This window comes from Coptis chinensis, chromosome 9, assembly GCF_015680905.1.
Source record: "Coptis chinensis isolate HL-2020 chromosome 9, ASM1568090v1, whole genome shotgun sequence".
NCBI lineage: Eukaryota > Viridiplantae > Streptophyta > Magnoliopsida > Ranunculales > Ranunculaceae > Coptis > Coptis chinensis.
Genome location: NC_141464.1, coordinates 82,446,273 through 82,586,330, shown reverse-complemented (window position 1 = coordinate 82,586,330; position 140,058 = coordinate 82,446,273). Strand labels below are relative to the sequence as shown.

General features: G+C 36.3%; 16 protein-coding genes, 4 long non-coding RNA genes and 1 pseudogene across 33 annotated transcripts in view; 9 read left to right on the top strand and 12 right to left on the bottom strand.

Annotated features, from left to right (window-relative positions):
* The window catches only part of LOC147478764 (uncharacterized), a 2,170-nt gene extending 307 nt beyond the window's left edge, over positions 1–1,863 (top strand). The window contains exons 1-5 of the mRNA XM_086586291.1: positions 1–109; positions 1,201–1,298; positions 1,439–1,498; positions 1,636–1,704; positions 1,807–1,863. The exon at positions 1–109 is cut by the window's left edge and continues 307 nt beyond it. Of these exons, the coding sequence (XP_086442417.1) occupies positions 61–109; positions 1,201–1,298; positions 1,439–1,498; positions 1,636–1,704; positions 1,807–1,863 (333 nt within the window). The 5' untranslated portion in view covers positions 1–60. The remainder of the gene's footprint in view (positions 110–1,200; positions 1,299–1,438; positions 1,499–1,635; positions 1,705–1,806) is intronic.
* A 6,824-nt stretch (positions 1,864–8,687) lies between these two features.
* LOC147478762 (uncharacterized) lies at positions 8,688–12,646 on the bottom strand. The gene is made up of 4 exons (XR_015208206.1): positions 12,394–12,646; positions 12,230–12,330; positions 10,200–12,072; positions 8,688–8,785 (listed from the first exon to the last, which is right to left on the bottom strand). It is a non-coding gene; the product is annotated as an uncharacterized LOC147478762 (long non-coding RNA).
* On the top strand, positions 8,944–9,956 carry LOC147478763 (GDSL esterase/lipase At5g03980-like). Its single transcript, XM_086583310.1, has 3 exons — positions 8,944–9,044; positions 9,177–9,450; positions 9,541–9,956. Exons 2-3 carry the CDS (start codon positions 9,243–9,245, stop codon positions 9,750–9,752), a joined length of 420 nt encoding a protein of 139 aa, XP_086439436.1. The 5' UTR covers positions 8,944–9,044; positions 9,177–9,242; the 3' UTR covers positions 9,753–9,956.
* Positions 12,647–27,016: 14,370 nt separating the features above from the next.
* Positions 27,017–30,732, bottom strand: LOC147478761 (cation/H(+) antiporter 18-like; annotated as a pseudogene). Its single transcript, XR_015207312.1, has 4 exons — positions 30,609–30,732; positions 29,888–30,140; positions 28,580–29,581; positions 27,017–28,276 (listed from the first exon to the last, which is right to left on the bottom strand). The product of XR_015207312.1 is annotated as a cation/H(+) antiporter 18-like (transcript).
* Positions 30,733–33,370: 2,638 nt separating this feature from the next.
* LOC147478760 (RNA methyltransferase family protein) lies at positions 33,371–36,299 on the bottom strand. Its single transcript, XM_086584524.1, has 3 exons — positions 35,492–36,299; positions 34,894–35,139; positions 33,371–33,677 (listed from the first exon to the last, which is right to left on the bottom strand). The coding sequence occupies exons 1-3, from the start codon at positions 36,221–36,223 to the stop codon at positions 33,546–33,548; spliced, it is 1,110 nt and encodes a 369-aa protein (XP_086440650.1). The 5' UTR covers positions 36,224–36,299; the 3' UTR covers positions 33,371–33,545.
* A 799-nt stretch (positions 36,300–37,098) lies between these two features.
* Positions 37,099–42,607, bottom strand: LOC147478759 (uncharacterized). Its single transcript, XM_086581834.1, has 9 exons — positions 41,698–42,607; positions 41,331–41,460; positions 40,248–40,738; positions 40,025–40,105; positions 39,374–39,472; positions 39,130–39,243; positions 38,442–38,525; positions 37,998–38,069; positions 37,099–37,752 (listed from the first exon to the last, which is right to left on the bottom strand). The coding sequence occupies exons 1-9, from the start codon at positions 42,016–42,018 to the stop codon at positions 37,492–37,494; spliced, it is 1,653 nt and encodes a 550-aa protein (XP_086437960.1). The 5' UTR covers positions 42,019–42,607; the 3' UTR covers positions 37,099–37,491.
* A 2,675-nt stretch (positions 42,608–45,282) lies between these two features.
* On the top strand, positions 45,283–51,606 carry LOC147478758 (6-phosphogluconate dehydrogenase family protein). Of its 4 annotated transcripts, none has more exons than XM_086584361.1 (11): positions 45,283–45,451; positions 45,629–45,717; positions 46,217–46,331; positions 46,466–46,616; positions 47,075–47,157; positions 47,844–47,939; positions 48,694–48,836; positions 49,213–49,297; positions 49,567–49,646; positions 50,214–50,309; positions 51,350–51,606. In XM_086584361.1, exons 1-10 carry the CDS (start codon positions 45,335–45,337, stop codon positions 50,299–50,301), a joined length of 1,047 nt encoding a protein of 348 aa, XP_086440487.1. In that variant the 5' UTR covers positions 45,283–45,334; the 3' UTR covers positions 50,302–50,309; positions 51,350–51,606. The 4 variants fall into 4 exon arrangements, with proteins under 4 accessions (XP_086440487.1, XP_086440486.1, XP_086440489.1 ...); XM_086584360.1 differs by having other exon boundaries at positions 51,345–51,606; XM_086584363.1 differs by lacking the exons at positions 50,214–50,309; positions 51,350–51,606 and adding an exon at positions 50,118–50,193.
* A 7,513-nt stretch (positions 51,607–59,119) lies between these two features.
* LOC147478757 (phosphoenolpyruvate carboxykinase (ATP) 1-like) lies at positions 59,120–63,610 on the top strand. The gene is given in 14 exon segments (XM_086583081.1): positions 59,120–59,248; positions 59,341–59,626; positions 60,115–60,293; positions 60,777–60,930; positions 61,030–61,114; positions 61,250–61,350; positions 61,589–61,887; positions 62,046–62,081; positions 62,084–62,218; positions 62,302–62,367; positions 62,487–62,665; positions 62,765–62,934; positions 63,028–63,196; positions 63,283–63,610. Coding segments are annotated over 13 exon segments (2,001 nt in total). The 5' UTR covers positions 59,120–59,248; positions 59,341–59,342; the 3' UTR covers positions 63,427–63,610.
* Positions 63,611–64,419: 809 nt separating this feature from the next.
* On the bottom strand, positions 64,420–69,288 carry LOC147478756 (Endoplasmic reticulum vesicle transporter protein). The gene is made up of 12 exons (XM_086583082.1): positions 69,153–69,288; positions 68,719–68,820; positions 68,085–68,167; positions 67,871–67,946; positions 67,667–67,734; positions 67,452–67,536; positions 66,843–66,949; positions 66,683–66,766; positions 66,339–66,485; positions 65,607–65,715; positions 65,394–65,513; positions 64,420–64,807 (listed from the first exon to the last, which is right to left on the bottom strand). Exons 2-12 carry the CDS (start codon positions 68,804–68,806, stop codon positions 64,734–64,736), a joined length of 1,041 nt encoding a protein of 346 aa, XP_086439208.1. The 5' UTR covers positions 68,807–68,820; positions 69,153–69,288; the 3' UTR covers positions 64,420–64,733.
* A 3,101-nt stretch (positions 69,289–72,389) lies between these two features.
* LSD1 (LSD1 zinc finger family protein) lies at positions 72,390–76,755 on the top strand. 2 transcript variants are annotated; one of them, XM_086584551.1, is made up of 7 exons: positions 72,390–72,670; positions 73,574–73,687; positions 74,152–74,265; positions 75,067–75,179; positions 75,972–76,052; positions 76,136–76,207; positions 76,329–76,755. In XM_086584551.1, the coding sequence occupies exons 2-7, from the start codon at positions 73,576–73,578 to the stop codon at positions 76,368–76,370; spliced, it is 534 nt and encodes a 177-aa protein (XP_086440677.1). In that variant the 5' UTR covers positions 72,390–72,670; positions 73,574–73,575; the 3' UTR covers positions 76,371–76,755. The 2 variants fall into 2 exon arrangements, with proteins under 2 accessions (XP_086440677.1, XP_086440678.1); XM_086584552.1 differs by having other exon boundaries at positions 72,498–72,599.
* An 884-nt stretch (positions 76,756–77,639) lies between these two features.
* Positions 77,640–79,434, top strand: LOC147478754 (oxygen-evolving enhancer protein 2, chloroplastic-like). The gene is made up of 4 exons (XM_086584550.1): positions 77,640–78,120; positions 78,521–78,753; positions 78,899–78,949; positions 79,045–79,434. The coding sequence occupies exons 1-4, from the start codon at positions 77,871–77,873 to the stop codon at positions 79,303–79,305; spliced, it is 795 nt and encodes a 264-aa protein (XP_086440676.1). The 5' UTR covers positions 77,640–77,870; the 3' UTR covers positions 79,306–79,434.
* A 1,216-nt stretch (positions 79,435–80,650) lies between these two features.
* RECA1 (recA DNA recombination family protein) lies at positions 80,651–84,410 on the top strand. The gene is made up of 13 exons (XM_086582992.1): positions 80,651–80,906; positions 81,132–81,223; positions 81,308–81,383; positions 81,646–81,708; positions 81,821–81,950; positions 82,052–82,137; positions 82,213–82,338; positions 82,692–82,796; positions 82,949–83,005; positions 83,194–83,256; positions 83,337–83,413; positions 83,731–83,803; positions 84,070–84,410. Exons 1-13 carry the CDS (start codon positions 80,703–80,705, stop codon positions 84,172–84,174), a joined length of 1,257 nt encoding a protein of 418 aa, XP_086439118.1. The 5' UTR covers positions 80,651–80,702; the 3' UTR covers positions 84,175–84,410.
* Positions 84,411–84,580: 170 nt separating this feature from the next.
* LOC147478752 (anthocyanin 5-aromatic acyltransferase-like) lies at positions 84,581–86,220 on the bottom strand. The gene is made up of 2 exons (XM_086582991.1): positions 85,826–86,220; positions 84,581–85,741 (listed from the first exon to the last, which is right to left on the bottom strand). Exons 1-2 carry the CDS (start codon positions 86,175–86,177, stop codon positions 84,702–84,704), a joined length of 1,392 nt encoding a protein of 463 aa, XP_086439117.1. The 5' UTR covers positions 86,178–86,220; the 3' UTR covers positions 84,581–84,701.
* Positions 86,221–92,380: 6,160 nt separating this feature from the next.
* On the bottom strand, positions 92,381–94,155 carry LOC147478751 (phenolic glucoside malonyltransferase 1-like). The gene is made up of 2 exons (XM_086582750.1): positions 93,760–94,155; positions 92,381–93,563 (listed from the first exon to the last, which is right to left on the bottom strand). Exons 1-2 carry the CDS (start codon positions 94,112–94,114, stop codon positions 92,596–92,598), a joined length of 1,323 nt encoding a protein of 440 aa, XP_086438876.1. The 5' UTR covers positions 94,115–94,155; the 3' UTR covers positions 92,381–92,595.
* A 7,351-nt stretch (positions 94,156–101,506) lies between these two features.
* Positions 101,507–108,178, bottom strand: LOC147478750 (puromycin-sensitive aminopeptidase-like). Of its 8 annotated transcripts, XR_015209277.1 has the most exons (14): positions 108,025–108,178; positions 107,240–107,338; positions 107,072–107,122; positions 106,801–106,924; positions 106,520–106,576; positions 106,254–106,363; positions 106,081–106,161; positions 105,530–105,621; positions 104,869–104,983; positions 104,605–104,719; positions 103,820–104,017; positions 102,142–102,288; positions 101,945–102,026; positions 101,507–101,846 (listed from the first exon to the last, which is right to left on the bottom strand). XR_015209277.1 is itself a non-coding variant. In XM_086584692.1 (4 exons), the coding sequence occupies exons 1-4, from the start codon at positions 102,538–102,540 to the stop codon at positions 101,770–101,772; spliced, it is 327 nt and encodes a 108-aa protein (XP_086440818.1). In that variant the 5' UTR covers positions 102,541–102,658; the 3' UTR covers positions 101,507–101,769. The 8 variants fall into 8 exon arrangements, 2 of the variants coding, with proteins under 2 accessions (XP_086440818.1, XP_086440817.1); XR_015209275.1 differs by lacking the exons at positions 101,507–101,846; positions 101,945–102,026; positions 102,142–102,288; ... (5 more) ...; positions 107,240–107,338; positions 108,025–108,178 and adding exons at positions 102,692–102,763; positions 102,842–102,988; positions 105,823–105,998; XR_015209273.1 differs by lacking the exons at positions 106,081–106,161; positions 106,254–106,363; positions 106,520–106,576; ... (2 more) ...; positions 107,240–107,338; positions 108,025–108,178 and adding an exon at positions 105,823–105,998 and having other exon boundaries at positions 101,507–102,288.
* An 881-nt stretch (positions 108,179–109,059) lies between these two features.
* LOC147478749 (phenolic glucoside malonyltransferase 1-like) lies at positions 109,060–111,413 on the bottom strand. Its single transcript, XM_086584583.1, has 2 exons — positions 110,829–111,413; positions 109,060–110,249 (listed from the first exon to the last, which is right to left on the bottom strand). Exons 1-2 carry the CDS (start codon positions 111,226–111,228, stop codon positions 109,207–109,209), a joined length of 1,443 nt encoding a protein of 480 aa, XP_086440709.1. The 5' UTR covers positions 111,229–111,413; the 3' UTR covers positions 109,060–109,206.
* Positions 111,414–117,870: 6,457 nt separating this feature from the next.
* Positions 117,871–118,801, bottom strand: LOC147478748 (uncharacterized). Its single transcript, XR_015207970.1, has 2 exons — positions 118,692–118,801; positions 117,871–118,347 (listed from the first exon to the last, which is right to left on the bottom strand). It is a non-coding gene; the product is annotated as an uncharacterized LOC147478748 (long non-coding RNA).
* Positions 118,802–120,936: 2,135 nt separating this feature from the next.
* On the bottom strand, positions 120,937–122,514 carry LOC147478747 (uncharacterized). Its single transcript, XR_015208977.1, has 3 exons — positions 121,568–122,514; positions 121,155–121,383; positions 120,937–121,033 (listed from the first exon to the last, which is right to left on the bottom strand). It is a non-coding gene; the product is annotated as an uncharacterized LOC147478747 (long non-coding RNA).
* Positions 122,515–124,094: 1,580 nt separating this feature from the next.
* Positions 124,095–124,869, top strand: LOC147478746 (uncharacterized). Its single transcript, XR_015207969.1, has 2 exons — positions 124,095–124,361; positions 124,642–124,869. It is a non-coding gene; the product is annotated as an uncharacterized LOC147478746 (long non-coding RNA).
* A 178-nt stretch (positions 124,870–125,047) lies between these two features.
* LOC147478745 (subtilisin-like protease SBT2.2) lies at positions 125,048–133,334 on the bottom strand. Of its 2 annotated transcripts, none has more exons than XM_086583043.1 (11): positions 133,000–133,334; positions 132,674–132,926; positions 131,891–132,044; positions 130,956–131,353; positions 130,658–130,753; positions 129,927–129,999; positions 128,680–128,962; positions 127,570–127,901; positions 126,546–126,816; positions 125,935–126,216; positions 125,048–125,665 (listed from the first exon to the last, which is right to left on the bottom strand). In XM_086583043.1, the coding sequence occupies exons 1-11, from the start codon at positions 133,046–133,048 to the stop codon at positions 125,244–125,246; spliced, it is 2,613 nt and encodes an 870-aa protein (XP_086439169.1). In that variant the 5' UTR covers positions 133,049–133,334; the 3' UTR covers positions 125,048–125,243. The 2 variants fall into 2 exon arrangements, with proteins under 2 accessions (XP_086439169.1, XP_086439170.1); XM_086583044.1 differs by having other exon boundaries at positions 131,891–132,038.
* Positions 133,335–135,342: 2,008 nt separating this feature from the next.
* On the top strand, positions 135,343–138,941 carry LOC147478744 (SNARE-associated protein-like protein). Its single transcript, XM_086582571.1, has 4 exons — positions 135,343–135,686; positions 136,625–136,789; positions 137,490–137,543; positions 138,460–138,941. The coding sequence occupies exons 1-3, from the start codon at positions 135,386–135,388 to the stop codon at positions 137,528–137,530; spliced, it is 507 nt and encodes a 168-aa protein (XP_086438697.1). The 5' UTR covers positions 135,343–135,385; the 3' UTR covers positions 137,531–137,543; positions 138,460–138,941.
* Positions 138,942–140,058: the final 1,117 nt, after the last annotated feature.

Genomic DNA, 140,058 nt, shown 5'->3' with positions numbered 1-140,058 from the left:
CAGGATAGTAACTTTTGACTTACTTTTGTGAACAGTGCCGGCATTACTGAAGGGTTTTCTATGTGTGGTGGGGACTTTGTTGAAGTATACAGTGATTCAAACCAGGAAGGTATGCCACATGATGTCGTCTTTTTCTTAATTTTGTAATATATTGCGGTATTGCCTATGGAAGTTGTTTTTTTTTTTTGTTTGATATGTAATTTTGTAATATATTGCCTATTCAAACTGTTAGGAATTTTTGAGCACTATGAAAATCCAATGTGGCCAACCTATCCTGATTTCACCTCTGCAGTTATCTCTTAATACATGTCATTAACTTACATTTTGTCTAAACTAAATGTTTAAATTAGTGATATATTGGTGAGGCGCTCCTAAATCCTATGAAACTAGGTCAATGGGACTAACTCACGGACCCCTCTCAGCTGATGCTTCTTTACTTCACTATATGAACTTTGAAAGAACACAAACATCAGTTTTTGTCTGGATTGTTTAAGACTAATGATGAGTCCTAGAATGACTTTTTTTGAATTCCGTGAATCGAACAGTCTGTACCCTGCAACACTGCCTCTGGGTGGATAGATGACGTATCTGAACTTGGTTACTGTTTTCCAGTGGTGTGTGCCATGGGCATAACTTGATCCCACTTAAGGTATCATGAATATGGTGAGGTGTGTACTTAGTACCTACCATCAGTTTGACCAATGATCTATCTCCAGTCTCTACAGTTCGAGCTTTTAGAACGACTGGTTCTCAACATGGTATCAAAGCGGTTTGAACCTAGGAGGTTTCAAGTTCAAGTCTGCCAAGTAGTTTTTACTAATCAGAAGTTTATTCAGCGGGATCTCTTGTGGGGGTTCCCATTTGTTGGTAAAATACCTATGGTATGTGTGACATTATGACCTGTGGTCCAAGCGAAGGGGGAGTTCCATTGAACAAGTGTCCACCCCCATGTCTGCTTTAAGGAGTGTACCTGCTATCAGTTTGACCAATGATCTTTTAAATACATAGTTGGTGCCTCTCCCTATAAGTTCGGTCTTTCGGAGCAATTGTTTCTCATCAATTACTAGAGTCGAGATTGCTGAATTGGAAAGTAATGTCTGACTAACATGTCCTCAATTGTAAGATAATTTACACATCTCACGCGTGCTTATATTATCAAACTGGATTTTTTTTTTATACACTTTCTGGGATATATCGCAGGAGCTTGGGATGCCGTGGTTACCTGTTTCTTCCTGGACACAGCACACAACATTGTAGAATACATTGAAATCATATCAAGAATTCTCAAAGATGGTGGTGTAAGTATTATTCTGTTGGAAGATTAACAAGTCCTGTCTTGCTATATGCATGCTGTTACCTTGGTTAAGAAATTACCTTGTGCGTATAATTCTGAAGACGTCTATTTGACTTGATATTCTCTGTCTTGTATGTAATATAGGTGTGGATAAACTTGGGACCCTTACTTTATCACTTTGCGGATGCATATGGAACGGAAGATGTAACTCTGTCTCTCTCTCTTCCCGGTAACATATATATGCACACACTCATTGAAAGACCTCTTACCAGACATGCACAAACTCATTGAACGATGGTTTGGTTTTAGTGGCTAAGTTTTTTTCTGGTTTCTTGGCTCAGGAGATGTCCATTGAACTTAGTTTGGAAGATGTGATGAGAGTGGCTTTCGACTATGGATTTCATTTGGAGGTACCATAATGTAAATTCTTGTTTTTTAGCTAGTCAGAAACTATATATAAGTATATAACCTTGCTGAAATGCTGACTGTGTTCTACTAATTTCCTGTGACAGCATGAGAAGATAGTTGAGACAACTTACACTGCAAATCCTCAGGCTATGATGCTGTAGAAAGAGAGACAGTAAAAGTTAGGTCTCAAAGTAAGACCCATCTTCTATTTATAATAACAGAGTTACGATTACAGATAGGTTGGGCCCAAGTATAGGCCCAATAGGACTAATATTACAATACTCCCCCAAGTGGTGGTGCGAAGATATCCAATAGACCAAATTTTGCCAATGGAAAGGAAGAAGATCGGTAGGTCCCAATTGGTTTGGTAAGAGTATCGGCATCTAATTGCCTTTAGTCCTAACAAAGGGGCGGGGAGACAATCCGTACGAACTTTCTCCCGCAGAAAATGCACATCAATCTCTATGTGCTTAGTCCGTCTTCATGTAGAATTTGAATCTGAAAAGCTAAATGGATGGCGGCTTGATTGTCACAAATGAAATCCGGATGATCGATTTGTGCAAAACCAAGCTCTCCCAAAATAGATCGCTTGAAACCACATAATCTCACAAGTGCCCAAAGCCGGGCACGACGATACTTCGGCCAGCCGGATGATCACGGAGACAACAGATTTATACGGCTTTTCCATGAGATAAGGTGATTCCCACGAAAAGCACATAAGCCGGTAGTGGAGCGGTATCGATAGAACCTCCATAATCGAATCGGTTAGCATTCTAAAGGGACCCCGTGAACCCGGCCGCATAGAAGAGACCTAAGCGGGGCAAGACTTTAGGTATTTGAGAATATGCTCCTTTCGCATCCATATGAGATTGGCGTGGAGCATGCATGAATCGACTAACTCTGCTCCAAAGCATAGGCAATGTCCGGTCTAGTATTAACTAGATAAATAAGACGTCCAACAAGGCACTGATAAGCTGATGGATCTGACAATAATGGTCCATCGTCTGCAACTAACCGGCTGTTAGGCACCATAGGAGTAGAAACTGGTCGACAACCCAGCATCCCTGTATCAGTCAGAAGATCTAGAACATACTTTCGTTGAGATAAAGAGATTCCTTTGGGACTACGTGCAATCTCAATGCCAAGAAAGTAACGTCATGGGACCCAAGTTTTTTAACCTCAAAAGACTTCCCAAGGGATTCCTTAATTTACAACAATGCCCGATGCATCGTCTCTGTAATAATAATGTCGTCCACATATACAAGCGGATAAGTCGCCCCCCCGTTGAGTTCAAACAAACAATGTATGGTCCGAGTGGCACTGGTAAATCCATCTTGTAGCACAACCTCGGTGAATCCCATCGAACCGGGCTCGTGGTGGATTTGCTTAAGCCCATATAAGGACTTACGGAGTCGACAAACTTTCCTAGCATACTCCCCCTCACCCGGAAGCCCGGTGGGGGATCCATGTAAATCGTCTCCGCCCGATCTCCCGTGAAGGAAGGCATTCTTCACATCCAACTGATGAAGAGGCCAATCATAAGAGGCAGCCAGGGAAATAAGAAGTCGAACAGATTTTAACTTGGCTACCGGAGCAAAGGTCGCACCAAAGTCACGTCCAGGTACCTGTGTAAATCCCTTAGCAACCAAACGGGCCTTATATCGTTCAACTGTACCATCTGCCAAGTACTTCACTGTAAAAACCCATTTGCATCCAACAGGGCGAGTCTTGGGAGGTAAAGCAACCATTTCCCAAGTCTGATTCTGCTCAAGGGCTGTCATCTCAGCCTGCATAGCGGCTACCCAATGTGGATCTGACAGAGCCTCAGAAACTGATCGCGGTATCCGAATAGAGGAAACCGAAGTCAGATATGTCTGATAGGAAGCAGATACACCCTGATAAGAGACAAACTGCGCAATAGGATGGTTAGTGGGAAAACCGTATTTGTCTGGGGGATGCCTGGTCCTGGAAGGAAATCGAGGGGGCTCAACAACAGGAGAATCAACAGGAGCAATCATAGGGGAGTCAACAGTAGGAGCAATCACAGTAGGTAGATCACTAGAAGGTGAAGGAATGTTACCTGAGGCAGTGGGCAGAGCATGAGCATGAGCATGAGCATGAGGAGAAGTGCGACGAGTATACACCTGTAAAGGTTTAGTAGGAGGGACCACCAAAGGAGTATTAAAGAAGGACAGGAATAGGATAAACAGCGGAAGACGCCTCCTCTGGGGAAGACAAAGATTCCTGCACAGATGTATAAGGACCAAAATATGCACTATGCTCGACAAATGTGACATCCAAGGTATGATAGAGGCGACGACTAGGTGGATGATAACAACGATACCCCTTGGACATAGGGGAATACCCTAGAAAGACACACCGAATGGATTTATCATCCAATTTGGTTCGTGAGGCCTTTTATCATGAACATAGCAAAACACGACCAAACACCCGGGAATAATGGGAAAGCGAACACGGTGGGGTATACAACTTGCAGAGGGGCCTTACCATTAAGAACTCTACTGGGTGTGCGGTTTCGAAGGTAGACAGCGGTAAGAACCGCATAATGCCAGTAGGACTGAGGAACATGCATACCTTGCAACAAACACCGAACTACATCCATAAGACTCCGATTTTTTCGTTCAGCAACACCATTTTGCTCAGGTGTATAAGGACAAGTCGATTCTTTGAAGGATACCCTGTTGGTTAAGACGGGCGACAAATTCGTTGGAAACATACTCCTTCGCATTATCAGACCGAAGTCCGCGAACCACGATATTGAACTGAGTTTTAATGAGTTGGAGAAACTGAGTGAAAATAGGGAGAACTTCAGATTTTTTTGAAGTAAATAGATCCAAGTACACCGAGTATGGTCATCTATAAAGGTCACGTAGTACCTATGGCCAGAGAGGGTAGTCACAGGAGAAGGGCCCCAAACATCCGTATGAATCACATCAAACATACAAGGAGATCTAGAAAGGCGAGGAATATAAGAATTACGCACATGTTTAGACAAAGAACAAGTATCACAATGAAAAAGAGTATTTTTGCATGCTTTTATTAATTCAGGAAATAAAGTACATAGATACTTGAAGTTGACATGGCCCAACCGAGCATGCCAACTTTTCAAAGACTCAGCAGAAAACAAATAACGGCCTGACACAGGCAACACACTAGCATGCAAACTTCGATCTTGGTGGAGCAGTCTTTGGGACAAGGGGGATCTCCAAAGTAGTATAGTCCCAAGATGCTCATAGCCCCCGCCAAAAATCTGCTTACTTTCGGGGTTCAAGATAACAAGAATGGGGTAAGAAAACAACGAGCGTTGATAATCTTTAGCAAGGCGACTAACGGATAACGTGGCTAAGTGCTAAGTGAGGAACATGTAAGACCGACTCTAAAGAGATAAAGGGGATAATCGAACAAGGTACCTTTACGGGTAATAGTGGTGTATGAGCCATCCATGAAAAGCGGACATGATGTGAAAAGGGGTGTGCTATCGACAATAATCTAGACTCACGGTCCATATGATCATTTGCCGGAATCAAGGACCCAAACCGGATGGAGCGGGGAACGAATATGGAACGCGATAGGTGTACACCGCGGGCGTGATCATGGCGAAGTACTAGATGTCCCCCGTAGAGACATAGCATGCATAATTTCGATCAACTGTCTTTGGGTAAAAGTCGAGAATCCTCAGAAACTCCCCCTGAATGATGACTACCAGAAATATCAGCAATAGCTGCAATACGAGGTTTGCTGCCTCCTAAGCCCCTCGACCCCCTCTTGGGACGAAGCTCTGGATGCAACTGATAGCAACTATCAATAAGGTGGCCACTGCCCTTGCAATGATCGCAAAAGCGTCCACGAGTGTTCCCGGATGGAACAAGAGAACTAAAAGCACCGAGAAGACCCACGGGGGTCGAAAGTAGTAGCAACAAACGCCATCTGATCAGCAGAAGACGGTGCATCAGAAACCACTGGAGAAGAAGTAATCCGAACACGACGCTCATGTTTCTCAATAATGGCATACGCCTCACCAAGAGATGGAAGAGGTGCAGTATTGAGAACTTGAGTGCGAATGGCTTCAAAATCAGAGTGAAGACCAATAAGGAACTGATGAACTCTCTGTTTCTCCTCACGCTTCTGAAGAGCGGCCATAATAGTAGGTGTCATACCAGTAATACTGGATAGGGAAGTGTAAGTAGAAAGCTCCTCCCAGCGCTTCTTCAAGTACCCAAAGTAAGCTAAAGGACGTAAAGAGCCCCCTCGTGGTAGCTAAATCTAACTGACTCACGGTAGAGCTCATAAATTCAACCTCATTGTTAAGTAGTAGCATACATTTCGGAGAGAAGCGACCCACAAACCATCAGCGGCCTCATAAAAGGTAAACATCTCATAGACATCGGGCTCCATAGAGTTGAACAACCAACTTAGAATCATACAGTTGGTCATGGACCAACTATTGTAGGTGGTCTCGTATTAATTGGACAAATCATCTTGTTGGGAACAAGCCAATCCATCTTCCCTTTGGCCCCCAAAAATAAAGCGAAACGAACGAGCCCAAGAGTGGAAATTTCCCATTAAGAAGAAAGCGGTAGTAATTTTCTTGAAGAAGAGAAATTATTCAACAAGGAGACATCATCCGTACCTTTAGAGTCGTTATCCGTCATGATAAGGGATATAGTGCAAAGAATAGTACCTTGATGTGAGAAAAAAGTTATAATCGCCCGGAAACCCGCTTGGGAAAAATGTGATAAACGCCGAAACCTACCGGAAAAACCGTGATAAACGTAGGAAACCTACCGAAAACAATGAGGAAAAGAAAAGTCAGTATTTCGGATGAGCGACTCAGCGCACGTCGTCAGCTAATATAATATCGTCGCCGAGCGGGGAAGAAGGAAGGGGGTGGCGGCTAGGGTGGTGGCTAAGGGTGGTGACTAGGGTTTGATCTCCTTACTTCTCTCTTCCTGTTTTTTTCTGATACCATGTAGAAAGAGAGACAGTAAAAGTTAGGTCTCAAAGTAAGACCCATCTTCTATTTATAATAACAGAGTTACAGTGTACATAGGTTGGGCCCAAGTATAGGCCCAATAGGACTAATATTACAATAGATGCAAATCCTCAGGCTATGATGCAAGTAAGGCTGTTTATATATGTGTGCTTGTTTAGAAAGGGTTGTGTAGGAAGCATGCTTTTGTATTCATAATGGTTCAATCAGATTTATTTTACCTGCACAAACCGCATCTAGCAGCCTTATTGGCTCATTTTACATTTTACTTACTTTTTGTGCTTTAGATATGACTGATAGTTTACCTAAAAAAATTTAGGCTCCAGGTGGAAATCTTCTAGTCTCTTCACAGAATTCATTTTTCCCAAACATTTCTTCAAACTGTCTAACCATGAATGTTTAATAGCCAAAGGACCTTGTGCAATTCTCTTCTATGTATTGCAGAATCGATATAATGCTGCTTTTTGGACAATGACGAAGAAGGGAATGCAGTAAGTTCTTCCAAGCTGTGCTACAGGATTGCCGTCTTTTATTCTGCCCCATTTACTTATCAACACAAGGAAGCCGTGTTTCTTGGTTTGATACTCAAGAATCAGGAGTTGCTAAATGGGTTAAAATGCTTTGTAATCGTGATATATCAGTGCCATTTTACCATCGGCTTTTCAGTTTTCATTTTTTTCCTTTGTATAAAACTCCTCAAGAATAGTTACAATTGGATCTGTGGTGGTCATTAATTTGTAGACTGGTTCATAAATGTTGGTTACTTCTCTATTATTCTGTACTCATCAATAAAATTATAATGGATTAGGACTCTTAATTTTTATCGCCGTATTTTACTTCTAACTTTACTATTACGGAATACTTTTGTAAAACTGGACATTACATATTTACACTCACAAAATTGAAAATTGGTCTATCACGTTGGATCCAAAAGTCCAAATTATCTACTTGGAATATTCCACTCGACCACTCCAAGTAGAAGTTTTAAATCCTAATTGTCATCTAGGGAGAATTCGAGCATCATCAGGACAACGAATTTTAATGAGTGTATAATCCTGTTAAAACTAGGACACCCCTTAATCCCCTTATGTCTATATAAATACAAGCTTCACCCTCTACCGTACCAATATTAAATCTTAGTTCAATTATGGCGAAGACAAGTTTAGTTCTCTTTTTGGTTCTGTCAAGTTTTTTTATTGCCCTTCTTCAATGTGATGCACGTACCCACAGATCAAGAACACAGCCACGCCCCCTTAGACCACAACCAGAACCACAAAGATGCAAGTACGATGGGATTTTTCAGTTTGGCGACTCAATTTCAGATACTGGAAATCAGATCCTTGAGCCTGCTGGTCCACGCTCTCCTTGCGCCCACAACCCTTATGGTCAGAAACTTATTGGTGAACCCACTGGTCGATGCTCCAATGGTCGTCTTATGATTGATTTTATTGGTAAGTGTATGTTTATTTAAAATTTCCTTTTTAACACGTTGCATGCATGGTATACTCTTGGGTTTGTGAACTGCCATGCGTGGTGAGTATGTTGACTAATGGGAGAATTTGTATATGTGTGCTGTTTTAAATAAATTTGGGTTTAATAGTATTTGGATGGATTGGATTAAAGTAGCTCTCACAAACATCAACGTCTCTATTCTTTGGAGGCTTTTGGTACACGAACCTCCCAAGAATACTGGCACCCATAACTGAACTACCACAAGATGGATTTCCCTAAGACACTTATTAATCGTTTGTTGATATATCATTGGGTACCTTATATTGTAGATGCAGTTTAGTCATTTTCGTGTGTGTTAATTTGATGATTTTGCAGCACAAGCACTTGGTTTACCTACTCCGAAGCCGTACCTGGAACTTGGTTTACCTACTTCGAATCCGTACCTGGAACCTGGTGAACCTGCTGTTTCATTCAATCATGGAGTGAATTTTTTGTAGCAGGATCAACAGCACTTAACACTTCAGTCTTGCTTCAGAACGGAATTCTTTCACCAGTCACCAATAGCTCTCTTCTTGTTCAACTGGATTGGTTCTTGGCCCATTACCAGAACCTCTGTGAGACTGCCAAAAGTAATGAGATTTATCATACTATTGAATTTTATATGAACTTTGAATACTTGTACAGTCTCATAACTAATTTATTTCTTTTATTGGTTATTTGTAGATTGCGAGACATATAACATACTCAAAGGGTCTCTCTTCATGGTGGGCTTAAACTGGAGGTAATGATTACAACTATGCCTTTTTACAAGGTAAAAGCATTGAGGATGCCACTGCTTTAGTGCCTCTTGTGGTTAACAACATCAGAGACGTTGCCAAGGTAAGATTTAGTTATATATATCAATAATATTGTTTGGAGATATATGTATTGCTGATTTACTACGTATAATTAATTTAAGCTAGCATGCAAAAGACTAACTGAAATTGCTTTGATATTGGGTGCTGGATGCAGAAACTGATTGACCTTGGAGCTACTCGATTAGTTGTTCCTGGGAATTTTCCAATTGGATGCTCACCTATGTACCTTACGCTCTTTAAAAACAACGATTCAACTTCTTACGATGACAAAGGTTGTTTGAAGGGTCTTAACACTTTTGCCAGGTATCACAATCAGTATCTACAAAATGCCTTGCAACAGTTAAGGTTAGAGTACCCTAATGTGGCAATAGTGTATGCTGATTACTATCAAGCTGCTGAATGGGTTCTTACCAATGCTCCACAACTTGGTAAGTTTATACACTGAATATGTCTGAAGCAATGTCAAGTACTAATGAATTAATTCTAATATTAACTTCGTTTCTTTTTCTGAATTTTAGGATTTGAAACAAAGTCTATTCTAAAAGTATGTTGCGGAACTGGAGGTGACTACAACTTTAGTTTGATGAGTATGTGCGGGATGGAAGGAGTTTTTGCATGTTCTGTTCCAGATCAATATATAAATTGGGATGGAGTTCACTTGACAGAAAAAGCATATCAGAGTATGGCTGATTGGCTTATTAAAAGTCAAGTATTCGAGTGCATTGTTTAGGACTTAAGTTACAAAGATTTAGTCCTTTGTTTATGGTTTTAGACAATATTTAATTTACTGTCGTGTTAGGTTTTAAGTAGGAGCTCATAGTAGTTTGCTTCTGATTTAGGCAATGATGTTTCAACCCCTGTCTACTGATTTGTTAAGGATATTTAAGACCTTCAAATTGTTTGATCTATTTTAAGAACGTATGGTTTTACATTATTATTAGTGATTTATATGATTTACATGAATGCATTAGTAACTCTTTATGATCTTAGAGGGGTACCTTAATTGAATTAAGGAGATGAACTTTATGTTCGCAAGATTTCACAGTTCAGAAACACATTTCTTGTCAGAAAACCAGTAACTCAAAATTTCAAATCAAAGCCTAAAAACCCATATGAAGTACAAATCGACGAAAAAAAGATTGAAGTTTTAAACAACAAAACAACAACAAAAACGTACCCTTTACATAAATAGCTCTCTCTGAGAATGGAGTGTTGCAGCTGGAGTTGGTCACTTGGTTGTTGAAGAGAGTTATAGAGTGAGAGTGATCATGCCCGAGGCAACAGGTACTAGCTTAGATATTCCTGTGATAACTCTGCCAGTTGATGGCCACCGTGAGCATGACGGAAACTCATTTCATCAACCTTGATATTTGACGTCTGTAAAATAACTTTAAAAATGTGAGAGTCCATAAGTTTTTTTGAGTGACATTATTTGTAGCAGTCAGTTCAGTTCAATCAATTTATAGATCTCTGTCTGTGTCCAACTTTGGGTGTATGTATGTCTTTGAAATCTTTTAACTTACATATATCCAAATTGGTGATAAGTGTTGGTGTAACACTGTAACGCTGATTTTTGAAACAGTTAGAGATTATGTATTTATGTTGATGGTGATATCAAGGATATCTGTTGTAAAACTTTCAAGATATTGACAATTGTGTTTATATGAAACTAATGAAAGCGAACTGCAGAGGTGTTAACATGGGAGTAATTGACATTTTGATATTTGCGTTTAAAGCCTCTGGATAAACAACTTGCAATTGTATTTCATTCTGCGGCATTAATTTTGTTTTCAGTCAGAAATTGCAAAAAATGATTTAGTGAATTAACACTACTCAAAGAGACAAAAGATCCAATTGATTTTTCAAGAGTGTAAACACTGAGAAAAAGCCATCCTCTTCTTAAAAATCAGGAAGGCTTAGTTACATCTTCTTTGGAAACAGTATAGAAAGGTTACAAATTCTGTAATGAACAAGATCTCAAATGATCGTCAAATCAATGTATACAGCTTCAGTTGATGATACTGAGAAAAAGGCTTTCAACAATATGCAAGTGCAACTCAGACCTTCTTAGCTGTTGATGTGGACAAGCATAATTCACTCCCTCCAAAATTTAGCTTGGCCTGAAAATTACTACCATGTGATATCTGCTTCACAAATTCAGTGAAGCAGGTCCAGTTATCACGTTCAAATAGAGTCTGCCCCATTCTCACAAAGTTGAAGGAGAAGAACAGCTCGTCAAGACCGTCTGAATAAAACCTGGACATCTTCAGCACCTGCTGCAATGACTGGTTTGAGTCTTGCTGCAGAATTTTCACCATCAAGAGGTAGATCAGATGCCCTGGCAGCCAACAGAATTTGTCTAAGCAACCCTTCTGAACTGCTGAGTGGATGCATCTGCTTCTCCTCCGAGTCTCTCATTTCAAAGCCAACACAGCATAAGATCACTCCATACCTACCAAAGAGGCGAGCTATGGGGAGGTATCCATCTCTGATAGAGGTATTGTAGTAACCAGCAGTCAACTCAGATGGATGAGATTCGGTGCCATAGTGCCAGTGCATCCCTGCCAATTTCCCAGAAATTGCTTACTCCAGTCCCCCAAAATATGGTTTATGCCGTCATACACAGCCTCTCCCCATGTAGAAGCAACATACAAGAGTACCATTCAAGAAAAAATATGCCATATTCCAAGACCCATCACTTTTAAAAAATTCTGTTTCTTCAGGATTCTGCATCAAATTGCCAGGACCACCATTTCCCCACTCTCGCATTCCAACCTCTTGTGCGCATGCATTCAGAGAAGCAAGCATATACTGTACAATTGAAGAGAAGAAAATTGAATCTTCAGCAATCCCATTGTATAACAATACACAGGGTATAATTGTATAGTGTATGATGTTTATACAAACAAATGTAGCAAAACTATAAATTTCATATCATAGCACCTTAAGAACAAACTGTCATAGCAGGAACTCCCTCCCTTTTACCCCACAAAATCGTTAACAAACTGTCAATTACCCTTATAATTCAGATTCACGGCCAAAATAATGTCCTAAACAAAATGGAATTTAAGACAATTTAGTTGCAATGTAAATAAATGCAAATAAATTTATTTAACAACCAATGAGTGAACAAACAATTTATTTTAAGACAGAATGTAAATAAATCGAAACAAATCTCGCAACAAGAAAATGAAATTGGAATCAAACCTATTCAAGAGGCATTGTTGGCAATATTTGATACAGCAAAGCTTATTATTATTTCTCTGGTTCTTGCATTTAGCCAACAAACGGGATATTCTTTGTCGACACTACATCAACCAATCAATCAATTAGATCAAATTAACAAACGAAACCTCAACAAATCAATTTACCTGGTGACACATCTTTGAGAGTCCAAAGACTTGATCTTTATCACATTTGACTCGTTTTGAAGATGGGGAACAACGAATAGGAAATGGGTTTCGCTTGGTGTCAACCTATTTGGGATTGATTTTGGGGGTAGAAATTTTGGGAGAATGAATTTGGGTTATTCCAATTTTCGATTTCCAGTAGTAGTAGTGGAGGAGAGAGAGAGCGCTCGAGAAGGTAATAAGGGTTTTTGATTGCAGAAACAGAAACGAAAAGAAAAATGGTCTCTTGACTTTTGCTTACGTGTACATAACACATCACCAGCACACATCACCAGCCATCCCACTGTGTTGGTTGACTGTGTCGATATTCTGTGTCAGTGTAGTATTACTCGTCATCCCACTGTTATTGTCATAAAGCGAATGTGAATTTTTTGAGGTTTGTGAATAAACGAATATTCTGTTTGAATAAAATGATATTTGTATTATTTTTTCGTTAATAAAATTGTAAAAATAAAAATAAATTGATATATATATCAAAATTTTAAATGTAAAATATTTCAATTTAAAGAAATATTTTAAAATAAAACACGAGATATATTTTTATTATTTTTAAAAAATAAAAATAAAATATAAAACTATTATGAGGCTTATTGGACTAAAATTAAAATTTATAAAATAAAATGATATTTGTATTATTTTTCATGAATAAAATTGTAAAAATAAAAATTTATATACTTATATATCAAAATTTTAAATGTAAAATATATGGCGAATTTTGAAATATATTGAATTATCGTTTTGTATTAAGCCCCGATGAGTTTGTTACTCGTTGATAGCCAGACTATTATGATATGTGACTCGCTTCTCAACCTTTTCCACCGGTTTCTTATTAATCCCCATCAGGCTTCCCAGATTGGACTGTGGCGTGTGCATTTTCTAATTTTTTTGTATTTGGCATGTGTCGTTTTGTATTCCCCGATGAGTTTGCTGCGACAAAGCTTGATATAGCTAAGATGGCAGTTGAGTCTTCACGCAAGCAAAATGTGTACATGGCCAAGTTAGCTGGACGGGCTGGGCGGCATGAGGAAATGCTCAAGTTTATAAAAACAGCTGCACAATCTGTGGATGTTGAAGAGCTTACATTAGTTGAGCTAAACCTATTGTTGGTGGCGTATGAGACTGTGACTGAGGCTAGGTGGGCATCTTGGAATGCTGTATATTCTGTTGAGTTGGAGGAAGATAATAAAGGAAGTGAACATGTCGGAATGATTCTGATGTACAGGAGCAAGATCGAGTCTGAGCTTGACAAGATATATAGCGGGATTTTGAAGGTTCTCTGGTCACTCATACCAGTTGATATTGCTACACAGGTATATTACTTGATTCCTTCTGTTTTTTCGCTTGTGTACGTTCTTGTTCATTTCCTTCTTTGATTCTATAGTTATTTGTTAAAAAATTGGATCCATGTCATTCCCTCCATAGTGATCGATGGCGAGTTATGTTTCCCAGTGGACTGATCTATGACATTCATCTTTAAGCTTTTGGTGGGCACGATTGCTGTCTTTCCTTTATCCTCATCATTCTATCTCTCTCCTGTGCTCATCCTTCATTTTAAACTTACGAGAATGCATTTTGATTTGTACATCTTTAAAGATTACCACTGCCACCTGACTTTAATTAATTTCTGTGTGCTCTGAAAAATTCTTTAATTAATTTTTTTCCTTCCATGCATATCCAAAAAAAAGAATTAACCAACAATCTACATGTGCCTTGCTTGCCTACTTTGCCTAACCCATGATTCTCTTTCTATTTCAGTTCATCTTGCCATGTTGCACTTCTTTATCTTTATAGCCACTTCTTTATCTTTATAGCTCGCCATTCTAAACACTATATTCCATACTGAGTGTGAGTAGACACAGTACGTTAAAGAATAGATGTTCTTCATTCTCTAACTATCTCCCTCCTGCAGAGAATACAAAGGTCAAATTGCTTCCTACAAAGTATCCCGCACGGCGCAGTACCAAAAGTTGAGGTATATAACCTGATCTGCTTAGTAAGTCTAATGCTCAATTAGTCCACTAATTAAAACAAGAAAAGGGGACTCCTAAGCTGGCAGGAGGAAATCAACTAGTTTCCTTGGCAATGAAGTTATTTAACAAATAAGTTCTCTTGGCAAGCAAGTTTATTAACAACGTATGACTAAGCAGCTGAAAAGAAGAAAACTGTTTTAATTTGCTGCCTTCATCAATAACAAAATAGAGGACATGAGACATGACTGCAGTATTTCATTTCAGTGTGGTCCTTCTGGCATTTTTAGTATAAGGGGTGGGAGGTGTATGCATGTGAAAGTTCAAATCCAAGGCTATCTCTATACATAAATTATCAAAGAAGTAATCTCTTTATTTTACAGGAAGGTTAGCTTGATATTTATCTGTGTTCGTATGGGAGAACCTCTTACTATTACCTTAGCTAGACCAAAATAAAGTACTAATTTATATTGAAAACAAAACAATAAGGTGTAGACGATCCCTAATTATAGATAAGGAAATCCATTTTTTTTTCTTCCCCAAAAGAGAACCATTCATTATACAACAGTAGAAAGATTTTGCAAGTCAGTTTTGAGACGACCAAACACTAGGCGCGCTGACAGAGGAGCATACATTGCATCTACTATACTTGGCTATTACAAGCTAGATTAATATCATCGTCTTACTTGTATTGTAGGTTCTTAAAGATGGTGCTGAGGTGGGCAGGAAATTGAAATCATATGAGGAAATCAAAAAGCTCCTGCAACTTCTACAAAGCGATGACTGTGTGTACTTGGCCACATTGGCTATTCTGGCCAAGCGAGACGAGGATATGGTGGGCTTCATGGAGGAAGTTACAAAGCGGCGGGACTGTGTTAATAAGGGGTGGGGCCTAACAACAAACGAGAGGTACCTACTATGTCTCGCCTACAAGAATGTCATCAGTGCTAGGATGGCTTCTTGGAGGTCTATCTCTTTCATTGAGCGGGTGAAAAAGGGCAAAGTGCAAGCCTCGTTGTTGACGGAGACGTATAAGAGAAAGATTGGGGCTGATCTTAGCAGGTTCTGCACTCGGATTTTGCACCATCTCATGTCCAATTACTATATTTCAGCCTTGTCTGGTAAGTCCAAGGATATTTATGGTAGAGTCCTGGATGAACATATGGGTAACCCTGAGAGCAATGCTGAGACTGACCTTATGAAGATCTGTGATTCGATCTTGGAAGTTCTCGAGACACAATTTTTAACACATCTCACATCCTCAGGCTCGTCACAGTACATTGAACTCTTCTTTTCTCAGTATTTTGATCTTACTAGAAACAATGACTATCATAGGTTCCTGGCTGAGTGTAGTACTGGAGCAGAACTTGAGATGGCATCGGGAATTTCACGAGAGGTAAAAATTCATGGCCAAGTTGGCCTTTGAGGCTCAGCGATACGAGGAGATGGTGGAATTCATGATTAAAGTTGCAGAAAAAGTGGATGGCTCGGAGCTAATGCCAAAGGAAAAGAGCCTAATGTGTTTTGCTTACGACAAAGTGCTTTGGGCGAATTCGAATTCTTGGGATAGGATAGGATTCCGAACGAAACTCGAACCTTGGAATTTCGGTTTTTCAAAAATCAAAATTTTAAATATAGTGGAAATAATTGCGAAGAAGAAATTCGAATTCTATAAGGTCGAAATTTACTGGATTTCGGTTTTGGAAATGAAATTCGAAATCCCAAAATGGGTCCATTCAATTGGGCAAAGAATGAAACATACAAGAGCATGTTTCAGTCTGAGATTAAGATGATTTACACTGGGATCACCATGTTTATCCCACACAGCTTTTTCTTTTGAGAATCACTCCTACGAGCAGATTTACGATGAGTGTCAGAGGTACGTCCGAGGTAGAACGAAGGTTCCAAGAAGACTTCAGTTTGCAGCATCAGCAAAATTGATGTAGGTAGGTTTTGACTTTACAGTTTTTGTCACTTTTGTTCTCTTTTACTTACCCCCACCCTGGTTATCAGTTATGCTTACACACTTACTGATTTGGTGGAAAGGCTTTAAGTTGCATATAAACTTGGTGCCGATAGATCTTGTCGCCGATAGATGGCAGACTTGTATCCTCCCAAGAAATTATGTAAAATTTGCGGAAGAACAGGAAAGGTAATGGAGCCGTAGCTCTGATACAATGACAAGATTTGGAGAAAACTTAGATGATTTGTTCATTAGTTATACATCGGCTAGAAAAGGGAAAATCCTACTCTAATCCCTTTGATTAGGGAAATCATAATCTAAAGAATAAGGACCCCCCCCTCCTTCCCAAACCACCCCATTTTGTTCATTAGTTATCCTACTCTAATCTACGGAAAATCCTACTCTAATCCTTTGTTCATTAGTTATCTTTCAATACAACCATAGTAGACCTCCCTCCTTCCCAAACCACAAATCCTTCTCCTATATAAACAGTAAACAGTGTAGTGTTGTGTTAGAAACTCAACCCTCATTCTCTAAGAAAAAAAACAACTCTCGCAATGCTTCTACTCATACTTTTTATTCTATCCTGCATTCCCAACAACCCTAACCCACTCTCTCCACCACCACCACTCTCTCCACCACCATACTATGAGTCCTCATCACCACCATACTATGAGTCCTCACCACCACCATACTATGAGTCCTCACCACCTGCAATTTTTTTTTTTTTTTTTTTTTTTTATCAGAAGGTCTAAACAATAAAGATCAACAAAATTATGCATTTATTTCAATTCACAAAACTAGAGTGCGTTGAATATTAAGAATTTAATATGGACTGATGAAATTAACTACTTAAGCACTTAAGCCATTAATTGATAATATTAATACTATATATATCTATATAATCTAGTCTCCAAGTCTACAACAATTTAACAAATTGTTAACTTTCTATAATGATATAAGTATATATATATAACCCTACTATCATGTGGAGAAAACTATAAAAGATTAATATTGAAAGTAAAACATTACCTTATTGTTGTTGTTGTTTTGTTTTTTTTGTTTGTTTTTTTTTTTTTTTTAAGTAGAAATTTTATTGATAATGATAATGAGTTTTACAAATAATTAGGACAAACATGCAACAAGCTGTGTCGCAAGTCATTTCTGAATTTGTTTTTTTTTTTTTTTGTTTTTTGTTTTTTTAGGTTGAGGTTTGATGTTTGTTTAAAAATTGAGAGTGAAAGAAAGGAAGAAGAGGTTACGGGTTTATTATGGGTGATTAGAATTATACAAACTCACCGGTTGGGCTTTGGGCATTTGGCTATTTGTTTTAGTCTCATTAACCCATCAAACATTCAAAGACATATTTTTCCCTCTTTAATGGTTTTGGACTCAAAATAAATAATAAATTATAATTTTGTAAGGCAAAAAGAGAAGTAAAAAAAACATTGGTTTATTAGAATGTTTTTTATTATTTAATTTTTTTTTCATACTTTTTTTTTTGTTAATTATAATCTCACTATAGTTGTGAAATTTTTTTGGGGGTGCGGTAGTGGAAATTTGTTAAAATAATAAATGATTGTTGTCTAGAATAGTTGATTTTCTAAAAGTTTAATAGGTTTGAAAATTATTGATTTATAGTTATAATTGAGATTGGTTAATTGGAATGTTTGCTGATTGTTGTCTAGAAGTGTTGATTTACTCAAATGTGGTGGTGATTAATTAGGGTATTAGCTAGTTACTTGTCAAGAAAGGATGATATGATTTTGTTTATTGGGGTGTTAGTTAATTATTGATCAAGAATCGTTGATTTAGTTAATTGGGCTGTCCCAAAAAAAAGTATGCAATTTTTTTATTTTTTTTTTTTTTGGTGAGAAGGTCTAAACAATAAAAATCAACAAAATTATATATTTATTTTAATTCACAAAACTAGAGTGCGTTGACTACTAAGAATTTAATATGGACTGATGAAATTAACTACTTAAACACTTAAGTCATTAATTGATACTACTATGTCTATATATATCTATATAATTTAGTCCGCAAGTTTACAACAATTTAACAAATTGTTAACTTTCTATAATACTATAAGTATATATAACCCTACTATTATGTGGAGAAAAAGATCAATATTGAAAGTAAAACATTATCGTGTTGTTTTGTTTTTTTTTTAAGTAGAAATTTTATTGATAATGATAACGAGTTTTACAAATAATTAGGACAAGCATGCAACAAGCTGCGTCGCAAGTCCTTTCTGAATTTTTTTTTTTTTTTTTTTTTTTTGTTTTTTTAGGTTGAGGTCTGACGCTTATTTAAAAATTGAGAGTGAAAGAAAATAGGGAGAGATTACGGGTTTATTATGAGTGATTAGAATTATACAAACTAACCGGTTGAGCATTTGGCTATTTGTTTTAGTCTTATTAGTCCATCAAACATTCAAAGACATGTTTGTCCATCTTTAATGGTTTTGGACTCAAAATAAATGATAAATGATAATTTTGTAAAAACAAATAGAGAAGTAAAAAAAAAAACATTGTTATATGAACCATGCCGGCTTAGCAAATGTATGAAACTAAACTTATTATACTTGACATACAACCCAATCTACCATCTGGATGAATGGGCTCCAACTGGCGATACCTACAGCAGAGGTAGAATCATGCCCTAATTTTATGCTATTAAATTCCTTCACAGTAGAGTTCTTTTGTGCTTTCATGTTGAAAGACAAAATATTATATGGGAAACCCATTTTATCTTTCTTTAGTGTTTACATTTCACACTTATTCTAATGTACATTTCCTATTGCAATGCAAGTACCACTGGCCTGTTGATTTGGGCGTAACTCTCGGTGCCCTTCTACTAGGAGGTGCTCTGCTTGTCTACAACAAGTGCTTTGATTGAGTAAATATATGTCTGTGGACTGTGTTCTAATCTGATATTCGTATTTATGCGCAACACATGAACATACTATATGTCTATATCACTCTTTTATGTGTTGAAGTTCAACTCTGGAAATTTGATATGTAGTTGTGTTGATGGATGTAGTATTTTTACTAAAATTTCTAGTTAGTTTTGTATAACACTAAGAAACAATGTTATAATTAGTTTTTGCAATAAATCTAAGAGCATGTAGATATACCTTCAACACGTACTCATACCGGCATTTCTTCAAAACATGCCTTCATTTGCACACAGTTGAAGCAGCCCAATCGTCTCTTCACTCACGTGGAGCAAGGACCAAAATATCGCTGATATATTCGATATATCTCGATATATATCGGTATTTTGATACACCGACATCGATATTTCCGATATATAACCACCAAATATAGAACTCTTTTTTTTCCGATATATATCGGAATTTCCGATATAAAACTTTATATCGCCGATATAATAGATATATATTATATTTACGATATATGTCGGTTGACTTTTTGACCATTTTTAATATAAATCCGATATTTTCAATATATTTCCGATATTTTTGATATTATATTTCCGATATATATGATATTTTCAATATTTTCAATATTTTAAATAGTTTGGACTGGTCACCAAAAAAATAGATATATCCGATATATATCGGTTTTTGGGTACACCTATATATTCATTAATATCGATATTTTGGGCCTTGACATGGAGTGCCATCATGACTACTGCTGCAGTTATTATTCACAGGTCTACTCAAACACATCCCAATTATATCGCTCCACTCCTCATTTTTATTTAGAGTACGGTGGAAACAGGAATTATAATTCTAGTGAGAATTCTAGAGAATTGAATTCTCATTGATAATGTGAGAAATAGAGTTGTTTGGTTGTCCATGAGAATTCTCTTAGTCCATTAGAAAACATGTACACTTGTCATTTAATTAAATAAGGGTTCTTTAAAACTCTTCTATATTTTAGGACCACTATATCACAAACTCCTCTTTCTAAAGGTGCACGTTTTTGTTAACTATATTTAAGAAATTAACTATCTTTAACTACGTGAGAATCCCAATTAATATGGTTTTTGGTGAGAATCAAATTCTCACCAAAGTAATAATCTAAGTCTTGTTAGAATTCTAATTTTCATCAGCTATTTGCAACCAAACACACATGAGAATAAGAAAACCCACCAATTTCGGTTAAGATGAGAATTCTCAATATTGCCAAACGTACTGTTAGCAATACCTCCTGCCCACTCCTTGCACTAATGTAAGCCACCTCTTTCCTATTCCATTATTTTGTAACACCTCCCCACACTATTATAAACCACCTCCTTCCTATTTATTCCCTACACTTTTTGCAAGAATAGAAATCCCGCGAGTTTCGACCATAAAGAGTCCTGATACTAAAAGTTAGATTAGAGAAGTCAGCAAACTGGTTTCGTCACTAAAGATTTTTTAGTTTCCAAATAATAAAAAGAAAATGGAAATAATCGAGAAACTAAAACGAAAAGTAAAAACAAATAGGAAGGCATTCAATTCACGTGAATGAATACAACTGACAAATCTATAGCCCAATACATTCAACAAGAAATAAGCCAAAAGGCCCAATTTCAAATTTTAATCATAGTCTAGGAACAGTTGGGTTTTGAAACCATTGATAAGAACATTTTTTGGCTTATAACTACTAGAAAAATCAGATTTCATGTTTTAATTATTAATAAGGACAGACTTGACTTTTTTTTTTTTTTACTTTTTAATTTTCTAATTTTATGTTTGGTATGCGACCGGTATGCAGATACATACGCGTGGTAGAAAGTGGTATCAGATATCATCATTATACTTATACAATTGATTTTCTTTCATGATGTTTTGTATGTATCGACGCCCGTGCAATGCATACATCAGATATCAAGAGGTAGTAAGTATCTTGACACTTGTGCATACCATTTTTCTTTAATGATGTTTAGTATGACCGACGCGGCGTTTGTGCATACTTTGCATACCAAGAGGTAGTATGCACTAACACTATTGCATAACATTTTCTTTGTAATGTTTGGTATGCATTGATGTCTGTGCATACTAAGGTAGCATACTATTATCTTTTCAGATACCAGGACACTATTGTCTTTTTCGGACAAAAGTCAACTATTGTCCTTGAGAGTATTTTTGAAATACGGGTGGGTTTTTTGGTTCATTATTTCGGAATTTTGTTCTTTTTAGTTTTGTCCCCTACATTCAATTCCATTTGAACGGTTTCTCTTCTCTCCTCCATTCCAAATAAACCCAGGGTCTTGTATTGGACACTCACGAAATTGCATTGGACAGCCTCCAGCCCAAGCCCAACAACCAAGTCCAATAGCAATAGCAATAGCCCAATAAACCCCACCTAAAAAGAGAAACCGGGAAAACCGGTTACAACCTTTTCGAACTTCATCTTTTCTAGCAACAACATCTTCTCCAATGAGCTTGAAAGGATTGGAATCTCAATTTTGGTGAATTAGCAACGATTTGGAAAGGTGGATACATTATTCGGATAGTGTTCTTGGACCGAGTTAAGAAAGCATACCAAAGGAATCCAAAATTTGAAATTGATTTTTTTTTTTTTTCCAAAAATTGAAATTGAAAATTTTCTCGTTTTGAACTTTCTAGCATTGACAAATCTATTGATGTAGCATGTGACAATCCCGACACGAAAGTGGAATTTATGTTTGGAAAGGGATATGAAAGTGACCAAAAAACAAAATGAATTTATCAATTTTTTTAGTCTAAACGACTCGGCTATGTCACCTAAGAGAGTCTCCAAATGACCTAGCCATGTCGTCTTGGAGATTGCCTAAACGATCCCACCATATCGTCTAGCTAAAAACCCAAGAGTTTTGTCTCAAACGACACGCGAGACCACTTGATTATATATTGAAACGACATGGCGAGACCATTATATTTGAGTATACACTGAAACAACATGGTGAAACTGTTTGAGTGTATACATGGTGAGACCGTTTGAGTGTACATTGAAACGATATGACGAAACCGTTTGAGTGTATACATGGCGAGACCGTTTGAGTATACATTGAAATGACTCGGGGGTTTCAACATGGCGAGACCGGTTGGTTGGATTGGTTGTTGGGCTTGGACTTTCATGACAAACTTGTAATATGGCAAACTTATAATATTTCCTTTTTTTTGGGGGGGTTGCCCAACGCAATTTGATGAGTGCCCAATTAAATCACCTTAACGAAATATCCTCGTCAAGGAGTGAAAGATCATAGCTGAGAAAGTACAAGTTCGGGTAAAGTTGATTATAGAACTGATCGTAAAAGCGTGTATATCATTGAGGAGAAGGAGTGGGAACAAGTGGCTTATGTCAAAATTACATGACGAGCACAACCATGAAATGGAGCCTTGGAATAAAAGACAGAAGCTTCAATCTGTTAAGAAGATGAGTCAAGTTATAGAGAAAATATGTGTCTAGTGTAGGAAATCCTAGTGTTGGCTCCAGTGAGAGAAAATCACGGAATGCTTCGAGTACAAACAGAGAGTCCGAAGAAGTAGGTGTACATTGAATACAGACACAAGCTCGTTTTTGTCATCCAACTCACTTTTGAGTTTTGAATATAGAACTTGAGAACGAGGATCTTGAAGCTATTTCACTTCTTTCAAGTCGTGTTGGGTGCAACATTCCTATGCCTATCTAATGATGGAGATGCCAAAAAGTACCATAATACTAACAGATCGATCTTTTAGTATGGGGCTAGTTTCTTGCAAAACCTTACAAAAACCAATGCGTAGCACAGGGTCACATACAACTAGTTTATACTTTATACTTATCTATAATAAACAATCAAGTGATTTTACTGATAAAAAAAGACAATAACTAGATTTTCATATAACAAAATCACTTGTAAACTGGGCAACAAGTCAAAATGAGACAATTGAAATTTTATTTAACTCCTATGTTCTTAAAGTTACATAACTTCACGTAAAATCACTACAATACCAATTGAATTGATCCATGTCTTTGGCATAACGCCCCATAGCTACAGCTTATTTTTAATCCAAACAAGACATGGAACAAAGTTGTGATCAACACAAGCATGTTTTAGTAACTCAAACAAGACATGAAACAAAGTTCTGATCAACACAAGCATGCTTCAGTAACTCATTAATTAATGTATGAACAAGGCGTATAACATAATTTTGGAATTAGGAAAACCGAGAACTAAATAGGCCCAAGACCCTCTACTTCCCTCTTTCTCCCAAGATCAAAATGATAATAAGTTCAAATTAACAATGAAAACTTGAGCATAATAATAATAATAATAATAAAAGAGAGTGTTGTCCCATTTGATATATTTTGTTCACTGCCAAGGTGATACGACATACGACACACTCAAAGGCAAAGGCTAGAAGCAGACCTTAGTTTATAGACAAAGTAAAAATAATTTTGAATTTAATTCATAATTTTAAAAACAAAAATTGTAAAATTCACACAAATTCATATTCAGAAAATTAGTCTAGAGGAGTTAGTTATAAATATTTAGTAGTCCTAATACTCCTCTTAAACTTTTTTAGAATTTAATCCCCCAATTTGACCATAATACAGAACTGACACCTGTTATCCAATTTTACCATGAATAGACAAAAATATCCTCACTTATAAACCAGCAGAACCGACTAACTACCCAGTAGTGGGATGCAAAACAAAAATTTGATTTTCACACCAAAAAAGAAACTGAATCAAATTTTTTAGATATGAAAAGTTACTCAATTTAAAGAACTAAATTCTCGAGAAAATTAAGTTTGTTAGAGATCAAAAATGAAGAAGACGTCAATTGCGAATCGTGATCAAAGGTATGTAATAAATTTGTTTCCAATTTTAACAAATTTTAATATTATCATATATAGAAATTTATTAATTAGTGAATTCAACGTATAGCAATTAGCATCTTCGATTAATTTCTCATTTATTTCCAAAATCAGAATTCATATTTTCAAAAACATTTTAAAAAACATAGATGTTTCACTCACTTTCCTTATAAAACTTTTATTTGATTGGTTAGCATTAACTGTCATTGTGAACAAAAAAAAGAACTGAATTGTTTATAAGCATTACTTATATTGTAATTAGTAAATAAAGGTTTCAATTTGTTTTAGGAATGCGTATGCCAACTTTTTGAAATGTGAAATCTCTAGCAACATTTAAAAATGTAAAATCACTTCATTGGTCATATATTTCAAAATGCAAATTCATTTTGTATTTCATTTTAGCAGTGCAGATGGGGAAAACTCTGACTCAGATTTTGAAGATGATCCAAAACATAAAGTTCAGAAGGAGATTCCAAAACCAGTTGAAGAAGATATGGAAAGTAGCTCATTTGGAGAATATCGATGCAATCTCAAGGGACTATACGACTTAATCAATGGGATCCGGGACAAAATCAATGAGCACCACTTGTACTTATTTAGAGGTACACCTTTTGGGAGTTTCTTCATGTTGTTTTACGAAAAAAGATTCGATAGGGACTCTATCGTGACCAAAACAGCAAGCAACATAATATCTGTTATAGGAACATACTCTTATGAGGAAGATGCCTTTAGAATTGGTGATAAACTCTTGAAACTATCAGAGAAAGATATTGCATTAACGTTTGGGCTACCACCACTAGAAGGAAAAATGGTACAAGTTTTCCCAAGGAACACATACTGGAGCCAAAAGAGTGATTTCTATTTGAGGAGTTTTGAGGGGGAAGGAGTCTTACAGAAATCTGTTGTGGTGGATGCAATAAAGAACTCATTAATTAGACGCGATATGTACGCATTGGGAGATTTTGTAAAACTGGTTATAATGTACATGGCTGCAACCATCTTCTTCCCAATGCAGGGACATTAGCAAGCTCATTTATCCAACACGTTGATGATTTTGATACCATTAAAATCTATATTTTAAAATATTAAATGTATAACATGGTGCAATATTTTAGTAGTCTTAAGACTCCTCTTGAATTTTTAGAATTTAACACTAATATGGAATTGACCACATGTTACCCAACTTTACCAGGAATAGCGAAAATATCTTTCACTTGGAAAGTCGTAGTGGGATGCAAAACAAAAAAACCCCTTATAAACTTTACATTTAAAAATGCATATAATGAAAAAAAAAAAATATTATGCCTCCAATAAACTAGTCGTTAAAAATAAACCCAAAATCTTTATAAACTAGACCCTAAGTATAAACCCTAAACCTTAAGACACTAAATCCTAACCCCTATAAATTAGACCCTAAGCCTAAACCCTAAACCTTAAAACACTAAACCCTAACCCCTATATCATAAATTTCTAAACATTAAACCCTAAACCAACCCATTGCATTTAATAGTAGTTAATCAAACCCACAAAATAAATAATCAAATATATTTTGTATCTGCATTTTAAAATGCGTAGTGTGTATGCATTTTAAAATGTATAAGTTTATAACGTGGTGCATCTGCATTTTAAAATATATAAATTTATAACATGGTGCATCTGCATTTTAAAATGTATAAGTTTATACCGTGGTACATCTGCATTTTAAAATGTTAAATTTTTTTTGTTTTTTCCCTATGAAAAATGGTTAAAGGGTAAAAGAGAAGACGATTTTTTTTGAAAAAAAAAGTTTCGCTGGCGGTCTCGAATCATATCCCCAAATTCTAAAATATTTTAAAAAATAACGACTTTTAACAATGAAAATAACCAAAATGGTATTAAAACCCAAAAATAATACTTCCGGGTCTTTAAAAGTAATTTTATTTTTGAAGCAGCTCTATAGCCCACTTTCTTGAATTCATATTACACTAAAGGCCGTAACTAATTAACTTATTTAAAGGTACCATATTTGGGTGAAAGTAATTGTAACCAATCATGCAAGAATTAAGATATGAAGCAAGAAAAATCCATCACAGCCAATTTTGCCTCGCCAAGATGAACAGGTAAATCCTTAATTTACCTACCAATAGGTTCCTGTATTTCAAGAGATACAAATAATTTCTTTCAACAATGAAGTATCTTCGAGTTACTATACTTTCGATTATCCCCACTGTGATTTACATGTCTCCACCACACGCAGCTCTACTGCTAAGTCAAGAAGCGTGGGGTAGTGACATAAGAAGTTTGATTTATATCCATTGCCTTCAAGATTTGAACAGATGATGGAACCAAAGTCACATATACAGATACAGGGCACAATCACTGTTGCCAACCGAAGTCAATAAAGCATAACAGCGTAGTTCAAAGCATCGATTATGAGAGATACCACTGGCACAAGATAGCAAAACATCATAGTACAATGCTAATTCATCATATCTCGGCAGCCTTTTCTACCAAGATCCAAGATCTTTGACAACTGCCTAAGTGAATCAACTCAATCAAGTGAGACCACACAATGAGTAACCGTGACTCCTCACCATGGGATATCACAGAAACAGCCAACTCCAAACTAAAATAACTAGAATGTATAGCTAATTGTGATGACCTTATACCCTATAATTAACCCTATCACCTCTTCTATAATAATAGTACAATACCAGATATCCAAAGCAATTATACCAGCAATAAGAATAAAATTTATACAGCAGCATTGGATAAATTAGCAAAAGATAAATAACAGTAATTACCTTGGAACAACAGATGCTAGATCCAGTTATTTGGTTTGCATGATTATGGTTGGAAAATGGAAACACAGTGATCTTATACAATTACAAAATCTGAATATCAAATTTCTGGTAAAATTTTTGTTGGAGTCTAATTCTCTAGTCCCAATGTACAAATTTAATCTTATTGATTAAGTACAAATTAACTTCCTAGGACAGGATTAAATTCCAAGACGGTGTTGTTGCACAACTAAAACAGAAGCTGTAGATGGAAACTCAGGCGATATTAATAAGCTGCCCACTGGCCCCAGGTCTTGGCAGTTAATCCTTCCACTCACGGCAGAAGCCAACACTCCATCTGGATTTCGACCCACAAGAAACAAATTGCACCGACTAAATTCTCGAGCTTTGGCAATTATATCTGCGGTGTCTGAAACCAACCTTTCCTCATATTGGACTGAGCCATTACCAGGAATCTTCTGCTGAAACTCAACAAGGAACTCATCTACTCCATCATCTTTCTTTTCAACAGTAATTGTAAACGTCTCTTCAGCTGGCCTATCCTCAATAATGAAGTGAACAACTACCAGTTTGATACCCGGGTGCTCAGCCATGCGAGAACCATAGGCCAGCGCTTCATGGTCATCTGGTCCCCCAAAGTAGATGACAGTGATAGTTGAAGAAAATTGGCTTGCAGCTATATGAGTATTACCACCAAGTCCACGGTCAACAAGGATCCCAACTGAGCAAGGCGCGTGCTCAAGAACCCTCTGGTTGATCAAATGGAAGTCAGCACGCGTGGTCTCCAATGTACCATCCAACCTTTGATGCTTGTGGTATGGGAGAATCACCATTGCTACTTGTTTGTTCTCAGCACTTGTACAGATATCCTCATGCATTCCAGTCATGGAAGATATAGCTTTCATTGGTCGGATGCAGACATTGCTCAGCTGTTGAAAACTCTCAAATGCAACAACCACATGGTCTTTATCAGACTGGTTTAGCTTGCTCGAAAATGGTAACCCATTTCTCCTTGCCTTGTGGACCATGAGAATAGCCGACGTCCTTTCAGAGAGCTCCATGAGGTGCATCGCATAGACACGCGATACCTTCCCCTCTCAGTCCCACGGGAGGCCTCAATGAGATTTATCATTGTTGGGATGTTCCTTGAGCTGTGAAAACAAGCTAAAATCCTAAACTGGGTATTTGTATCTTTCCTCTGTATCTTTCTATGCTTGTAATCAACTTTGTTGGCCATTTTAGCCGGATTATATACTGCCATGACGAGTGGTGTGGTGATGAAAGTCGTGAAAAGAGCCATGAGTACCATGATTGCAAATGTCTGATCATTCAACACCTGAAATAGAGATGGAAGAGAAACGCTATCTTGTTATATAGCACAAAAGAAAAAAAATTAAGAATATAGAATAAAGGTTGGCAAGTATTTATTCCCTTCTTTGGGCATGGGTAAAATAAACAAAAAAGACTGTCCTAATGCAAGACAGTCCCTGTGAAAAGGAAATGACCATAATCGTCATCATATGCAAATTTGGGGAAGAAATAATTAAATTGTTGAGAGAAAAACAACACACATTGGTGAAATTACCAAGTAGAATCTATCAAATGATCACGTGTAAAAAACCCAAACATTGAAGTATACCTTTCTCTCTTTTCCAATGTTGAGAACAATGAGTTCCACCAACCCTTTAGTATTCATGAGAAACCCCAAGGCCAGAGACTCGCGAAAAGGTATTTTGCAAGCGAGAGAGACCATTACAGTTCCAAAAATCTTGCCAACACATGCTGTACCTATTACCATGACCAAGAGTCCCCACGACTGCACACCTTGAATGGTGGTTACATCAGTTTTCAAACCGCTTGAAGCAAAGTATAGAGGGAGGAAGAGACCAGATACCAAATCCTCCACCTTCTCCACTAGAGCACCAGCAAATGGCCCTTCTTTTGGGACAAGAATACCAACCACAAAGGCCCCAAAGAGTGCATGGATACCGATAGCATCTGTGACAAAGCCAGCAGCGAGCACAAGAGCTAAAGAGGCACAAATATACGTCTCATTCACGGGTTCACCCTCAGGGCAACGCTTGGCCATCCATGAGAAGATCGGACGGAAAAGGAATATGGCAACAGCTACAAACACGGACCCAGCAATGAGAACGTAAACAGAGATAGCAGGGGAACGTCCAGAGCCACTGAGAGCAATGGCGAGGGCAAGCAGGATCCATGCAACCACATCATTTACAGCAGCCGCCGACATGGCCATTCTACCAACATCAGTAGTTAAAAGTTTCAACTCAGCTAGTATACGAGCTAAAACGGGGAAGGCTGTAATAGAAAGAGCTACGCCCATGAAGACAAGAAATGGAGCTTGGTCCACACCCTTGGAAATAGTTTTCCGGAGACCAAACGAATCTCCCATTCCTAAAGCAAATGGTACGCTGATCCCTGCAACAGCAATGGCAAAGGCTTTCTTTCCAGTTTGACGTAAGGACTTTGGGTCTAATTCTACGCCGACCAGGAAGAGAAACAAGAGAAGACCGATGTTGGCTAAAGTATCCAGCACTGTGAGGCTCTTGGCAGGAAAAACATGATGAAGATAAGATTTATTGCGACCCAGAGCTGATGGTCCTAGCAATACACCTCCCTGGAATAAGTAAATAAAACATCTAACATTAAAAAAAGAATGCATTCCATATAGGTGAAAGTATTTTATTATGTAAATTCCACCAAATAATACAATTTTAACAGCAAATAGAGATACATGTATCATGCTTTCAGCTTTAAAGAACCACCAATGCACTATTATTCAAGTTTCACTTAGCTAATGACTCTAGGAAAACACATCTAATTTAATTGCATATTTGTCAGCCTAGTAATTTTTTATCTTGATTCTTAAAAATTGTCACTCAGTAGAAATCAAAGTAATGTAAAACCAACAGAAAATACTTACGATAATCTCGGCGATCACACGAGGCTGTCTCATAGGCTTTAGAAGAAGCGCAAGAGTGCGAGACACGAAAAGTACAATACATATTTGCAAAATGAGAAGAGGGAGTGAAAAATTAAGAGGATTATCCCCTTGAAATACTCCATTAGATGTCGCCTTCATTGGTAATGGACATGGCTGTCCTGTAACATTCGTCGCCATTGCACCACACCAAGAGTCACAAGTATTAAACTCTTATTCTTTCAATGCAATACCCCTGTTCAAAAGAAACAACCATCAAATATCATCCAAAATTTCCTGCCCATAAGGCCATAACTCTAATCAACTTGGCAATGTAACCAAAAAATCAAGAACAAGCAGGTTTTCGTAAGTCAGTAAATAGTGCCCCTTTATATTCTTTTCCTTGTACACAATAGCATCAACAACTTCTACTTTATTTTCCATGATTAATTGTACACTGGCAAAATTAGTGATGTGTATACACTCTACACAATATTCTAATATTCTTTAAAGTGTTACAGCTCCTAAAGTGAATTCTTTTTCTATAATCTACACTCATTACATAGTCTAAAAATTTAATCTTTATTCCCATACAATCATATATGATATATCTATTTCAACTCAAAAGTAAACAAACAATCTCAATATCTCAAACATACCAACCTTAAAATATCTCGACATATACTAAATAAATTTCCACAAAAATCAAGATATGTGTATATACCTGAGGAAAGTAAGTTTCTTTTCAGAAAAGAGAAAGAACCATTGTTTTATGTTCGTTCCAAGTGTTGTAGAATGAGATGAAGTCTCTTTTCTGTTGTGTGTGTGTGTGTGTTTTTTTGTAAAACAAGTTCACATATGTGTCGTATTTATAGCGGGAACGAAAGAACTAAGTATTTGACTTTGACTTGTTTAAGTAGTTTTGTTAACATACTCCTACGAAGTTAATTACTTGAGAAGATTCACGTCATGTGTTTATGTATTAACCGTGGATCTCTAACACTAATTTCTTGAGATTTGGAATTTCATACACGTTAACTAACTTTTCTTTGCTTTTCTTAGATGTAGACACGTTATCACACGAACTCAATTAAGGAAAGATAGATCTACTGCTACTGACCCACATATCTTGGGACCGTTGACTATTTTAGCTACAAACAAAACACCCCCTAAAGTACGGACACACTTACCAATGGGTGCCTCGGGTGGATGCGAACACGGCATGGACGCGCGTCGGACGTAGTCAACTAAACTAGACTCAGTCAACATAGAATACGGATTTTAATTCAAAAAAATATAAAATAATATTAAAAATTTTAATTTTTTTATTTTAATTTTAATTTTGTTAAGACTTATGACATGTTTTTAAAGTTTGATTAGGAAATATGAAATTTAATTTTTGTGACTATTTATCTTTAATAGTTTTGAATTTATGAATGTTGATATATTTAATTTAGTTTTTAATGTTCAATTTATATAAAATAAAATTATAAATACTAATTAATTTCTGCGTCCTTTGCCATGTGTTAATTTTTTGAAATATAATTGAGTCGCTGTGTTTGTGTCCGTGTCCGTATTAGTGTCTGGGTCCGCATCCATGCAACATATTATACACCTTTACAATGAAAACGATACTTCCATAAATGTTTGGGACACAAATTTGAAAATTTGAAAGGGCAAGTCAAAAGTCAAAGTATTTCGCGATCGAAGTAGTTTTGCTTGAATTTGGTTGGTAGTGAAATGGAGCAAAGATTACAAGATAGAGATTAGAGAGTCAATGAAAATTTTGTCAAGACGGGTCACACACAATGAGCTAACATGGTCGGAACATGGATTTTATCCTAAAAAAATATAAAATGGTTGATTATTGAATAAGATTGATCTTGACTTAATAGTACTAGACGTCTAAACACATTGAGCTTATCAAACAACCTACTCACACAGTCACACCACCATTTGACAAAATCCAGCTTATGTCATGACTGATGTGGCACCGACTATAAACAAAGAGTCCGGTTCCTCTTCTATAACCGGAATTTGGTTGATGGTGAAATGGAGGAAAGATTACAAGATAGAGAGTCAATGGTGAGATTAGAATGATCTTAATAGTCTATATCTAAACACGGTTATCAAAGAGATCTCACACAGTCAGTCCATGAACAAAATCAGTGTGCGAAGTTGCTATCAGATTAGTACTTAGTAGTAAACAAACTAATTAAGCACCTAAAAACAAATTTAGAAACCATTTTTATGCAAGATATTTCAAACCATAAGTGCTGCATGATGTAGTCACTAAAAAGAATATAATAAAGGGCTCTAGGATATCCTCATAGAGGGACAAGATCCAAGACGGATATTATTTTTTATTTTCAGACCGAATCACATATTCAAAGGTTTCGGAACCCTTATCCCTATGAAGATATTCCGTTGTAGCCCAAGAATATAATAAATCTGTTGTGGAATGATTTTCACTGTGTGAATCCATTTTAAGAAAAGATTGCACGTTATACCCATTAAATTCTTCGTTTTCAAATATCTATCTCTATCTATTAATGTCTATTAGCTGAAGTACCCATCCATTCTAGACTTCTATTCATTAATATCTCGAGTAATGTTGACGTGCATGACATTTTGGGTGTGTTTGGGAAGATATAGCATTCAAGGCGTCGATTCTTGTGTGCTGTCTTAGTGCAAAATGTCAGCAATGATTAGTATACATTGCTATTCTAGGAAAAGGTCTCATATCCCACTTGCATCTAAATATTAGATTGGTGATTCTGTTTTCTAATTGCTGGTTGCACAGTTGCACTTCGCAAAGAACAAAAGGAAAAACAACAATGGAAGAAAGTAGTATGTAACTATATATTATTTAAGGTAAACGTGATTTCCAAAGAACAAAAGGAAAAACAATAATGAAAGAAGGTAGTATGTATTATTTAAATTTGTAAGTGGCAAGAATCAAACCCACATCTCTTGTGTGGCAGACACCATACTAGTAAAATTGGTAAAACCTTTGGGTGATGATACCAGAGGTTTGAACACACATAAAAGCTGATAAAACAAAAAGTCGTGATTGCACACAAATAGCTGACGAGAGTGTGAGACCAAAACGTACTTTGTGTCTACATCATAACAGGATTAACAGAAACATTGGTTGTAAGTGGAAGCAATGAGGTATTTGATGTACAAATGGTCGGTCACCTGATAATTTAGAGTTTTGGCCACCCAAAGTGGCTCTTTGAGTCTTTGGCAGTTTATCTAAATCCACTATATATCCACTCAACGTATATTTGTATATCTTATCCACGTCCTGGTTCCATAGAATATCAGTCTAAGACATTCCTCCTCTCCTATAAGTTGACATGAAGTATTTCTTTACTTTTACAAAACAATGACTTGATTTTAATAATCTTCGTTTATGTCACAGATGGTTGCGATGAAAAGAAATATAAGCACCAGCACCAGTTGGTCAGAACAGAACTAGGATAGAGCTACAACATATCAATACTCTCTTAAATCCGTTTATGATTTCAGTTTGTCCAACTGTAGCACTAGAGTTAGCACCTGAAGGACAATTTTTACTTACATCACTACCTAACTACAACTCTTATGTTCAACAATGCCAAATGCAAAATGATGGGGAATTGGCGCAGATCATCTATTAATTCCGATATCCTATGACAAACCGCTGAACACCAGCAAAGTCAGATACTATTTTTAAATGTCGAAAGCTACCCTTTGTTTTGGTGTCCATGAAATCCACCAGGTATTTGGACTGCTTCTCACCATTTGTCTGCAACAAAGATTAAAAGCAAGGACCAAAATAAGAAACTAAAATAAGAAGATATGCAACAACTCGCAACAATATAATCATGAGTTCTCACAACAAATTGAGTGATTTTGCAATCTGTTGGCCACAATAAAGACACCATGGAGTAACTCATTATATGTAGCCAAATAAAGTCCATAGATGTATAAAACTACACAGGACTACTTGATCTGATTAAAGCAATTTGTCAAATTTGAAAGAGGACAATAGGAGTTAGTAGTCAATTTTATTTTATTTTATTTTAAATTCCTCCAATTCGGCCTCAGTGACAATGAAAACTTGTTCTGACAATTTCTGCAATAACATGTCTTATTCTAAAGCGCGCCTCATATTTTGACCAATACCATTACCATATATCCTTTCGCACAACCCCCTAGTTTTCTTGTGTGGTCTTAGTAAACTGCATTTTTCTTGGTAATTCATAGCTTTGCAGTCTGTTAAAATTGCAGCCCTCATAAGTTTAGCTTTCAGGGTAGACTTTTACCCCTGACAATGCTATTTGACTCAACCAAGACAGTTACCTGTCTAACACAACACCATTAAAACTGAATCTAAGTTTCAACGCATTTCTAAAGTGTCCAATTATCCCTTCTGTATCTTCTACACTTTGGCGCTTACATACCTCAGTATAGCATTCCTAATTCTATTCTCTTGTCCACTTTCTTCATTCTGCCATGTTCAGAACTGTTTTAACTATCAACCAACTTATTTCAAATAACAAGTTTTGTTGATATCCATCACTGACCAATTCACAACAATGCGTGCGCTTAGCACAGCGCAATACTGAGCAACAACAAAACATATTATAAGATAAAGGTAACACAACATGGTTCAGCAGAAGGAAGTAAGGGGACTTCCTTCTGAAGCAGTCAAGCAGTAACTACAGTGTTTGTGAATCAATAAGTTACAAGCTGAGTAATGTTTGAGTGTTTTAGCATATGTAACAGTTCATATGTTCCCGTAATTGATGTGTTAAAGTAGAACACAGTAACTCAGTAAGCATGCGAAGTTTTTCATCACCTCCTAGGAAATGGTTGCGACCTCACATGTTTAACTAGAAAGTTCTCATTCACTTTAAAAAGAAGCTTCGAAAAAGGATATTTGTTCTATGAATTGCTAGAAATTTATTGAGCAGTCTAGCGGCGGAGGAGAATGGTATATGGGAAAGAAAGATCCATACCTCAAAAACAAAGAATCCACCAGGCTTCAAAAATGAAGCAGCTCCTTCACATAGCTGAAGAAGATCATCCATACCAGTTTCACCTCCATCAAGTGCAAGTTTCGGTTCGTGTCTAACCACTTCAGCTTGCAATCCAGGAATATCTTCACTTGGAATGTATGGTGGATTACTCACTATGCCCACAAGCTTGCCTTTGACATCCTCCAAAGGTTCAAACCAAGAGCCTATCCTTATCTCAACTTTATCCTGGAAATGCCATAAAGTTGAAAATTTTGAGTTGATGGTAAACCAATAGAAGTACACAAAAGTAACCATGGTGAATAGGATTGCACAAATTTCTCTATCGAGATAGCGTAAGTTTTCAATCTGTAAAGTCTCTTTCACTTTCTAAATCTACATCGAGTCCAATCAATGCAACAAGAATTACAATTTGTTTCGTTACCATCTACTAGTTCTTCATATTATTTTTTCCCCTTTATCTGTCATTATTTACACTTTTGAACTGAATCAATAAACAAAAAAAAAAGGGCCAAAACCACAATGCATTCATGTATATAACAAAATAAAATCATATTATGACAAATTCTAAATAACTGACCTGTAAACCATACCTCTGGACATTAAACGACGTGACAGATGCTGCAACCGGGCTCAAATCCGTAGCGATAACTCTCCCCTCTTTTCCTAAAACCCTCCCAATTGCTACACCAAGAGCACCACTTCCAGTACCTAAATCAAGCCACACCCCTTCTTTCATCACCTCATTTTCCAAAACCACTTCTTCCACCATATCAACAATCAATTCAGTTTCAGGTCTAGGTATCAAAACACCTTCTTGAACACACAAAACCAAATCCCTCCAATGTTCACAACCAACAATATACTGAAATGGCCTTCTTTCTTCAATCCTTTGTTTCCACAACACATAAAGATGTTCCATTTCTGTCTTCATTTTCACTACTCTTTCATTTTCAACAGTGCCTAGAGTGAGAAAACTAGTTGGCCACTCACTTTCAACTACATCTTCAAGTAACCAGTTAAGTTCTCTACATAAAAGACTTGACTCTGGACCATTATCTAAGTCTAAAAACTTTGACCCAGTTGATATAGCAAGGTTATTAGCCCAGTTTTGAAATGTTTTGAGTTCATAGATAGTTGTAGTGTATATGGGTGGTTTAAGAAAGAGTGGAAGTTGAAGGGGTTGAAGGGGCTTTGAGGATATGGTTTTTCTTTCAGTGAAGTGAAGTGAAGTTGTTGTTTGTCGTTTGAAGAAGAGTGAACATGGTGTAATGGTGTAACGGATATTGCGTGGCAAACAAGGTGTTATCATCTCTTTGTGTGTTGGTTTTCAAGTTTTAAGGTTCTTCCATTTTTTTTGACGCTGTTCATAATCAGAAGTTTATGAGGACAGAGAATAAAATGCCGATATTGGTCGAAATATTTAGCCTGAAATCTTAGAATATGTCGAAAATGTATCGGCAGATTACAAACGTTTCAAAGGATACCAAAATGCCGACGGCATATCAATGGGTTAAGAGTTAAGACACCATATATCTCATGATTCAGTAGATATCGCAATATTTCATAACGATAATTCAACAGTTTCAACTTTCAACATATACTAGATAACTGGGGCGTGAGCGGAGGTGGAGAAGAGAGAAGGAGAGATGAGTTTGTGGTGGGGAGAGAGAGAGTTGGGTTTGGTTGAAAAGGAAGGAAAGAGAGGGAGAAGAAGAGTGAAGGAGGAAGATTGCTTGACTAAGTAAATCACTCTTAGGATTGGGGGTAACAGTTTGGAGGAGAGAAGATGGAGAGGGAGATGGAGAAGGACGGAAAATGAGAGAAAGAGGGAGTGAGAGAGACACAAAATAAGAGTTATTTAGGGGACGGGAATGAGGACATGGGAGAGTGAAACGCATGAAGTGGTTTTGTGAGAATGTTGAATTCCCTTCTCCAAAAGAGTTCCGCTCATGGAATATCAATCCATGATATATCTCATGATGGAGAAGTAGATAGCAATAGTTTGATAACAATAATTTGACAGTTTTGTCTTTCATACCCCCAACATATACTAGCCACTAAGTGGACAGTGAACTGCTATTACAACAGCCTAAAAGCATCTCTATATGGATCCAGATATGCTCCATATTAATCAGCAATAGTGAAAGAGTTTATTTTCTTTTCTTTTTTTCTGTTTCGAATCCAGATACAATGTGACAAATTATAACATCGGAAAACGATTATCTTTTTACAACAGAAACATGAGGTATTACTTTTGATACATTTACAAGTGATGTTTACATCTCAATTCAGTTATTTCTGTCCTGAGATGAACATCCTGAATACCAACACAAGCTCAAATGAGCATGTTCTACAAACAAATTGCATTGCAGAACTTGGCTGTCACTGCCTTTTTTTGATTTACAACAGTGGAAAGGCAGCTTTCGCAAATAATACACAGGCGGAGAAGATTGACGAGAGTAGAGTGCAATTATTCTTTGTAGACCACCCGTCTCCAGTTTCTGAAAGACATGCCAGAATCTCCTTCATCTGTAACACATTAGAAGTCAGTTGTATGCTCATTGCTCAAGTAGACCCTCATGGTGATTTCCGCCATTGCCTTTTCTTCTGTGGCAACTTGAAAGGGCTCCAAGTTTTTCTGCGTTTAGAAGTTTCTGAGAAGAGGCCGGAAGCCAGTGCCTGTTGAAGCCACACTTCAAATTCTACATCTTCTTCCATCATCTTGGCATCCAAGTCCCACGGGAATCTGCTAGAGTTGGATCTCTGTGCTAGGTTTTCTAAACCAACCATGTTTACGTGGAAGCTTGGACGGTGGGTATTGGGCCTACAAGTCATACCCTGAGAAAAATAAATAAATAAATAATCGATCAGGAGGGGAAGAAGAAAGGGTGTCTTGGACAAGAAACAATCAGTAATATTTCAAATTGAATAAACAAATAACCATAACTTATACCAGAAGTTAAGAGATATCAGTCCCATATAAAGATAACATTGAGTTCTATCAATAAAAGAACAGCAAAAAGGTTGAAGTGTAATAGATCATAGATGTAACATATGAGTCTACAAAGAGATGGACAACTAACCTGACAAATGGCCCACTCTGACACATCAAATATCTTGCTCTCAGCACAAACAAAGGCACGTGGTATTTCCACCTGGAAGACATTAATGAATAACATTCAGAAACCCAAAAGATCACTACTGTACTTCACATTGCACACTTAGAATAATATTTGACTTGTAATTACATTGGATATTGATGAAGTTTGCCATAAAGGGTTAAAGATAACGGTAACAAGACTTTTATGATCTTTATATCCCTTCCCCAACATAAAGATGTCGTCAAATATAATTTTTACTGAGCCATTGTTTAGGTGAAGAAGTGGCTATCTTGACACCAAGTGCAAACATAAAATGTCTAAACATCAGCAGCATGCAGAGTAAAATAATGTTTTGCCATGAAACCACTGATTCAGAAGTATACCACACATAAACAAATAGTAATAATCCAAGTGAAAGTATCATACCTTCTGAGCTCTCCCAGTTACCATTAAGCATTTATATTCAACCCAACCATCCCCATCCTTCGCGGAATGATATTGACAGCAATCCTAATGACAAAAGGCAACAGCTATAACTTCTCTAGAACAAAACTGAACAAAGAATATTCGAAGAGAAGCAGAGAAATAATAACCTGAGATGTACTTTTAACATTATATAGTCAAACTTATATGCATCAAAACTAAAGTAATTTGAAGACGACACACTCTAGTAGGTGCACGTGAGAAATTTTATTTTTTTCAATTCTTCAAATACAAGCAGCAGAAATGGGGGGAATTATTGCAGAAATCTCTATTCTAAGTTTGAATTTATTGTGAATTCTGAGAAATAACAGCTACATAAGCATGTCATGCTTGGGAGCTTCATTGGCAAGGGAAGGGACTCCTATATATGAAAAACCTCCATCTGATTTTAACTTGTAACATCCAAGACAAGCAGGCACCATGATGGCATCAGACCACCCCCTAGGTCCTCCCACATTCAGACACCAACTAGACAACAAGAGAGAGAGAGAGAGAGATAGACATTGCAACAGTGGACAAACTGTACCCTCAGAAAACCTTACAATATCATCAATTGTAAACAAATGTAAGTCCACACATTTTAAATGTGCAAAGCGTAGACTATCTTTATTAAAATTAAAGCTAGCCTAACCTGACACCATCGTGCCTTGGCCTTTGTTCTATTGGTGCATATCCATATATGTGAATTGCCACATTTCGTACATTGGATACGTCTCGATTCCTCTGACTGATAATCTGCACCATCCTGTCGAATGTAATGGACAAATTCACATTCAATTTAGTATGCCAATAGCGACTGGAATTATAAGACAAAGATATCTATGGTAGAGGCTGGCAGAAGAACAATGTTGATGAGCATTATCATGACATGCTACCTGGTGTGAACTTCCATGTGACTTTGGGTGTACACTCCGACATTCTTCTTTTCTCAATTGATCATCATACTCTCTCTTCCTTTGAGCATCTGAAAGAACCTGAAAAATCATAACTTTTACAGACTGCCAATGAAGAGTCACATCTGCTGTATAATAAAGATTTATGCAAGTTTGCAACACAAGACATGATCTTTAGCCATGATCAACAAGTAATGGTAGACATGTAGCATATCAAGGTGACATATTTTAACAGAATCCTAGATGGCACTAAGGGGGGAGATGCCAGTTTGTGTTACGCGGTTACTTCAAAATGGAAGCCGTACACAGTGTCGGTCACTTCATATTTTAACTGAGAATGCTGTGTCTCAGCCGTACCCATACAACACATGTACACTCTATACACTTATTTATTAAAGCTTTTAAAAGAGTAATAATAGGTTTTCGAGTATAATCAGTTTATAGAGTAACACATCAACTGTGTCTGGAGATTAGAATCTTAAAAATGCTGTCAGAGACACCAACCCAATACAGATGACAGATCTCAACATGTGCAGTGAACTTGCTGATTTAGGATATCCATACAAGGCATACAGTACTATTGTGAAGAAATTAAACCAAAAAATACCACTGTTTCTTATGTGAGAGACTTGCCTCATATGCACACTGCAATTTCTTGAATGATTCACCTGCAAGTGAGCTTCCCATATTTTTATCAGGATGCACGAGCATCGCCTACAAATGAAAGAGAAACCATAAGCACGCGTTAATAGAACAAGACAAATAAGAGGACCACAGCATATTGTTTAGTTATTAGACACGCAGTAAAGAAAAACAAAGGTTAAGGGCCGGCTTCATAAAATGAAAATGATCTTACCATTTTATGGTATTCCCTCTTCAAAAATGTAGAAGTAAGAATGCTACTGCGACAAACTCCTAGTACTTCATAATGGTCCAAGCTATTTATTATCCTCTTCATTTCATCTAATGAACTTGTGTCTGCTTTAATTACCCGTGTGGTGGATGAATTCTTTTGGATATTCAAGAAAGCTGAAGTGGCAGACGCACTGCTCGATGATTTACAGGAGTGCAAGTTTTCAGCTTCATCTGTAGGAACTGAAAATTCAGAATCACCTGAAAACTCATCTTCTGTAACTGGTTCTGAAGTCTTCTGTTCCTCAAAGGGTATATCTTCACTTTCATTATCACATACTTGGAGCAAGTAACTCAATACATCATTTGAAAAGAAGGCTAAGTTAATTGAGAGAAAAACTCCCAACCATCCAGCCCGAACTTTAACACAATAAAGGGAATACGCTGTTGCCATTAGTACCACCAACCGTGCATGATTTAATGAGAACAAATAACCTGTGTATATATTATCAAATTAAAAAAATACATAAAACAACAACAAAACGATAGCACCATAAGTCCAGTCCAGATCAATAATTAATCTCAAATATTAAGGTGCTGCTGTCAATAAATACATATGAAGAGACGCACAATAAAGGTGTATGCTAGAAGTTTGCTTGCTGTAGTGAAAGTACAAATTCAATATCTCTATTGGATGCTATCCTCTTAAAGAACGGGGCACCTAAGACTCACTAATTTAGTATGTACTTTGGGTTATTGAAACATCCCATATTTTTTTATTGTGATGTAATTCCATATTTGCAGGAAGAATTGTTGATTTTAACTTTTAAGTTCATTCTAACCTTCTTCCACCTATGCCACCCCACTCCACTGCCTATTCCATCTTACAAGTTTTTCCACTAACAAACTGACTACTGTCTATCTCACATCAGAATACAGTATCATGTAAAAGTCCCTTTTATCCATGTACATCCTTAGATCCTTTATATAACCCATTCCATTTAACAGAACACCCCAAGAACCAATCAGGAGTGTATGGCATCTAAAAAAAAGCCATTAGGTAAATCAATAGAGAGGGATAACATACCTCCAACAATAAACATTGACCCTGTTATCCAAAAGTTGCCACATATCCACAAGATCAAAATACCAAACAACCCAACAATAAAGAGCCCAGGTGTGTAGCCCAAGTAACGAACAGCAATTCCAGCAGCTCCCTGAAACAATGATTCCACCATCATTCACAATGTTCTAAAATCTATTTATCTGATACTTTTATTTAAATCAACCCAACTAATTTTGATTGAGTATCTAAAAACTACAGCAATGCCAGATGGGACTAATGCATTCTTCCAATAATATATTTTCAATCAAATCTGACAAGCGAAACAAGAAGAAAAATATTATGCCAAACTGCATAAGCACTAAGTAAAGTAATCAGTGAGCAAACTTACCATACTAAGTAGTACATAAACTACGCATTGTATGGACGTCAAGCTAATAAAGCAACTCCACATAATCATAAGCAAAGCAGCAGAACCAAATCCAATAACCGACCTAAAACCTCGATTAACACAATCTCTCCATTGCATCAAAACCATCAAAACAAACCTCCACAACTTCACACTCCCTCTACACACCATCGGCCAATGCCTATCAATCAAAAACACAGTCTTATCTCTAAAACTACTCACCCCGACTCGCATCCTCGAATACATATGTTTCTGTGATTGAAACCATCCCCATCCTTGTTTAAACAACCCTATATCCTCCATTTCCCCTCAACAAACCACTTCACTGATCACTAAAACTAGTACTAGTCACTGCCCCCAACATAATTCCAAGCATTAAAACAACATTTTAAAAGAAGCCCAAGTTGTAAAAAGTTTTAAAAAGTAACATTTGCTTCACAAGTAAGTTTCAATAAAGAAAATTGCCTAAATTTTCTAATTTTCACCTTTAATTTTATCTTCAAAAACAAAAAGATTGAATCTTTGCATTCAAATTTTATCCAATTTCATAATTCAGATGCTGGGTGAATCTCGTGAATGAAGATGGTCAATTTTTTTTGCTTGTTCTTCAAAGTTTCAAGTGTGAAGTAGTTGGGGGAAATAAAGTGGCTCTGGGGCTTGTTTGTTTTATTATAAAAAGTTAAAGAAAGAAGGAAACGGATTTCCCGACATGGATAACGAAGTGTGAAGTGTGAAGTGTGAAGTGTGAAGTGTGAACCCTAAGCTTTGCTTTTGGTTTTTTCAGGTAATGCTTGTGACAAAGAAAGAAATGAGGAAAAGGAAAAAAAAAAAAAAGTTGTGGAATGTGAGTTGTAAGAGAGTGGAAAATAACAGGAAATAACTGAAAATGAAATAAATGAGGTTGGAAAATGGAAAGTCAATTTTAACTACTTTTTAGTTTTCTAGTTGAGAATGAATTAGATTAGTTGGTCCCATGTTAATTAATGCCACATGGATTATTGCTATTATATTATGAGAGGTGATTATTAGGTGGGTTTAGAGCATTTTCAATGCAAGTCATTATGGTGGGTTTGTGATTTTATTCACCTCAAAGTAAATGGTTTAAAATATTTGTCCAATACAAATATGAATACTAGGTGACTATTTTCCAAAAACGAAGGTGAAATCTTCAACCGAGATGGTGGTTGAGTTGTGAACTTCGGACGGGATGTTGGTTTCCGTATTTTTTTTTTTTTTAATTTTTTTCGGACGGAATGTTTTATTCCGTCTTTGATTTTTCGATTTTTTTTCATTTTTTTTTTAGACGGGATGTTTTATTCCATCCGGAGAGTTTTTTCGATTTTTACGTCCAAACGGAATCTAACATCCCGTCCGAGATTAATATTCACCTTGTATTGGGCAGTTTCATCTTGCTTTTCACCAAAATGCTGAAAAAGAGGAAAAATACTGCCTACGTGGAGGTGAAAAGAGGGGGAAAATAATGGCTTGCATTGGGAATGCTCTTACATAATGTTCCTACACCAAAAAGAAAGTGGAAGGCAATAGTGTGGGTTTTTTGGTTGGAGCAAAATCGATTTTTTTTTTAAAGCAATGAGAAATGAAAAAGAATTGTGCAAGATCTTAATAGAAGTAAAAAAGACATTGTATGATTGGTCGAGGTGTGACGGCTCATTATTTTAGAGAGATAAGATTTCAAGATTTTATTGTTAATTAGGATATTTTGGTTTTGTAATTTTGAATTTTCGTTGAGTCCAACTATTAGCATTTTGCTAACTATGTGGTGATTGTGATTCAATTTATTTGCCAAAAAGGAATTTGGAAATGAAGTATAGCTTTTTACCAATAAAAAATAAAAATACAAATGCACGTTTTCTATTTATCTCGTCATTAATTGATTTTGAGATTGTTATCCATGTTCTAGTTATGGTTAATTAGTGACAAACGAACCTTTTCACTACTTTTGGCAATGTAAGTTTGTGAGGTATCACTAAATCCAACTATAAATCAACAACATGATAACGAGCGTTTTGAAGAGGCAAGTTTTGTAAAGTGTCTGAAATACACGAGCTTGATGGAGAATCACCCACGGCTTGTCAAGAATCAAAGATGTTTATGTAACAACTAAACTTGTTGCACTAAAAATAGATACAGCAAAAGAAAAATAAAGTTTGTTGAAATATAGATGTTGAAAATTGTTTTGCATCATTGCATGGCATTCAATGACTTCCTACCTATATTTTGTTCACAGACTACAATAGTACATTGTGCACATATGGTAACAGTGAGCTGACTGCTGAGGTAAGACACCATTAGTGTACTTGTACGTACTTGTGCTCTAAAAGTCTAAATCTCTAATAACAGAATCACAGAAATGTTAGTGCAGTTCACCGAACATAATCCAAGACAGTATTCTAAAAAACGTTAGGAGGTAGCATAGTTTGGAATTTCAGAATTCCGACAAATTCAAAATCCGAAATTTACTAAATTTCAACTCCTATAGTCCTATCACATTTGGAATTTCGGATAATTTCAGAATTTTAGATATTTCAACTATATATTTGGAATTTTGTTTTAACAAAAAAACTGAAATTTAGGACGAAAAATAAAAAAAAATAAACTTTATTCATTTGATTATCAAATCAAATATAACTTATTACAATTTATTTTCCCACTTACTTCTTTATAAATTATATTTTTATTCACATCCAAACCAAGTCTAAAGCCTATCATTAGATTTAAATACATAGAGGACATTTGCGGGTTTTTTTTTGGCATAAATCGAATAAAATATATAGTAAAACACACCCTAAAATACTATAAAGTCTTTAAATGAAGAAAAATCATTTTACTATAACTCAAAAATAAATCAAACAAAGATACTTATTATAAAAATAGGATAACATAGTTTAAGAATTTCGATTTCGACAAATCCAAAAAAATTTACTAAACAACTCCTATCACATTTGTCGGATAATTTAATTTTAGATACAACTATATATTTGGAATTTTGTTTAGTTTAAATATAATTTACATTAGCACCTAACTATTTAGTTTTTTTTTCACATATCATATATATAGTAATACACACTTATTCAAGAAACTCGAAAAAAAATTCAAAACAAAGATACTTATTAAAAAATACATAATAGTTTAAGAATATACTTCATATAAAAACATACTCTTTGTTTAAATAGTGGACATATAATTTACATTTAGACTTTAGTCTTTTTTAAACTCATTTTTCTATATATGTGCCGACGACATTTAATCATTAAAAAAAATAAATAAATAAAAATGACCTGAATTTGCCTAGACCTGCCTAATTAGTTCGTCTAGACCCGCTTAGTCGGTCCACCGATTTTTTAAATGACTTAGGCCTAAGCGAGTCGGTTGGGCACCGCCTAGCACCTAGAGACCGCCTAGACCGATTTTTAGAACAGTGATCCAAGATCAATTATAGGCACATGTCACATATACTGAGGCCCATAACCCAAATAAAAGGCCCAATACTTGGCCCAATGGGCCCTTAGCACTCCTTCACCTTCTCAACAGTTTTAACTAACTCTCACTTCAACTGTCAAAAAAAAAAAAAAAAAAAAAACAGGATTGATCATTAACAATGGCATTTTACAGAGCAAAACTCATCACTTCAAAAATGAGCCATCTACTTTCTCCATTTCAATCACACACACACCGTAGTTTCTGTTCAAAGCCTCATATTCCAGCTTATCTTGAGGTAAGCAAGCAGTTTTCATTTCACTATACTTTCCAGTTTTTAGTGAATATGTAAAGCATTTTAAGTTGGAGTTCTAAAAAAGCTCAAAGAATATGTTTTTATGGTGTCTTAGAGTGTTTTAAGAGATGGGGTTGTTTTAGTTTTGGTTGGTTTTGGATTGTTTTTTGGTGTTTACAGAAAGTTGGATTTATAGGAGTTGGAAATATGGGATTTCATATGGCAAATAATCTGATTAAAGCTGGATACCAAGTTACCATCCATGACAAGTAATGTTTTCTGTACTTTTTTTTTTAAACTATTTAGTGTGATTATTAATGATTTATTTATTTTAGAGGGTGATCATGATTGCATTTGACACTACTTGAAGTTTTAAGCAGCTTATCCTTGGAATCATATAAGTATCTCAAATCCTCTCTGTACAAACTTGTGGTTACATAAGCTATAAGTAGAATCTGTCACGTATATGCTTTTACTTATTGCTTTGTTTTTACTGCAAATACACATTTATAGAAAAATGAAAATGAATGGTCTACATTGTTTCTAATGCTAACAATTCTCTGTGAAAAGTGAGCCCGGAAAGAAACTTGTGTGTTTTAAAACGGATTCAAGTTGACCTGTTTGGTCCAATATGAAATTTGGTCATTAGACAACAGTTAAGATAAGTTTTGTTTTTAGGTTATACAAAGATAGTATTTAAGTTCGATTCTGGAATGGAAGTAATGTTGCAATTGGTTTTACCAATTTATGGATTGATTTGTATTTCAGAAATCGTAATGTCATGAAGAAGTTCTCAGACGATGGAATTGTCACAAAAGAAACACCTTTTGAAGTTGCAGAAAGAAGTGATGTTGTAGTTACAATGTTGCCTTCATCGTCCAATGTGAGTTCTATAGAGTTTCAATACGCACTCCTTATATTTGAAGGCTTTATGTTTAAACCTATATGATCAACCTAGTAAAGTACAAGTTATGGGTGCTTACTTATAGGCACAAGTAATAAAAAATCTTTATGTAGGTAATGGAGGTTTACACTGGACAGTATGGTTTGCTTCATGGAGGGAATCCCCTACGCCCATGGTTATTAATAGATGCATCCACGGTTGATCCCCAAACATCTAGAAGGCTTTCCTCAGCTATATCCAAATGCATTCTTAGGGAAAGAAGAGGTACTTTGAAGTAAAAGTGTCGAATGAAATCCTTTCAATGAGCTATTTTTACTACTTAACATAGTTTTCTTGGTATAATTGATAGTTATGCCAAATACATAACAGACTGATAAGGCATTCATTCATTCAGTTCACCAATCTTAACAAACGATGATCGCACATACTATGTCTGTTATCCACTGTGAGGGTGCTAGCTGGACTCAACTTTGCCTCTTTATCTTTCGAAACTATGTCTATTGGTCTAGGTCCACTGTTAATGGATAAAACAGTAAGAGAATAATTTGGTGAAGTCATTTTCATTATTTTCTTTTACTGCACACCACATAATTTATATAAGATTGGAATTGTTTAAGGCAATAGAATAAAATGGTTACAGGTTCTACGAGTTCTCAATATCTTTTTATACAAGATTTCCCATGACCTGCATTTTGAGCACTGATCGAGTGTATGTGATATAGGTTTCTGGGACAACCCTGTCATGTTAGATGCTCCTGTATCAGGGGGTGTTCTTGGTGCAGAAGCTGGAAACCTTACTTTTATGGTATTATCTTGAAACTGGTTTCATTAGAGTAAGTAATTAATAGTGCATATAACTTGTTTCCAATCAGTAACCGAGTTAAAGAATTGTTGCTTTCTAATAGAAAAGCCAAGTCCATCTAGAGGATCTGATTCCTGTACAAGACTGTTTTGCTTCACCATATGAGCTACTAAATTAAACTATAAAGATATAGAAAACAGATGTATTGTAGTACTAGTTTTCATGCCTTTATTTTATCATCCATTAAAGACATACTTGAACAAGAAATATGATTTGTAAGGAAGAACTACACTCATGCCAGACACATAGAGGGTAGCACTAGAAAGTTAATTTTTTTTACTTTCTTTTCAAATTTAGTTTTCTTACGCAAGACAGTACATGAGGGAACAAGTTGGGTCATTGATTTTCGAGCTTCTAGCCTCTAGTATTATTTTTTAAATGATCCACAACATGGAAAAGGATATCGCTTGGTGTGCTACATTACAAATCATGCCCGAAATCATAGACAATGCCCAGTGGCGTTCGTAGCCATCTGAAACTTTGGTCTTGCCTATCCAATAAAAAAGGAAAAAAAATGTTCCTTTCACTCATATTTCTTATAACGATCCATGTTTTGCATTCATGTATGGTTAAGGCTGTTTGATGAATGTTGCAACTCTTGAGCACAAAGGGTGACATTTTTTTGTTAGGTTGGTGGCTTAGAAGGAGCTTTTGTGGAAGCACAACCCTTACTTCTTTCTATGGGAAAAAACACTATCTATTGTGGTGGAAATGGAAATGGCTCTGTGAGTTTGTAATGCTTTCCACTTTTTTCTTTTTGTTTGGAAAGCTTATAAATAAGACATAAGAATATGGAATAAGATCTTCTTCATGTATACTTCTTCATCTGAGTTAAGAAAATGCCAACTAATGCCTCTGGTTGTTCTCTTTGAGGATTGTTTTGGTAAAATTTCAGAGTTGAGTCTTTCCAAACGTCGACTAGAATACTGCAAGTAATGTGGGCTTTAATTGAGTGTACCTTTTTCTATCCCTGAACGAGGTGAGGAAAAGCCATCTCACTCTCTTTGTTGCCCAACTGGAGAAGGAAGTGGTAGAGCAGGGTTGGAATTTAAGTAGAACATTCTGTCACCATTTGTTGACTACAGATTCCTGTTAGAAAGTTGTCCAATTGTCATTCTCCACTGGTTTTACTCTGGATTTTCTCTTCTGTTTTGTTGTGTCTATCTGGTCAATTAGAAATATTCCAGGAACATGCACAATGATATTCGTCTATGTTAACGATATTAATAGTCTATGGTAGTTTGGTCGTCATTACACCAATTTTGTTCAACAAAGTATGCTTTGGATAGTTGGATGTGACAAGAAAATTGTAAAAATAGCTTTCAGTTTATAGCATATGTGTAACTTTAGATATCCTTGTTGTCACATACCATGAAAATAATTCTTCCCATATTATTATGGGAGTTAAGTACTTAAGTACCTAAGCTTATACTCTTGCTGCTTTTCCAAGTGAATGAAACTATTGTTGCGGTTTTATAGGCAGCCAAGATCTGTAATAATTTGGCAATGGCCGTGAGTATGCTTGGGGTGTCAGAAGCCTTCGCTCTTGGTCAATCTCTGGGAATCACAGCAAGTACGTTAACTAAAATATTCAACTCCTCAAGTGCTCGTTGTTGGAGTAGGTATTCCTATATTCATAGTATAATATCCTCAAATTCCTGAGTTTGATCCTTGAAATCACTAAAAGTGTCGAAATCGATATAACTAATGTCAGAAGACTACATTTAAAGTAAGAGAAGTGGAACTTACTTGAAGTTGAAATATTGCCATTTGGCTGAAAGTCTCATAATTACCATGAGCCACTTTCGAAAAATGAAGCATGGAAGATGTCATGGAATCTCTAGAGTAGCTGAGTCATTCATTAGATTAAGAACAAAAATGGATTATCTGTTGTCACACCGTCTTACTATACATGAGTAGGTTTATATTATTAATTTGATTGACATAATTTATTTATTTTTCTTTTTCTGTTTCTACTAATATTTTGGAATTTGGCAGTGACAGTTACAATCCGGTTCCAGGAGTAATGGAAGGTGTGCCCTCTTCAAGGAATTATGATGGTGGATTTTCATCTAAGCTTATGGTATTTGAATCAGCTTGATCCCTTCATTTAATTTCTTCATCCAGTGTTTTTTTGCTTGGTCTCATATAACGAAATGAATAATAAAATAAAATGTTAACCGCTGAGTTCCTCACAGATTAGCCAATCTATAAAGTTCCTCAATGAAAACAGGGAATAAGATTTTGTTCGCTTCTCTTGTTGTGTAATACCGATGCCAAATACTAAACATTTTACATTTTCACTATTTATTCACTATTCACATTCTTAGTCGTGTGTATACATTGATGCAGGCTAAAGATTTAAAACTTGCTGCGGAATCAGCAGAGAAGGTTGGTCTCAGCTGCCCGTTGACAACCCAAGCACAAAAAATGTAGGCTTTATTGTCCTTAAATGAAAAACTGAGTTACTAATTATTGTTACCATTATTAGTTTTTATTAGAAGTAGACAACCTGATCACGTTGAGAGGGTCAGAGGGATGCCATCAGTGATATATTTTCTTGATCTGCCTAAGATTCCTATAGTTGTGATGCTGGATATAAGTTTCTTTTCTATGATATTTTTTTTCTGAGGATAGTGCATTCAGGCATTGTTGGAATAGATTGTCGAAACCACCCTGTGTTGGTTTCTCACAAAAGATCTGTTACCATGTTTGGTTCATATTGTTTAGGGGCATTTGACATTGGCATTTTTCTGGCTCTGATGCTCTTGCACATTTTCCTACATGTGCTACCATGTTTGGTTCATATAGTTAATATTGTTTATGGGCATTTGACATTGGCATTTTTCTGGCTCTGATGCTCTTGCACATTTTCCTACATGTGCATCTCTAATGTGCAATAGAAATGTTTAGGAAAGTCAGTCTGAGACTTGATTTTCTCTCCTATAAAAAAAAAAATGTCCGAGACTTGATTTTCTCAATCATATCTATTGGTACAGATACAGGGAGTTATGTGACGAGGGTCATGACTCGAAGGATTTCTCTTGTGTTTTTCGACAATACTACTCTGGCATGGATGAGGTTTAGCTTGACAGGTAAAATCAACTATGCATACATTCCGACCAAATTTGAGTAGCATGACTATCACGTCCAACACTTTAAGTTCATACTTGGGGTATTTTGCTCATTTTACTTATTGTCTTATTTTCTTGTTTATGCTGTGCTCGAGTCCTGCTCCTGTATGTTCTCTCTACTTTAATTGACTTTCATCCTTCAAAAATAAAATTTCCTAAACCTCCCAAAGCCTTTTAACAGCTGTTAATATAAGTACTACTTATTATAGGAGAAAAAGTTATATACTCAGGTTTTCAGATTTTACCATTGTACCTTATTTGTCACAAACTCATCTCTTTTCTGACGTAGTTTTTTTAAATTTTAGGAAGAACAATAGTATATCGATATCTTCTGCAGTTCTTTTGTTATGAGTCCACATTCTGATCATACTAATAAACTAAGTATTGTTGTGAAGAAACTTAGATATAGATGCTGTGGCAGTTTGGTATCAATGGTGATAACCAAAAGTCAAAGAGTATTGATGACCATAAATCAATGAGTATTGAAACATTTCATGTGGCGAGCTTAATTTATTCTCCACACATGATATGTTGTGTGCTTTGTGCACCACATGATGCATTTTCATAATTTCATGATTGAAGATCTTCCAAAATCAAAATAAGCTGAAACGACAATATATAATGTCTTTTACATCAACTATAATTTATCTAACTTGCAAAAATACTTTCAAATTAGAAATATGAAGGTCTTCTCCACCGCTTCTTTTCTCCTTGTTCTTCTTGCATGTGTCTCTGGTATGTTTGACATTCTTTCTAGTATTATTTCATATCCTTCTTTTCATTCGTTTTCTGTTCTTATGATGTTGCATGAGACTTCAGTTAAAATTCTCCATACCATGTACGAGGTCAATCTATATGCTCAGGACTTCTGGTGGTGAAGGATAGATATAAAATTTTGGTTATCGATTTGCGCCAATTTCATTGTGGAAAAATGTTTTGGTTGATGTTCTCAAATTTCTATAATATGTATATTAATGATTGATTTTGATTCTGCAGTTCAGAACACATAGCTCCTATGGTGCATGCAGTTTAGAACATAGCACCTATGGTGCGTGCAGACACTTGCACGGTAACAACTGATGAAAATTGTGTAAGAACTCGAGATTGTGACCAAACATGCGGAGCTTATGAGGCCACAGCATATTGTCGCGAAGAAACATGTATTTGCTAAAGAGAATGTTAGGTTTCTCTCTGTTGTACCAACTATCAAAGTTTCTCTCTATCTCTCAATTTGCTAAATAAAGAGACTTTCTAACTATTTTGTGTATTTTTTTTTTATTATCGTTTTTTTAAATGATTAAGTTTTACATATACGCTATATTAAACCACCCAGTGGGAGTTGGCTGGACATCTTAAATCACATCGACAAATAATTGAGAACGAGAACTAGTTTTGCCAGTTACAACTTGAAGAAGTACCCGACTGCAAATGCAAAAGGAACAAACGAGTAGCCGATTATTATATGGTCTTTTCAAACAAAAATGCAACCAGTCATGCGTATACAATTCACGGTTTCTTGCAACATGACCAATTTTATCGAACAATTTAAAAGTATTGTTTAGGCAACAACGGCAACAACCAATATTATCGCCCACTGTTCTAAAAATCGGTGCCCAACCGACTCGCCTAGGCCCAAGTCGTTTAAAAAATCGATTGACCGACTAGGCGGGTCTAGGTGGTCTAGTCAAGTTTTTTTTTTCTTTTTTTCTTTTTTTTAATGATTAAATGTCGAAAATTAAAAGCCCGTGTAGACTTAAAATTTGAATGAGTTTAAAAAATTAAAGTCTAATATAAATTATATGTCACTATAACAAAGAGTGTGTTTTTATATGAAATCGATATTCTTCAATTATTACACATTTTTGTAATAAATATCTTTGTTTGTGTTTATTTTTTGAGTTATGGTAAATTATTTTCTTCATTTCTTGTAGTATAAATGTGTATTACTATATATATTAGGAAAAAAAACTGCCAAGTGCCTAGCCAGTCTAGACACTGCCTAGAAGACCTAGACGCTAGGCGCTCTCCTACCGCCCGACTACTACCTAGCGTTTTTTTAGAACACTATTATCAGTCTATGTCCTCTATTAATTATTTAGTTTTTTTTTTTCATTTGTTTATGGCTAATGGATACTACATAAGAGGAATTGATGTTGTGAATATTCGGTAAGGGTGTAAGGTACTTTCAAATGTCTACCAAAATCTTTTATTTGATCAGAAATAATAATGGATACAATTAAAATGAAAACGCCCAAGTAATATGGTGAAAAACTCTCAACATATACAGTAGTATTGCATGGACAGTTAGGTGACAAGCTTAATCTATCTTTTCCATGTACGCATGATACTGTGTGTGCACTGTGCACTTCTGAGTGCATATATTCGTAGCCTGACCTCGTTCCACGCCTCCGGTTTGGTTTACCTTACTTTCCCCTGAATCGGGTGATAGAGAATTATCCATTTGTCCAATACATTAAGGAATATATACTTTTCATTTTGCATTTATCTAAGTGATGAAGTTCTTTCCAGCCTCTTGCTTTTTATATTTGTTCTCCTTGTCTTTGTCTCTGGTATGTTTGGCTCCACACCCTCCATTTCGTTACTTTATTTATTCATTATTTTTATTTTGGACGATGGCCAATTTTATTAGTCTAAGCAAAACAATGAAACAAAAGATGATAATATTGATTTTGCAGTTGAAAACATAGCACAAAAAATAAAGTATTTCAAGCTAACTCAATGCACTAGAAAGTTAGAGTAGATTGGGAAAGGACTAAATAGAAGATAGATATAATTCTAACAAGCACATGGATGGAGGCAAATTTCGGAGCAGACTTGTGTGCAAATAATTTTTTTGAAAATGTATGTTGGAGTGGTCTATCCAGGCCCTCACAAAATGTATACTGTTCTTTCTTTGCTATCTAAAAAAAAAAAAAAATCTGCAAAGAGTTTGCACTGACAAAAAATGTTGGTGCGAGTAAGATTGTCTTCTCTAGCTCTATACATATGCAAAATCAATAATAAAAAGGCTATGATGGGGACCTGGGCATACTTAATATTCCAGTTCTTATTTTCTTTACTTCCCAGTTTCGACATAGTACTGAAATCCTCCTAGCAAGAAGTCATCACAATTAATTGCGGATTGCTGTGATTGCCAAGCTAGATGCGGCGAGGGTTGTCACATATATATTGCCAGATTCATCAATTTAATTGAATTCTGGTAATAATGAGTTTTTTTCTCTCTAAGGCATCAAAAACATAGTTTATGAAATTAAACACAGATAGCATTACAGTACAGCACATCAGCTTCATATAGGATGCTTCAAACACTCTCTTTAGAACATCTCTAGGTGGTGGTAGTATTTTCCTCAAATTTAAAGGCGAAATTTAGAGAAATTGGTCACAAATTTTGACCAACTCTAAATGGTCACAAATATCATTCGCAAATTTGGAATAGGGCAACCTTGCGCGACATTACCACTGTCCCCCAAGTTAAAAAAAAAAAAAAACTCACGCGACATTTTCACTGTCACACCAAATTGAAAAAGTAAAAAAATAATAACTCATTGACATTAGCATGGCGGCGTGGCGGACGCATTTCTGGCCGATTGTCTTTGGTCAAAGTCAAAAAAAAAAATTTGGGGCGATATTTGCAATGGCGTGCGATATTATCACTGTCGCTCTGCATCCGCATACCAAATTTGCGACCAAGGATGCGGCTAGACAGGTGATGCGACCGAATTTGCTTTCATCTAGAGTTGGATTTCCGCAAAATTCTAAATTTTAGAAGTAAATTTGAAGAATTTGAGAAGTGATACTACCACCTAGATATGCTCTTAATTGATGCTTGGTAGTTAAACATAAATTTCACTCGTAGCAATCTTTGCCCCCAATGCAAATTTGAATGTTAATGAAACATGCATTTAATCGTACATTGTCAATGACTCAAGCACAGTCTTGAAAAATAATCATGGTATTTACTCATTCGCAGTGCGAGCAACCACGGACTCCTTTCAGTCGTTCAAGCGTGCTATCCTGAGGCCCCTTACAATCTACTTCCCAATCTCATATCACCATTTCAACCAGTGTTATTCCCTAATGTCAAACCAAACTCGTTTAGGAATTTAGGCAAGCTTTTTCTTAAACGGACTATCTGTTTACGGACATATTATATAGTGTCTTGCGCAATTTATATAATGTCTTTACACAATTAATATAGTGTCATATATAAGCATAAATTAAAAAGTTAATAAGCGTAAATTAAAAAAACTGTTCATGACACTACATAAACTGTTCACGACACATGTTCATAAACGGACTAGTTTGTTTAAGAGAAATCCTGGAAATTTAGGATATGTCATCTACATGTGTGTTGTCATTAAAAACCCAGGAAGAAAAAAAAAGTAATAGTCCCACAATTGGAAGAACCAAACTATTATGCTGCTATATAGAGGGCCTAAACAGATCTGGTAAATGCCGAGCTCAGTTGCGTGAGCTTATGACCCTAGTGGGGGCATTAAGATGGTTGATCAATGTGGTTTGGGCGTAGGCCTTGGGCTATATTGGTACTAGAGCGAAGGGCACTGCGTCAGGCTGGTTTCACAGAGCAGCGTTCACCTTCCGTTCTCAGTTGTGGGAGGATAACAAGCTGGACGTGTTGATGCGCATGTAACTAGGGCTATCAACGGGCTGGATTTACTCATTATGTCCAAGCCCTATCCAAATTATATTTACATTTAGAAGGTCCAAATCCCGGTCTAGGTCCCATTGGACATAATTGGATTCAGACTTGGCCTAGGTCCAATAAAATTACATGGAAATAGTGTATTTTTTTATTATTTCCCTAAAAAAAATTGAAATAGAGTATATTAAGACTTGAACTCAAGCCTTATATGTGGCACTACAACACAAATCCATCAAGCCTCTTAACATTTTATATATACTAGTAGTTACAAATTTAATAGTATTTATTTAAAAAACTAACAAAATAATCTTAATTTTTGGGTCGGGCCGTTATCGGGTCGGACGAGGATATGTCCATAACTAGCTCGGATAACATTTAAATTCTAAGTCCTTATCTTATCGGTTCGGATTCAATCAGACTTCGGGCCTAGCCCGGCTTATTGACAGCCCCTAGATATAACATTGATTAAGTAGAATAGGGGCTCCATTTGTTCTTTGATTTGATTTAGATTACGAGCTTTATTAGTTGGTTTGACACTGCCTTCACACTCTAAATTAAAGAAGCAAGCTACACACGTACGTCTAAGCTAAGCTTGGAGATGGAACTCATAGAAGTCTTCTTCAGGGTTTTCTATAGTGAAGTAAGACCAAGCCCACGAATTTAATGTATAAGGTCGGCGCAACATTTGTTCGATACATGGAGCACTTGAACACCCGAGATAATGTATGAGATCTCTCACCAGCAAAAGACATACCCCAAAGCATGGCATGGCCACAAGTTGCTGCAGAGATCAATCAAGGACTAGTGCATGCCAATCTCATCAAACCATCATGCACGTCCACTATCAAATAAAAAGACAAACTCTAAGATTGCATTCTTTATGACATTCTTCTTCCCCATTTTACTTTCTTTCTCTATTATATATGGTAGGGATGTGGACGTGTCCCCCAAGCTTGGAACTTAATTAATACTTCTATTATCCATACTTTTATTACTCCAATACAGCAGTACTGTCCCTACTTCACAAATCAAAGAACTCCCCTACGTACCTTCCCCACATCAAGATTGAAGAGAGTTCTAACTTAACCACACATTCATACCACCTGCCGGAGTAAATATACCTGGTGTAAGAAGATGTAAGCCATTCCTAGACAAAAAATTCATGAAATTCAAACAACATGGGCCCAAAGTTTCACACATTTTTTTATGTATATTTCAGAACTTTTTTACGTTTTGGTGAGCTACATCCCCATTAAATTTGTAGAATTATATTTCTCCTACAAAAATTTGTTTTCACACATGCGCTACATTTATTTGATATATAATATGGGATTTTAGGTATTCCACATCGAACGTTTCATGAGATTGGTATTCCAATTTCCAATACTAAATTTAGGTGAGATATTTTTCTAGCATCAAACACCATATTTTCAACAATTTTGTGTTTTTTCATTTTCAGGAGAATCACATGTTGATGAAAACACCAAACCAAACACCAAATCAGTCAAAATTTGGTTTCAGTTTTGGTGCTATATCAAATCTCTCCCGCAAAACCGTGCGGTTTTTCTAACACCGCATTGGCTTTTAAGTGGGTTTCTATGACGCGGTTTTGCCAAAACCGCGTGAGAGATTTAGAAAGAAAATAAATAAAAAAGTTAATGTGCGACACATTGGCGGTTTTCTCAAAACCGCGTATGCTTCGGCTTTTAAGATGGGCTTCAGTGCGCAGTGTTGAGAAAATCGTGTGGGCTATATGACACGGTTTATCTAAAACCGTGTCATTTGGTGTCGAAAATGTGATGTTTCTCTTAAAATTGGTTGATTCTTTTTATTTGGTGTTTGGTTTGGTTTAAAATTTTGGTATTTTCTTGATTTATCTCCTAGTGATACTCTAAATGTACTGAAAATTGGCTCCATCACGTTATTTTTAGACCATCTACATGGACATCAATTTGGTCACAAAAATCAAACGTTTTACTTAGTTTAGCGAATCGAGATATAGAAAAAATGTTTTGAAAAGCGGCATTTTGAAGAAGATTTTGTTTTTTATAGTTGGACTTGGAATTTGGTAGATTCCATATGTCCATGTTTATGAATCGACGAAACTGATTCTACTGGAAATAAGTTGTAACTCGTAATTTCGTGACTGGTAACTGCCTAACTCGTAACCTAGCCCGCCCCACATATACCCTCCCCCAGTTTCCATCCGAAACTCATAAATAGATCCATGCACACAAAGATAGAGAAGAAAAAAAGTGATTTCATTATCTCTTTGTTGAGAAGTGTGCCACCTAAACGGAAAAGTGTTTGTATTTGTAACGGAGTCAATAAAATATGACATAAGAAGGCCCTTGTTTTCTACAATATTGTCAAAAAAAATGCTTAAACCTCGTACGCTTTCAAGGACAATAGATTATCACCTACATCATGTTGTCTTCTATTTACATAAACTTGCTTTCTCTAGATAAAGTATTCTGCTCCTTTCAGAATCTAGGCGCGAGTCTATGTAGAATATACAATTTGTAATTAATTATCTGCCCACCCTCTTACTAAAGAAAGCTCCAGGTGCCTGGGATCATAATAAAGTTGTTAGATGTTGAAATGAGTTGTTTAAAAGTCACATTTGACTAATACAATTGGGGAAAAAGTTGGGAATTGGACTCAATATATGTAGTTTTTGTCTTTAATACAGTTTTTAATTTGTACTAGCTATTTAAAATATTGACCATATAAAAAAAAATTGGAGAACTAGATCGATTTATATATTAACTCGAAACTTTGTGGATTAAGAATTCTTTTTGGTACATTTTTTTTTTTCTTTTTTTTTTTTTTTAATAATATATATGTGGTACAGATTTCTAATTAAAAACTGAATCGATTTAAATTATTTATAAAGCGAATTGGACCAACCATGAGCAAAATGCGGCAAATGCTGCAGCACCCAGAATAGAACAGCACCCTCCGGTGAATTGATTTTGTTATTTTATGTTCATTGAGTATACTATTTTAGACAAAGTTGGTGAATAAATAAAGTGTACATGCTATAACAGATATCCGGTAAGATGGTTACATGGATGTGAGTCATTTCCAGAATGTGCTCATTGCATCATTGACTGCTGTGTATGAAAATAGTCCTTCCCAACACCTTCTTGATTCACCATTTCTGACCAATATTACCCTCTTTTGTGGTCTCACGAAAATGTAGACTGGCACTTGCTATTAGGAAAAATAACCACTTCGAACATAATTTATCTCCATCTACAGTGTAAAATATAAGTACTTTTATATTCCTGTTGTGCATTGTGATGGATGGATGATCGATTATGTGCATTTAGGATTTTAGAAACATCCTAGCTAGCTAGGTGACTATTTGTGTTGTCCAATGACTCTTTATCCATTTTAGGATATGGTTTACTTTCTATGCCAAATTACTCTCTATATATCAGAACAATTTAGGGATGAGATCCGTAGAATGGAATTGACCAAAAAATAAAAATATATAATTTTTTTGTTTTTTTTATTTAAGTGTGGTAGAATTATGGGGATCTCATTCTACGCCAGATGAACGCCATATGAACGGCGTGATACGGTGGCAACCATTGGACACAATATTCAACTTTGTATCTATAAAACACTATTTTTTTTATGGGATAGAGATGCAGAGTCCAATCCAAAGCCATTGGACTCAGCCTTAGGATATGTACTGCCAGCTCAGCTTTACGAATTTTTATTTTAATCTCGGAATGGAAACTGAATATCTGAGTAATTAATTAAAATTTCCATTATAAAAAAACAAAGTAATTAATTAAATTTCTTTATAAATCAAAGAAAAAGGAAACAATTAATACAGTTGAGAATTGAGATAGTGATATCCTATACGTGGTGCAACGTGGAGGTTCGGTAATTGGAGTCACTCAAATTTAAGAAATTTGGATAACCATGTCCATACATGAACCATTTCTCATTTATTTCGTAATCTGAATATATTCGCTACTTTAAGTTTCTTTTGTATTCTTTCCCATTTGATTACTAACCACGCGGTATGGTTAAAATAACCATGGTTTATTTATCCCTCGGCCTTCACCTTTAAATAGGACCCTCATTTCTCTATTTCCACACTCATTCATTCTCATTTCCATCCTCTATATTCAAACTTGTATGATCGTTCCTTTGTTGTTATAGCCTTTTTCTTTAGCTTTCAATCTCGCAGTTTAAGGTTTGTCACTTAGAAGTACTAGAAGTATAGTTACATTTTTTTTTTTAATGCATGTAACGTTTTATCTACTTACTAATATTTGTTTTTTGTAGAGATGGCGAGTAATGGTAATGGTAAGGTAGTTGCTACTAGCAATGGAAATGGGGAGTTTAGCTTTGGAACTGGACGAAACGGGCTAGCAAAAATACAAACACAAAAAAAGCCGACCAATGGAATCTGTCACGATGACAGTTCTGCGCCGGTTAAGGCACAGACAGTTGATGAATTGCATTCACTTCAAAAGAAAAAATCAGCTCCAACTACTCCTATTGATGGAGCTCAAGGTGCTTTTACTATGTCTGAAGAAGAAAGACATAAACAGCAACTTCAATCCATCAGGTATACTGGAAATTTAGTTGATGATGATCATATGGTCCTGGGAGTCTAATGCCTATGCATAATGATGATTTATTTACCTGATTAACATTAATTTTACAAAAAAAATCCTGGACTTTTGGTGATGTAGGGACTAAAATATGTAAAATGGCCCGCGTGGAAAATACACTCTAGACCGTCGCTATATTCCATATCATTTGAAAGATAGATTCCCTAAATTTGGTTGATGTGGTTTGATTTTTTCAAGACCATATAAAATTTGGACATATTCATTTTTCAAGAACTTTTGCTTTACGCAACTGAGTCTATAAGTCTACGTTAGCCAAAAGCACATAAAAAATCAGCACTTTTGATTGACATAGTCATGACATAGTTACGTTTGATTGACATAGTTACGTTAGTCAACTTAAGTTGAGATTTCATTTGGTTGATATAGTCATGAAATATGATCTGATTTGATATTAATTTAGTGTGGTATTTGAATTGGACAGTGCATCATTGGCATCCCTAACAAGGGAAACTGGACCAAAATTGGTGAAAGGAGATCCAGCAAAGAAATCTGATGGACCAAAGGTGGCCCATCACCATGTCACAACACCCAACCTCAACCTCAGCACTAGTGACAGTGCCTTAAAGTTCACCCATATCCTATACAACCTTTCTCCTGCAGGTAAATAGAAAAAAGTCACGGATTCATGATCTTTGTAGTTAAAAAGTCACGGAGTCATGATCTTAAGATCGTATAAATTCTTTTTGTGATCCTTATTGTCAAGAAAAAAAGGCATTAACATTGACTTATCACTTATGGTATCTGCCCAACTTGGAAAATAGTAAGATTACCTGATCTCGATATGATTTTACTATCCATGGTTGAGACTTGAGACATATGACTCTTGGATGGTCTGTCATCGTACTTTATGGGAATTATGGCCTATGGCTCGATAACAATAATGTACTTGGATAGTAATATGGTTACAGCACATGGTATGATGGTACATGTTCTTGGATCCAATGTACACAACAATTTAAAAAGTTCATGGGATCAAATGATTTCATAACATAATTAAAATATAAGTACTGAAATAAATAAGTTAACAAAATGTTCTACGAATTTTGTGTTCTTAGAATTGAACTAAACAAATTTTTTTTCCAGAACTTTACGAGCAAGCTATAAAATACGAGCATGGCTCATTCATAACAGCAAGTGGTGCATTAGCAACACTCTCAGGCGCAAAAACTGGTCGCTCTCCAAGAGATAAACGTGTCGTGAGGGATGACACAACTGAAGATGAACTTTGGTGGGGAAAGTAAGTTCCAGTTCTCTGCCAAATTCCCGTTTTTCCTTTTGTACCGTAGTACATACTATGGTAGTCTATTATCTAACAACTAGACTTGAAATGTTTCAGGGGATCACCAAACATTGAAATGGATGGAGAGACATTCTTGGTTAACAGGGAAAGAGCTGTTGATTACTTGAACTCCCTTGACAAGGTATAATTTAACAAGTATGGCGGACTGGTGGTGTATGTGGCCCCAAGACCAACATACAAAACAAATATGTGACTACCCTTTTTAATGTTTGGTGTATAAGTGCTGAGTGGTGTTGATCTACACCTATGATTTCAGGTATTTGTCAATGATCAGTTTCTGAACTGGGATCCAGAGCACCAAATCAAAGTCAGAATTGTTTCTGCCAGAGCTTACCATTCCTTGTTCATGCACAACATGTAAGTGAAACTAAATGAACTCTACTCAGCATCTTCATTTCTATGTTCTTCCCTCCTGCGAAAGCGTAAGTGTATCAGATAAGTCTCTTAACGTTGCCAGAAATGATTATCTACCTCGCATTGGTAGAATTCCTTAATCAGTAGCCACTAAGATGTCCTATGTCTAAAGTTGATAAACAAGTGTGAAAAGATCTTGAATATTTAGCTAGCGTACATTCGATAACTGCGTGGGTGGCAGGTGTATTCGACCCACACCTGAAGAGCTGGAGAATTTCGGTACTCCGGACTTCACCATATACAATGCTGGACGGTTCCCCTGTAACCGTTATACGCATTACATGACGTCCTCTACTAGCATAGATCTCAATCTTGCTAGAAGGGAAATGGTTATCCTTGGCACACAGTACGCTGGGGAAATGAAGAAAGGCCTATTCAGTGTTATGCATTATCTCATGCCTAAGCGCCAAATCCTCTCATTACACTCTGGCTGCAATATGGGAAAAGATGGCGACGTTGCCCTCTTCTTTGGATTGTCAGGTATAGTATTCAAAGTGAGGCGACGTCACCTGCCGTCTGATGCTTTTTCTCTTACTCTCACTCTCTTCCACCACTGTATTTACATTTGAGAAATGTATATGCATTTGCCCAGGTTATCAATGGTATTAATCAAGCACTTTTGACTTGTATTCTTATAGGTACTGGGAAGACAACTTTGTCCACTGATCATAATAGGTTTTAATTGGAGACGACGAGCACTGTTGGAGTGACAATGGTGTTTCGAACATTGAGGGTGGATGCTATGCCAAATGTATCGATCTTTCTAGGGAGAAGGAACCTGATATATGGAATGCAATTAAGTTTGGAGCTGGTAAAATCCTTTTCCTATTGTTTCCAAAATTCAAATTTGTTTGATATATATGAGTTTACTGATTGATCTTTCGGGGTTGGCAGTGCTAGAAAATGTGGTGTTTGATGAACATGACCGAGACGTGGATTTTACAGATAAATCTGTCACAGGTGATTTTTCAATAGGGAATGCTTACATGTTTTATTCATTTAGAATCACAGAAATCAGGAATAAGCTCTTGTACAACAAAGTTTGGCTTTAACATATGTTGTTGCATTGATTGTTACAGAGAATACTCGGGCAGCATACCCGATTGAGTACATTCCCAATGCAAAAATACCATGCATAGGCCCTCACCCGAAGAATGTTATCCTTCTGGCTTGTGATGCATTTGGAGTGCTCCCACCTGTGAGCAAACTTAGCCTAGCGCAGACCATGTATCACTTCATCAGCGGTTACACTGCTCTGGTATGTGAACCGTGACCACTACAATCCTCAAATGCCAAATTAGTATTAATTTTTCTTAAACAAAAGTAGGGACTGAGTCAATCTTGATGACGAAAACAGGTTGCTGGGACAGAGGAAGGTATTAAGGAACCACAAGCAACATTCTCAGCTTGCTTTGGTGCAGCTTTTATAATGTTGCATCCTACAAAATATGCAGCCATGCTTGCTGAGAAAATGCAGAAGCATGGAGCCACAGGATGGCTAGTCAACACTGGTTGGTCTGGTGGAAGGTAAATAGCATTTATTTGTACAAGTAGAACTAGATCGTCGGATAGTATAACTAATATTGAAAAGGAATTATACACTCGTTTCAATTCATGCAGCTATGGTTCTGGTAACCGCATTAAGTTGCCATATACTCGGAAGATCATTGATGCCATACATTCAGGTAGTCTTTTGAATGTGAACTACGCCAAGACTGAAGTTTTTGGACTAGAGATACCTACTGAAGTGGAAGGAGTGCCTTCGGAAATTCTGCAACCAATGAACACAGTTAGTTTGCTCTCGCTGTTCTTTCATTTCATACTTTTAATTTTGACTTGCAGCACTGTTTTAATACTTCTGTGTTGTGGATGCAGTGGTCAGACAAGAAGGCCTATAATGAAACCCTGCTGAAGCTAGGAGGTTTGTTTAAGAAGAACTTTGCAGTATATTTGGACTACAAGATTGGCAAGGACAACAAACTGACTGAGGAGATCGCTGCAGCTGGTCCCATATTCTGATCTTACCGAGAAGAGTTCTTGTAATGCTGGATGGTGGTGGCTGAAATAAATATTAGCAATGGAAGGTTTAGTTGGAAACTAAGGAAGTATATGTACTTCTAATATCTGTCTGAAACAGCTGATTATGTAGCTCTCTTATTTTTCTTAGTGAATTATTCAAGAAATAAGAACATAGTTCTGCAAATGGTCTGCGTAGCGATGAATTGATTCAAGTCCAGACTCCAGAATGCTTACTTTGAACAAAAAATTATATGAACTTGAAAATGAGCATATTTTCGGCAAGCGTAAGATGCAACATAATCCAAATAAATCAGCAATGTGAAGATAACTAACTGCGAAGCTAGTGAGTAATAGCCCATAGTTTGTTAAACTTGGGGGATTTATTGGGAAGGCTTAATGAGTTTCAATGGTTCAGTCAAGGTCCAAATACTGGATTTCCCAAGTAACACGAAAATATTATCCGAAAATGCATTGTAATGACTTATGAGTTATGACCATGTCTTAAGTGTATCATCTACCTTAAGATAACCAAACCGCATCATACTATTGTGTATTCCCAACCTTGGACACATAATCTTGACTAATAAAGATTTTAGTATCCATCACTTTGTTATTGAAATGATATACAGGGGACTGTTTTTTGAACTCACTTGTGAAAGAATGAAAGATGAATGAAAATAGTTTCAGAGAATCTCTCTCCCTCATCCGAACAGACCCCGGTTTTCTTATATGGTGGCAAAAGTGCACGTCACCTTTCTTTCTTAATGAAAGTGTTTGTAATGACATTTTTTAGCGATGAGGCAACCATCCCAACTTACCAAATATCTTTCATTTCATTTGTATCAACCATTTCAGAGTGGAGAAGTACCATGAGGATGACATGTGCTGATGTGCCCCCTAACACTTCTGAGTTCTGACCTCTTTAAGCAGTTGGAGCTCTACGAAGTATGTATATCTACGCTGACTTAAAATCACCCGATTACACGATATCAATGTCATGAGATCTGAACTTTTTACCATTATATATATTAGTTCAAGTTTGGCGTTGGTGATTTCACTCCACTTCTTGCCCATCTCAAAAACATCTAAAGGTGAGACACTAAAACTGACATTTCTCAGAATTTAAACAAGCTCTCGTCAAGCATGTGGCTGAAATCCCCATCAGCCATCTTGTAGTTTCCTCCCAACTAAATATAGGTATGCTTGTGCCTTCTAACATCTCGAGTTGGCTGTAAATTGAGCATTATTGGCTTTTTGAATGCATCAAAAGCACGCCCTATGATCTCATTGTCAACAGAAAATTATGTTCACCGGAGCACGCTTCTGCTAGTTGATTTTGTCAATGCTTCCAAAAACCTGTACATCCAACGATCCAGTAATCCTGTTGACATCCAACAAAAGGTTAAGTATCAAAACAAAACACCAAGGATAAATACAGACAGCATTTATATCAGTATAAAGAGAAAAGTAGGGGTAAAGCAACAGAAAAACAGAGACAATGAGTTTGTAATAGAAACACAACACATCTCTTAGAAGAAGATGTCCTGCATAGCTAATCAAACAGGCACAAGCCTGCAACCTTCGGTCCCTTCCTGAATTTCAACCAGGGATGTTAAGGCTGTTTGAAAGTCGAATCTGAGATAGTTTCAAACCAAAAGTCTGGTGTATGTCAAATGACATTGACCTAGCCTATGTTGAGAATAAAACCATATCTTGAATGATCAGTTCACGTTATCTTTTAAAACCTCAAAGTTAAAGGCCAGAGAGGGTAAGCCAAACGCCATCAAGCCAATCACAATGAATTGCCATTGTTGACACACACGATGAGCAAGACAGCGACACTCCTATGAAATCAGATCTCAAACTTCCAATAGTACAATGAAGTTCGACATGACCTGATAGCTTAATTAAATAAGTGCATCCTATAAACACATAGCATAGTCACAACTAAAATGGAAGATACTTGCCTGTTAAAGCAAATGTACCACCAAGTACTGCACAAAGTCGAGTGATGAAGTGCAGAAAACTGCGATGCTCTTCTTTGATCGTAACAGTGATTGGTGAAAGATCATACAAAAAGTAAACAGCTGTATAGAACAAAAGAAGGCCAAATAGTCAATGGTATTACAGCGACAAAACAGATTAAATATAATTCTAACAAGATAAACACGCTCCCCAACCTGGCCAAGTCCTATCAAACTCCGTCATAGGAACAAAATACTCCGTGACAGAAAATTGATTAGTCGGTAGAACTTCTTTTGAGAGATATCTGTACTCGGTTGGAACAATCTACATCAAGATACAAAAAAAAAAATTAGTGTAAAAGGAAACAGTTGAAGTCGAGGAGCTAGAAGTAGATAGGCAAGAACTATATTTGCAGTGGACAAACTTATGGCTAGTCACGGCTTACAATAAGAGAATCATGAAGGTAAAAGTACTTTCGGCAGACTGAATTAGGAACAAATGATATTATTAACACAAGGAATGACGCTCTGTGAAGTGTTTTGTCTAGCTCTTCCTCAGTGAACTCCCCTTCTTTCGTATACTATATAACTTACGTACTTTCTGTTAGCCAATATAGATGGTATTGTATAATTTCAACTCATTAAGCAAAAAAATCAGTCAATAGAATGTCTAATTGTAGGAATGAATCAGAAAAAATCATTTACAAAAGTTGCTATCTGGTTTATACGCATCTGATGGTAACAGCAGCTGCGAAAGCAGCAAGCATTGAACGCAAGCAGACTCACCAACTCATGGAAATATTTTCTCGAGAAGTTTAAGAAAACAATCAACATAAAGCCTAAATCTATCACTAATTTATTGTCCAAAATTTTTTGGAAAAAGGAAAAAAATTGATATTAAAAACAAGTTGGATGAGCAGAATCATCAACAGAAAGAACAGGTCAAACCTTTATGTAATATTTGAATGTCCCGCTTGGACCACGCAATATCCTATCAGTTCCATCAAGTGGGTTATGAAGTCCTGGGTACTTTGGTCCAAATGACAAGTCATGAATTACATGGCTAACATTTACATGGGTGGCTCCCTCAAAAATCTGCACAGAATAAAGAAAGGTTGGTAAGAAATCAGGATGAAATAAACAAAAACAAAGAACGTCTACGTATTTAGTATTTACATAGCGTACAGTGCTAAAAATTGTAGAGCCAAAAAAACTGCATAAGAAATGACCACTGTAGAGATATACTATCAAATTAGATTCATGCTTTTTGAAATGGCATAAGGAGAATTGACCTGTTGTGCAACAAAGATGTTTAATCCATGAACTGAAATATGAAAATTCCCAGCAACCCTCTGTACATCTAGAACTCCATAAACCTGCAGGGAATTAGAAGTCAGTTAGTCAGTACAAGTTGATAAGCAATCTGAGAACCTCAAACCTATCTAAACATACCCGACATCCCTCTCCATCTGCCAATGCTTGTTTCACTTTTTTTACCATTTTTTCAGCATCTTCACCAAATCCATGTGCATGATGCTTTTGGAGAGAACTATCGTCATCTGTTAAGATATTAAGAAATAATTCTTACAATGACACGATTAGGTGTGTTCGTATCCAACACGGATACGAAGTGTCTAACACAGCAAAATATAAAAAATTGAGGTATATCACATAAATCCGATATGTGTCAGTGGACACGTGGATATGTATCCGACACGGATTATCTTTGAAAAATGGTGTGTCCATGTTACATAGAGATATATAGTAACAATCGTGAATAAATATACTAAGAGTTCCTATTAGTGTTCAACAAAAAACTCATAACTACAACCATAATCACAAAAAGGCTGTGATAGACTGGACCCCGGGATAAAGACTAGCAGTTGTTAAATGCATCCTCAGCTGTGTAGATTTCACGTTTTAAACAGCTAAAAAAGGGAAATATTTTTACCCCTAAAATATTAAAGGTAGGCAATGGTACTACAACCAATACCAAAAAGAACCTCATCACTCATCAGGAAAAATATTTAACAAAAAAATGGTAAGGTATCAAGGAGGTACCATGTTTGTGATCTGTGTTACCCTTTTCAACAAGGTCAGAAATATATTCAGTGCCAATAATATGGCCATCTTTACTCAACCGAAGCTGCAGTAGAAATTTCAACTGGTTAGAAGACTGGTGATATTAACTAAGTAGGAAAAGAAAGATATTCTCAAATATAAACAGAAACTGTTATAAACACATTCAATTAAGACAGTATGAACAAGTTTCTTACTTTCCATATATTTGTATCCAGGTCCACCTCATGTTTTCCAGACATATCAATGGCATCCACACTTACAACTGAAAAAAAAAAGGTATAGTTGCATAATCTGAATTTGTTTCAAGATAGAAAGACAATGTACAGAGAAACAAACTGTTGTAACTTGTAAGAAACAAAGAAGACCTGAAAATGGGAAAGAGAATAAAAAGTGCTAACCATCACAGGGTAGCGAAGGGAATGACATATTTATATGAATGGGAAGAATTTCTCCTCGCTTCAAATCTACAGACATCTGGCAGCAAAAGCAAACGCACAAATAAGAATATTTGCTTGCTTATCCAATCCCACAGGACTAGTTAACTGAAAAGGGAATATATACAGTAATAAATTCAAAATAAACAATAAAAAAAAAATGGAAAAAACAACAAACCTGATGAACAGTATAAACCGAAAGGTAATACTGCAGCTCGTGCAAGAACAAGGTTGCCATTATAGCTAAGCCAATGATGGAGACTGCCAAAGAAACATAAGATGATTATACAGAAAAATGGATGAATTCAAGTCACTACCAAATCTTGTCTATGACTAAGAATCAGATAAGCTAACAGATACTATTAATACGTACATTTCCTGTAGTAATATAATAGACGCTGTATTTAAAATTTAAACTTATTCAAGAATAACAGTCCCTCCCTTGCAGATACATTAAAGATAGACCAAAAATTGTCGGTGAACTTTCCAGCAAGCAGGGAAGACGCCAAATTATAATTTCCCTTTTACTAGTCAAATAAAACATGCAGGGTCCTCAACTAAAAGAATATCAAAGCTGAATGTTTACAAGGTGGGTGTGAGATGTTTGGTGGAAAGACTATAGAACACTCCAAATCACAATCAAGAACATGCAGCTACAAAGCTACTCTTAATAAGTGCAATTAAATCAATGAGCACATGCATAGAGTATTCAAAAACATTATGCTTGTTACATATATCTCGATACATAGCCAACATGATTCGGTTGATACTAAAATATGAAGCATAGCTAAAAGCCCAAAACAGATTCATACCCACTGCGCCAGACCGAGTCTTCTGCATTAAGTGCTCCTCCGCTCGAGGGAACGCATCGAGACTCTTTAAAGCTTGTTTAATCCCCATCTTTTACCCCGTCCCTAAAACACGACATTACGAAAATATATAGTCCTCAATCATATATAAAAAGCGTCCTGTGTATTATATATTTCAAAATGGGCAATTGCAATAGCTAAACTATGTCTTGAAAAATGTGAAAAATGTCTAGAAACAACAAATTTCGAATCTTTATATGTTCCCAAACAAATAGAATCATTAATTTGTACATAATCACACATCCAATAGATATAATTTACGAAAAATGAGTACAATTTGAAACTTTTATTGGTTCTAATTAAGACCTGTTTGGATGGCATGTAATTTTTCTCATTTTTTGCATTGAAAAAAAGTAGAAATCCAAACAGTTACTTACCCTGGTGAAGAATTTGTGTAGCGATACAAACGTTGTTGAGAAACGAGGAAGGGCCTAATAATGATGATTATTTTTGGGTTATAGATGACGGGTGGACCCCGTTTCAAACTCAAAGATTAAACGAAATTCCGTGGAATATCATATGTCGAAATTAAAAAACGACCTCCGATAGATAAAATATCAAATATTACCCTTAGTACCAAATAGTTAAGATTGTGTCCTAGAGAGAGAATATAAATTATTCACTATTTCAGCTGGTTTTCTTAGGGATGCCCAAACGGGTACTCGACCCGGTCTGAATCTGACTTTTCAGGTTTTGAACAGGTATTGGGTTATTCGAATCTAGACCGGTTTTCAACAGATCGAGTTCGGAGTTGGGTATTTTGTTGGGAAGTGTGACCAGACTCTATCCTAATCCTATATTTCGGGTACCCATCGGGCTTGGGTTCGGATTTCGGGTAGAATAAAGCCCGATATAAATGAATAAAGAATACGATAAGAAACTTTATTTGAAATATATATCTACATTTTATTATTTCTTCGGCTATTCACCAATCCTTCAAACAAAATAAAACTTTTAATGAATTTGAAAATAATTATCATATATACTCGGACATAATTATTTAATATGATTTAAAAATATATAGATGGACTCGGAATAAACTATAGACACATGATCACGTGTAATTATTGAAAAAATTGAAAATTCCGACATAATTTTTTTTCCATAATCCAATATATTAAATAACTCATCATTGTAAACATGAATGAGATCATAATCCAAATATGTATCTAATTCTTTTTTTTTTTATATGATATTAGTAGTATGCAATTGAAACCGGATTTGGGGTTCAATTTCGGTCCGGGTTTGATTTTGGATTTTTTAGCCCTTTTAACGGGTTTAGGGCTAAATTATCAGGTCAGGCTGGGTTTAGAGAGTGTGACCAAACCCTACCATATGTATTTCAGTTTGGGTTCGGAATCAGGTTTTGTCGGGTTCGAGCAAGGTTCGGTGTGGGTATTTTGTTCGGATTTCGGGCAAGATATACATCCCTAGGTTTTCATTTTCTTCAAATGAAATTCCAATTTATGCTTAATCAAATCAACGTACATACCAATTTTAAACGAAAATATTTTTTGAGTACTGGTCTTGTAGAAATTGAGTCAATATTTTCATGTTAAAACAAGTACATCATAGAACTAGTTCTATACCCGATTTGAACCATTCGATTCAATAATGGAACCGCTAAACTTGGTGATTTTCACATACACAGGTTAAGAGGTTTGAAAGAGTTGTCTCAAACACTACTTAGCCCACAACCAAATTTGAAAGTTGGAATGATTATGAAGAAATTCCCCTAAATTCAATCCTTGAATTCCTTAATTTTATGAATTATCCCACAACCCATACCCATTTAAAGTTTCATAGAGATAGGGTTTAATGCAATAATTGAAGAAATAGATGGGTTTTAGTTTCCAATATTATGATTCACATTTTAGTTATAAAAAGGTCAAGTAGCTATCAATTGATCCACATCTATTGTTATATTTGAGACCACTGAATATTAATTTTCAATCTTATATGTAATAAAAAAAAAAAAAATACTACCGATTTTTACATCAAATAATTGGCTGGTTTTTAAGTGAGTCATTGATTTGAACCAAGATCGCAATGACCCATTATAGTTAAAAAAAAAAAAAAAACTGGTTTTGAAAACCATGTTCCTGATGTATTCTATAATAAGTATTGGAATTAAATTATGTGTTCTGTCTTGAGTATGCCTAAATGCCTAATAAAAAAAATGGTAATATATAAACCTAAATGTAACTAAAACAATTTTATTTATTTATTTTTAAAATTGGGGTATGGAAGTGTTTTTCTGGGTGTTTCCAAGATCACGCGTATTTTATTATGTTTTGAATTGAGATTTAATTTGTTGTTGGTTGCTTAACTCATGTCTTTGCTTGGAAAGTACAGTTGACTTAGATCTGTACCTCAGAGTTTAGTCTGATGTAACATCTGATTTGCAATTTTTTGTTATGTTATGTATCGATGCAAATTAAATCTTTTATCTTAGCATCTTTCAAACATTTTTTTTCCTTATATTTTTGAAGTTCCCTACAAAATTCATCCGCCGCATTTTATTTCCAAACAATAATTCATAAATTATAACTTACTTCCAAATGATATTTAAAAAATATAAATATATATATATATGCGACTCTAACTTGATTTCAAGACCCACGATTAGATTCTTGTTCAAATCGGCCCTATAAAAATATGGATTACCGCACGACTCCAAATCCCAATTGATAATACTTTCAGATAAAGTGTTAGGCTGCCTATACATGGCAATCACATTTTTCCCTATTACAACTATAGTTGCCACGATCACGAGATCGCATAAATTTTAACTCCAGCCACCTTAGAGCTCATTAATTTTTATTTCGCCTAAATAATTTCAAATTCCAATTACTTAAAAAATATGAATTGAACACGACATCGACTCCAAAATCTTGTTAGTAATTTGCAAAATTATTTGCGAATCGAATTTTTGAAGGGCAAAACGTATAATACTTCAAAATGTTTGAAGAGATTCGCAATAATTCACAATTTTGTGCCTTTAAACGAATAATATAGATTTTGTCGTTTTTCAAAAATTCAGCTCTAAAAAAAAAAATATAAATAAAAATATTCGATTGTGTTTTGTTATTTTTTATGTACTTTATGTCCTCATTCTTATTTTAAGTCTCTCTTACATTTTTAATGATAAATTAATCCAAAAACTTTACTTTTATATTTTTTAGGTAATATTTAAACTGTCATGTCATGGTGTGTGTGTATTTTGAAATTTAAACTTTAATTTCAATCTAAGAACAAATAAATGAAAGTACCTACGTGGACCATTCAATTGGTTATAATATTTTTGTAGCTAAATTGTTTAGATATGTTTGTTATATTGTAAAGATTGACAACTATTATTAATATTTACTAACATAATATCACCAATTTTACAACCAAACATTTAAAATATGGATTAATTAAACACCCGTACCGAATTTTTGCCATATTCCAAATTGTAACCAGGCTCCAAATCCAGGTCGATAATATATTTTTAAATATAAAGTTTTGATTTATATCGCTCTAAATAGTTTTGAAATTTCGACAATATCAGTTACCGATATTTACCAGAGGTGTGCAAATGGCATAAGTACAACCCAACAGTAAATTCTGACACAGCAGTTTGTTAGTTGTTATTATTATTACCGTATCTAAAAATCCAAATTGCCGTCTGACTTTTTAATGTTTTAGAAGAACGTTGGAAACTCCTTTTTTTTTATCCTTTTCTTTCTTTCAGACATTTCGTCAAACAATTTTTTCCCAAGCCCAAAATTCCTCAATTTTGGCTCCTCTTTTGATCAGATCGTCTTCTTTGGTTTCTTCAAGTAATTTTTTAATCAAACAGTTGTTTCTTTGGGTTATTCGATTGTATTGTTCGTGGGGAAAGATTAAAGAGGTGATTTTTATGCTATTTTTTCTTTAAATTTATATGAAATTGGCTAAATAAACAAACTTTATCTGCATATAATTATAATATAAGCCTTGTAGTAGTGAAGGAGGAATGTAGACTTAGTTTTGGTGACTGCCCATCACAGCTTGTTTTGGGGCTTGAATGGATTGAATAACCTTTTTTTTTTTTTTTTTTTTTTTTTTTTCTTATTTAGACATTTTGTCCTTAGGTTGGTTTTTGATTATTAGGTTTTAGATAGTTAGATGATGCTTATGTAATAGAACACATGGTGATTATGGACTAGTCAAGACGCTGAACATTGATTGCACTTTATTTGAGTCAAAGCCTACATGGGCATGGTGAAGTTGTGGTGGTGTAACGTGTAAGTGTGCCTCTTAGGGAAGTGTCTGATTTGTGTTTAAGAAGTAGGTATGATGTTTAGCTTTTGGAGTTGAAAAGCCCCCCCCCAAATTAGACCCTTGTAGCATTCCGGACTTCCGCACAACTTAGGAGGATTATCTTTGTTGATGAATTGTCTACAAATCCATGCGGGCCCGAGAACAAAAAAACACCACTGGTGCCCGAAAGCGGATAACATTTACATTAAAAGAAAATGAGACATATGACTCCTAACTATAACTGTCTGGCTAAGATACCGATGCATTGATCCATTTCTGCAACTATACCATTGTATCTGGTTTACCGCTGTATTTTAATTTTTATTGAAGCTTATATAATCATCTATTATTACTTGATAGAATAATGGTAAAGTACAACTCACCTCATAAAGTATATGTATTTACACCTCAGCACTCTTGGAGTCGGTTAATCTAAACAAATGTAATATTGTCTGGGATTAAGATTCCGTTTCCTTTTTCTTACAAATTCTGTCGAACTGTTACATACCAGTGATGCAGAGCCAGCTTGTGTGTAGCGGGTGTAGGAGTGTTCTTCTTTATCCTCGAGGAGCTGCAAATGTTTGTTGTGCAATATGCAGTACGATTACCTCAGTCCCACCACCAGGTACTTTTTCTCCACATTATCTTCTGTTTATGAAAAATTTAGAGTATTTATAATATGTGTCTCTTTATTCATAATGCTTTGTGTATGTTTCCCTTGCTTTATTATAGAATGTGTATTATAATGATGATCCAAGTAATGAGAATGACGGGGATATATTTATATGAAATTAAAATCATCAAACAGTTACTGATTCATAGCTATTAATGTCTATTAGGTTTGGTGAATGAATTTAAAATAATGCACTCTTATAATATTTAATATTGTGAAATGATCATGTGCTGATTGTTGTAATTGGAGACTAATTCCAACTCGGTTGGAATACATGTTATAGGGTGATAATGAGTGTTATATGTGACATAAGTTAACTAACCATTATTATCTGAACAAATATTTTATGAATTGTTTAAGTTCATCGAATTTAATTTTTGTATATGTGTTATTTAATTTTATCTTATTCCTTGCAGGAATGGAAATGTCTCAGATTGTATGTGGAGGATGCCGCACACTGCTCATGTATTCTCGCGGGGCGACAAGTGTAAGATGCTCCTGCTGTCACACAATTAACCTCGCTAGACAAGGTTTGTTCTCTTCAAAGGAGATTTCTGAAGTTCAATCCTGATTTTACTACATCAACACTTTTTGTAAAATATAAGATGGATTTTTATTGTGGTCACATTGATTGCAACTTTGCAAGTCTCTTCAAGGTCACCAAACTAGATGTTTGTTTCATTGGATGAATGTAGTTATGGATTCAGTTACGGTTTTAGTCTTCTCAGGCTATTTAATAAGATCAAATGATAATTAGAACAATTTAGGGTGGTATATGAATTTAGAAGTCCTCTTTCTTGTGCTGACCTTGACTGTTATATTTAGAAGAGAGAGGAGGTGAGGAGGATGGTCAATACCATTATTTACTTCTAAAGATACATGTAGCATTGTGCTAGGTATATCACCATGTCAGGAAGCGGTTTCATATTTAATGCTTTGATTTTTTATTTTCTGTTTACTTTCTAAACTTTTCTACTAGTAACCATACTTGGTCTTTGAGGGCTTGTCTCTGTTGAATACAGTCCAAAGAGCTGCAAAAATCTGAGTACCTTCCTTCTGAAAATAAGTGTCATACTGAGAATATAATTTAGTTGTTATCCACCTACTTAGTTTCACAGAAACACACACACCCACAAGCAAATCAAATATCTCTCATCTAGTTCCTTATGGAAGGACAAGAGAAAGTGCTTTGTGTGTGTTTGTGTGCTTGTTCTATTGTCATAGATTAATAGATGTGCTCTTTGATTCCACGTGGTTTGCTATTTAATTTTCTTCATTCTATTGATGTTATGAAATATCTAAACGTTTGCTTTCCGTTTATGCATGTAAAGCATCTAATCACCTCGCCCATGTGAACTGCGGTCAGTGCACCATAATGCTTATGTACCCATATGGTGCACCATCAGTAAAATGTGCTGTGTGTAATTACATTACAACTACAGGGGTAAGTTTGTAATATTTTGCTATGCGGTTCATTTCTCTTATATTTTGCAATGCATAGTCTGTTGGGCCTGTAGATCATGTCTTGGAAATAGCTTTTAATTGCAAAAAAAGATATTTTTGATAAAGAAATGCTAAGAAAAAAGTGTTACATTTTGTGACCGCAAATATTAGTTGACAATTGGTGCTGTATGTATATGTAGGTACTTCTAGACTGCCCTACACAGAAACATCATAGCGTTTATTTATTATAGCTATTCAATCACGTGTTTAAAAAACACAACAAAAGTCAATCTATAGATGAGTGCAAATCGACATCTCACCACTGCCATTGGTCCTCTCTGTGTGTGTGGGGATAAAATTTAGTCTCTTTTATTCCTGCTACCTGTAGGTGTTAAGGTTTAAAATGAATTAGTTGTATCAAAAAGAGAAAACTTTGTGTAAACCAAACTGCAGAACTGCTTCACACTAAGAAAATTAGAACCTAGAAATTCCTACGTTTTTATTTTGTTTTTGTATTATAATTCTTTATTCTTGTCGTAGTCCTCTTGGTTTGTTGAGACTCACAATTTGGGCTTCATAGGGATAATTAGATTTAGCACCAAGTCTAATTTCTTGCTGTCTTTTTATTGCTCACTTTAGCGTATATATCAATTGTAATGGTTCCTATGGGGGTCATCGCTTAGAATGTCAGATAACATGTACTTTTTACAGACATTAACCATCTTTTAACTCTTGCAGCCTATAGCTTTGCTCAGTTCTGCTACTTAATTAATGTCTTATTCTCGTTTTGCAGGCGGGTAACATGAGGATGCCGGTCCCTTTGCAAAGACCTAATGGAGCTACCATGCCCACATCCATGCCATCTACTTCAACTGTAAGCTTCTGTGTGTGTGTGTGTGTGCGCTAAAGAATATTTGAAGACTTCACTCTTATTTGGTCTTTCCGTCTTTATTGTAGTCACTGCCTCACAGCTACAGTCAAACCGTTGTTGTTGAGAACCCAATGTCATTGGATGAAAGTGGTAAATTGGTAAGCCAATGATAATCTTATGTCTATCTAAACACAAATGCAATTGTATCTAAGGCATGTGTTCCTTTTTCTCCCTCCTTTGAATAAATAAATTTTACTGATCTTTCACTGAACAATGTAGGTGAGCAATGTTGTTGTGGGAGTCACCTCAGAAAAAAAATGACGAAACAAACTCAGGTAGCCTCAGCTATGCTATGATTTGCTGCTGGGACTTATTATTGTAACATTAATATCTCTGTGAACGGTTTCTCATGTGATAGTTTTCAGAGAAAACTGGCTTTGGTTGTTCACATAAATAGAGTGTTTGCAAGTGGAGAGGCCATTGTATTTATTTTGTGTGATTATAAATATCCAACTTCCTTCTCTGGCAATCTGCCATCCAGACATATTGTCAAAGATGAAACAATTTCTGTTACATACGATCCCTAAAAGACACAGGATTGCTGGTGTCTTGTTAATGTTTTGGCCCAATTTTAAATGTGTCATCAGTTAGGGTGCTTTGAAATGATAGTTAAGCTGAAGAAAACTCTTACCATATGTTGAAGGGATGGTTTGGGTTGTTTGATTGATGTATATGTTTATTTTGTTTGGTTGGTACTTGGTACAGAACATAATATTCAAGTTTTGATTGAACAGTGACCTTCAAAATAATTATGTCAAATATATTTTTTGTAATGTTCTTTCGTAAACTCAATACATTGATCTGTCTAGTATTGTTAAAATTCAGCTTGGTTCACAACTTTACATGATAAAATTTGCACATTGATAGTGCTTGGTGCGGAATATGAGAAGAATGTGACTGAGTACAGCCTTTCTTTTCTCCTCCACGCTCTATATTTTGTTTGATACAGTCGATGCAATACAGTAACAGTTTTGAAGTTTCTTTCCCGGTGACTTTAGCATGGCTAACTGGCTAAGGCTCACAAAAAGTTGTTTAGGATGTGTTTACTGGCTTACTCGAGTATAATTGTTCACAAATCTGGCAGTTCAGTGTATGTAGGTGGTTCTACCACCAGTGCCCTACCAAGAGATGTAATCAATTCAAAACTATTTTACCATCTTAACAAATGCGAAGTGAGTTCTGAATTTGCATAATATTGTTACCAAGTCCCTGATTCGCCTATGTTCTAGTAAGGTTAAAAATTGGCAGGGTAAACAAGCATATATGCCATAATGTTACAATACAGAAAAAAAACAGGATAACTTTCACAGTTTGCTGTTTGTTTAGTAGCTTTGCAATGAGGATGACATTGGTGCAGCTTTCAGCATTTACATGCATGATAATTGTCCTTTTAGTGAGGGTGCTCTAATGGTATTAAGTATAACTGTATAAACACAAGTTCACTCCATTGACACCAACAGTTCAATGTACGAAATATCCATATGCAGAGAGTCTGAGACTGAACTAGACACTTTTAATTATTGTGGTGCCACAGCCACATATCACCAATCAAAACCTCTAAAACCTTATCCACCATGCAAAAATCTCATCTTCCAATCATCCACATCTATATCCAAAATCCAATACCAAACCATTTTCCTTCACACGTCACAAAACAACACATCAACCTCTTTTCCACTCAAAGATTACAACAAACCAAATACCACCCTACAAACCAACTCTTCCAATTTGTGTAACTAAGAGACTGTGTGAGAAGAACTAATGGCATCATCCACTGCATGTTTTCTTCACCACCATGCACTTTCTACTCCATCTAGATCATCACCTTCATCATCAAGACAAGTGTCTTGTATCAAGCCCAATCAACTAGTAGTCAGGGCCCAGAAACAGAGTAGTGAAGATGTTGAGGCCACTCCAGCTGTCTCTCGCCGATTGGCTCTCTCTGTTCTCATTGGTGCTGCAGCCATTGGCACTAAGGTTTCCCCAGCTGATGCAGCCTATGGTGAAGCTGGTAATCTTTTCTCTAAATCATGATTTTTCTTTTTATGAACTACAATGATCTTGTTACATACCAACTTATGAAGTATATACTGCAGTTATGTTAATGTTTGATCACTATGAGGTAATAGTTATAGCTTTCGAGTTTATACGTATGTTGTCATACTTCTTGATTTGTTTCATAAATATCTGCATTGTTTCCACAAGTTGGTGCTAGTATCTTGATGATTATACCCCTCCCCGAGTTATTATACTCATCCAAAGTTTATTATAGTGCTTCTTACAATAGATAAATTTTGTTGAACTAAAAGAAGAAAAGAAAACTGGAGACAAGAAATGTATCTTCAGAGACATTTCATATTGGTCAATGCCACACTTGATTTTAAGATCTTTGCATAAATATGTTGTTGCAGCTAATGTTTTCGGTAAGCCCAAGACCAACACTGAATACATACCAATTATCCGCGACAATTTCAAGATTACAGTACCAGCAAAATGGAATCCTAGCAAGGAGGTTGAGTATCCTGGACAAGTTTTGAAATATGAGGACAATTTTGATTCTAACAGCAATGTTAATGTCATGATCACACCAACCACCAAGAAATCCATAGCTGACTATGGTTCCCCTGAGGAATTTCTTGCCCAGGTAATTAATTTTCATGTTTTTCAAATCCTTTTTAATTTATACTTTTTTAGTAAAGTTTTATAGTTTTCATCACAAGAAGAGGGTTTATATATACAGTAACTTTGAAACTTCAAGTCCTCAATTTTCTAATATGGGTATGGTGCAGGTGGATTATCTACTGGGAAAGCAAGCTTACTTTGGCGCAACTGATTCTGAGGTAATGCAATGGACACCGAAATATTCATATAACGACCTGACATTAATTGATACATATTAGTAATCTTAACGTTTTCATGTACTCAAAATGGTCAGGGTGGTTTTGACACTGGCAGTGTAGCAACAGCAAACATTTTGGAGACATCAACTCAAGTGATCAATGGAAAACAATACTATAAATTATCTATTTTGACAAGAACAGCTGATGGAGATGAAGGTGGCAAACACCAACTGATTTCTGCAACAGTATCTGATGGGAAGCTTTACATTTGCAAAGCACAAGCTGGAGACAAGAGATGGTTCAAGGGAGCAAAGAAGTTTGTGGAAGGCACTACAAGTTCCTTTAATGTTGCCTAAGATATGATTATGGTGTCTTGTTTGTAAATTGAGTAAAGGATTGCTAATAGAGATATGCATATTCTTCAAATATAAGCCATTTAAAGGACTTTGGTTGGAGGCAAGTTATATAATTCTTCTATTAGCTTTTGTTCGGCATGTTTTTAGCCTGCATTGTTTTAGCTTGACTCGAGTGTTTGAAGGAGTGCGTATATCTGATCGATTACTCATTTTAGATCATTGTTTGGTAATTGATTCATTCAGTTAGCAGAAAGTTAAACATTTAAAACACCATCGCTGAGATATAAAAGTCTTCTATTTGTGTGACAAAAATGAGATACTGGAATACTGGATGAACAGAATGACATGCTTACACCAATGCAATACTGGCTAGCTAGGACTGGTCTTTAATCTGCATTTCGTTCATGCATGTTCTCAAGGCTCTGGTGTATTCATGGACTTGCTAGAGTAGTTTATTCAAGTTTCAAACTAGAATTCAGTAATGAAATCTCATCAAAACTATTGAAAACCAGCCTACCAACATAAAAAGTGTCCTGGTGAAGTTGAAACATGCATTTCACCATATTTGGCCATATCGTTGCACAGACAGTGTGTAGAGAGTTTCTAATCCAAGGTTCAATCTAAAAACAAATCAAGTGTGTGCAATGTGTGCAGACTCACACTGGAAGATTCTACGCCAATTCTTTTGACCAGTTCAAGTGGCGCAGAATGGTTTTTATTAATGTTTGGAATATTAAAATGTCGGTAAAGTTTGGAATATCAAGTTGCCTAATATGACCAGTTCAAGTGGCGTAATAGGACTTTCTAATATCGCAGATGTTTGGAATATCAAATGTCGGTAAAGTTTGGAATATCAAGTGGGCGTAGAATATATGATGCACGGATAGGGGTACATGTATCGATACGGCGACACCGGTATGGGTACGATACGATTTTTTTGAAATATTAGGATATGGGTACAGCCTATATATACTGCTAATTAATATGAATATATTAAAATATATGCGTATTCTGAAAATTATGTTAGTAGTTATTTGAGTGAAATTAGTTAAGAACATGTGAAAAATTATTATAATACATGTCAAAGTCAATACAATTTGAAGCCTCATAAACAATTTATATTTTAATGGAGTAGAATTTTCAGATCAGGTCTATTTCAGAAATTCTAGTACCCTAAAAATATCTAATACCCGTATCGGTATTGTAAATTTGTAACCGAACGATACGGGTGGAATGACATTTTAGGAGTATTCATAGCGTATAATGGTTTCTAACCATTGGACCCATTTCCATTTGACTTCATTTTAAAACCATTGGACTCAGCCTTAACCATGTCTCACTTGAGAGTTGAGACACTGTCTCATTTTGTTGTTTCACAAGTACAGTGAGTTGAAAACATGAACACAACAGCAACAACCTTAAAACCCCATTGCTTCTTCTTCTACCTTAAAACCTCTGCAAAACAACCACTTCAATTCCCAGTTACACGTCTTTCTTTCTCTTCAGACAGACAAACTTCCAAAACCCAACATGCTTCCAAAACTCGTTCTGAGTTTAATGGTTCTCTTTCTGATGACTTTGACTCTCGTTTCACTGACAGGGTAATATTTTCTGTTTTTCTTATGTTATTTATTACTGTATTCAGTTAAAGATTAAAACTTTGAATGCCCAAGTTGTTGTTTCAATCATATTGTCTAGTTCAAATGGTTTCTTTTACATATGGGCACCATTCAATGTTAACACCTTGTAGAAGATTGGTTGGAGTTTAATGCAATGTTATAGGAATGGTATCATTTTGTGTATCTTATTTTGTTTAATTGTTGCAGCAAAAAGCGCTGGAAGCTGCTATGAATGACATAAACAACTCATTTGGAAAAGGAAGTGTTACAAGATTAGGCAGTGCTGGCGGGGCTTTGGTGTATGTTTCTTGTACTCAAATTTCTCTCTTTCTGAATTTGATCCAGTTGGTAGACTTGAATCTGTAAATATTTCCTTACTGCAGTGAAACTTTTCCAAGTGGTTGTTTGACATTAGACCTTGCACTAGGTGGAGGTCTTCCTAAAGGAAGAATTGTAGAGGTAAACTCATTGTGTGCTATTTGTTTTCCAGTGTTTGTTTTGCATAGTAATAAAAAGGAAAAAAGTACATTGACTAGAGAAAAAAAACAGATATAAGATTATAAGTAAAATCCCAATGGGACCCTTGTCATAGATTCACTTAAGTACTTGATCTGTTGCGGAATGGATTTGGTTTTATCTGTTTATATCATCATCTTTTTGTTATCAGAATAAGAGAAAATCTGTCTATGCAAAGCTCTTAATTACCCTCTTAATGTTCCAGGTATATGGTCCAGAGAGTAGTGGTAAGACTACATTAGCACTCCATGCGATTGCAGAAGTACAGGTATTTTCTTCTCTGGGTTATATATACTTGACTTATGGGGTGTGCTTCTTTTCATGATGATATCACCCTATAGACTACCTTCTGTAATCTAAACTTCTGTCGTCATGTGCAGAGGTTAGGAGGTAATGCTATGCTCGTTGATGCAGAGCATGCTTTTGATCCAGCATACTCCAAAGATTTGGGAGTGGATATTGAAAATTTGATTGTGTGCCAACCTGATAATGGAGAGATGGCATTAGAAAGTATGAACTTTTCTTGACCATTCCAATACACATGAGGGTGTGATGGTATTGTTTCTATTATGATAATTTTCTAAATAGAGTTTAATAATCTTTCACTACAGCCGCAGATCGTATGTGCAGATCTGGTGCTGTAGATCTGATTTGTGTTGATTCTGTCTCAGCTTTAACTCCACGAGCAGAAATTGAAGTAAGCTCTTCTAGTACGTGTGATTCTTATAAGAAATTATGAGAATAAATATGTATGACACCTCTTCTTGAGCAGGGAGAGATCGGGATGCAACAGATGGGTCTACAAGCACGTCTCATGAGCCAGGCATTGCGAAAAATGTCAGGCAATGCCTCAAAGGCTGGATGTACTCTCATGTTCCTGAATCAAATCAGATATAAGGTATTTTTGCTTTATAAACATTAAGTTGCAAATTATCTAGACCTTATGGTCAGTTAACTGACAAAACAATGATGACACTTTTAAGCATTTGGCTTGTGCTGTTTGTGTGTCTGTATCCCTTCTCGGAGGCCATTTACGACAAAATTGACCTCCTCAGGTGATCATAATCAGTTGTATATACTAATAGTGTATAGCTACCCGTCCGACTAGCTTCTTTAATTACTGTCAAAAGAGATGGCCTTTGTGCATCCACAAGAATTGCTGAAGGGAGATGCTTTAATATTTTCGAGTTTCCAGTTATATATGAAATACTTCTCCAGAGACCAATGATATTGTTTTGTGAATTTTGTAAGATCGGTGTTTTCTATGGAAATCCTGAAGTCACAAGTGGAGGGATTGCTCTTAAGTTCTTTGCGTCAGTTCGGCTTGAGATACGTTCTACTGGGAAGATAAAGTCTGTAAGCTCAAAGATACCTTCTTCGATGTCAAACTATTTAGTTTACTTCTCCTTAGGGGAAAAAAGGAACTCTTATTGGTTTTTGTAGGTGTGTGTGGGTAGGGTTTTTTCTTTTGTTAATCTCTAGTTGATGTATATGCTTCACTGCTCCAGGTTAAGGGCGATGAAGATATTGGGCTTCGAGTTCGTGTAAGAGTGCAGAAGAGCAAGGTAAATCAAATTTTTTTTGAAGGTGCAAAAAGACTCTCGTTTTAAACACCCATCGGACTTGCTTTCATTTGGTAGTGTTCCTGCACATGAAACGATCATGTTAAGCAAGGTTGATTTTGACAAATAGGATCTATATTGTGTCCCATATAAAACAGTATGATGTCTTTTTCTCACTAGCTTATGTGTAGGTGTCAAGACCCTACAAGCAAGCTGAGTTCGATATCATATTTGGGCAGGGAGTTAGTCAACTGGTTAGTAGAAAATCACTATATCGTTTTCATGTTCTATTTTGCCTATGCACCATAGCTGATTAAAGTTATTTGGTCTGCAGGGTTGCATTTTGGATTGTGCGGAGACGATGGACCTGATAGTAAAGAAGGGTTCATGGTATAGCTATGAGGAGCATAGGTATGTGTTGTACATTTCACCGAGCCAAAAAAAAAATGTGTTGTACATTTCCACTGCACCTAAAAATTTGTTAAGCATATTGCCACCTATCCTAATGTGTCCTTCACCTCATATAATTGTGATGTGTTGTATTGTTAATCATGCGTGTGCTAAATTATCTAACCCGAGACCACCAATAAAATAAGCCTGGTCTAACTATATAGTGGGGGGGGGGGGGTGGGTGGTTAACCGGTGCCACTGTGGTAATAAAGAGTGGATTTTGAGTTTACTTTGTTGGATAAGAAGATGAGGTTTTAACTTATGTTTGCATTCCACAGGTTGGGACAAGGTAGAGACAAAGCTCTCCAGCACTTGAGAGAGAATCCTCTTTTGTGCAGTGAAATAGAAAAGGTTTCCTCTCTTGTTTATACCTGCATTTACTGGCCATCTTTTGCATCTGCTTTTTCTACTTGCATATTTTGCTGATTGCTTAGTCGTCACTAGCCATTGGTCACTTGGTCCAGTCCTCAAAGATCTTCTGTTTGCCCCAGATAGTTTGTCTAATTTCACTACACTATTATTCCCCTGATGGTCGACATTCGACAGATCCTCATCCTTATTATTATTATTTTAGCATTTTCTATCCTGGGACATAAAACAACATATTATTATCCTAGGTGGTTCGGTCAAAGATCGCAGATGCAACTAAACAAGCAAGTCTCACACAAAGTAGGCCATCTCTGCCACTTGAAGATGAAGAGGGAGTTTTTGAAGAGACGTGATAATACTAAAGATTTTGCAATTACTGACATTCTATTTTCTGGGAATTCCTGAAAATTCTACATTACAGAAACCACAACCATGAGTATCACTGTCCGATTACTGGGCGGGTGTTTTGTTAATTAGTTACCATTGCCCTCATTATTTTATAGGCATGCTATATGTAAAGTATTGTATGACTAGATATTGTTTCGACCATTTTGAAAAGTTATTTAAAGATCTGCTAGGACTTCCAACATATTTTTTTCTTCTTCTTATTTTGGTGTTCTTTTGTACTCTGGGATTGAATCAGCAACTTCGTAGTTTGTACACGTACACATTTCTAGCACCAAGTGGCCTAGTTCTTGGATTGTATTGTTTCTCTAGCTTTGAAACGTTTAGTGTGGCTTAGTTACCAAAAACTTGGGATTCACAATGCAATCATGGTAATGTTCAGAGTTACATGTTTTGATGAACTTTTGACATGATGGCTGCAATACATACAACTTAGCTGTGATACGGAGTAGAAATCAAATTAAAGAACATCACACTAAAGATGAAGAGCACTGACAGTATTTTCGAAAAGAGAAGCAAAAGCATCCATTTCAACTGCATCACGAACTAATGAAACCTCAATGGCTCCCTCTTCATCTCGACAACTATTTAGAGCTATTGCTCCCCCATCTGACACATTCATCTCGGTCTTCTTGGGTCTTCCCCAACCAAAATCAGTTTCGTAAGTACCAAATTTAGGTGACCAACCAACAGATACAAATCGCCCTGGTGGCAAGGATTTGTAGTAAGATGATCCTTTTTCCATTCTACTCCATAATTCAGTGTCTACATTCTTAATTGCATTTGCAATCAGTTCTGCGGCCACGACCATCCCATTTTCTCCAATCAGTTCATTTCTATCACCATTTGCAATACAGCCTCCTACGCAGTTACCAAAATATGTCATAGGCAAAGGTGGGTCTAGACGCGGTCTACAATCTATAGAAAACAAGAAGTACTCTCTCCAATCTTGGCATGAACTTTTATCATCTTGAGTATCTTGTCGCGCTTTAATTGAACAAATCCAGACATAGGAAGAGATTAGTATAAATGTTGATATACGAAATGATGGTGCAACATGTCTGTCGTCCAAGCGAGTCATGACCCATTGCTTGAGTTTCTTAATGTCTAAATAACTCATCACAAAAGTTCCCCTGACCTTATCAATGGGAACCATAGGAATCCTTAGAATGTTGTATGTGTCTTTGGTGATGTTCATGGCCTCTAAGTCGTTTAAGTTGATAATCTCAATCCCCTTTCGGTCCTTAACCACAGTTCTATCATAAAAGGGGAGTGATTCGGTCACAAGAGAGGTGATCCCTTCTGATTTACAAATAGATGCCCATGACTTAATAAAATGATGGAATGCCTGACCATCCATAGACGTGTGATTGAAGGTGATTCCAATACAAATACCCTTATTTGCGAAAAATGTTACCTGCAAAGCCAATATAGGAACAAGTTTGTCGTCTGACATTGCATGCTCAAATGTAGGAACTAGAGGATAGAACTCGTCAGCATTTCTGGAGAGGTTCCCTGCATGGTTCAAAGAGGAACACTTAACATGGGCATGCAGCCACAACCGAAACAATAAAAAATAAAAAAATCACACCGCAATACCTGATAAGTGATCAAAATCGTAATCACATTCAGCCACAGTTAATGGGACGGAGTCCCCGTCCATATAGAGGAGTTGGGGCTTAACAGAATCCTGAGGCCATGTAAGTTGACCAGCAAGAGGGTAGAAATGTTGAAGCGTGAGTGACAGTGAGTGTTTGATATTGGGAAGAATGGTATTCATGAAGTAGGTCTTGGGATGGTTAAGTTCATAGTAGAAGAGAGTTTGGACCGGTGGTAATACTAGCCAAGGTATATCAAAAAATGTTAGAGGAAGAGATGCTGTAGATATTGAACCTAGTGGTGGTGATATTTGGCAAATCTCAAGCACCTCCACCTTGTAAGTCAATGCCATGATGAGTTGAGTTCCTGCATAAAGAGTGTTGTTTATGCCATGTCTGTTATTTATAAAAGTGGCACGATACTTTGGATAAATATTTTTGAACACAATGCCGGCCAAGTGAAGGGCTGGCAGGGATTTGGATTTTGAACCTCGACTTGATCGATTATATATTATTTTGCCTTGTGGCCCTTCCATGTTGATGTGACGATGTGTTTTGTACTTGTTTTGTCTCAAGGTCAGCAGCCTGCAGGTAATACTTTATGACCACGTACAATAAACAACTCCACAATGCTTCCAATTTTTTGTGCGTGGTTTCATTTGAGAACCGCACCTTCCAGAGTATTTCCAAAACATTTTCCTTGCAATATGATGTGGATCATTACTCTTATTGCAACAACAATAACAACGCCTTGTTGCAATGTGGCCAATATTGCCCAATTCAAACTTCGGACTTAAAGAGGTACAACGTACACCAAATCTCTGGTTTTTATTTTGGTAGTCGATTACATCACAATAATCAAGTACAACCTGTAACTAGTGAAAACAAATGTAAATAAAGGATCAACAGAACATAGAACTACAAAGGAAGATCTTCGATATGACTTGTAAAAAGAGCAGCGAAAGTGTCCATCTCAATTGCATGACAAACTAACCCAACCTCGATGGAGCCTTTTTCATGTGGACCATGAGTAAGACATGTTAGGAATATACAACTTAAATGTACTTACTCTTTACCAATCACCAAATAGTACAAATTTTTTGTCCTGTAAGTGTCTTGTACTTTGTTAAATCCGAGTCTAGTGTAGAACCACTATGTCCTTAAGACAGATTTCCCCCCGGTTGATGAGAAACTGTTTCCCAAGATAGAACGGATTTTCCTTTTATAGAAAGTTAGCACTTCAATTCTATAGAATCACCGAACATAACATAGCATTTGACTAAGAACAGAGAGAGAAGAGAAAGATAAAAAAAAAGTGTGATATGGTGTCTTTTTCTCCAAATTCATCCATTATTTATAGGTGAGAAGTGCATTTTTGAAACAACACAGTGACTCTTTGAAAAAGTTAGGCACCTCTTTGAAACATCACATGCTTCGAAAGGACGCACAATTTCGGTATAAAGCACTATTTCGAACCAGTGCCTATTTTAAAAGGTCGCACCTTTTCAACATAATTAGGGGTGACTTCGGATTGGATTGACCTCTTTCGTAAATTTTTCCAAATATTTTCGGAACCCAATATGCGAGCCAAATCCGATCCAATTATTTTAATCAAAATATTTGTCCAAATTCGGAAACTTTGGAAATTTCGAAATAACTTGGAAATTTCAAAATTCTTGGTAAATTTCATAGATCTTTTTACTTTCCACTATTTTTGGAAAAGAAAATTTGACTAAACCAATTTGGAACTTCAAAAAACCAAAACTTTACATGTTAGAAACTAAAAAAGAAAGATTATAGGAAATGTTCTTATGAAAAGCTAATTTAAAAACCTTACTTACTATGGTGAGGGAGAAAAGTGTTTGAGAGGAGTGGGAGAGAAAGGGAGTGAAGTAGCTACTAAGATTTGTTTAGTTGTTTGTTTTGTTTTGCTAGTGTAGAAAACTAGCATATGAATGAATGGTCAAGATCTTATCAAATGGACAATGGAGTTTTGTTATAATATAATTACATGGTTTCACAAAAAATAGAAAATAATGTTGGAAATTTCGGATCAGCTACATTTCGAAATTTTTGGATCAGATCGGATTTGAGAGTTATATCCGAATCCGATCCAATTATTTTTCAAAATTTTCGAAAATTGGTTATCGGACCGTGAAAAATAGACCCAAAGCTGGACCAATTTCGAGTCAGAATTCGGCAAAATTGGAAATTTGGCAAAAAGAGACACCCCTAAGCATAATGCACTGCCTCGAACCAGTGCACATTTCGAAAGGTTGCACATTTTCGGCATAATGCATTGTTTCGAACTAGTGCACCTTTTAAAAAATGTTTTTCTCTATTTACGTACTGTTTAAAGTGAAACCCATTTCATCTCAAGTGAGGTTATTGGGAGGCAAATTATTCATTCATATCTCAATAGATTTGTGCAAATCCATTTTTCTAACAATCCCCCACATGAATAAAGATTTGACTTCTTCTATCATAAACATCAGATTTCTGTTCTTTTATAAATGAAAAGCTACCGCATCAGGTCAAGTAGCATGGGAGGCCTTGAACTTGCCTTAGTGAAAGATGATCGGATTTAATTGGACGATCAGTAGACTTCAATTAATGTCCTTGAACTGTCAGCCGTATATATAAACTTAGACAATCATCTTCACGCAGTACCTTCTCGAATACTGTTGGTTCTCACGTTTGTGTTCACTTTGGCCTTGAATACTTCTTGGTTTTAGAGAGTGCTTTTGAGACATTTGCCTTAAAATTCTCATAAAAGCGGCCCCACTTCACACTCACATAGGTGACTTCTATAAAAAGTATCATGCAATACTCCACTTGGAAAACATAACTTTCCAAGATATAGTAAATCAATAAAAACTTAATTTAGCCTGGGTCTCGCGACAGATATGCACTATCTTATATAGGAATGGGTTAGAGTATAGTATTACTCTTCAGTGCTCATTGAGTCACAGACATAATTAAGTTGGCCCATTAAACCTAGATATTAGGATCTCCAATCAACTAGGTTGGTTTTTTCATTATGAGGACTCTTGATTGATTATCTTAAAGGCTTCAAGCTCATTCCCCTGGATAATCGTTCTACTTGCTCTCTTGTTAAACCTTTTGTAAGCGGATCCGCAATGTTATCTTTTAACCTGACATAGTCGATTGAGATAACTCTATTTGAGAGTAATTGTTTAACGGCCGGTGTTATGTCTACGACGGATGTGTCGAGACTTTCTGTTATACATGCTACTCTATGCTCTACCAATAGCAGATTGGCTGTCACAGTGTATACACACTGCTGACACAGGTTTAACCCAGTTTGAAATATCTTTTAAGAAATTTCGAAGCCACTCTGCTTCTTCTCCAGCCTTGTCCAACACTATGAATTCTGATTCCATAGTGGACCTTGTTATGCACGTTTGCTATGAGGATTTCCTTGAAATTTATGCATCTCTCTTAGAGTAAAACACAACATTTGATGTCTTTTGAGTAATGCTTCAATAAATTTCCAATTTTGAATTGAATAATTCAAGGAGATACATAATCCCCCATATTTTTCCAATTTCTCATGACAAAGTCAATAAATTGAAAAACTATTTAGATATATATTTTTCAAGTGAGGCGTCTTGTTAAAGAATGTCACATATCATTCATATAGTGTTTAAACACTTCTAAGACCTCAAGTTGCTTACAAGTATGCTTACAAAACAATATGAGTTTATAACCATTTAGTACCACGAACTTTCGCTTTTATTACTAAATGGTACCCGAACTTTGTTTCTCGCATATTCGTACCACGAAGTTTCAATTTAGTACATCAGTTAATTTTCCATCCAATTCCGTCCAATTTCACTAACGGCGTTAGCACTATTCATGTTAGTACTATTCATTATTCACACACCACTATCAACGTGAACAGTGTTTTCACTGTTCACATTTTTTTCAATCTTAAAAATTAATTCTTTAATGAAAAATAATAAAAAATACTATTCACGTGAACATTATTTTTACTATTAACGTGAACAGTGTTTTTTAACTATTCACATGAACAGTGTGTGTGTGTGTTTTTTGTAATAATCTTTAATTAATCTTAAAAATTAGATTATTACAAAAAAAAAAAAAAATATATATATATCATAAAAACTTACATAGCATATATATATATATATATATATATACAACATATTCTAAAAAAAAAACTGGTCACGCAAATAGTAAAAACATTGTTCACGTGAATAGTGTTTTTTAAAATTATTTTTCATTAAAGAATTAATTTTTAAGATTGAAAAAAAAATTAAAAAAATCACGTGAATAGTGAAAACACTGTTAACATGAATAGTGTTTTTTTGTTTTTCAAAATTTGAATTTTCGAAAAAAACATTGTTCACGTGAATAGTGAAAACACTGCTCACGTGAATAGTGTTGTATGAACAGTACTAACGTGAATAGTGTTGTGTGAATAGTGCTAACGCCGTTAGTGAAATTGGATGGAAAATTAACTGATGTACTAAATTGAAATAAATTGAAACTTCGTGGTACGAATAGGCGAGAAACAAAGTTCGGGTACCATTTAGTAAAAAAAACGAAAGTTCGTGGTACTAAATGGTTATTTTCTCAAACAATATCTTAAGCAATCTTTTTTATTGGCACTCTTTGGCGCAATAGTAAAACACATACATCTTACAAATAATAAAATACTTTTAGAACCCTTTTAGCACCCGCCATTCCTAACATCTGGAATGAAGTAGGGATTCTCGGAATCTTGAACCATAATTCCCCCCAAGTGTGGCATTACCACCACCTTGTTTGCTTTCAAGAAGTCCATTCCAAGAATGACTTGAAAATGGTCTAAGCGAGCTACCATCATGTCAACTTTTCCTCGCCAGTTGTTCATCTTAATATCAACTTCCAAAGCGAGTCCTTTCACCGGTTCAACTTCTTGGTTCAAACCTCTCATATAGCCTTCACATTCTGCAAGATTCAATCCAATATCCTCGGATAAATACTCTGAGATTAACGTATAAGTCGAACCGGTATCCACCATTGCTAGTATACACTTGTAGTTGTTGAGTTTCACTTCTACGAACATAAGGTCTTTGATTGTTAGGAATATACAACTTAAATGTACTTACTCTTTACCAATCACCAACCCTTTGATTGTTAGAAAAGGCATTTCTCACCTATAAATAGTGGATGAATTTGGAGAGAAAGACACACCAGATCACACATTTTTTTTTTATCTTTATCTTCTCCCTCTGTTCTTAGTCAAATATTATGTTGTGTTCGCTGATTCTATAGAATTAAAGTGCTAGCTTTCTATAGAAGGAAATCCGTTCTATTTTGGGAGACAGTTTCCCATCAACCTTCAAGCACCGTGAGGGGGAAAATCTGTCTTAAGGACATAGTGGTTCTACATTAGGCTCGGATTTAACAAAGAAGTACAAGACAAAAGGTTTGTACTGTTTGGTGATTAGTAAAGAGTAAGTACATTTAAGTTGTATATTCCTAACAACTTAAGACAGATCTTCCCCCTCACGGTGCTTGAAGGTTGATGGGAAATTGTCTCCCAAGATAGAATGAATTTTCTTCTATAGAAAGCTAGCACTTTAATTCTATAGAATCAGCGAACACAACATAGTATTTGACTAAGAACAGAGAGAGAAGAGAAAGATCAGAAAAGTCACATGTTTTGAAATGTCGCACCTTTTCAGCATGATGCACTGTTTCGAACCAGTGCACATTTCAAAAGGTCGCACTTTTTTGGCATAATGCACCGTTTCGAACCAGTGCACCATTTAGAAAATGTTTTTTCTCACTTTAGGTACTGTTTCAAGAGAAACCCATTTCATCTCAAGTGAGATAACTTGGGAGACAAATTATTCATTCATATCTCAATGGATTTGTACAAATCCATTTTTCTAACAAGACATACATCAGTCTCATCAAGAGGTCTCACCATTAAAGATGCTCTTAGTGTAGCAACACTCTCTACTGTAGATAATTTCAAATTCAATTATTGCATTTAAAACTTCTTTATCTAACACTATGAACCGTAGATAATTTCAAATTCAATTATTGCATTTAAAGCTTCCTTATATTTTGAAAATGATAGCAAGTAATTGGGAGAAGAGCCCAATTTTTTAATTTTTTTCGCCATAAGTCTACATGAATTTTAATTTCACCCTAAGTCCAAAAACACAAGCTGACATTAGCAATGCAAATTTAAATTTATATATACAAATTTAATTTTTCATATGCACATTTAAATTTAAATTTGCATATATAAAATACTATGTAAATTTATATTTTAATCATACATAGGTAAAGAAAACTGTGTAAATTTGAGTTTACATATGATGAAGTCATCACGGTTTGTCCTTAGAGCTGAAATTATAAGTAAAACATGATGACGTATAATGATGTCAGCCCAGTTTTCTTTAAATTGGAAATTAAAAATCAAAGTAGATTTAGGACGAAATTATTATTGGGCTTTGTTCTTGGGTCGTAATCACTGAAGGCCTTTCATGGAACTATATTACAACACGACTTGTTTTAAAGAGGTATACCAAATCTTTGGTTTTTATTTTGGTAGTCGATTACATAACAATAATATATTAAGTACAAGCTGTAACTAGTGCATGAGCCTCGAATGTGCGTCTTGAAAAAAAAAATGTAAAGGATCAACAAGGAATCACTACATACGAAGATTTTCAATAGAACTTGTAAAAAGAGCAGCAAAAGCGTTCATCTCAAATGCATCACGAACTAAGTCAATCTCGACGGAGCCTTTTTCATTTGGACCTTGAGTAAGACATATATCAGTCTCATGAGTCGCTTGGGTCTTCTTGGGTTTCCCCATCCAAAATCAGTTTCATAAACAGCAAATTTAGGCGACCAGGAAACTATAGCAAGTTTCGCCATTGGGATGCGTTGATAATAAGATACACCTTTGCCCATTACACTCCATAATTCAGTGTCTAAGTTCATAATGGCCTTCCCAATCATCTCCGCGGCAATGGCAATCCCATTTACTCCTATCAGTTCATTTCTATCACCCTCTACAACAAAACCTCCGTTACAGTTACCAAAATACGTTACAGGTAAAGGTGGGTCTAGACACGCCCGGCAATCTGCTGAAAACAAAAAGTATTCCATCTGATCCTCGCACGACCTTAAAACATCTTCAGTAGTACGTCGTGCTTTAATCGAGCAAATCCAAACATAAGATGATATTAGGGTAAATGTGGACAAATGAAATGGTGGTACAAATTTTTTATCCTTGTTGAGGCACGACAAGACCCATTGCCTGAGTTTTCCAATTTCTGAGCAACTCATCACAAAACTACCCTGGACAAAATTAAATGGAAGTTTAGGAGTCTTTAGAATATTGCAGGTCTCTTTGGTCATGCCCATTGTCTCTAAGTCCTTTAAGTTAACCAGCTCGATCCCATTTCGATCCTTAACCATGGTCCTATCATAAAACGGTAGTGACTCGGTCACACGAGAAGTGTCTCCCTGTGATCTACAAAGAGATGCCCATGTCTTCATGATTAGGTCAGCTGATCTTCCATCCACAGCCATGTGATTAAAGGTGAATCCAATACAAATACCTTTGTTTGGAAACAGTGTAATTTGGAAGCACGAGATAGGAACAGATTTGGTATCTGACAACGCATGTTCTTCAAATGTAGCTACTAGAGGATACAAGTCGCCAGCATTTCTCAAGTGGTTACCTGCATCATTCAAAATGTCACCAACTCACTCCTTAAAACTAAATTTTAATCAATTTATGACTGAATCACTACATAGATCTCACCGCTTTTGTGTCCAAACTCCAAACAAACATTAAGCACTAAAGAGTAATTATTCATACACACACGTACAGTGATCCGACATAGCTGTTGCAATTTAATTAGAGTACATGGTTACCTGCAATATGGTCAAAATCGTAGTTGCACTCTGCTACAGTTAAAGATACGGAGTCACCATCCTTGTAGAGGATATGAGGCTTTGTAGAATCATGAGGCCATGTAATATGGCCAGCAAGAGGGTAGAAGCGTTGGAGAGTTAGAGAAAGTGAGTGTTTCAGAGTGGGAACAGTGGTGTTCATGAAATAAGTCTTGGGATGGTTAAGTTCATAGTAGTAAACTCTTCCTACAGGAGGGAATGTGCACCAAGTGAATAGATCAAAAAAAGTTAAAGGAAGAGATGTTGTAGAAACTGAACCAAATGGTGGTGATATTTGGCAAATCTCAATCACCTCCACCTTGTAAGGCAATGCCATGACTTCTATAAACTATTGCACCAATCTGGTATGGAGTATATATCAATGTTTTGAAAACCGAACTGGTGATCGAACCGAATTTTTGTTAAAATGGTTCAACCAGATTCAACCATGGTTCGACTCAGTCGGACCGATTGATGTTTATTTAGTAAATTTTTTAATAATTACAATAATAAAATGAATAAATACATGTTTTAATTCAAAATGAATTCCTTATACAAAAAACACATAGTAGCATGTTGCTTTCGAGTTTGGACTATCTTGTTTAGGTGCTAGGTTCAACTTTCCACATTATCAATTTTTCATGTATCATCCGCCACGTCTCTATGTCAGATAAATGTGTCAATTTTATGTGTTAGAGCATCTTTAATGGTGATACATGAAAAACACCAATTTTTTTCTAGCAAACCAACACCAAACAATTAACTTCAGTGGAGACATCAAAGAGTGAGCACCAAATGTACGTTGTGGTGTTTCCAAAACCGCGCCAAATAAATCCCAACACAGTTGTTGTTTTCAGAACACCGCGAGAGAAAAGCCCACAATAGAGGCTTGTTTTTGTCCAGAAATGAGAAAGTGTTTTTGCCCGGTGTTGGGAAAGCCGCGCGGTGTTCGAAATACCGCATCGTACATTTGGTTCAGTACCAAAACAAACACCAAATTCCAGCCGATTTGGTTTTTGGTTTGGTGTTTTTTTGGTTTGGTATTCAAGATGTCTCACCATTAAAAATGAAAAACATCAAAAATTTGGTGTTTGGTGCTCAAGAGGTCTCACCAGATGCTCTTAGTGTAGCAACACTCTCTACCGTAGATAATTTCAAATTCAATTATTGCATTTAAAGCTTCCTTATCTAACACTATGTACCGTAGATAATTTCAAATTCAATTATTGCATTTAAAGCTTCCTAATCTAACACTATAACACTATGTACCATAGATAATTTCAAATTCAATTATTGCATTTAAAGCTTCATTATATTATGAAATGACTAGGGTATGCCCGTGCCTATGGCCCGCAAGACCTTGACGCACCTGCGGCGCTACCCCGACAACTCGTTGCGCCTACGTGTGCTTTCGGCGCGAAACAACAAGTTGTGTCTTCGGCGCAAGGCCAAACAACTCGTCGCGCCTTCGGCGCAAGGCCATCCCAATTGCCCTTTATCCATCAACCCGATAACATCAATTGGGCCAGCCAATTGTGCAGTACCATGTCAAATTTAGAAGCCCAACAGTTTATAAGCCCAGCCGCAATTGTTGACTTTTGGCTAATTTTTGGATATATCCCATGATATTGATTGCACTTAACAAAATTGCACAAACCCTCCAAACACTTTGATCTGCCAAGTCATATTTTGGTGATAATGATTACCTACCATTGGATGGGGTCTTTTGAGCCCCACACTTCTCTATTTTGTTAGATAGATAGCAAGTAATTGGGCTCTGGCCATTGCCCCATTCTTCTTGATTCCTATCCACAATCTACTTCACTTCCAAAACAATTCAAATTCCATCACATGTGGATTGATTACCCTGATTATCCAAACATCATAAATAAATCATGGAACAGAGTACACCTCCACCACCCAACACCCTCATATATGATCTTTGGGAAACATCTCTCTTCCAAAAAAAAAAAGCCCTTAGGTATTGGAATAAGACTACTTTTGGCAAAATTTTCAAGAATATTTCAGTTCTTAAAAAAAAGATTGCATGCATTCAAACTAGAAGTCCAACAAAAAAGAATGTGGCTTTAGAACATAAAGCCCTAAGGGAACTTGATAGTTTGCTTGACAATGAGAAGAAACTGTGGAAGCAAAAATCTAGAGACAAAGATGTCTTAGAAGGTGACAGAAATACCCATTATTTTCACATCAAAACCTTAAGATACAGAAAGTTTAATAAGATTAAGTGTTTAAAAGATTCTAAAGGTACATGGTTTACTGCTCATAAAGATATTGGTAACATAGTGGTGACACACTTTCACACACTCCTCGCTAAATATAACACTGTTAATACCATGCTCATTTCTAATCTCTTCGCCAGCTCTATCTCTAATGAGGAAAACATTGATATTTAAAGACCAGTCACTCATGCAAAAGTTAAGGAGGTAGTTTTTAGCATTGGGGGTCTCAAAGCCCTAGGGCCAAATGGCTTCCCAGCTATTTTCTATCACAAGTCTTGGGACTTAATTGGTGAATCTGTTTATAATATGGTTTCAAACTTCTTCTCTGAAGGTCACTCTTTAGAACACATCAATCACACCAACATTTCTTTGATTCCAAAGTGTTCCAATCCAGTTTCATGTGATGACTTCAGACCTATAAGTTTATGTAACATATCTTAATTATAAAATCATCTCAAAACTTCTTTCCAACAGGTTGAAAAGCTCTGTGGCAAAATGCATTTCTCCTTTTCAAAGTGATTTTGTACCACAAAGACAGATTAGTGACAATATTATTTTGGCCCATGAAATCATGCCTACTTTAAAACATAAAAAGGCAAATATGGATTTATGGCAATAAAGATTGACATGTCTAAAACCTTCGACAGAGTCAGCTGGTGTACCGTTCTCTCCATGCTTAATTCTCTGGGGTTTGATCCAAAGATAGTACATCTTGTAAATCAATGTATAAACTCCTCTCATTTCTCTCCTGTTATTAATGGCACTCCAACTAGTCACTTAGGGGTCTCCGACAAGGAGACCCCCTATCACCTATTCTATTCATTTTGTGCATGGAAATTTTTATCAAATTTTTTAGAAAAGGAGACCTCTGAAAATAAAATACATGGGATCAAGATTTCTAGAAACAGCTCTGCTATATCACATCTACTTTTTGCTGATGATGCTTTCATTTTTTGTAGAGCTAACATGGTAGAAGCAACTAAGCTTCTTCATGCTCTAGAGCAATTTGGTAATGCCACGGGTCAAGCAATAAATTTTGAAAAATATGGGGTTCACTTCAGCAAGAACTTTCCCCTGGACCAAGCCCATAGTATTAAGCAGTTACTGAATATGAGATCCATCCAAGTTGGGGAAAAGTATCTTGGCTCTCCCCTCTTTCTTGGGCAGCCTAAATCTGAGATTTTCAACAGTCTTATTTGTAAAGTTAATAATAGGATCTCATGTTGGAAGAGCAAGTTGCTCTCCCAAGCAGCTAGAACAGTTCTCATTAAGTACAGTTCTCATTAAGTCCATCTCATCCACTATATCTACATACCAAATGAGTACTTTTCTTCTGCCTCTAAAGGTCACAACAACTATGAATGCCCTTCAAAGGGACTTTTGGTAGGGAACTAGTCCTGGTAAGAAGCATCCCCTATATCTAAAAAATTGGAGCTTCATTTGTAAATCTAAAAGACATGGTGGTTTGGGTATTAGAGATGCACAGTTAGATAATTTAGCTCGCTCATTTAAGTAAAATTCTTTGTTATATCATTTCTAACCTTTCATCCTTCTTAGCACAACAGTTGAAAAGTAAGTATTTCAACTCCTCTACTGCCTTAAACTCACCACATGTCCATAATAGATCTTGGTTCTGGTATGCTATATAGAAAATTCTTAATAAGATCAAAGATAACTCTATCCGGCAAATTGGAGATGGCAATACTATCAATATGTGGACAACTTCTTGGATTCCAGGTATACATCAAGGGAGAGTACCAAACTCTATTATACCAAACCAATCTTAAATTACAAATGTGTGTCAGAACTCATCAATCACTCCACCAGAACCTGGAATATCACCCTACTTAATCAACTCTTTGATCACTTAACTAGCCTCCACATACAACAAATATACCTACCAAGATCACAACTGTTGGGGTTATCCCTCACATGAGAAAGAAGGAGAGATTTCAGTGATGTTTGAGTGAAGAATTTTGAGCGAGCGAAAGCTCGAAAATGGTCTTGCCCAAGGGAGCCTTGGAGAGAAAAAGAAGATAGTTTTTTTCCTCACTTTTTCAGAAACATCGGTACTGAACTTTTTCCTGCAGGATTTGAAGAGGGTGCACGCGCGCTTGATTTTGTTTGTTTTAGGGCCCACCCGCACTCAAGTCTATTTTCGGCAAAATTCTATTTTTTGCAGAACCACAAGTTTGCAGTATAAGTTTTGGGTTTTTGGCAAAACCTAACACACACAGAAGAAGCCAACACAAGTCACGAAAAAGAAACCCAATTTTGAGAGAGATCAAAATTGAGAGAGAACCTTTGTAGATAGAAAAGCCTATAAAGAGAGAGGAGTGATCTAGTAAGGTGGAGAGACTTGAGATGAGTGATTGTAATCTTTCTTCTCACGTTATAAAAGGATTAGCTCTTGTGGAAGTAGGCATCATTGGCCAAACCACGTTGCATCTTTGTGTTGTGGTATGTTTTATTTTCTTTGCATTATTATTGCATGTTTGTGATAGTTGTTGATTGCTTGGAAGGTTGGGCTTGTTGTTGATTGTAGTTAAAGTTTAGATTTTGTCTAGAGTAGTAGTGTGTTCAAATTACAAGTTATCTTAGTAGGGGGGATTGTTTGGTATTGTTATTCCCCAACAAGTGGTATCAGAACTGTGGTTAGATTAACCTAGCACTACACCAGAATTGTGGATTAAGGACGAACCTATAAGACGAACCTAGGTTAAGTTGTTATCCAAACTTTCCCCGGAAGGCGTTTGATAAAATTCCTGAGAAGAAGTTTGAGTTAAAATAACTTGTAGAGATGGACCATTCTGTAAACACTCGAATGACTAGTCTGAATAGAGCGAACTACACAATCTGAAAATCCAAGATGGAAGACTTGCTTTATTGCAAGGACTTGACACAACCCATTGAAAATGGAGGGGAAAAACCGAAAACGATTGCTGCGGCTGAGTAGAGCAAACTTGACAGAAAAGCAATTGGGTACATTCGACAGTGGATTGACGATAGTGTCTTCTACCATGTATCCCAAGAGACTATAACTTTTGGCTTGTGGAAGAAACTCGAAGACCTCTATGAGAGGAAGTCAGACAGAAACAAAGTGTTGCTCATTAAAAAGTTTGCTAACATGAAGTACAAAGAAGGTTCTTCAATGTCTGAGCATCTTAATGAAGTATAAAATACCATCAATCAGTTGCACTTGATGAAGATTGATATGGGAGACGAAGTTGACGCTTTGTTCCTATTAAACTCTCTACCCGACAATTGGGAGACGTTAGCATTTTCTCTTAAATGAGCCACTAAGGATGGAATTATTTCCATGGAGATGGCTACCGGGGCATTGTTGAATGAGGAGATAGGAAGGGTTTCAAGAAGCAGCTCCTCTCACTCAGAGATCCTTGTCACAGAGAAGCGGGGGAGAGGTAAAAGCAGAAAATCATCTCATTCTAGAGGTGATGACAGAAACAAATCTAGGGTTGAAGCTAGAACTCCTAAGGCAAAGAGACAATGTTACTACTGTGCCACCAAGAGTCACTTCAGGTATGAGTGCAGAACACTGAAGAGGGATGAGAACAATAACTGTGTACATGAAGACATGGAAAAAAGGAACAAAAATGCAGGCAGAGATACTACCACACTAGTCGATGATGGTCTAGTGGGAATTATGTCAGATTGTGGTGAGTGTTATCTTAATACCTCATGCCAGGATACAGAGTGGGTGATAGATATAGGAGTATCCTATCACGTCACACCGCACATGGGATTCTTCACTATCTACAGCTGTGGTGATTTTGGTGAGGTAAAGATGGGTAACAGTGGCGTCTCGAAGATTGTAGGCATTGGGGATGTTCATATAAAAACCAATGTCGACTACACCTTGACACTCAAGGATGTAAGACATGTCCCTGACATTCGACTAAGCCTAATTTCCATTGAGAAGTTAGATGATTATGGCTTTCTAAACTCGTTTGATAACGGGGTATGGAAACTGAACAGAGATTCCATTGTAGCAGCCAAAGAGAAGAAAACTTGCTCTATTTATAAGACATAGGCTAGTTTGTGTAAAGTAGAAGTAAATGCAGCAGAAGAAGAAGCTTCCTCCGAGCTATGGTATAAGAGACTGTGTCATATGGCTCGATTTGGTCTGTCTGAGGGCGCGCCCGAGCTCAAGTCTATTTTCAGCAGAATTCTATTTTTGCAGAACTGCGAGTTTATTTGCAGTATAAGTTTTGGGTTTTTGGTAAAACCTAATACACACAGAAAAAGCCAACACAAGTTACGAAAAAGAAACCTAATTTTGAGAGAGATCAAAATTGAGAGAGAACCTTTGTAGAGAGAAAAACCTGTAAAGAGAGAGGAGTGATCTAGTAAGGTGGAGAGACTTGAGAGGATTGATTGTAATCTTCCTTTCCACGTTATAAAAGGATTAGCTCTTGTGGAAGTAGGCATTATTGGCCGAACCACATTACATCTTTGTGTTGTGGTATGTTTTACTTTCTTTGCATTATTATTGCTTGGAAGGTTGGGTTTGTTGTTGATTGTAGTTCAAGTTTAGATTTTGTCTGGAGTAGTAGTACGTGTGTTCAAATTACAAGTTATCTTAGTAGTGGGGATCAATTGGTATCGTTATTACCCAACAAGCACAACTAGTAGACAAACTTCAATGCTCTCTCACAAAGAAAGGTTCCCACTCAGTCAAGTCAATGTATCACCTACTGAGTTCTCAATATACACAATTCACCATTCCTACAACCAACCTAGCTTTCTGGCACAACACTCATTGCCCAAGAGAATCACTTTTTGCTTGGAAATGTTATCATGAAATCTTACCAACTAGGGAACATCTTGCCAAATTATTCATATCAATGAAAAATCTTGTTTACTATGTGGAATGCCTGTGGAATCTGTACATCATATATTGTTAGTTTCACTACAACAGAAAAGACATTTAAAATCACTCCATAAGTGATGTCAAAAATATACGACGTCACTTTTGCATGTGATGTAACTGGTGGCGACGTGAAAAGTCAGGGTTTTCAACATCACTTTTTAAATAATGTCTACAAGTGATGTTACTTCACATCACTTTTTAATTGATGTCCACAAGTGATGTTATAACTTTGCATCACTTTTTAATCGATGTCCACAAGTGATGTTAAAACGTTGCATCACTTTTTAATCGATGTCCACAAGTGATGTTATAACGTTGCATCACTTTTTAATCGATGTCCACAAGTGATGTTATAACGTTTAACATCACTTTTTAAGTGAAATCAATAAGGTCAATTAACATCACTTAAGAAGTGATGTTTCATTCAGATTCCAAATTACTTGTAAAGTGATGTGAAATAACTCTATAAATCACTTTAAAAGTGATGTCCCATTTATCAAAATAAAAAAAAAAAAAAAAAAAAAATTGCCAATGTCATCCCAATATAATACCATTTTCCTGGTCATTTATCATCAAATAAAGATTTTATCATCAAATAAAGATGAAACGTATCTTAAAATCACATTCATCACACACATATCATCTCCAATTAAAAATATTACACTATATACAAAAAATTGTAACGAGCCAACATAAACCAACAAAATCTAATTTGTAGTACCGAAATGAGTCAAAGAGAACCACAATCACCCAACTAAGAACCTATCACAACTTGGCTTGATGCAATCAATTTAATCCAAGAACCTATCACAGCCTAACAAATCACTCTGTTTTCTTTTTTTTGCAGTATGAAACATTGTACTAGAAAATCAATGCAGACTTGTACTCATGCAAGAATAGTTTGACAATGTCTGGATCTTCAAGAGAAGCAAGATAGGCTATACAAGGAACAAAACCAGGCAGTCAGATAATGTACTTGATAGAAAAACAAGTTTTCCTACATCCATCTTACACAAACAAACCCTTGGAGACTCACCAAGAGAAATATTCTTCAAAGCACGTCTGGAGATATTAGCATGGTCAAAGATGTAAAGCTCAATACTCCTATTATTTTCAACCTAGAACATGTGATGCGATAAATGAAACGAGGAAGACCAAATGAATTGAGAATAAGAACAATCAAAGCAAATACTGTTTTGATTTAACAGATATTTATATTTGAAGATGTCATACTGTGCTAAGAAATTCAGCTTTTATTTCCGAAGCTAGAAGTTTTCTGATGAAAGAGCTGACATCATGAACAACATCGGGATCTGCAACCTCCATCATATCCATGATCTCCCCATCTCTAGGAAGAGTAAGCACCTTTGCGATGAATTCCTAAAAATTATCAAGTAGTAGTTAGAACTAATGAGTGACATTATTTGGTTCTGACATCTACACTATATGATAGCTGGGTCTTCCGGAATACCCTCCCAATATTGAGTAGGCAATTTAAGATCTCCTTATTTACTTAATTTAGAAACATTTCCCTCACTAAATTTAGAATAAGTCCCACTTTTATTAAGATATTGTTGTTTTCCGGGAGACTTTGTCTCATTAGCTGCTTACTTGTTCCCATAAATGATGCATCCAGGTTTCTTCCGACGCAAACTTATTCCAGCTTGTAAGACTAACAAAGATGTACTTTGTATTGATAAGAAATCAATATGGATCTACCTACATTTGAATGTATCATAAAGGCCTTCGAGCTTTAACCCTTGAAAACAAAGTAATCGCAAGTAGTAGAAAGAAGCAACATATCCCTAGTGAACCAGCAAGAAAAAGATAGAGGAGCTATGCTAGGCTACTGAATCTGCAGAGACATACTCAATTGAGTGAAACGTTTATTAAATGGAACAAAAAGTGTTTGTTGGCAAAGAAAAGAAAGAACCTTATAAATGAGACTGCAGAAGACAGATGCCATAACATCTTTATAAATAACAGATGTAGTGCATCCTGATATGATGCAAAGACGACTAGCTGCAAGAGAGGGCGAACCAGTGCTGTCGCGTCGAACAGTCTTGCACGTCTAGCTTGGCTATATGTCAAAGGTAGTAATACATAAATTATATTTTGGGCAAAAAGAGGAGAGCGCAAGGAAAAATATCAGATCCATAGTCTGCCTGTATATGACAAGAATTTATAACTTGGAAGAAGGTTTTAATCAATGGAATGAGGAAAATATGGACCTGAACAAACAATGTCGACACTCCGTTGTTATGTTCCAAGGTTAAAATAGGATATTAAAAATACAACTTTTTGCTAAATTATAATTCAGTAGCAAAGAAACTGATGAGCATCAAAAAGATACTCTGGTAAGGGAGCATGGTTAAAGAATATAAGGAGTACAGTAAGAATGTTGCAAATATGGAACTGAAAGGGCAGTTTACCTCAAGTGATGGAACTGATTTCAACTACATACATGATACACCGTAGAAAATATGTTATAAGAAACAAAAACCTTTTTCGACCACATTGACTACGTTTTTTTTCAACTAACTGTCTTAGATCTTTGCAAACAGTTTCAACGTGGTTTGGAAGATCAAATGACTGGTATCCATTTCAAACAAGATTTAGGCCATTGTGGAGCTATGCAGGATTGAGCATAATTGAGAGATTGTCAATGTGGGAAGTAAACTATATTATTAATAATTGATGATCCTTTCTCTTCTTTTGATGAATGCTAATTGTATGCTTATAAGTTTTTTTTTCAATCATATTCTTAATATTTCTCTCAATCAAAGGGGGGAAAACACACACACGCAGGGCAACTAGGTGAAATTCAGTAAGGGATCCTGAATCCCAAGAAATGAATGTAAGAGACACAATCCATCTAAAGTCAATAATAAATTTGAAAAGAAATGAGTACCTGTCTTTCAAGAGCTTTTCTTTGGTTGCGAGAGCTCCAAATAACAGCACAGAGATTAAATATAAAGCAGTTGTCGTAAGAGAAGCAGCCAGGGTTCCAGCCGGTATCGAACGCGTTCAATTATCTTTCAACGAGGGTGAGCGATTTGAACCAGCCATAATTCCAATAACAGCAGGAAAAAAAAGACTCACCAATGCACTGGAATGGTGAACAATTTTATTAGAAAACTTAGAAGTCATCTAGAATAGGAGGTTAGTTTGCTTATGAGAGAATCCAGCAAGATTCAACAGTTGCACAAAAACATATATGGAATGAACATTTATAAAAACTCAGTGGCCACTTGGAACAAGATTATAAAGCAACAGAAAGGTAGTTTTTCCCTGGATTGAACTTGGGTAGAAGATCTATTTCTCTTCGAGATAAACGAGTGAAAAAAATGAAAAGAAGAAAGAAAAAAAATGTTTGACACCCAGGTTTATGAGTTGATTCCCTTGGTTGTACGTATAATGAATTTATGAATCTGAAGAAACAAGTGAAATCAGCCATCACAAAATCAACTTTACCACTAAAGACCCACTTCAATACTAGATACTACATGGTAATGTCAATGTGTGTAGACATAAAAAGCATATCCAAAAGTGTGAAGAAGGAAGCTCTGAATCTATCAAACAATAGTGGCACTAATTAAAGGGAGCCCATAAGATCCCAAATAAGTCACATATTCACCATAACAAAACAGAATAGGTATACCTACACGAAAACCATTAAGCATTTGTGTTGCTTACTTAAAATTCTAGTCAATTGATCCATCAGGATCAGGTACCCCTGCATTGTTGGTGTGTTGAAATTCTAAACTCAAATTGTCTTTAAATGTCGATGAGCTCAACCCCGTGATTCTAGCTGTGCAAAGATTGGAACCATTTATCAGTAAATTCTAGCGCATAAACTAAAAGAAAAGATAACTTGAGCAATAATAACTTATTCAAAAAAAAAGGTGGACAAGCAATAATCAATAAAATGATAAAAGGCATATTTCGTGTATCACATACCTTTATTGCACCATTAGTAGCAATAGCACTTAACGATAATGTAGTCAAGAAAGTGCACAAGCCACAAAAGGAGACTAACAATAACGAGTCCAGTATGCTAGCCATACCAACTATCCTGAAAAGGGAAAAGGGTAGTATTTTTCCATTAACACTATTAAAGAGTACGTTTAAAAAATGAAAAAACAACAACAGCAAAAGCAAAAAGATCGTATCTAAGACAGAACCTCAGTTGTTTGTTCTCCTCACCATTCTTGCCTTGATCCCTTTTGAATGACGTCAGCCACAAGAGTTCTCACTTTACAACCCTTTATATTGTATGTCATACCACCTATTTTGTTCTACTTCTTCAAATCATTTTTAATACCTTATCCAAGCTAAGGTTAAATTCCTTTCCCGTCATTGTCTCTTTCGTAGCATACATACTAATCTTTCTTCAAACAGGTGAATCATTCGACAGGATTAGTTGTATCATATCCACAAGAAGGTTCCTATACAATGATCAGAATCCTAACTGACCATATATTACAACCCTTAACATTCTTTCTTAATTTCTGAAAATAGAATTGGACACACCAACTGATCTACTAACTTATACATGCAAAGTCTACCATTATGAACTAATACGGATAATAATTAATAGCATAGGGTAGATGTTATTTACCAAGAAAATCGGATAAAATAGATGATTCCCATTATATTTTGCAAGCATGGTACAAATAGACCCATCAAAGTCCCCAATTTAATTCCAGTTGGCTGCAAGATAAATCATATTTCATCCATCAAAAACACATGGAAAAGATTTTAAAGTCAGCAAAAGTGCAAAACTACAATATATTTTATATTTTGACTGGTAATCCCTAATTACATCAGGGTACCTCTTGGGTAACGCCTTCCCACCTAAACATAAGATTGAATTATGACACAATTTCTCATCGATAAACAATTAGAACTGACCTTCTTTACTTGAAGAACTACAATGTCAACTGGATGGGCATTTGGTGTAAGTGACTCAAGCAACCCTTCATAGTACACAGACATGAGAGGAATGTCCTTTCCATTGCAGTCGAGGAGACCAACTGCCAAAGGTATGAACATGGGTACTTTCACTTGCTGGCCAGGGGTTGGAGGAACCTCTTTGACTGGAAAAAGATAAATCATAAACATAATTGAAACTACAAACATTCCTACTGTATATAACGACATTATGTGTACCTAAATCTCAAGGAATAAGTGTTGGCTTCAGGACAAAAAGATGATGTAACCTTCACAATAGGCGTGCCCGCATGAGAGTACCTATAATTTATGATTACATTACAAAACCAAAAGCACCAACAATAATGTTAACAAGTAGAGACTGAACATAACAAGAAGGGGCGCAGACATACCATAATAAGAAATTCTGGAAGTTCGCATCATTTGAATCCTGTATGGAAGTAAAAAAATCTTCACAAGTAGCAGCCTATCCATCATGCCTCTTAAAGTAGAGGTTCATTCCCTAGAACACATAGAGTGTACGTCATCACTCCATAAAAAACAGTTAGTACAATAACATCATTCGGAAGTAGCACAGAATCCACATTTGTGTAAATGTACATATAGCTATAATGCGACAAGATAAACATTTCAGGTTAAGGAAAATCCATGTTCATACTTTTCAAAAACCTCGACTCCCAAGCAAAGTTTTGTACATCCTGACAACTTCAGCTCCCTATTAAGCACAAATACAAATGAAGAATCAAATAATGCAAACTGTAATTATCAAACTAATTCCTAAAAATTATCAAGTACATTGTGTGAGTTCGGTTTCTTCTAAAATACTTAACTCAAATCAATACACTAAACTAAAAGCTATGATCTTCTCTTTTAAGAAAGTTAATGGTGGCGTAGTGACGCGACTGTTATTCAGTCAATGATACAAGAAGGAAAACTCACCATAGATTATTAGAGGAAGAGTTCCCAGAGTTAGGCTTTCAAACTCAATAGATTGTATTTGGTACTTTTCAATGTAATCTGCAAATATTGGTTCTATCATGCTATTTATCATACCACATATAGCCTGTACAGAACAAGATTGAACACAAGTAATAAGAGAGGAAGAATAACCAACCAAAACAACATGTAATCCATATCTCAGTTTCGAGTACAAGGCATGAGGTACAGTTGTGCATATACTTATTAATTGATTATCTGAACTTAAAAGCACCTTATCGAGGTAGGGCCACATATCAGATAGAAACTTATTCAACCAGTCCACCTAAAAAGATCACAAAAAGGAAATCAGTCACTGTGTGGAAAGAAAAGACCGTAAGTCCAAAATATCGGTAAGTGCACAACAAGAAATGAAAAAATCTCCATTAACTTCAATACTCACTCTATCATAATCCGGATTTTTTATCCATTGAGGAATCTCATCCAAAAGATCGTGCAAGGCATTTGAATCCAATTCATGAAGTGGTTTGATGACAGGGTCCTGCCATGTAGGTTTCAAGTGAATATTAATCATACTAAAAGATTCACCAGAAGAACATTTGCAGCACTAACTAGGGAACCGTACCATTCTTAAGTCTTAACTAAATAACATACTTCTAGAGGGAACACATATACTGATTGAGGTTTTAGGTGATGCAATAGGACGAGGACAATATACATGGCTGGGTTCAAGAATTTTCAGGGCTGTGTCAGCATTTCAGAAGATGGTATATTTATCTGGTTTGAAATATTCTTCCAATTACCACGAACAAGACAGTCATAAGCGAGAGAGCGCCCATAGATCCCTACAAGACCAGCCTTTTCTCATACTGCATAGCTAACAGTGCGGCAATAAAAAATGTCTTGTCCCCGATTTCATAAACAAAAATCAATGTGAATGCGACAGTGAAACCTGACTTTGTAATTGCTTCTAAGATTGCTGAAAGACTCCCTTTTGCAAAAGCAATAGCGACGGAGACAGGTGAGAGGCGTGGAAACTTATGGGCGAGAACTAGTAAGATTGAGATCTTTATTAAAGAAATATATGAGAATCACTCTGAAAACAACCAATACCATCTAATTTTCAATCGGCAGAAAAGCAAAACCAACCTTTTTTAATCAAGAATATTCTAAAGTAAGACTGAGAGGAAACCGAAATCAAAGTAAACAGATCGAGAGTGATCTTACCTAGTTCATTAGCGATGTCACACCGCAAATTGGAGAAGATGACAAGAGGAACCCAAAATGTTTTCAGAAGTTGGAGGCTAGATTGAAATAGAAGATGGATGAAGAGGATAACCAGTTTTCTCCGTTTGTTTTTGGTTGGGCTATTTTTGGTGAAAGAAAAGAGTCCAGATATTTTTTATTTTCTAATTTTTGTTTAAGGGTGGCTAGTCTAGCAAACCAATCGCGCACCTGTTTCATTTCTATTTTTCACGGTATTTTTTTTAACTAATTAACTTAATTAAAATGAGCTATATTAATAATAACACTTATGGAAATCAAATTATAAGTGATTTCGAAAACTTGGCAAAGTCACTTTTAATATAAAACAGAATGGGTTGAAAACACGCCACCATGGCTAGGTGACATTCTGAACAGTGATAGATTTCTTGTAACCTTTGGATTTATATATATATATATATATATATATATCATATATATATATATATATATAATCATATATATATATATAATCATCATATATATATATATATATATATATATGATGATTAAAAAAAAAATTAGGCGGAGAGCCCAATTTTCCAAAAAAATTTGCTATAAGTCCACATGAATTTTAATTTCACCCTAAGTCCAAAAACACAGGCTGACATCAGCAATACAAATTTAAATTTATATATACAAATTTAATTTTTCATATGCACATTTAAATTTAAATTTGCATATATAAAATACTATGTAAATTTATATTTTCATCATACATAGGTAAAGAAAACTGTGTAAATTTGAATTTACATATGATGAAGTCATCACGGTTTGTTTTTGAGCCGAAATTATAAATAAAACATGATGATGTCAGCCCAATTTTCCTTAAATTGGAAATTAAAAATCAAAGTAGAGTTGGGGCGAAATTATTATTGGGCTTTGTCCTTGTGTCGTAATCACTGAAGTCCTTCAGATCCAATTTTGACTTTGGCATTTCAAGTACAGCAATTGGGCGCAGAAGATCACTTTCACGGAACCATATTACAGCACGATGACTTGTTTTAAAGAGGTACACCAAATCTTTGGTTTTTATTTTGGTAGTCGATTACATAACAATAATATATTAAGTACAAGCTGTAACTAGTGCATGAGCCTCGAATGTGCGTCTTGAAAAAAAAAATGTAAAGGATCAACAAGGAATCACTACATACGAAGATTTTCAATAGAACTTGTAAAAAGAGCAGCAAAAGCGTTCATCTCAAATGCATCACGAACTAAGTCAATCTCGACGGAGCCTTTTTCATTTGGACCATCATAGAGACATATACTACCCCCAGCCGTTTGGATTTTCTTGACTTTATTTCCCCATCCAAAATCAGTTTCATTCTTAGCGAATTTAGGTGACGAAGAAACATAAGTTAGTTGCTCCCCTGGGAAAGAATGGCAGTAAGATACACCTTCTGCCATTGTACTCCATATTTCAGTGTCTATATTCATAATGGCCTTCCCAATCAACTCTGCTGCAATGGCCATCCCATTTTCTTCTATCAGTTCATTCATATCACTGTTTACAACTAGGGTTCCAACGGCATTACCAAAATATGTTACAGGTAAAGGTGGGTCTAGACGTGCCCTGCAGTCTATTGGAAAGCAAAAGTATTCATTCGGATCCTTGCGCAAACTCAAAACATCTTCAGTAGTACGTCGAGCTTTAATCGAACAAATCCAAACATATGCAGATATTAGTATAAATGTAGATAAATGAAAGGCCGGTATAGTTTGGTTATCCTTCTGGATGCGTGTCGAGACCCATTGCCTGAGTTTCTCAATTTCTGAACAACTTATCACAAAAGTACCCTGGGCCTTATCAATTGGAACATCAGGAATCTTTAGAATATTGCAGGTCTCTTTGGTCATGCCCATCGTCTCCAAGTCTTTTAAGTAAACCAGCTCGATCCCATTTCGATCCTTAACCATGGTCCTATCGTGAAAAGGTAGTGACTCGGTCACAAGAGAAGTGTCTCCTTGTGACCTACAAAGAGATGCCCACGTCTTCATGAAATGGTTAGCAGATCTTCCATCCATGGCCATGTGATTGTAGGTGATCCCAATACATATACCACTGTCTGGAAACAGTGTTATTTGCAAGTTCAACAGGGGAATAAGTTTGGGATTTGACAGTGCATGTTCTTCAAATGTAGCAATTAGAGGATACAACTCGTTAGCATTATTCCTTAGGTGTTTACCTGCATGGTTAAAATTGTCAAACGTAACCAACTCCATAGAAGCTAATTTGAATAACAACCGTATAGATTACTTACAACTAAATTGCCACATATAGAACAAATTTGAGTTTAGTTGGACACATTTATGTCCAATTCATTTTTATATATGTATACTAGCTAGCTTGGAGTCTTGGACATGACGAAGTCTTGTTTTGTCGGTGAGAATGACCACACTTTCAGTCTTTCATAAAGATCACTATTTTTGCTCATTTCGTCTCTAATAACCTTTCTAATAACTAGCTTGAAAATGTTTAATTTGTGGTCGTCAATAGCCTTGAGTTCAAAAGTTTCAAGACTAGATTGAATCAGATCTGGTAAGCTCGTCTCGGTAGAGAGCATTCTTGCCATGGATTCAGAGAGCCCAAATTAATGCCGTTTCCCCAGCATAAGAAGCTATTGTTGGACTTGTAACTGCCCAAATGGCTTATGTCCAGCCGGCAGACGGTATGTTCAAAAATTAAACACTAATTCACACGGGCACACACACACGCACACACATTGAGATTTGAGACTGCACCTTTAGTGTGCACGCATGATTACCTGAGAGATGGTCAAAATCATAGTTGCACTCTGCCACAGTTAGAGGTACGGAGTCACCATCCTTGTAGAGGATATGAGGCTTAGTAGAATCATCAGGCCAGGAAATATAACCAGCCAGAGGGAAGAAATATTGGAGAGTTAGAGAGAGTGAGTGTTTGATATTGGGAACGATGGTGTTGATGAGGTATGTCTTGGGGTGGTGAACTTCGAAGTAGTAGACTGCTCGGATGGGAAACAATGTGTACCATGGTGTAAGATCAAAGAAAGATAATGGAAGAGATGTTGAAGAAACTGAACCTAATGGTGGTGATATTTGGCAGGTCTCAAGTACCTCCACCTTGTAAGGGAGTGTCGTGATTGCTGCGGCCTGAAGGCCTTCGCTCGAGTTCTCCGTCACCATCCTTGTTTAATTGTTGTACTTAACTTACTCCACAAGGAGATATATAGCCAAATGATCAGAAAATGTGGTTCTGCATATATCTGCTACCTAATTACTTGAATAGTAGTACCAACAAAATCACTGAAAAAATTTAGGACGAGAGCTCCACAAGTTACCCAACGAGTAGGCCACTTGTTAGTCATCTTTCTACATATAAATAATAAGTCGTTAATCGGAACGCAGTTCCTGGCGGATGCGATTAAAAAATACAGGGGTCCTAACACTAATTCTCACTACTATTTTTTATTATTGGTGAACAGTTACTACAGTGTTTATGATTTTTGAAAACTTTTAAAGATTTGCATTATCAACCTATGGACCTTGAAAACTTTGCCAACACTAAAATACGTCATTTTCTGGCTTAGCCGCGTTTAGGTTGCCAATAGATTTTATTTTTATTTTTTCCATTTTGTACGTGTGGTTGCTGGCTTGCTGCTAATGTTGTTTCCACAATAATTGGGGCTTAATGCCGGCCTTTAGATCCAATTATGGGTTTGCATGTTCAAGTTTTCAACAAACTTACGGCAGAAGATTCCATAACTGTTATGAATATATAAGTGCGGAAACAACGTTACCCACACCAAACGGATCAATCCTACACAAAGATCGATCTTTCACACTAGACAAGACTTCAACACCCTCCAAGCAATATCCCAACACTTCTCAATATCAAATAACAAAGATATAAAGTAAAACAATTAATGTAAAGGAAGACAAACAAACCACAAGACGAGATATATCGTGGTTCGGCTTGACTTGAATTTGCCTACTTCCACACTTGCGAAGTTCCAAGCTTTACTTGGATGTCCCGAGTAGCAGATTACAAGTCTCTCAATTCACTCACAAAGAATGAACACTCAACTCACAAAGAATTGCTCTCTTATTATAAATCTCTTTCTTGGTTTTGGAAAAAGTTAGGTTTTCCAAAACCGATTTTGTTTTTATACCAAAACCAAAATCGCGAAATAAGACTTATTAATGCGGGTTAAGCCCACAAAACATCTTAACCGAAGCGCTGGTCGCGCCAAAACATCGGAGCATGAGCGGTCGCTCATAATTTCAACCACAACGACAAAGCGCATCGGCGTGAAAAACAAAAAACTCTTTTTCTCTACATTCTCCACCTCGGTGAGGTTTTAATACATAAAACCAAGCCTAACACATCCAAAGAAGATCACATCCAAAGAGGGAACACCTCCATCAAGGAAGACTCGTAGTTAATCGCCCGGCGGTTATGCCCATACACGTGGCTCTTTCAAACATGTAGATTTGGAGCAAGTCCAAACGGTGTTGGAACTTAACTCCGGTGACAACTTTCTTTCAAAGATATCGATTAGGATTTTCATGGGTGTCTACTTTCTCAAGTGCTACATCACCATCCTCAACGACATCCCGTGATAAAGTGATAACGGACATCAATATGCTTGGTCCGACCATGATGAACTTGGTTCTTCGCCAAATGAATAGCACTCGACTATCACAATACAAAGCAACACCGTGCACATTTCGCTTCAATACCCAAATCATCTAGAAGACCTCGAAGCCATAGTGCCTCTTTTTATCGACTTCTCACCATCGCCATATATACTGCCTCAATAGTAGATAGATAAGAGTAGGTTCTGTAGCATAGATCTCGAAACTAACCAATTGCACCATGCATCATAAACACATAACCAAGAGTCGATCGTCATCTATCTAGATCACCGCGATAATCAGAATCCACAAACCCAATCGACATAACAAGTGCCTCCACCATAAGCTAATCCCACATCCAAGGTACCCTTCAAGTACCTTAGTACCCATTTTGGACTTTGCCTCCCAATGTCGCTTCCGGCAGATTTGTCATATACCGCCGACAACACTAATCGCCTGCTGGAAATGTCCGGGCGTGTGCACACCATAGCATACATCAAACCGCCCACGGCACTTGCATAAGGACCATTTGTTTATATGCTTTTGTTCCTCCAATCAACTAGGAGAGAACTTAGGTTGAAAAGCCTAAAATGCCCAAATAAAGGTGTAGAAACCGACTTTGCATTCTCCATACCAAATCGAAATTACTTTTGAATGTATTTCTTTCCGAGATACAACTATCCGCCGCTTCTTCCTATCTCTCGTCAATCTCCATGCCCGAGATCTTGGCTCCACCTAAGTCTTTTCATCTCAACTTCGAGCTAAGTTGAGATTTCAACTTGTCTGTCTCCACCATGCTTTTGGAAGCAAGAAGCATGTCATCCACATAAAGCGGAGATAGATGAAGTCATTACCATTTTTAAGCCTTCTAAAGTAGACACGCGGTCATACTTACTTGGGTGTACTCATGTTGCATCATGAATGTGTCAAAGCCTTGTACCATTGCAGGCGATTGCTTTAACCCGCATAAAGGACCGATTCAATTTGCATACATAATCTTTTTTCAAGAATGACAAACCCTTCGGTTGTCTCATATAGATCTCTTCTTCCAAGTCCCCATGCAAGAAAGCGGTTTTCACATCAAGTTGCTCTAACTCCAAGTTCAAGTGAGCAACTAAACTTAATAACACACGAATGGACATATGTTTGACCACCGGGGAAAATACCTCATCAGTAGTTAACTCCTTCTTTCGTGAAAAACCCTTTGCTACCACTCTTGCCTTGTACCAAAAGATCGTCGGTTCGGGAAGGACCTCTTTCTTTTCGAACACCCATTTATCGCCGATAGTCCTTTTGCCGCTTTGGCAATAAAAACCAGTCCCATGTGTGATTTTTATCAAGAGATTCCATCTCTACTTGCATAGCTACCAACCAATCTCAGTAATGAAAGCATCTCTAACGCCTTTCTTGAAGCTATCCGCTCATCATCTTCGATATTCAACAAGCATATGCCACTAAATCCACCGACCATAGTGTTTCACCGGCTTCGTTTTGCCCATACTTGTGCACTTCTTTAACTTGTCTCGTGGCCTGTGGTCACCCACTACAAGTTCGCGGATGCTCTTGCTCGCTTCTTCTTTGTGTGGTTCCATGATTTGGTACCTCATCATGATCTAACCAATCATCGGGCTGCAGATCGGACAACTCAAGCTCATTAGCTTGAACTTTTATAGACTCACCATTCTTCCCGCCTACTTCCTCCTTATCAAAAGATAACACGGAAGTTTCATCAAAGGTAACATCTCTCGACCAGAACTTGTGGTCTTCTAGACACCACAATCTATATCCCTTTTACCCCATTTGCGGCCTAAGAATATGGCCTTCTTAGCTCTAGGATCTAGCTTGTTATCCCTCACATGGTAGTAAGTCGTCGATCCAAACACTCGCATAAAATACTATAATCGGTGGGTTACGACCACACCTCATAAGGTGTCCCGCAATCTATAGCCGGTGACGTGACCTATCAGATAGGTAACACGCCATGGACACCGTGATTCCGCCTAATACTCTTTGCCTGGGGACCGGCATTAGACAATAAACATCTTGCTCTTTCAAGCAAAGTTCTATTCATCCCTCGCCATTCCATTTCTGGCTGTGGCGTGCTCGACGGTATCGATTAATCCGGCAATTCCCTGTCAGCAAGACTTTAACTCTTGAAAGGTCCATAGGTATTTCGAGCACCATTGTCGGACCGTAATGTCTTTACCTTCCTATCCGTATGCGATTCTCAACCCTTGCCTTCCACTTCTTAAATGTCTCAAACACTTCATCTTTTCGATTTCATCATATACACCCACACATACGAAGTATGATCATCAATGAATGAGACATAATAGCGGTTACCTCCCTTTGAAAGCCACCCGGAGGGTCCCCAAACATCTCGTATGCACATAATCAAGGATGTTTTGTTGTCGCGGTGTGCTTGCTTGACTTGAACTTGACTCGCGATCGCTTTCCATAGACGCAATGCTCACGGAACCCCATACTTGGCTTCTTCAAGTTCTTCAAGAACCCTCACAGCACAACTCGGACAAACCCTTTTCACTCATATGCCCTAAACGATATGCCATATCTTAGTGCACTCGTAATCATTACTACATGCACCCATCGCTATATCGCCTATCACCATTACTACCTATCGAGTATACAAGGTTCCATATTTTTGACCCTTCATAACAACTAAAGAGCCATTAACAATATTTAGGACTCCACCTTCGCCCACAAACTTGTGGCCTTTGGAATCCAAGGTACCAAGAGAAATAAGACTTTTCTTTTTAGCTCAGAACATGTCTCACATCGGTTAAAGTCCTCACTACACCATCATACATCTTGACCAGATAGTTCCAATTCCTACCGCCTTACAAGCAACGCCATTACCCATTAAAACGGAACCACCATCAATGCTCTCATAAGAAATAAACCACTTTCTATTCGGGCACATATGATAGGAACATCCGGAATCAAGAATCCACTTTTTGGTCATATAGTCTTGTGGTGGACACGTAGTGAACTCATCCTCTTCAAAGCCCGGAAGCATAATTTGCCTCAATTTTTGCCTTACCTTTCTTCCGACCATCATCTCTTGTTCTCTTTCTTGGTGAGGACAATTACTTGCATAATGTCCCTTTTCATTGCAATTGTAGAAGACTGTACATATTTTAAAGGCTTCTTTGACTTGGACCTAGAATTCTCATTATTTGAATAATTACGTTTCATAATAATTTCCTCTTGCCACTAGCCCCCGACTGCAGATCAATGTTATTCTCTACACGTGTCTTCTTCATCAACTCATAAGAAAGAAGTGCACTTTGAACTTCATCAAGATCGACGACTTTCTCTCGTTCATGAATGTAGTCATTAGATGCTCATAGCTTTCTGGCAAGGAGAATATTAAACATGCCGCTTGATCCTCATCATCCATCTTCATACCAACATTCAAATAATCCGCTAGACGTCGACGGAACTCACTAACGTGCTCTTGCATCGTTGAACCATCGCACCACCATCATGTACCGATAAAGACGCTTCTTAAGATACATCTTGTTCGTTATGCTCTTGGTCATATACATAGACTCTAGTTTGAGCCAAATACCGGCAGCGGTATTTTCTCCCATCACACTATACATAACCTCATTAGCAAGACATAACCGGATTGATGAACAAGCTTGAAGATCGAACTCTTCCCAATCATCATTGCTCATACGCCTTTAGATTTAATCCCCTTTTAAAGCCTCAGCAAACCTTGTTGGATGAGGATGTCCTTTACTTGGACTTGCCAAATCCCAAAGTTATTCTTCCCATTAAACTTCTACTTCAAACTCGTTTGACATCTTGGGAGCCATCTTTCAAGTTACACACAATAACCCAAAAGAAAACGGTTTCATTTCGAATTTAATCGAACACCTTGTCTACACAAATTTTGAGCACTAAACTCAAAATCCTAGGTCGTATACCTAAGCTCCGATACCAATTGTTATGAATATATAAGTCGGAAACAACGCTTTCCACAACAAACTTAATCAATCCTACACAAAGATCGATCCTTCACACTAGACAAGACTTCAACACCCTCCAAGCAATATCCCAACACTTCTCAATATCAAATAACAAGCATATAAAGTAAAACAATTAATGTAAAGGAAGAACAAACCACAAGACGAGATATATCATGGTTCAATTTGCCTACTTCCACATCGCGAAGTTCCAAGCTTTCTTGGATGTCCCGAAGTAATGATTACAAGTCTCTCAATTCACTCACAAAGAAGAATGAACACTCAACTCACAAAGAATTCTTTCTCTTATAATCTCTCTTTCTTGGTTTGGAAAAAGTTAGGTTTTCAAAAACCGATTTTGTTTTATACCAAAACCAAAATCGATTCTTTATCAGAAATGGGGTTCACAAAAAAAATCCAAATACGGCGTGGTCCGCCAAAACGCCAAAAGCATGAGCATGAGCTGGTCGCGCTCCACTCGAGCCTGGCCTCGAGCGTGAAAAACAAAAAAAACTCTTTTTTCTCTACATAATTACTTGAATAGTAATACCAACAAAATCACTGAAAAAATTTACGACGAGAGCTCCACAAGTTACCCAACGAGTAGGCCATTTGTTAGTCATCTTTCTACATATAAATAATAAGTCGTTAATCGGAACGCAGTTCCTGGCGGATGCGATTAAAAAATACAGGGGTCCTAGCACTAATTCTCACTACAGTATTTATGATTTTTGAAAACTTTTAAAGATTTGCATTATCAACCTATGGACCTTGAAAACTTTGTCAACATTAAAATACGTCATTTTCTGGCTTAGCCGCGTTTAGGTTGCCAATAGATTTTATTTTTATTTTTTCCATTTTGTACGTGTGGTTGCTGGCTTGCTGCTAATGTGGATATATAATTTGATATTACAAGTTTACAACATTTAAAGCATCTATACACGTGTTTGGTGTTTCCACAATAATTGGGGCTTAATGCCGGCCTTTAGATCCAATTATGGGTTTGCATCTTCAAGTTTTCAACAAACTTACGGCAGAAGATTCCATAACACTTTGGACTCTGAAGACTGGCACCCTATTTAATTATTTACACAAAGTTTTACGTTGAACATCTTTGGGCTTTCCACTTGCTGAGAAATAACCACCTAACAAAATTTTCTGCCCTCATATCAAGTGGTTCAATTTTCTTACATAATTCAGTGTCTACATTCATAATGGCCTTCCCAATCAAAACGCTGCAATGGCTATCATATCAGACTTTACAAACACGAACTCCATACATTTACCAAAATATGTTACGGGCAAAGGTGGGACTCATCACAAAACTACCCTGGACAAGATTATTCGAAACAGTAGAAGCCTTTAGAATGTTTGTGGTATATATCCCTTGTCATACCGAAAGTCTCCAAGTCTTTCAAGTTGACCAGCTCGATCTGTCACAAGAGATATGTCTCCTTGATGTCTACAAAGAGATCCCATGTCTTGCTAGAATGGTTAGCTGCTCTTCCATACATAGCCATATGACAGATGGTGATCCCAATACAAATACCATTGTTTGGAAATAGTGTAATTGCAAGCTCAATAGAGGAACTAGTTTAGGATTTGACAACGCATGCATGTTCTTCGAATGAAACAAGTAGAGGATACAACTCGTTAGCATTTTTCGAGTGGTTACCTGCATAGTTCCAAATGTCAAACCAACTCCTTGCAAGTTAATTTGAAGTTTTGAACTACACCTTAACATACTTTGGACGCTTTTTTGTCCAACGACTGTTTATACTGGACTCAAGTTGTCTTGGCAAGGTAAGTGAATTATTATTGATTTATTGAATTGCTACAATATGTTGATCTCCCTAGAGCTTATTCTTGCGAAAATTTGAGATTAAATCTAAATTTTGTCCGAAGTTAGCTTCGCGTCCTAACGGTTTTATTAAGCGCTAAACAACAATAACACAAATAAGTCATATCAGTGTTTCTAAATAAAGTAAATTTCCTAATTTTTGAACCATGCAAGATTACCTGATAAGTGTCATATCGTTGGAGTGTTTGATATTGGGAAGATCGGTTTTCATGAAATAACTCTTTGATTGACTATTGGATTGGTGAAGTTGCTCATAGTAGTAAACTTTTTGGACAGGATGCGTTTCCAGAGTATTTCCAAAACATTTGAGAACCGCACCTTCGAGAGTATTTCCAAAACATTTTCCTTGCAATATGATGTGGATCATTACTCTTATTGCAACAACAATAACAACGCCTTGTTGCAATGTGGCCAATATTGCCCAATTCAAACTTCGGACTTAAAGAGGTACAACGTACACCAAATCTCTGGTTTTTATTTTGGTAGTCGATTACATCACAACCATCACCTTCTCAAGAATTACTCTGTACTTATTTCATTATAGAACATGGCTTATGGCAATATTGATTATAATATGAGGTTTTGAGTGTCAACAGAACAAAGATCTCTTAATATATATATATATATATATATATATATATATATATATATATATATATATATATATATATATATATATATATATATAATTAATTTTATGAAGTTACTATGGAAGATAAACCTGCATTTCGCCATTTTGATGTTTCTGTTAATGTCCCTTTAATTTTTTTCCATCGTTGAAATATAATTTTTTTCCGTCGTTGATTCTTTGAAATATATGGAAGACTTGGTACACTGTAGGCCCTTCTTCGTTGCTGCTACTAACCTTTGCATTACTTGAAATTAGTTTGCTCTTGTGACTTGGTTACCTCTGCAGCGCTACCGCTTTTAGTACTCTTGATGTATCTGTTCCTGCCTTCTTCTGCATATGTGGCACATTTTCTTCACTTCTGTTTCTATCTTTACAGCTGTGTTTCCTATTAAGACAATTGGCCAACCCCCCTAACAGCCCTTGGTACATCTGTGTTTAGATTGTACTTCCCATTTCTGCCTTTTGCCATATACATAACGTCTGTTTATAAACCTGCATTTGTTAGGCCACCTTCATATGGTGGGACAACATCATGAACTGATATGAGAGAACAAATAGTCAACAAAAAGAGAAGTGGATAACATCTCAAAAGATAAAAGACACTTTTCTTGTATCATGATATTAGACCCAGATGGATTCGAACCATCAACCTCTCAACTAGTGAGCGCTCTTTCCATTTTGAGCTTTATGGATCCATTGATAGCAAACACACAGGGAAACTAACATTTATTTCGATGAAGTAAATAAAAACCATCCAAAGTCGTTTACATCACAACTACAAAAACATCTTAGCATATATAGATGGGGGGTCCTATCACAGCACGGGAAAAACAAAGACAAGCAGTTGATTATAGCAGCAGCACAACAAAAAAAGGGTACAGGAGCAAAGAAAGACAAAACACAGCCTGTATTGTCACGACTTAATGTCTGCTCACCGTTTCCATTAGCTATCTTTGCTTCAAACAGAGAGATCTGGTTAAGGCCCACATCTCTCCCTTGACCAACTTGCATGTATTCACGACCACTTTAAAAAAATGCCTTCAATTTCGTGTTTGCTTTTCATTGTGTTCCTTTTTCTTTTTTTTTTCTGGGGGTGTCATGAAATATGTTACAAGAAAAAATCTACTAGAAGCAGTATAAAAGGAATGAGAAGCAACAACTCATTTTGAAAGGTCCTTCGGGTCGGTCTCGTAGAAGAGTCGAAGAAGTAGCACCAGGATTTCCGGAGTCCGACAGGTTTCCTTAGAGCAAATATAGCTCTGATGACTTGGGGTGACCACTCTGTACACACCGCGCTACTTATTAAAAGAAAATTATTCTTCCTATTGTCCTCTCCAAATGAGAATACGTGAACCCAAAGTAGGACTTGTATTACCAGCTACAGAGTCACATGGCATTGGAGAGTCACTTGCACATCCGAATGGAATCTGCGGTGCTAGTGAAGTTCCCATTGTTTTCAGATTTTCGATGATTTTGCCATATGTTATTACCATAGAGGTCCGCAAACAAGTACCTGTAGAGAAGATTATCGCAAAGCTGATTAAGGAGTTCCTAGGTAAACACATTCTAATATTAATGAAAGACGATCGACGGATGTCCATACTAGATGAAGCCGCGACCGACCTTCCATACATGCATGGATCGGTCATTGACCTATAAAAATATCCACCAGAAATTGATGTAGATCCTCCATTCTTATTTATATCGGAATGGTTATATCCCGCTGAGGAAAAATTGGTGATGGTTTGGAAGACGTATTTCCTCCAGGAGATTGTGGGGGAGTGTAAGCAGTGTATCCTTCATTCCTTCATAAACTCGCCATCCATAGTTCCCGCCCTTGGTAATTATATCCACTTCTTCATAGTGGTCCTATAAATTTCAAATAGTTGCCATTTCAACATAATTTAGTGATGTCTAAGATATTTGAAAAAGTGAAAACAGAATGACTTTAGCACATTCAAAATGATTATGAAAAACAGTTTATGCCAACCTGGCCAACATCAGCACAAAGAAAGTAGGAAGGCCTTTCTGAATCAAAACTACAGCGCCAAGGATTCCTGAAACCCAAGGCCCAGATTTCAGGCTGCAACTCGTTATCGTCAAAGTATGGATTGTCCCTTGGGTTTAAGATCTTCTAGAGAGAACAAAATATCAGCACCAGAAGAGCATTCGCCCCGTGTTTTATTCTCAGTTTCAAGAGCTTCAATAAGACCACGGCCCTACACCAAAATATCTTGGTTTTGTTTCTAATGCTGCTTCAAAAGTATTGGTGATGGTATATTTAGATAATTCATTTTGTTGTGGAACCACGAGGAATAATATAAAAGCCAATTCAATACTACAAGTGATAGCCACATAGTATATCAGAAACTATTGATGAAAGCATGGAGGATAGGTCACTACCTGATTTACGTCACAATCAAGGGAAGAATGATCAAACATGGACATGATCTGATGTAAAACAGTGGATCTCTCTTCTCAACCACCACCATAAAGGTACGAAAGCTACGCTTCTTAGATGTTGTGTGAGGTATAGCATGAACACTCATTTTCCACCCAAGCCTGAACTTTGAGAAAAGCAAACCTGGAAAAAAAACAAAAAACTAAAAGCTGAGACATATGAACAAGAAAAGTAGCAATTCATCCTGCAATAAGAAGCTCTAAGTGGGACAAGATTAGTGTGATCCATTGATCCAACTACTTCAATCTTCTCTCTAAACTCCTGCTCTGGAATTCTCACATCCTTCAACCTCTTCACACAAACAATATTCCCAATCTCCAATACAGCCTTATACGCCGTCCCAAATGTCCCATTCCCTAATACCTCCGTCGACGCTCTCAACAAATCCTCTAAATCAAAATACTTAGTTGCATTGCGAAAAAACACTAACTTCTTATTCCCACTATTAATCAACCCAGCTTTCGACTTCCCTGCTGCCACTTCTGCATGGACAAAACATAATAAAACTAATATAAATAACCTATACTTTTAAACAAAAACAATATGTACTTTGGAAAAGGAAGAACCAAATTATAAACTACACAATTATAATCTCATCCAAAAAGATAAAAACTGTTTTTGTGCTTGATCACACATCAAACAGGTGGGTTGCAACCCTTGTTGCTGAAACTCAATTATTCTATTCAATAAGATTTACTGAATTCAACCTATTATGGATTTGAAAAGACACGGGCAAGGTATAGCCAAGGGATTGAGGATGAAAATATAGTGTAGACACAGTAAGTGTGTTGTAATCAAACTGCGACAATTACAAGATATATGAACCAACCATCCATGAAGTGGATGCGGTATATATAGTAAAGTTGAGCCCACGTTTGTAAGAAAGAATGTATGTGACAAAGACCCTCAGCACAAATACCGTTGGCATCTGCGACAATTCTTAAACTACAGAATCCTCTTGGGTTATATAAATATTGATAAACTGTAACATAATCACTAAATTACATACAAATATGCAAAATCAAAGAGAAAAACAAGACCGAAAGCAGAATACGTATTGCCCGGTTAGATTATCCACATTTTCACTTCTTTGTAGCAAAACTAATTGGGGAAGAATTGCAACTGCCTTGAGGTATATCGAAATTGCCCAAAAGATCTGGAAAAAAAAACAAGTTATATCAAAACACCACAAAATGACTTGCTGGGAAAAATTGGAAATATGTTTACATAGAAATTAGAAAGTAATATTGTATATGACTTGAAACAGCAACAAATGTATTTCTTCTACAAGATCATCCACGAGTTCTTTTATAGTCTAGCTTTAGAGAAACTCTGGGTTTACGAAAAAAAAAAAGTGCGTTTACGAAGAAAAAGAGTGCGAAAGAAACTTTCACTCAAAACAGGCGGGTACCAAAAAAGAGTGGTTGTTATTTTTATTTTTTTATTTTATTTTGTACCCCTATTGGAAATACCCCAAATTTATTTGGGAGATATTATTGGATTTAGTCAGTTAGTGGGGTATTTCAAAAATTTATGTTAGTTATGGGTATGGGAGTGTTTTGTTGGGTATGTCCAAGATCACCCTTTGGAAAACCTCTGTTAACATAATAGATTATGTTTTGGAATTGGAAACTACCAAGCGGACGTACTCCTTTCTAAACGGGTAACTGTATCAGTTAACCCAATAAAATAGGATCCACTAGAGTTTGAGGAGGACTCTTATTCTCCAAGTTTTGTATTCTATAAAAACTCCTCTTTGAGCAGCCAAAATCTAATCTGAAAAGTTAATGAAAACTCTATTTTCTATACTATTTGTGGGCAATCAAATTAGTTTCGTGTTCGTCTTCTTTTGTTTAAGTGCAGTTTTGTTTAAGTAAGATTGATCTATTGTGGTTGTTGTATCCTGGAGGTTGGCGTGATCTGTCTATATAAGGAACTAAGGAAGAACAGATCCGAAACAACCTTAAAGAGAGCGCACAGATCCGTGCCTCAGCCTTCTTGTATTTATAGTTGGTTCTTGTTGCAGATAATTGTTTGGGCAAAGGTGGGTCTAAAAGTATTCTGTCGTCTCCGTGCAAACGACTTAAAACATCTTCAGTTGTATGCCGAGCTTTAATCGAACGAATCCAAACATATGAAGATATTAGTCTAAATGTAGATATACTAATTGCCTGAGTTTTTCAATTTCGGAACAACTCATCACAAAACTACCCTGGACAAGATTATTCGAAACAGTAGAAGCCTCTAGAATGTTTGTGGTATATATCCCTTGTCATACCGAAAGTCTCCAAGTCTTTCAAGTTGACCAGCTCGATCTCATGCCATTCCTTAACCTTGTTCTCCTATCGCAAAACGGTAGTGATTCTGTCACAAGAGATATGTCTCCTTGATGTCTACAAAGAGATCCCATGTGTCTTGCTAAAATGGTTAGCTGCTCTTCCATACATAGCCATATGACAGAAGGTGATCCCAATACAAATACCATTGTTTGGAAATAGTGTAATTGCAAGCTCAATAGAGGAACTAGTTTAGGATTGGACAATGCATGCATGTTCTTCAAATGAAGCAAGTAGAGGATACAACTCGTTAGCATTTTTCGAGTGGTTACCTGCATAGTTCCAAATGTCAAACCAACTCCTTGCAAGTTAATTTGAAGTTTTGAACTACACCTTAACATACTTTGGACGCTTTTTTGTCCAACGACTGTTTATACTGGACTCAAGTTGTCTTGGCAAGGTAAGTGAATTATTATTGATTTATTGCTACAATATGTTGATCTCCTTAGAGCTTATTCTTGCGAAAATTTGAGATTAAATCTAAATCTAAATAATACAAATAAGTCATATCAGTGTTTCTAAATAAAGTAAATTTCCTAATTTTTTAACCATGCAAGATTACCTGGTAAGTGTCATATCGTTGGAGTGTTTGATATTGGGAAGATCGGTTTTCATGAAATAACTCTTTGATTGACTATTGGATTGGTGAAGTTGCTCATAGTAGTAAACTTTTTGGACAGGATGCGTTGTGTACCATTGTACTCATACCGAAGAAAGTTATGGAAGAGATGGTGGTGATATTTCGCAAGTCTCTAGCACCTCCACCTTGTAAGGCAGTGCCATGACTGCTTGCTTTTAGCCTTGTTTGATTGTTTTAATATATTAGCCGTGGTGTTCTGATACTCATAACTTGTGAGTGCAAATTATTAAGACTTCCCAATAGAATTGATTCCAGTGAGCCTTGATTACTGCTTTTTAGTTTTTATAACCTTTATTGTGCCACTGGGCCTATCGATTTAATGGTATTTGTAACAAAAACATAGCATTCGCTATGCAAGACTTCTAGAATTGGGAAGGTTAATTTTCTGGGTATGCTGAATAAACATGACTTGGGACAATGGGACTCGACTCTACGCAAACCATGGATATAAAATCGTTCGTCGTCTTGGGACTCCATGCAAACCAAAATTTGGATCAGATGGAGATTAATATCTAACAAGTAAAACATTGTCATTGTACCTACATTTTACACATGCTTCAAGATTTACAAAATGAATGAAAAAATGGATCAAAAAGGCAAATCAAAACCAAACAAGAAAAAGAAAATATTGATACATCTATCTCAGCTGTTGGTAATATTTGATGATATCTTGAAGATAACTGATAATGGAATGTTGACAGAATGTCCTCGGTTGCCATAAATGCCTATCCTTCCAAAGCTGGCTGCAGTGGCATTCATGGTCGCATTGAAGTACACAGTTAAGATCTGTGTCTGCTCACTTGCTATGAAGAAATGTGTAGGGGTTACAGATACTGAAACTCCATATGGAGGACTCCAATTAACAACGTAACTCTCATTCATAGCAATGTTGGTAACAGTTCTCTGGACTGTTCTAGACTGGTTTAACTTCGCTATTGTTATGGACGGCAAGTTCAGGTCAGTGGCATTCAAGGTGGAAACGCCACAGTTCTGGCTGGTATAATTAAGAACCACGGGAGCTGAACCGTTGATGCCACAGAGGAATGATAGATAGTCGTCAAAACCTACAACAAACCAGAACAAAAGCTATGTCACAACTTAGCAAATGAAGAAAAGAGTGTCCTGAGTTCGTCCATATTTAACATGCATTGTATGATAACAGGATAATGGACAGAATGAGACAATAAAGACAACTTTCAGCAAAGCCTTAATGTAAAATGATCCTTGTTGTTTATTCTGGTTTGAGAGTTTTGGGCTTAACCCCACTCTTGACTGCATAATCTATTAGCAATAAAACTGACAATTGTATGGACAAAAGATAAAGGAAACTCACTGGAATCAAAGATCAGACCCGGGTCTAAAGCAGCTGTCACATTTACAAAGCCACTTCCCATGTCAAAGGGAGTTGCTGGAGTTTGGTTCAAATCCGGCTTGGAGTAAGCACGCTGGGCCATTATAGGCCCTCCTTGTCTATCATAAAGGGAAGCTGTTGTGGAGAGCGCAGATCCAATGGCTGAAGGGCTGAAATTTGGAAACTTTTGTTTAATCAGGGCAGCGAGCCCAGCAATATGAGGGGCTGCCATGCTTGTTCCGGAAAGCATTGCAAAGGTCTCACCTAGACGTTGACAATAATAATTAGATAATAATGCAATGGAAAAGTATATACTAAGAGTTATATGGTCAAGCGTTTCTTTTCAGACTAGTTATATGATCCTGAAATCAAATATCAGAATTTACTTCAAAGATGGAAGACCACCTGCATAAGAGTGTATGCATTCCAGTAATAGCAATAACATCACAAACCCCACTAGGGGTACAAAAAGTCAAGAATTCCCAACTCTGGTCCACGGAGAAAGGATCAAGTTCCGATGTTATAACTTATAAGTTAGTGTGTGCATGCCTATCCACAAGATTTTACCTAGCAAAAAAAAAACAAAATTTTACCTCGAAATTCAACTGAGTCAGTCCCTAGGGAACTCCAAGCAGACCATATGCAATTTCCAGGAGCTATCAAGTTGGGTTTCATAATATCAGCATCATCAAGGAAACTGTCTTGTGGGTCTGGTCCTCTCGCAGAATAATACATTACCTTTGGTGAAGAGTTGCTGTAGTTAGCAGTTAGTCCTCCTGATATGCTCGCAACGGCTCCAAATGTTACAATATTCTTGGAAGTTTCGTCTCTCTTAAGAGAAGAGTTGTAGTATTTCATTAAGATCTGCATAACAGAAGCAGCAGTGCGTCAGTGCTAGTTCATGGATGATATGAAATTGTGTCTATACTCATTAAAAAAACCTTAGGCGAGTAGAAAGTAACATGCTGCCAGCAATTAAAAACATCTAATAAAAATCTTATGCCTACCTCAACACTATATCTCTCCTCAGAGGTTGCATTTCTTTTGAACTTAAGCAAATTGCCTACATGTGAAGACTTGTACTAGAGATTTAGAGAATATGCTTCAAATTTGCTCAACATTGAAATTATATTATTGCGCTATGAACCAGAAATTTTATTCAGATTCACTATTCAAGAGTTGGATTCGACCCACTATATCCATGTCATACAACCTTTTCTCTGTGAGGAACATAAGTAGAGTGAACGCTATTCTAAACATAGCAATTGTTTTGTTGTGCTATGAACCAGAAATTTACTCAGAGTCACTATTCAAGAGTTAGATTCAACCCATACTTTATATCTATGTCATACAACAACCTTTTCTCCATGAAGAGTATGTAACACAAGTTGAGTGAACTCTATGCTTCTAATCATATATCAACAAGTATATGGTTCCGTACAATGATTAATAGATTATGCATGATAGACACAAAACTAAATGGTCAATGTACATTTAATATCAAGGACAAGAGAATCTGTCTAAAATATCAAGAAGTTGAACCTCCAGTTGGTTAAATGTCAAATCTAAAACTAAGATTCCAACAAATAATTCCATATATAGTTAGTGAAAGCACACCTTGGAATCATCCGGAGATGGAATAATCACACCAGGCATCGCCATTGGAGTTGGGTTAAGCTGAAACCCAATAACAAACGGATCCATGTAGAATACAACTCCTGCTGCACTGAGGTTTCCCGCTGTTTCCAAGGCATTTTTTATGGTAGAGAGACCAAGAACGAAGCGGATTGAGTAGCTACAGATCAGAAGGTTTCCCTGGACCAGGTCTCTATTTAGACTACTGGAGTCTTGACATTCACCCAAGTACATGTTGTTCACGCCTGTTGTTTCATTGCTCAAAGCATGAGTGGCAGCAACCAGAGTGTACATTGTACCATTATCTGTCCCAGCTGCAATTGAGAAAAAATAAGAATCTTCGAATTACCTAAATATATAAACTATCTAGAACAACCATTTTACTTTTCTATAGGAAAGAGTTGCAACTTTCTGTGGGCATCAGGTTGAATTGCATAAATGCGGGAGCCATAACCCAAACTGAAGGTACCACATAGAGGGTCTGCCACACAAAAACAACCAACTTTGATGGCACTGGTGACGTAATCAGATATTTCAAACTTTCCTGACTAAAAAAATAGTCCCCAAGGATGACCATGACCACAAACTTTGTGACCTTTCTCTGGTTTTTCTACTATGTTTTTCATTACCACCAAATTTTCTGACATCTAATTAAAAAGGCCACCGACCCAAACAAAAAAATTAATAACCATAAGAATGAAATAATATCAAGGATGTTGAATGAATGAGATTTATGGAATGTCTGCAGGTGCCATGGAACCAAATAGTACACACAACGGCAGAGTCTTACATCTAGGTAGTCATGAGAGCATAACTATATTCTCTCTCCCTCTCTTTTATATTCTTAATTTAAGTTTTCTCATTTAGCGCATTTGCACCCACAATAAATTAGACATAAGAATAGTCAGTTGGCTTATATCCATGAACAAATTGAAAAATTCAGAGAATTTCAGGGTTTGGCAATCTTCTGGGCTTTTGGCGATGAATCATTTGATTCCTCACGTAATCAGCAAAGCAGCAGAGTAATCATCTCATTTATAATGCCTTCTTAAACTGTATGAAACTAGAATTATAAGCTGGTTCCAAACTTACGTGCTAGTCCAGTTCCCAGAATGGTTATATTGTTGCCAAGGATTAAAGAATTACTGTAGACTCTGTCGTGAGCAGCAGCGCCAACAGTAAAGATCCACGGGCTGAAGGATGACACACTCTTGGGTGAGGGGCCAGTATTTCCTGCTGCTTGTATGACGAAAATGCCAGCTTTTACAGCCGAGAGTAAGGCCATATCAATGGGATTGAAAAATGTCGCAAGACCAGGAGGGCGTCTATTAGGAGTAATTGACAAGCTTACTATATCCACCCCGTCTTGGGCAGCCTGGGAATATAATAATGGCAATGAAGAAAAATATAAGATCTTAGAAAATGCATATTTATAATATCTAGTTGTGCATGCATGTGTGTCCGTGGGTGTGGAGTACAAGGATTAATTTGCATCATAGAGAGATGCTACCTAAATATAAGATCTTAGAAAATGCATATTTATAATATCTAGTTGTGCATGCATGTGTGTCCGTGGGTGTGGAGTACAAGGATTAATTTGCATCATAGAGAGATGCTACCATTAGGTGAGTCTCCATATTTATTTATTTATCCTTTTTTTTTATACGTAAAAAGGTGGGTCTCCATAGTTATCTGTAGATAAAGTTAAGAAATATTGGACAGCCAGTAATCATTTGCATCTTGGAATGTTGCAGATCATCGTTAGAAACGTGAGTTTATCCCAAGTAATGACAGAGCTACATACAGCGTGTTGGACACCAATATGAGGTGTCCAACATGAAGACTTCACCCAAAACGTTAATGAGGTGCATTGATGTTAAAAGTGATTTCTTATCTGTACTTGGGAAAAAAAGGAAATGCATCAGATGCACTTGCAGAGAAACTGCACCTAGTGATTATAGCTGACCGATAGTACTCACTCAATAGTGCTGGTGAATATATAACTCAGACACAAATAGAAGCATCAATATGTTATTGAAATTTGAAAGTACTCAGAACAGCTATAAACAATTAATATCTAAATAGGATAAGCAAACTACTAGCAGGTAACTAAGTTTTCTTTATGTTTCTCTTGTTGATAAGGAACGAGATAACTTCATGTTGATAACTAGAAATAATAATAAGATGTTATATCAACATTTATATAGATAAATAATATAAATCTAAACTACAATGAGTGTTGCAAAAAGAAATTATGTCCGTAAAGCTGTACTTGCAAGTTGCAACCAACACTAGATATTCATGGATTTCATAGATAACGAATTAATCAACATGTGTACCTGATCAATGGCAGCAACAACATCTGCAGCGAAGCCTCCGAAACTCTTGTACAATGCCTTGTAGACCGAAATGCTGAAACAGATTTTCAGACCATCAAAAATGTTTACTTACATCAAACTCTGACATGGAAATAATACTTCACTATTTATTTATTGTACAATGAAGATGAGAAGCTTTCCAAATTACAAAGTAGGGCAGCTGATATGGTCATAAAATTTTGTGTTTTTGTTGTTAGATAGCAGTGGATGGTGTGCAATTAAATGTATCCAATCAATCACCGCACCAGCCACCAGCTCCGTGCACAACCTACACACCTAATAACTATACATACCAGATAAATTAACTTTTATAGGCACATTACTAAATTTATATTTTCCATCTTTATAGCTCTTGAAAAGACATAATATAGTTCAATAGGATGTATTCTACTACATGATTCGTTCAAAGAGGCAAATTAGTAAAAGAAAATCTCAGGTTTTTCATGTAAATATGTAATCTAATAGTAACAAGAAATACGCCTTAAACAAGAACCTAGACAAATAATTTTTCATTTGAGCAAGAGTACAGTGGTTTTCTCAGCAGAAGAGTTTACCCTATACAGATCTGGTTGAGTTATCAGGTTTTCTAATGACATACATACTTGTATTGCAGTGTTCAGAAAGAAAAGAATCACAGTCGATAGGCAATTGTATATATCCAAATTAATTACTGTGAGAAAAAAATGAATTACTGTGAATGAGGAGCCATGCCACTTGCATTGCCAAAGGGATGCCCAGCAACGATGACAGGAATCCCATGGTTCCCTGCCGCAATGGAAGCCGTATGCCTGCATTTCAGGATTATAACTTTCAGACAGCCTTTAACAAAAACAAACACGCCTAATTAATGGAAATTGACAATCCATCATCATATTAAGCATCGGCTAAAAATCTATACAAGGCAATGAAAAGTGCTGCAATTTACTATCACTGGTACTATCCTTATGTAGTGTTGCACACATTTATGATATAGTGGTTAGAAAGACTTACGATCCGTGACCATCACCGTCAAATGGTGAAGCATAGTCTTGACTGGCATTGAATATTCCTCTTGTTATAGCGGATGCAGCAAAATGACGAGCACCAATCAGTTTTCTATTACAAGAGCCAGATGGAAAATCACTCGTGACTTCACAGATACCAGAAAAGTGTTCAGGAACCGGGAAAACATGCTCAGAAATGTCATCAGAGAAGCTGGGGTGTGTTGGATCAATTCCAGTGTCAACAAAACCAATAACGATTCCTTCTCCAGCTAATTCAGGTCCACCTTCCTCGACCCATGCCCCTAGAGGAAGACCCAAGAACTCTGGAGTATGGGTAGTTGCAGTTCGGACTGAAAAATCTAAAACCACGTTGGCCACTTCTTGTCTCCTCGAAAGCTTCTCTGCCTTTGAAAATCATCAAAGTCATGACATTATAAGATGTATAAATAGTTTATTTAACATTAATCATAAACGCTATGGCATCAAGATAAAATCTTCCATCTATATGTCTGCAGACAGTACACACTTATTCAATCGGTGGAGGCCACGAGTGAAAGTGGATTATATTGGAAAACCTCCTGCCTACAGATCGGCCAGATTGGTTTACATTAGATAACAGTGTCGTGACCAATTTTTTTAATTCCTCTTAGTAAAAGGGTGGATTGACACCAACCGGTTTTACTTTCTGAAGCAGGAGATTTTCAAGTCGGCATCAATTCATGGTTCTAGTGATGCTACACAACAAACACTTTCCCGAGGATCAAGCTGCTACTGAAGTTGATCTTAGAAGCTAACCAACCAATAGTTTCTAAACTGCGAATGCTTATTAATCTAATGCCAGACATGAGTAGAAGTTTCCAGTCCTAATATCACTGAAATAGTTCGACCTTACTCATGGAATTAGACAAAATACAATAAACCGAAGATATATGTATGACAAACCTGCTGAGCGGTTACAAGTACAGCAAAGCCATTGATTAAGTAATGATAGCTATACAGCTTCAGATAATTTCCCCCCTTTAAAACCCTCTTCAACAGAGAATCATGAACTCGATTCAGATAAGATCCCTGACCTGATCTGGAAATGTTCCTGTTTCTTAAGAAAATGCAAAGCAAGTGTGTCTCAGAAAACAATCCAAACTCCACAAAGTTTTGGAAATTGAGTATTGATGAGTTCAATAAATGGATAAAAAAAGTTTAGGCATAATCCACAGTGATCTCAGGTGCAAGCTGTACTCGATGACAATACCACTAGAACCATGCTACACCTACTACAGGTTTGTATGATTTATTGTGTGGGGTGGGGGTCATATTCATATATTTCTAACACATTGAAACTGCCTAAAATTAACTAATTCTACAAACTAGAAACCTCAGAAGAATACGTAAACGAATTGAAACCAATGCCTGAATGGCCATTTAAAAAAGAAAAAGTATGTACGTTAAATTCTCAAACTTACACTAACCATGTCTGAGTATATATATCCCTACATACAAGTTTGAATTTTATTTGATTCTTGATTTTTCTTAAGCATTGAGGGCACTAGATGTTTGTGTGTGTGTGTGTGTGTGTGTGTGGGGAGTGACATTAAACACAGAGAGAAACATACTACACTCCCACATAATTGAAAAAAAAAAACATAAAAACATGATCAAAATTGATTTTAGTACTAATCAAAACTTATTAAGTGGTAAAATTCAGAATGTGGTAAAATTCAGAAGCACCTTGGTTTATTAAACTTATTAAGTGTTCCATAAGCTCCTCCTCCATGTCTAATACCATCCTCACTCTCCAATTTCAAGTCATCACCAATATAATGAACTGCAGGAGCTTGTTTCAAAGTAACTATATAAACTGCACTATCTGTCTCATCTTCTTGACACAAAACCACTCTCCTACTCAAAAACAACCCCAGTAACAAACAAACCACTGCCACCATTAAATGTTTCCTCAAATGCATGCCTCTCATTTCTTTAGCTGAAGTAACAAAACACCCCAAGTTAGTAAAACCTTCTATTTCCCACCAGTAAAGATTGTATCTTTAACTCACCAAACCCATTCAATGCTATAAAAAATGAAGCCCCGCCATTTCTTTTCATGAAACAAAAACAGCCCAAGTTAGTTAAAACTTTCTTCTTCAACAGCAAATTCTAAAACTTTTCTAGTACCTTAGCTCATTTCTTTCAAGTACTAGAAAAGTTAACCAACAAAACTAAACACACTACTACTCTTCAGCTATACTACACAATGCACAAGTGATTAGTTAACAAAAGTATACTTGAAAAAGAAGAATGTGCAACTTTCTTGGGTAGTGTGAACAGGTGTAAAGTTTTGTAAAGAGAGAGTGGACTGTGAAGTGAGTGACTGTGCAAGACATGAACACTTTTGGCTTCATCTCTTTTTAATCATTTTGTCTGGTGGTGCAACAAAATGACACTTTGTTGTTGGAATGCCTGAAATTTCAATGTAAAGATCTGAAATTGCTGGAATTTTGGGTAGGGTTGTCGATGGATTTCGATAACCGGATAATCGATCCGAACCAAACTGATAAAAAACGGTTTGGATTTTGATAATTTAGTTTATCCGAAATCGAACCGAATCAATAAGATATTAGTTTGGTTTTAGATTTGCCTTCATAGTAATTTAGTAATATTTATGATTAATTTTGGATATATTTATCAATTGTATAGTTAAAATTATTTAATTTAATTTAAAATTTAATTGATTTTATAGTTTTTGATATTTTATCGGTTCGGTTTCGAATTAAATGTAATATTATTGGGTTGGTTCGGATTTGGATTTTTCAAAATCCAACCCAAACCGATCTATTGACAGCCCATGCAGAGGTAAGTAGTACAATTGAACAACAGTACTAGTACTCTAGTACTGTTCATTCATAATTTCATATGACTCCAAATCAGACTCACATTCCACGATCACCGACAGGCTTTTAAGATGACCGTTACGGCAAAAATATCATATGCATTATTTTGAGAAGTCAGCATCTGGAATTGGAACTAGCTCAAATTGTTCTAGGCCATTTTAGCAGGCCAAGTAATATCCTGAGTCCTGACATTTTGGAACCAGGAAATTTATCAAAGTTGTCTAGCCTAGGTGGCTAGGTGTATGCATGGACTAACCATAATACTTCTATCAGATCTATGTATGCAGTGAAACTGATGAACACAACTCAGTTTGACCAATGATGTGCATGATACTAATGTTTAACCAAAGCTAATCCAATTAATCCGAAGTTGTGTTAGATAGTTTGGCATCGATGGAGGTGTACTGTGTACACCTATAAGTCCAAAATACTGGGGATAAGAGAATTGGTATATTGCATCTAGTGGTAAATGGCATCTATAGAAAACGATATTATGAGGTTGATAGGTCGTTAAATTTTGTCAACTACTGCCAACGTTCTAAATTTCAAACGAAAGGGAGATTGAAAAGAACATATAAGAGTTTGTTCTTTTGCTTTTCTTGTTTTATCACTTGAAACTTTAACCCGTGATACTCAAATATTGAGAGTGAAAGGAGAGTGGTGAGTGCAGTGGACGGTTTGTTCATTGTGAGCACTCAGCAGTATTCTCTGCATTGTGCACTTGAGAATTGCATATATAAAACTACTCAATGATGATGGCGCTCCTCTTTGTCAATTTGAGGAATCTAGATTTCCTTTTTTAATTTTATGTTCAATGATGTTTTCCTTTATTGGTAGGTCATAGTCATGATATTGTTGGTTAAAAGCACCCTTAAACTATGCACTCTCTCTCTAGCTGCTCTTGTAATAGAAAACCACCCAATCCAAACATGATTAACCAAAGTACTTAGTCTTTTTCAAATCACAATAACATACAAGTCCAAGACTGTAACCAAAAAACCAAGCCTAGAACAAAAAACTTAAACTACCTTGCGTAAAACATCCCCAAACCAATGGCATCAACTACTATCTACGACCACCCTTCATTTTAAGATAAATTTGTCTAAACCCCTAACATTTGTCACCAATTTATAATAAACCCCCACATTTATAAACATCATAATTTACTCTTACACTCGTCCGACTTCCATTCCAGTTCCATTAGTATTTTCCACATAATACCAAAATTATCCCTAAACCAAAAGTATAAGCAGTACTAACGGCTTTTTTGAGAGATAATTTTGGTAGTATGTGGAATACTAATGGAATTGGGGTAAATTGTGATGTTTACAAATGTGGGGGGTTTAGACAAATTAACCATTTATTTTAGAATTCAACTCTTTTGGATCGGTACAACATCCAAAAACTTGGAGGCCCATGAACCACTTCAATATGGGCCTGGGTTGGGCTTGGTCTTGGGCCTCCACCAACTTCTGAACTCTCTCTCTCTCTCTTAACGCCATGAAAATTTCTTCTGTAAAAAAACTAAACAACTCTGTTGAGTTTTCAAGCCATGCATGGAATCAAAGATTCAACCAACGAAACTCAAACAACTACACAGCTCCAACCTGAAAACTCTTCTTCTTCTTCTTCTTCTAATAACAACAATGAAGAAAACAAGCCTTTTAACACTGCCCCTTCTTCATCTTCTTTGAATTTGCTTCAACCAGACCTGAATCTTCACACTTCAGATGTTTTAGCAAAAGGGGTGTCTTCATTACTTGGTAGTGTTATGAAAGATTTTGATACTAAAGCTGAAAATACTCTTAAAAGCCAGGATCACTTGTCTTTTTCCATTGATAGACTCACTAGAGGTAATTGTTTATGTTTTTTCGTATTGGTATTGTTTGGTTTGCTGTTTTAATTGTTGTATATAGCTCAAATTGGTATATTTTGAGTTGTTTGATTGGTTTTTTATTGTAATCATGTATAAAAATTGAATCTTTTTGTAGAAAATTTTGGTGTGATTAATTCATACTATAGTGGTGTAATTGGTTTAAAGAATATTTGAATGTTCAGAATTCAGGTTCTGCAATTAACATTCATTAAAGTGTATTGGACAGTAATGCCATGATGCATGTAGGAGAGACGGGCGAGGTTTTTTAGATAAGAGGGTAGAAGTATGTTGATAGCATTATAGGCCCAATAAGTCATTGTTAGAGGATCATACCAAAGGAAGTGGCTGTGTCGAAAGGAGAAGTTATTGATCTAATTGGAGCTTTTCCTCTGTATGGTAGGAATTAAAAAGCGCTTGCAATTTAGAAATCTATATTTGGTGATTAGGAGAGGAAGGATGCAAATCACAGGAAACCAGTTAGCTATCCAGTATTGAAAAGTTTACGGTGCACATTGTTTTTCCAATACAAATTATGGTCTTCTTTCCACTGCGTATTACTTGCAAGAATTATGTTGCCAGTTTACTCTTGTTCTTCTTTCTTTTCATTCTAATGGTGGGATCGCGATCAAAAGTGTATTCTCATTATAATAAGATCTGTTTGGAAAATTGAACCTTGCTAAAAGCTCTGATTCTGATTCTATGAAAGTGAATTTCTCTTATTAACTATGACATTGCTAACTACAGGAGACTGGTGCCTTGGTAATGGTGGAGCTCTCCATACCATATAGAATGTGTAGATATCTTCTGCATCTTAATGCTTCAGTTGCATTTCATTTTCCTTGGGTTGATATTGCAATCGTCCCTTTTGCCAATGGATTTGTATTCTTAGTTTAGACTTGGTTTTATTTATGGCAGAGCTTGATCAACTGCTAGAAGATGCACCACTACCATTTATTATGCAACATGCAGCCAAGATTTCAGGGGTTCGCAAGAGAGTTTCTTCATTGAACTCTCTTTTAAAATCAATACAAAGGCGCATTGATAATGTAGATCGAATGATATCTACAGGCTTGTCACATGGTATACATCATTTTCTAGTAGATTTGTATTTCCTTGTAATGGTTTCTGGTAGATTAAACTGGAACTTCTTTCACATAATGTTTCCAAGATTTGAGTTTACTCTGCGGTTTTGTTCTTAGTATTTAGATTCAATCTTGAGCTGGCTTGCCAAGTTTCCGGAAACAGACATGACAAGATTTTTTTGTCTTTTAAGGTTGAGCTTAGCATTACAGAGAATATCAGAAATCCTTCCATTTTTTATTGGAGCCGGTGGATACCCTTTGATTAATTATTTAATTGTGTAGTATCTCAAATACCACAAACGAAAAGGAAACGAAAGATGAAACATAAATCATGGATGAATTACCCTGCTTTAACAAGCTTCTTTTTGTGAATTTTACTGTTGCTACTATTTCTTATAGAAAGATTATACAACTAGAAAAGTTCCCTGGGAGGTTTATTGTTTTTACCTTCGATTATTTTCATGATGGCTATCATCCTAAGTATCAAACCACAGAACCCCAAACTTCAAGGTGAGCAATTGGAAAAGCTTTAGAGCTCACCAATCTGGTAAACTTTTCTAACCAACTTTTTAAAACCCAATATTCCTGATTGCCTGCGATTTTTGGAGATGCCTTGTATTTATTTTTATTTATCTCTTATTGGTTGCACTTCAACATCTTAACTGGTACACTTACATCACATAACAAACTAATTGCAGACAAACCAATGGAAGAAAGTGATAGGTTATGTCAACATTAACGCTATAGTGCAGGTACAAACCTCTTACTTTTGTTTCAGTGTTTCACTGTACTATGAGTAATAATTTTTTGGTAAATGTAGATACTTGCTGGTGGATTGCATGTTAAGAACCTTAGACAATTTTGATTTCTAAAATGTTCTCTTTGTTGTAGAAAGCTGGAATCCACCAACATACGTAGTGTGAAATGTTAGCTAGTGAGGTCCTTACAAGTTCAGCTTCTAAAATCATAGGTTACCTGGTTAATTCATCTAAATAAGAGTTGTTATCGGCAAGGGAAACGTATCTAACCTCTTTTAAAACATCTGGTATTGAACATGATTTGTCTAGGTTCTGTATTCAGGAACCGGTGGAGGTATTGAAAATACATTGTAAATAAATGAAAACTAACACGAAGTGCTTATATGTTTGAAATGTTATATAAGATCACCACGAAACATAATTGTGCTACTGTATGTTTTCTTGCAAGTGTATAAGAGTAGTTGTTAGGTTGGGTTTTTATACCTTCACTTTGCAGATGTAGGTTTCCACCTGTTCTGTTGTAACAACACCCATTGACTACTCTACCAACAACATTTCCACTTGATGTTGTAACAACTCCCCTCGATTATGAAACCCTCAGTCCGCGGTGATTTTTCAGGGTAGCGCTAACACCTCGACATGTCAATAGTACCATGATTCTCTTTTAGTATCAATGTTGAGAAACAAAGAAAGGATTGTTATAAAAGGATCGTTATATCTCTTAGTGCTACCATTGTCCTGAGATTGATAGTTCTTTGTACAGTGTTCATTATCCTGCTCCGGCCAAAATGGACGGAGAGAGAGAGAGGATTGGGGGTGGGGGGTGTTATAATCAAGGGGAAGTGTGAGACTAATTTCATCAAGTTACATTCATAAGTTCATTGTTTAACATCTACATTTCTAATGCCAGAAAATGGGGCGTACTTCTGAATTGGAGGACCTTAGCTCTACTTCATGTCAGATGCTCTGCTGCTTGATTGCTAGTGAATTCAAAGAGAAGTTGCATCTGGAAGGGGCCACGAGTGTCAATCTGGTCATCAGTCTATTGAAGGAATTGCATCCACGAAGTCACGATAAATAGATCTTTCATATACAGTAGCTTGACTCCACATTCACCCCAAGTTGAATCATAGTGAGAATGACATTTGTCACACATGTAACTTATGTCAAGTTATATTTCATGCTTCTGTTGTCAGAAGTTGATGTTTCAACAATGTTCATTCATGAAAGTTAGATGAAAATTGACTGCCAAAGATGTGTATTGTCGGCATCCTTGTTTATGGGTCTGGTTGTGTTCAGATTATTGAGTCAACACTTGAATCAGTACTTCAGTAGACAGTTGGACAGTTTGATATATTATTGAGTATGAGTAAGAACTTTGTTTCTGAAACAGTAGAAGTTCATGATTTTTATAAGCTGTGGCTGGTTTTTGTTATCAACCAAATCTGTAGTCGCATTTTAAAATGAACTACTAAATGATGGATCAGTTTCTTAAAATGAACAAGTTGTTGATCTCAAAAACAAATAAATATCATGCACCCTCTTTTTGTTGTCTTTTGTTCCTAAACCCTTGGCAACAAGGAAACTGTCTGAAAGCTTGGCTCCTAAATCCTAATCCTTGCAGATTATCCATCATACCTACAAATAATCTATCAAGATATCCTTTCCTTTGTCAATATGAGCGCAGATGCACGATAGCAGCACCAATAGGTGCATTTGGTACATAGTGCCGGAATTCAAAGTCCCATCTCCGTAAGTAAAAAGGATATTTGGATAGTTATTTGCTATATTTCCCAACTCCAGTTATAAAAAAAGAGCATGTCTTCAGTGCGCAGGTCGTATGGTGCGCAGGTAATATGGGCCTTTGGATCAGTACTTTTACCATTAAGTACTTTTACCATTAAATACACACGCACCCCTTGGTATGAGTGGTGGCGCACCATAGATTTAGCCATAAAAAAATCGAAATGGTTGATGGATGAATTTATTTATTGACTTTTACATGCGTACATCAGTTATTTTCAGAGACACAGACCATTGTTTTGTACTTTAGTAAATGAATGACTTGAATTAGTTTCGTATAACGTACACCTGAATACCTGATAGTCTACTCGTCTGGTACTTCAAGCATTGGATTAACTTTTAAACTGTTATAAATTCTAGTGCTGAACCACATACAAATACACGGTAACAGCACGTATGATGTGCACTGTTTCACGCGCATATGCTAAGAAGCCAGCCACTTCCCGATTGGTAAAAGTAAAAGCATGAAGTGATGAACTACCCTTCTACTTGTGAGATTCTGTATATTGCAGTTTGAAGTTTGAACCATTCCAAAACACACAAGTCTAACTTCTACACACTTTCGAATTGCTAAAAGCATGAAGCTACTTTCTACACTGTGACATTCTGTATACGGCATTTCGCACCATTCCAAAACACAAGTGTACAACTTTACACACACTTCCCAATTGGTAAAAGCAAACGAGAAACAGGATGAAGCATCTAG

Excerpts from the sequence above, each read along its gene's own strand:
- LOC147478744 (XM_086582571.1), top strand. The coding sequence starts at position 135,386 with ATGCATGGAATCAAAGATTCAACCAACGAAACTCAAACAACTACACAG. Across the intron at positions 135,687-136,624 it reads CATTGATAGACTCACTAGAG|AGCTTGATCAACTGCTAGAA; the intron begins GTAATTGTTTAT and ends TATTTATGGCAG. Across the intron at positions 136,790-137,489 it reads ATCTACAGGCTTGTCACATG|ACAAACCAATGGAAGAAAGT; the intron begins GTATACATCATT and ends AACTAATTGCAG.
- LOC147478760 (XM_086584524.1), bottom strand. The coding sequence starts at position 36,223 with ATGATAACACCTTGTTTGCCACGCAATATCCGTTACACCATTACACCA. Across the intron at positions 35,140-35,491 it reads TCCAGAGGTATGGTTTACAG|GATAAAGTTGAGATAAGGAT; the intron begins GTCAGTTATTTA and ends TGGCATTTCCAG. Across the intron at positions 33,678-34,893 it reads GTGGATTCTTTGTTTTTGAG|ACAAATGGTGAGAAGCAGTC; the intron begins GTATGGATCTTT and ends TCTTTGTTGCAG.
- LOC147478763 (XM_086583310.1), top strand. The coding sequence starts at position 9,243 with ATGTACCTTACGCTCTTTAAAAACAACGATTCAACTTCTTACGATGAC. Across the intron at positions 9,451-9,540 it reads TACCAATGCTCCACAACTTG|GATTTGAAACAAAGTCTATT; the intron begins GTAAGTTTATAC and ends TCTGAATTTTAG.
- LOC147478750 (XM_086584691.1), bottom strand. The coding sequence starts at position 105,963 with ATGTTCATACCTTTGGCAGTTGGTCTCCTCGACTGCAATGGAAAGGAC. Across the intron at positions 105,622-105,822 it reads TAGTTCTTCAAGTAAAGAAG|CCAACTGGAATTAAATTGGG; the intron begins GTCAGTTCTAAT and ends TTTATCTTGCAG. Across the intron at positions 104,984-105,529 it reads TATTTTATCCGATTTTCTTG|GATAGTTGGTATGGCTAGCA; the intron begins GTAAATAACATC and ends TTCCCTTTTCAG.
- LOC147478754 (XM_086584550.1), top strand. The coding sequence starts at position 77,871 with ATGGCATCATCCACTGCATGTTTTCTTCACCACCATGCACTTTCTACT. Across the intron at positions 78,121-78,520 it reads TGCAGCCTATGGTGAAGCTG|CTAATGTTTTCGGTAAGCCC; the intron begins GTAATCTTTTCT and ends ATGTTGTTGCAG. Across the intron at positions 78,754-78,898 it reads CTGAGGAATTTCTTGCCCAG|GTGGATTATCTACTGGGAAA; the intron begins GTAATTAATTTT and ends GGTATGGTGCAG.
- RECA1 (XM_086582992.1), top strand. The coding sequence starts at position 80,703 with ATGAACACAACAGCAACAACCTTAAAACCCCATTGCTTCTTCTTCTAC. Across the intron at positions 83,257-83,336 it reads GGCAGGGAGTTAGTCAACTG|GGTTGCATTTTGGATTGTGC; the intron begins GTTAGTAGAAAA and ends TTTGGTCTGCAG. Across the intron at positions 83,804-84,069 it reads TGTGCAGTGAAATAGAAAAG|GTGGTTCGGTCAAAGATCGC; the intron begins GTTTCCTCTCTT and ends TTATTATCCTAG.
- LOC147478756 (XM_086583082.1), bottom strand. The coding sequence starts at position 68,806 with ATGGGGATTAAACAAGCTTTAAAGAGTCTCGATGCGTTCCCTCGAGCG. Across the intron at positions 67,947-68,084 it reads CGGTTTATACTGTTCATCAG|ATGTCTGTAGATTTGAAGCG; the intron begins GTTTGTTGTTTT and ends TTTTGCTGCCAG. Across the intron at positions 67,537-67,666 it reads TGGATACAAATATATGGAAA|CTTCGGTTGAGTAAAGATGG; the intron begins GTAAGAAACTTG and ends TTTCTACTGCAG.
- LOC147478751 (XM_086582750.1), bottom strand. The coding sequence starts at position 94,114 with ATGGCATTGCCTTACAAGGTGGAGGTGATTGAGATTTGCCAAATATCA. Across the intron at positions 93,564-93,759 it reads CGATTTTGACCATATTGCAG|GTAACCACTTGAGAAATGCT; the intron begins GTAACCATGTAC and ends TGAATGATGCAG.
- LSD1 (XM_086584552.1), top strand. Across the intron at positions 73,688-74,151 it reads TACCTCAGTCCCACCACCAG|GAATGGAAATGTCTCAGATT; the intron begins GTACTTTTTCTC and ends TATTCCTTGCAG. Across the intron at positions 74,266-75,066 it reads AATTAACCTCGCTAGACAAG|CATCTAATCACCTCGCCCAT; the intron begins GTTTGTTCTCTT and ends ATGCATGTAAAG.
- LOC147478749 (XM_086584583.1), bottom strand. The coding sequence starts at position 111,228 with ATGGTGACGGAGAACTCGAGCGAAGGCCTTCAGGCCGCAGCAATCACG. Across the intron at positions 110,250-110,828 it reads TGATTTTGACCATCTCTCAG|GTAAACACCTAAGGAATAAT; the intron begins GTAATCATGCGT and ends TTAACCATGCAG.
- LOC147478758 (XM_086584361.1), top strand. The coding sequence starts at position 45,335 with ATGGCATTTTACAGAGCAAAACTCATCACTTCAAAAATGAGCCATCTA. Across the intron at positions 47,940-48,693 it reads GTGGAAATGGAAATGGCTCT|GCAGCCAAGATCTGTAATAA; the intron begins GTGAGTTTGTAA and ends GCGGTTTTATAG. Across the intron at positions 49,298-49,566 it reads GATTTTCATCTAAGCTTATG|GCTAAAGATTTAAAACTTGC; the intron begins GTATTTGAATCA and ends ACATTGATGCAG.
- LOC147478752 (XM_086582991.1), bottom strand. The coding sequence starts at position 86,177 with ATGGCATTGACTTACAAGGTGGAGGTGCTTGAGATTTGCCAAATATCA. Across the intron at positions 85,742-85,825 it reads CGATTTTGATCACTTATCAG|GGAACCTCTCCAGAAATGCT; the intron begins GTATTGCGGTGT and ends TGAACCATGCAG.
- LOC147478745 (XM_086583043.1), bottom strand. The coding sequence starts at position 133,048 with ATGAAAAGAAATGGCGGGGCTTCATTTTTTATAGCATTGAATGGGTTT. Across the intron at positions 132,045-132,673 it reads AATAAGTTTAATAAACCAAG|AAACAGGAACATTTCCAGAT; the intron begins GTGCTTCTGAAT and ends CATTTTCTTAAG. Across the intron at positions 125,666-125,934 it reads GGGTCTGATCTTTGATTCCA|GTTTTGACGACTATCTATCA; the intron begins GTGAGTTTCCTT and ends GGTTTGTTGTAG.
- LOC147478759 (XM_086581834.1), bottom strand. The coding sequence starts at position 42,018 with ATGGAGGATATAGGGTTGTTTAAACAAGGATGGGGATGGTTTCAATCA. Across the intron at positions 40,739-41,330 it reads GTCAATGTTTATTGTTGGAG|GTTATTTGTTCTCATTAAAT; the intron begins GTATGTTATCCC and ends ATATATACACAG. Across the intron at positions 39,473-40,024 it reads AATTGCAGTGTGCATATGAG|GTTCTTTCAGATGCTCAAAG; the intron begins GCAAGTCTCTCA and ends ATGATTTTTCAG.